We start from the raw sequence: 144179 nt of genomic DNA on the forward strand, positions 1-144179 counted from the left end.
GTGAGAAGGGGTGCTCACAGAGTGGATGGTACAGCATTAAAGATACATTGCATAAGTGCAGTGACTCATTACATAGCTGGCAGGGATTCACGCAACACCTGCACAAGAGTCAAGGGGACAGGTGCCCACCCTGGATGTCCCTGTGTCACTGGAAATTTGTGCCCTGGCTAAAGATGGCTGCTCAAAGAGTGTAAAAGACCCAGGGAAACTGACAAAAAATGGCAGACACAAACCCATTACAGGAACAGCCAAACATGAGATTACAGAGGAAGTTGTAGACCGAGCACTTAAATTAGAGCAGGTTGAAGGTCAGAAGGACAGAGAGCCATGAGGTCTGCAGTGAGAGGGATCTTGTGGGAGGTCTGAAAGTCAGTGAGTCTGCCATGAGGTCAGGGAGTCTGCCTAGAGAAGACAGTGGCAGAGCTGGTGGTGCTGCGGGGCACCTGCCTAGCCACCTAGATTTGTGAGAGATGTTTGGAGTTGAACTGTGACCAGAAATGCTGAGCTGCAGACCTCTGCTTTTCAGAAAGATGATACCTCTAAGTGGTATATTCTGAAACTGGCCTGGTTTGGCAAAGGGAGGCAGTACTATGTGTTTTAGGGTAGTTTTAAAGGGAGTGGAACCTAACAGCAGAAATCTACCATTATTCTAAATCTCTATAACCTTTAAAAAAACAACCTCTTTCCTTTTTCACCATACTCTTGCATTAGGAGTCATGTTTCTTTGGTGGCAGGCAATCAAACCCCACAGCTGTTCCAGAACACCATTGGCAGGGTTTTGTAACAGCTTGGTGATGATGAACTTCTTTAGCTTTACCTTTCTGTGAGAAGCATTTTATCTGCCCTTACATTCTAAATGATAGTTTTGTTGGGTAGAGTAATCTAAGTTGTAGGTCCTGGCTTTTCATCACTTTGAATACTTCTTGCCAGTCCCTTCTAGCCTGAAAAATTTCTTTTGAGAAATCAGCTGACAATCATATGGGAATTCCTTTGTAGGTAATGCTTTGCTTTTCTCTGCTCCTTTTAAGATTCTCTCTTTAGATTTACCCTTTGGCATTTTAATTATGATGTGTCTTGGTGTGGGATCATCCACAAGATGGTCCTCTTTGTGTCCATCTTGTTTGAGACTCTGTGCTTCCTGGACTTGTATGTCTATTTCCTTCACCAAATTAGGGAAGTTTCTTTTCATTATATTTTCAAATAAGTTTTCAATTTCTAGTTCTTTCTCTTCTTCTTCTAGTACTTCTATGATTAGAATTTTGGTATCTTTGAAGTTGTCTCAGAGGCTCCTTACCCTATCTGGGTTTTCTTTTTTTTTAATTCTTTTTTCTTCTTGTTCTAATTGAATATTTTTGTTCCTTATGTTCCAAATTATTGATATGATTATTAGCTTTATCTACTCCACTGTCAATTCCTTATAAATTTTTTCTTTATTTCACTTAGCGTAACCTTTATTTCTGTTTGGGTCTTTTTTATGCTGTTGAAGTACCAAATGAGTTCCTTGAGCATCCTAATAACTAGTAGTTTGAACTCTGCATCTTATAGATTGCTCTTCTCCATTTTGTTTAGTTCTTTTTCTGGAGTTTTGATCTATCCTTTCTTTGGGGCCATGTTTCTTTGTCTCCTTATTTTGGCAGCCTCCCTGTGTTTGTTTCTATGTATTAGATAGAGCTGTTTTGACTCCCTGTCTTAGTAGTGTGGCCTATTTTAGAAAATCACACTTGTAAGTTGGATGAGTGGAGCCTTAGATAAGTACCAGGGCAAGGCAACCTGGGTGAACCACGTCGATGGAGTCTCAGATGTGGTGTCACTGCTCTGTGGTTCTGTGTGGGGAAGGGCTCAAAAAGAGACAATGGCTGCTGCCTGGATTCTGGAATTTTGTCTGGAAGGAGGCTGTCCCCTGGCACTTGCCATGGTGCTATATACTTTAGTTTCTCCCTGTATGTCACTGGTACACTTCCAGCTGCTGCTCTGGTACTGGAGCCCAGATGGTGTGATTCCTCATTAAGTCTTAGGTCCATTGTGGGACCATTAAGAGGAGACACCTGAGAATCTCACAGTTTCTTCTCCTGTCCTAACCCCCACTGATTTTTACAACCAGAAGTTATGGGGACTTATTTTTCTGGCACTGGATGCCTGGGCTGAGTGGTCCGGCCTAGGACTGGGATGCGTTGTTCCTAATGTCCCTCCTGATTTTTATCCACTATTCATGGGTGTGGGACTGCTTGTTCCACGTCTCCATGTCTGCACATCTCCACATCTCTGCGTCTTTGTGTCTCTGCCCCTCCTACCTGTGTGGATGGGTGTGATTTCTTTATTCTTTGGCTGTCGGATTTCCATACAGCTCAATTTTCTGACAATTCTGGGTGATAGTTCCTTTGTAGTTTCATTGTAATTTTTGCTGCCATTGTGCGAGGAGGTGAGCTAGGAGGCAAGCTATGTTTACCTACACCTCTATCTTGTGATTTTCTGAGTCAGATGCCCGGGAGCGCACAGCATCTGGCCTTGGAGGCTTTTCCCTTTTCTCCATCTGAGAGTGGAGCTGACATTGGTGTCCTGCACCCATGTGGGTCACTGAGAGGCTATAGGGTTGCATGTGGCTGGAGCAGGAGTCAGCACATGCAACTGAGTGGAGGCCTGACTGGTGTGAGCTAGTTGGTTGAGGGGTATTACAATATTATTGATTATGTTGCCTATACTTTATGTTCCTGTGACTATTTTGTAACTACCAATTTGTACTTCTGAATTCCTTCACCTTTTTACCCCAGCCCCCCCCCACCCCCTTTCGTACCTGGTAACCATCAGTTGTTTTCTGTATCTATGAGGCTATTTATAGTTTCTAAGTCTAAGAAACCAAGTGACATATTTCTTAAGCCCAAGTACCAAATAGTCCAAAAAAGAGGTAATTCTAAATTCTAGAAAAATAGTGTCTCTGGATACATAATGTCCCAGGTTTGCAGGTATCACTTTTCTATCTCTAATCAAATAAAAGGATTACCAAGAAAATGATTAGTATGATGTTAAGTTCTAGAAATTGTGCAAGAATTTTAAAAATGCTCTTGTCCACAAGATATTTGTTTAATTTGGCATTATCATACTCTAATTAATAATCATTAATTAGAAATAATTAAAACAAGTGGCACTTGCAAATCAAACTAATATAAGGGTTCTGGCCTCAACAAATTTGCAAAGGTTCCATGTAATAAACTGAATGCAAAAATGGCCCCAATATTCCAAACCACCCTGTGTTCAGAGCATTTGCAATGCTCTGGAGAAAAGGCTGGGTCTATTTCAATATCTGTTGAACCTGGACTGGCCTTGTGATTCATTTTAACAAATAGATTACAATGGAAGTGAGAATATGCCAGTTCTGAACCTTGTCATCCTCAAAGAACTGAACCCTCTCCTGTCCCTCTCAACCCAGAACACCGAGCTCAAAGACAGGAAGAGCCACAACCTTCCTGTAGATTCTGCATTTATTCTGCCAAAAACTGTGGAAGCACACACCTACACAGCATAGCTACCTGCTTAAATGTAAGAAGGACAAAATATAGGAAGAAAAATAACAAAATTACTATATCAAATTCCCTGCATGGCTTACATTTTCAAAGAAACTTTGGGTATTCTTCAAAGTGTGCATTAGATCGAGATCTTGTTCACATCTCCCCAACTTCCTTCCTCCCATAATCCTGCTCAGAAAGAAGCAGATGAGTTCCCATTAGTGTTGGCAGCTCCAAAAGGGAAGGTCACAGACGGTAATAATATAGGCAAGCTCATAACAAGATGTTTGAAATATGTCCCAGAGCTATTAGATGAAGTAGTGGATACTAAAATGCACTCCTAAACCTAGCTCTTTTTGTAACTTCAAGTACAAGCCAGCTGTTCATCAGCCTTAGGAAACAAATACAGAAATAACTAATTAATGAAAGATGTTGCCAGGCTGAACAAGAGAGGAATGGTGTTTTGATGCATGAATTAGTTGGCCTCTATTGTAAAATCTTTCTTCTTCTTTCTTTTCTCGTGTGCCATAGCCATTTTTGGCAACTTCAATCGAAATGGAATTTCTGTAGCCACTCAAGAAGTCGTAAGATGTTGTCTGATTTAGGGTCTGGGAGTCCTCTAGGCTGACCTGGCTGGGGACATATGTTGCAAGGAGAGCTCACACCTGATGGCACTGTGACTCTTATTCTTTCAGAAACATTTCTACGAAGTGTCTACCATGTGCCATGGACTAACAACTGGGCAAACACTATTAAACTAAAGACATCTGCCTATTGAACTCAAGAGCTTAAAGCCTAGGAAGGACACAAGTGGTTGAACCTTTTGTCTGAACATTTCTTTTGCATATATAGTTTAAAAATTCATTATCCTGAATATACATGAAAATAAGCCTCTTCTTTTTAGAATCTCAGATGTTGAGAAAGCTCCACCTATTTTCTTTTCTAGGATACTGTGTCTCCCTATCTAGATCCACACAATCTAACATTTTCTCCCATTGCTAACTGCTTTTATCCTTATCATAATTCGATCAAATTACTACATTGTTAGAATAAAGAAACAAAGAAGTCATTGCCTCACTTTCATCTTATGGTACCAGATTGTAGTGGCCACTGGATGTATCCATCATAATGATGTCATTCCCTTTGCTGTGCTCAATACTGGAGGAAAAAGAGCTGGGTGACAAGAATATGATACTAGATTAAAAGAGATGTCATTAGAATCAATGCCTACAGAGGCCAAAAAGGAAATGAACTAAGTGATGTAAGTAGTTGAGCTATAATAGGGTATGATGAGGATTAGGGTGCAATGGAGGGCAAATGCCCCATGTAAAGAAATCAGATGTTATGTTCCAATTGTTGCCATAAGGGATTGTGGTTTTATTACTGTCAGAGTTTTTCAAGAGCATGCAGAAACCCAGATTTGATGGGAATACTCTCAACTTTGCAATCAATGTTTTTTTTCTTTTAAATAATGTGTGGGCTATGCACAACATGGCATTGAGTAGAATGTGGCTTCAGGGAAGCCAGTTGCATCTCTAGAACAGGGAATATAAAATTATATTGAGAGAATGCCTCTGTATCTTCCTCTTCAAATCAATTACTTCAAATGTGACAATAAGGTCCCTCTTTCAAAGTTCAAAATCCAAAGAAGACTCCCTGTAATTTTACGAGCAGTTTACACGAATCTATGGAGGAACAAGCAAACCATCCCTGAGGCACAGATATTAATATGCCAAAAATCTTCTCTTGCCCCTGCCCTGCATGTTATGACTTTTATTGAGGCCTTTGGGTTTGATGAGAAAATGCATGCACCTTGCTTGCTCTTCCTGGCCAGACTACCTGTGTTCCCTGGGTTGAGCCCTCTCAACGTGCCTCTGGAAATGGAAGGTTCCTGGGTTTGCCTTTAGTGAGGGAAGACAATACCCCAAGGAGCCAGACATTGGGCTAGTTTCTAATTCAGTTTCCCAAAGCAATAGATTTATTCAGAGACCCCTTCTGGTTCAGTTTAATGAAACCACAGAAAATTTGCAAACTAAACTCACCAAGACAAGACAATAATAGAAAACAGATTTTTCTTCTTTGGATGCTGTAACTGATGAGAGCACCTTCAGGGAGGCAGTGGAGTAAACACATTCTCTGTGTCCTCAAGGTCTGGGGGAATATGGAGCTGGCAGGGCTCTGCTTTGTGGGGCACACACCACACATGCTTCAGGGCTTTTGTATTTTATATATAAAATGCTCTTTTACTCTCATAATTATAAAAACTAACTCCTTTAGGTTTTTCAGATCTCCACATAACTTCCTCATAAAGAGCTCTCTTTACCAGCTTGTCTGCAATACCAACCACCATTTCTCTTCTTTCTGTCACTGACTCTGGTTTACTTTGTAAAATCTCTTACTATACATTTGTTTATTACTTCTCCACTACAATATAAACTCAGTGATGGCAGGAATTTGTCCACAAATTTGCTACTGTTGTCTAATGCTCAGAACAGTATGTGGAACTATGTGCATACTCAAAGTATATTCTCATTGAGTGAATAAATGATTTGTGATTTACACACCAAGACTAGAAGTACTTTGAGCTAAACAGACCCTGACTGGGTATCTCCAGGAATCATTTTTTCTGGTATTACATTTGATGTCAGCAATGAACATATGCACTCTCCCAGATCTGTATTCTACTGGAAAAATTTTAAATACACCTTTTGAAAATCTCAAATACTGTCATTTTGATTCAGCTGCTTCTGGTAAAAAAATGATGTTGCCCATATATAGAAAGACAAAACATTTTTCTCTAAATTACTTGAAATATACTTGGACCACCAAAAGATTTTCCTTAAATTAGATTGTTTAAGTGTACATGGATTAAATAATATTTCTTTTCATAGATAAGTATATCTACAAGAAAAGATAAATTTGCAGGCTTTGGTTATTAGTTGGAAAATAATAGCTTTGATATTGGATCAGCTTCCTATCTGTATGACCCATCAATTTCTTATACTGACATTTCAAATTTTTGTATTATTTATTTTACTCACTCACTGGACTGCTTTCAACACAAATTCAAGTTATTTCTCTTTCTCTTTGATAACAGAGATATTTTTGAAAGCACATTAACAAACCAAGGAGAACTATGTGTCTCTATTTAGGCACTTGCTAAAGCTGGCATTCCAAGCTTTAATGTTACTTTAAGACAGTTTGGCTATATAAAAAGAAAACCAAGTATATTATTCCCTTCACTTTATTTCCCATACAAAAATAAATTTTTAAAAGTGAATATTGCATCCTAACACAGTGCAGAGAGGTGGTGGTAGGATGAGTGGAATCAGAGGGCAATTGCAGATAGTCAAATTATATTGATCTTTGGTTCCAATATCCATTTACTGAAGAATGCAACTAGATACTTTTGCTTTAAGTGACTTCCCCAGTGTTTATGTGAGAAGTGCAACTGGAAAATATACAAAAAATATTGTCAATTCTTTCCAGTATGTGATTGGCCCAAATATTCTACTGAACTCTTATTAGTGTGACCAGACTTCATCACCAAATCCAAAGAATATTCCCAAATTGTTCTCTCTCTTAGCAATATTTGACACTAGTGGCCCTCTCTTCTTTCTGACACACTATCCCCCTATGGCTTCCATGACACAATATTCTAGTTTTCCTCCTGCCTTCATGGAACCCTTTCTGTACCTTCAATATGGGAAGTTTTTGTTCTTCCCATCACTAAAAGTTAGTTGTTCCAAGAAACAGTCCTATCTCTCTTCACTTCCATATTTTTAGAGGATCTCAGCTACATGCCTCCCTTCAATTACCCACTGTATGAGCTGGAGTCTAACCTCCAGTCCATATCCTTAAACTTTTAGACAACCATCCACTTGCTAACTTCTATTAAATGTCTCAAAGACATCCTAAATCTAACAGGTCCAGAATTAAGCTCCTGATCTCATTATCTGATTTTCTATTGGGTTTTACTTCCCAGATTAAGATAGCAATATTCATCCTATTATGCAAATCACCCTTGAACTTTCTCTCTTTGATCCCCTCGTCAAACCGACCCCAATTTTATTTGCTAATATATCTCAAATTGGTTCATTAAAAAAAAAACTATAGCTATTTCTCTAAATTATTATTTTATTTTTTTCTGAAAACCCCTCCAAATTGTTCTTCCCACAACCATTTTAACCTTACCACTCAACCTATCCTCTCAGGGTTGTACAGAATAGATCCATCACCACTAAGTTGGAACTCGTACATGGCTTTCCATTTGTTTATGGGCAAACAGCACATATTAACAGGACACAGAGCACTTCTCTGTCTAATCTCAACCCACCCCTCAGGCTTCATAGGACACTGTGAATTATGTTTCCCTCCACATGGACTGGCCATACCAATGGATCTCTTTGCCTGTTCCCTAGTGCAAAGTCTTATCACAAAGTCCTATCACAAAGTCTTCCATATGATATTCCACTCTTTCTCCTCTTTACCTATTGAGATTCTTATACCTCCCTCAAATTTCAGTTTAGTGGCTGTATCCTCAATGAAATTTTTCCTTATATTCCTGACAGATCAAATCTCTTAATCCCCTTCCTTTCAGCACTTAACTTGAAAGCAATTTTATAATTATTTATGTTAGTATTTATTAATTTTTACTTATTGTTTCTCATTTATTAATTATTTACTAATGTCTGCTGTTCATGTAGGCTGCAAGCTTCATAAACAGAAACCATATTTAGTTTGTCCACCATTATATGTTTACTGTCCAGTACTGTGCCTATCATGTAAAAAGCACATCATTAATATTCGTTGAATGAAGAAATAAAAGGAATTGAGAAGTGGTGCTTATCTTTGAATTTGTCAACAGTCAGATTTGGGATGTGTGCATACCTTTGGGTTCTTAAAAGGAAATAAAAATCCAGGCAATGCCTGCAGCCTGGAGTTAGTGGCTCTAATCTCTTAACATCAAGATACTCTGCAGTTCCAATCAGGAGACTCTGGATGAAAAGGAGTGAAGGATCAGAAGGCAAGGGAATTTAAGAGGAATGTTGCCCAACTCTTTCCACCCTACTTTATCAGGAATCAATACTATTAATCTGCCTGTTTGGATAAAGAGCATTCTCTAATAAAAGTTTCTGTTCTTCTGAGGGCAATGGTTATAGTTTTAAAGCAGGAAGTGTATAGTTTGGTGGTATGATGGAGAATGAGAAAATAGGTAAAGAAGAAGGAAACTGAATGTTATAAGAAAAATCAGCCCCTATATCTGAAAACTGGAGGAGAAAAAGCACTTCATAAAAGGAAATGGGAAAAATAATTTTTACAAAATGTTAGTACCTAATGTATAAATTCCCTGTAAGCACATAATACATACGGCCACCATGATCCTGGATTTTAAATAACCTCTGCCATTCATATAAAACCATCGCAGAATCACCAAATTGTTGACATTCAGTGAGCTCTCCCACACTATTTCTCATATTCAGAAGTGATGTAAGAAGTCTCTTGTCGACCATGTGCTCTGATTTTTGGCTCAAAATATAAAGTCATTGTATACACTGTATTTTCAAGCTTTAGATAAAAAACAGCCTTGGTATTCTTAATCATAACAAATTGAAAGCAGTCCAATGTGTTAAATAGGAGCATGTCAATACACAGAAAGCATTTTTAACACGTAGAAAGGTAGTGAAGCCGTATGCTTGAGCTAAACTCAGACTACAATCTTTCTCTGCTTTAGGACCACACATCTTGAAAGCTTTCTGCCTGGTATTGCACGGATTCTGACAGGACACAAGACTTATTCAAGCTCTAATGCTAGTCTCTGTGATTACCCCTTCACTTAGTGTTTTCACTTCTGACCTGCTAGGGCTGCTGTGCTGAGAGGTTATGGTTGAAATAAAAACTGCATAGAACAGCTGGAACCATGTAACCTAGATATCATAAACCAGTAGCTGGTAGCTCAAATTTATTTCAAGATCATTTTTAATTAATCTTGGTAATATTTATAAAGCATTTTTTTTCATTGCCAGTACTTAAAAACTAGACAATTTTTTAAAAAATCCAGATTCTCAGCCTCTTTTTAAAAATTGTCCTGATGGCAAGAATTATTTAGGCTTGGGTTATGCATTTTACTAGGTATGTGCCCCCAGGATGCTGCAATTCCCGCTATGCCACATTCCCTCAGTGGATTCACTTGTACTAATGAAAGTAACCTCTGTACACATATGAGTTACCAATACTTACCTAAACCCTCACCAGTAATTTCCACCCAGACTCAAATGCTTAAAATGATCCCATTTTCAGCAAAGTTCCCCCCAAATGCCCTAGGTCCATAACTTGGTGTCTTCAGTACATTTTCTTTTCCAATCCTGGCTTTTGCTACTATTTTAGTAAGAATGTTATCTTTTCTTGTTATTATACCTCAATTTATATACAAAAAATGAGTGGCCTAGATCTATTCAGCACTGTGAACTTTGCTTCTTTTGGACTGTGGACATTTCTTTGTATTTTGACTGCTCTTTTACTAGGGTCTTGCCTTGAAATCCAGCCCTTACAAGTGAATCTCCATTACTGGAATTATTCTGAAAACAATTTGCTCCACCTACGACAATAGTTCAACCTTGGCTGCCAATTAGAATCACTTGAGGAACTTCAGGAAAAAAAATTGATGTTCAAGTTACAATGCAAACCAATTAAATCAGAATCTTTGAGGGAAGGCCCCTATATATAGCATTTTTAGAAATTCTTCACAGATTTCCAATGTATAGCCAAGGTTGAAATCTACTCTGGGAAATTAATGTGGATTATCTTCTTTCTTCCATGAATTTGTTAGTTACAGTTTCTGTCTTTACTTCCAGGACCATCCCACTGCCTTTGACATCTTGTAAATAATCACTTTGTATGTTTTAGTGACTCTTAACTCTGGCTGTGCATTAGAATCACTTGAGGACTTTTCAAAATATGGAGGTTTGGGGCACAATTAGATCAATTAAATTAATTAAGACAGAATCCCTGTTAAGCTAAGTTTAAGAACTACAGCAGTAAATTGTTCAGTCTAATAATAAGAATATTTCTAAGAACATATATCAGTTACGTATTACTGAAGTAATCTGTATAACAGATAACTACAAAATCTTGGGGACTCCCCCTAAAAATAAATTTATTAGTCATGTGTCTGAAGGTTGGGTAAGCTCAGCAGGGTAGCTCTACAGATATTGGTTTGGCTTCTTCACATGTTTGGGGTTGGCTGAGAGTTGGCTGATCTAGCCTGGACATAGCTGGTGCAACTCAGCTTTGTTTCTGCGTCTCCTCTCTTCTAGGGACTAGAAAGCAAGTCTGGGTATGCATTGCTCATGATTTTGAGACACAAATAAACAAGAGGGAACCTGTGTGTACATTTCAAGTCTTTGCTGTGTCCTGTCTTTTAACATTCTATTGGTCAAAGTAAATCACATAGCAAAACCAACATCAGTGGAGCAATGAACTATATTATAAATGCCCTTTGACTTATGATAGGATTAGGGTTATGTCCCAAAACTCAGTGAATTGAAAATATCATAAGCTGAAATTGTATTTAACATTATAGTACAGAGTATTGGTTATCTTCACAATTGTGTGCTTGACTGGACGCTGTATCTGACTGCTGCTGCCCAACATACTATCAAGAGAAAGTATCTAACCACGTATCGCTAGCCTGGGAAAAAATAAAAAATCAAAATTTGAAGTATGTTTCTATCAAATATGTATCACGTTTATATCATTGTAAAGTCAAAAAACTTAAGTCAAACTACTGTAAATCAGAGACTGCCTGTATACCCATGGAAGTAGAAAAAGAAAGTGAGTATTCCTGGACAATAATCTAATTTATCACAGATGCTATGGAGATATTTATGAGTTTTTTTCCTTGAATCACAAATAGTTCAAAAGTTTAAAATGTAGGGAGTGTGTTTGAGAATTCTTAGTTGACTTTCCAATAGTTCTTGTGGTCTTTTCAGCCTGTAGCCCCTGCTGAAGCTCTTCACTGAGCTATTGATGCATGATGTCTCTGCTATAACTCTAGATCTCTGGATTTTTGCTGTAAGCTTGTATTAGCAGCAAACAGTTCTCTTGTTTTATCCATGAATGATTTTAGGAAAAAAACCTACAAATGATAGCCAAGATAATAACCACCTGTTGAAAAGTGGAAATCATGGGCTTGTTCAATGGCAGGGAACATTCTTCTTTATTGCCAGTTTTGAAAATCTCTTACTTTTATATACAATAAAGAGTATAGCTACAATAGAGAACATAATGACATGTATCTCAGACTGCAATTTCAAAAATTTATCTAGCAATAGAGATCAATGCAGTCTTTAATTACCTTTGTCTTTTTTGGGCTAACTTCTTCCATTCCTTGATAGATTATGCAGGGTGATTGGGTACATGTTGCACAAAAGACACTCAAAGACATTTAGACTCCTCTAAGTGAAAGAAGCATGTGATTATGAAAATGTGGTAAATGGGCCTGAGATCATGAACATACATTTTTTTTTAGTTGCAGCCAAAATCAGGTTTGTGGGTTTATGATGAGCTCTTTTTGGTGGTTGTTGTTACAGAAAAATGGATCTTTCTGCTACATGTTTAAAAAAACAGACATTATCACCACTTGATTATGCATTTGCTAGCACAGCTTGCTTCATTTATTAAAGGAAAGACAAGGATGAAATTGGATCTATGCAATGCATGTCAGTGGCTTCATGTATTTGTGAATAATAAATAGCCTTTGGTGCTCAGTGCTAACTTTCAAGGCTACAACTTGACATCATTTTGATTTCTCTTTTGATGAGCCACTGTCATTATGAAGATTTTAGCTTTAAATAGGAAAACACTTAAAGGAAGAGAGGGGCAAATGTTGCCTTTGGAAACAGTAGGGGAGGGGGAGGAAGGAGAGGCTTTTGTTCAGTCACGGAAAATGGACGTGTGTCTCACGGTGGCCACAGTTTAAGTAAACACAAACTCTGAACCAGATATCATACCCATCATTTCCTCAGTGCTAGCAACACCAAACCAAAATATAGTTTTATTTGGCTAACCCCAAAGTAGGATGTGGGTGCCAGCCTTGAAAACCACATGCTCATGTTTCAAGTAGACACCACTAGCACTGTGCTTTTGTTTTAAGCAGGAAAGTCATAAAGGCATTACTCCTCATAGCACAGTCATTATGTTTAGCAAACAGAGGCAGCCATAACAACAGTTAACTTCAGAGAGGCCTGTAGGTTCCTTTTCCCATTAAGCAAAGACTATGTAATCTTAACATATTACAACTCTGCAGAGAGAAGGAGAATTTTTGAAGGAATGGAAGAGAGAGTGGAAGCCCAGGGTACAGGCTGGTGGGAAAAGAAATGGTGAGATTTTACTCTCATCCTCCTCTAAGTTCTAGAGTCAATCAATCTGGAATCCATGTCAGGAAGTATCACCTGGAATTCCCTGGAAATTCATTTTTTCCAAATGATGATCCAACAATGAACAACACAGCAGCCTGTGGTTTCCACAAGTCACCATTTTGTCTTTCTTTTGTAAGGAAGACTTTACAAGGCCTGGGGTCATTCTGATCACATCAAGCACTGTGAGCCTCAAGTCTGGGTTTGCTGCTTCAGAGATTTTCACGGTGTGGAGTTTTATTTATTTATTTACCATAGAGGTGTTGTGTTTTCCCCCTCCCTGGAGCCAGGGAGGAATGGGCAGATGATAGAGTTGGGTGCCCCGAGTTAATGACTAGCCCTATATTCACAAGGGCGTTTACTTTTGTCCTCACCAGACACCTCAATGCTGCCAATGAGTGGGAATTAATTTTATTGAGGACTGCTCAGTTTCTTAAAAGAAAAACTGCTCACTTGGCTGGAAATGCTTTGACAGAAGGCAGAGCAGCCGGTCATACTCAAACACTGTGTCTTCTGGATTTGGGTACAAAAGGGGAGTGGTGGATTCTAAGGGAGGAGGGGACCAAACAGTCATTTCACATGAGTGATTATGGGGTGTCCTGAATCACAGCAGAGTCTATCAACAGGCTTAGGTGCTAAAGATACCCCCTGCTGCCCCCTTCTCTGCTACTCCCCACAAAATCCGTGTGTGACCCTCCAGCACCCTTCCTAACAATCAACTCCCCATAAGAAGGTAATCATTTAATGGTGAATTGGAGAAGAAGAAAAGGCACTCTAGGAAAATGTTATGATAATAGAAAACTCTTCAGTGTTGTAACCATCTGGTGTGCTGCTGTAACAAAGACAGCGATAATTGAGTGCCCAGTAACTTCTTTTGGTCTCAGATAATGGGCACTCACCCTGATTTGTATTCTTCACAAGAGTAATTCACCATCATTTCACACCACATCTGTACCACATTTCCTCCATCAATACAGCCTTACACATAAGTTACCACACTTAATTAAGTCCACATCATTCTGCTCAAAGAACAGAAAGGTTTGTGTGGAGGCCCGAGTGGCAGAGAAGCATAAATGAGATTTTAGTGACTCTTGTCTTGTGGGAGGGATTGAGACGGATGGGCTGCTCATGCCACCAAGGTCTGGCTCTAGGGAAGGGTGGGGTGGGGATGCACCGTGACAGCTTTAGGCTGGGCAACAGCTGTGGATAAGCTTAGGCAGGCGGCCTTGTGGCCAGGCGTGTTCAGAGAGGGGATGGCGACCCCATTGTTGCATAATCTTGCTTTTGAAAATGTGCTACAATTGATTTGATCTGATTTCTAAGGTGCTGTCACCAGTGCATCATTAAAAGTCCTTTAAGAAACTGGAGAATAGACTAGATCACCAAAGGCAGCTTTGTCTGCTCCTCTCTGCCTTGCTTTGACACGCTTTCCCTTCCAACTGACAGAAGGGCACAGGCTGTAAGCTATGAACAGTTAGCATGGCTCATTTTATTTTTCTTTAATCAACAAGACAAAGTTCCTGGGAGAATCAAGGCAATGCTCTTTGGAAGACAGGAGTTTTACCTCTGCTTCACCATCTTCTTGCCATGAGAATGATTCCACATTCCTATGGTTGACTATAAGCTTCACTACTAAAAGGTTTGCTTGCTAGTGTGTGCGTGCTTTCTCTCTTAAACTACTCCTAGAGATTAAAAAATTCCTTCCTCCTAGAGGCTGCTGGAGCATCAGACGGAAAGGAAAGCTGAGCCTAATGAGAAGGACATTAATCAACAACTTAAGTACCAATGGATGAAAGCAGAGATTCCCCCAGCCTCCTAACTATCTTAGTCAGTAAGTAAATTAGCAACTCTTTTTCCTCCCTTTAAATGATAAGGAGGGAGCTAGTGTAAGGGCTTTAAAGATATTTCTCACAACAAGTGTCAAAATACTCAGAATGCTCCCAGGGGTCTACCTCCCACACACAGTATGCCCTTCATTTGTTTATCTAAATGCTGACAAATTGCGGTATTTTAACAGCCTATCTGTGGGCTTGGCCTCATTTGCATGGCGTTCCCTCTATCTTTGAGCAGATAATGAGGCTCAACATAAAGCCCTCATTGAGGGCTCAGCAGAGCCTGACAGTGATGAATACAGAGCAAGAGAATTAGGTGGTTTAGAGAAGAATATGCTATTGTGCACAGCCGCTATCCTTTTATCCTCCCTGCTGCTCATTTTCAGGTCTTTCAAGGAAACTGCCTCACTACTCTTTCTAGCCAGTGTCTTTTACCTCCTTTTCACTTTGAATGGGCACCATCTTCCAAATCGTCAGGTCAGCCTTGTGCTATTTTAGTCACCATAATTATCTTCCCTTCTTATCCTATGAAATGCTAGAGGTTTTCTTTTACTGTGCAATTCACTGAGAAAAGCGGTAGAGCATTGTCCCTGGAGCAGTTGGCCCCTCCACCCACGGGATTCTCAAATATTCTCTTTTGCATTGTAGAGCCCAGCCACCTTCTGTCGGAAACATTCAGCCACTGTCACCAGGCAGAGTTGTTACTGAGTACACCATCAAGGTGTGAATGCCATTTAGGGAAGTTACAAAAATACAGTACAGTCACATGTTGCTTAACAGTAGGATATGTTTTGAGAAATGCATCATTAGGGGAGTTCATCATTGTGCAAACATCATGTGTGGTATATAGCTTACTGGTCCTAAGATACAAACCTGTGCAGCATGTTACTGTACTGAATACCCCAGGCAATTGTAACACAATGGTAAGTATTTGTGTATCTAAACATATCTAAACATAGAAACGGTACAGTAAAAATATGGTATAGGGAGTCTGCAGGACTTGAAGTTGTTCTTGATGAGTCAGTGAGTGAGTGGTGAGTGAATGTGAAAGCCTAGAACATGACTGTACACCACTGTAGACTTTATAAACACTGTAACTTAGGCTACATTAAATTTATAAAACAACACGAGTAAATCAAGTACAAGAAAAAAAGATGCAATCAAGTGATGCTGTAAACACAAGATGTATGAGGCTGCTGCTGGCATAAAATGACAGTGTTTTACAGCAAACTTTTTTAATAAGTAGAAAAAATACACTGTAAAATAATGATAAAAAGTATAGTACAATAAATATATCAACCAATAACAGTCATTTATTTTCATTATCAAATATTACGTACCATACATAATTGTATGTGCTATACTTTTATATGATTGGCAGTGCAGTAGGTTTGTCTACACCAGCATCACCACAAACATGTGAGTAATGCATTCCACTACAACTTTACAACAGCTATATCTTCACTAGGTGATAGAATTTTTCAGTTCCATTATACATTGTACATGTGGTCCATTTGTTTATGTGGTATATGACTGTACTTCAGTATCCTTCAAAAGCTGAGTATTCTGAAGTTGTGTGCTCAAACATCTATATTTTCAGCTGAGGTGTTTATCTTATTAAAAATTTATTGTTTACAGTTGTCCTGCCTTTTCCCCCAGGAAACCAAGTGCTGGAAAATGTCTAAATGCCCATCAGTAAATGAGTGAATCAAAAAACTCTGGTACATTAACAGAATGGAATACTACACAGCAGAAAGAAAGAAGGAACTCCTACCCTTCGCGACAGCATGTATAGAACTGGAGAACATTATGCTAAGTGAAATAAGCCAGACGGTGAAAGACAAATACCATATGATCTCACCTATAAGTGGAATTAATCAACAAAATAAGTGAGAAAAATAGAACCAAAGACTTGGAAATAAAGAACATACTGACAGCAACTAGAGGAGAGGGAGGAGGGAGGTAATGGGAGAAGAAGGGGAAGGGGTAAGCAAAGGAACATGCATGAGGTGTTTACATTTTAAAATTGAATGAAGAGATGATTTAGCTTGGTCAGAATAAGTAGTGTTACATAGATGTTTTCTCCAGGGAAAAGTAAATGCTTTCTCATCACAGAAGCCATTCCTCAATGTGATATAAGGAAAATAAGCTTTCAGGGAAGAAACAGTGGGCTTGTAGCATAATATGTTTGGAAAGGATCTGGCTGATAATTTTCAAAACAAGGGAAGGGCCCAGAAGGTGAAGTTATTTGTCCAAAGTCACAAAGGCTATGAATTAACCCATCTTACATAAAGGTCTAGGAAAGAACACCAACTAGCTGAGTGAGCTTATAGAAAGATACACATACTGGTGCATTTTACTATATCTCAGTTTCCCAAGCTGATGAAAAGTATAGTACAATAAATACATAAATCAATCCATTTCATTTTGACATGTCCTAGCTAATAAAATAATCACTTCCTTCATAAGGCTTTCTTACTCCTGGACCCCTCATTACCTCCACTCTGATTCTTGAATCCAGGATTCATTCTCCCTAATTCTCTGCTTATGAAGCTGGTAATTCTCATTTTGTCTGCTTTCTGCCTTGTTTCCTGGTTAGGTGGTGATTCAGGTACACCTTGAAATCCTAGCTTTACAGGCTTCCCTGTTCTCCTCTACGCACTATGGACTATGATGGGCAAGTCCTCAAATCTTCTGTAAGTCAACAAAATGATTAGAAAAACTATCAAATTGATGGGCAAAGAGCCTGCTAGATAATGGCTGAAATTCCATCCAACTTCCTTATTTAGTGATACCATGAAATTCTTTAAGTTTTTGTAAGTTTTGTAAGTTTTTAGATGATCACAATTATTTTCTAGGTCCTTATATATTTAAATGATGCATTTATTTTCTCCAATTGTTAACTTAATATACACTCATCATAGAACGGATGGAAATTCCTCACCATTTTTAATTATTTGATCAATATTAATGTGTTGTTATGTATGTCTTTTGCTTTTTTAAATACACTAACATTATATTCTTAACTATATGTTTCAGGGCCAAATACTTCTTTCCATTTTTTTGGTAGTTTTTTAAAAACAAATACTATATGGTACATATAATGGCTCTAAGAAGTACTGTTTACATAACTGGTAATAAGTAGCTAGCAAGTCCCATGAAAGAAGGTGAATAATAATAATTTCACATGTAATGACAGGTTTGAGTGCAAAAGAAATTGAGAACAGTTATTATAGAGAAGTGCTCAGTTATATAATCAGTTAAGTTAGAAAGTCAAATGCTTCCCTCTTTTGTGTTTTCTGGATGCAAGAATCCATAGGATATATGTAAGATAGACTTGAACTAAATGAAAAGCACAAGCTTTCAAATCTTGACCCCATTCTTGACAATATCTGAAAGTTTAGGAAATTTGCTCTCCACATCATCTTTGTGTGTGTGTGTGTGTGTGTGTGTGTGTATGTGTAAAAGATAGGTAACAATGCTTCTTTTTTAAGATTGAAATTTGACTCTCTTAGTTGTTGTAATGACTTAGGGTAATGTATTTTAGCCATGTACAATGACTGACAAAAGAGGAAGAGTTTCTCCAAGAGTAGGAGCCTAGTGAAGATACTTGTGAAATCTTATGGAATTCACCTCTGGTATGGAGTCTCATGCCTCTGGTGGTGTGTTAGTATAGTCTAAATCTCACTGGTAGTTTGGGAGGGGACCAGCTGATCAGTTTCCATTGTGAAGATACATTTGCCCCCCTCTGTATACAACCCAGGGACCCGCCCGACACACTGCTTCAAGGGCCTTTGGGAGAATGGTAATAAAAGCCATCTGTCCTGCTGGGGTAGAAAAGTGGTTGATAAAATTTTATGCACATGTTCCTTACAAATCAATGACTGGAGTCTGCCTGAGTCTGGATATGCTATCTCTATAGGCATTTCAGAGGACATATGTAGTGGCATTTAAGTGCTAATTTTTGTTTTAGAAAGAAAGATTTGCATTGGAGCATTATTAAAAACACAGATTGAGGCTGTAACATATGGAGAATAGATAATAATCTTCAGTATTCAGTGTAATGCCAGTCTCATTGTGGAACTGAGAGAGTATATACATTTACTGAACCCACATAAAAATAAATAAAAGAAGATTCAAATCACTTGAGAGTGACACAGCAGAATGAATTCAACTGGTTAAAAAGCAAGGGTGTTAATTCAGTTTATTTCTTTATCAATTATGCAACAAGGACTAATCTACTTTGAAATTTGACTCTCTTACTTGTTCATTTAAATACCATATTTTCCAATGTATCTTTCCATGGAGTGAGGCAAATACCAACAAAATGTTTATAACAACTGGAGTGGCAAAGTTTACCAAAGAGAAGCCTGAGATATAGCTCTGTTCTACTTTAATCACATTTCTCTGAGACATAGCCCCGTCCTCAAATGGCAAATCACACAATTAGGCTTGAAGAAAAAGAGATGCTTTTCCTGCTGAATCAAAACTTGGCCAGTTTTTCCTTACAATCTGTTTCCACCTTCTTTTATCTTCTTCCTCAGTAATAGAATCTCTAATGTAGCTAGATAAATGACTTCCTGAACAAAGACTATACTTCCCACCGTCCCTTGTGGCTAGGTGGCTAAGTGACCAAGTTATGCCCATAACATGAAGTTTGTGCCAGTTTCTGGAGCTTCTGTTGACTTGCTTTCTTGCATGCTAGCTGGAATGTGATAGAAAAAAAGGGGGCTCCCATAGTTCCCATAGCCATTTTTGACCTTGAGAATGGCATCCACATACAACAGAACAACAAAACAGAAAAATCTTGAGCCCTGACACCATGGAACATTATAATTTTACAACTTATTTATATTCAAAATATTGAAATGTCAAAAAAATATACACTTCTTTTTTATAAACTACTGTTATTAAGCTTGTCTGTTCTTTTACAGGTTACATCTTAATTTATATATCCACATTCAGCATTCTTTCAAAATTCAAATGATTGCTAAAACCTTCCTGCAGCATGTCAAGCAGTGATTTTATGGGGGTATATCTGCTGCCCCTCTGTGCAATATCCAGGGCCCTCCCCAACATTATTTTTAGGAAGATAATAGGAAGTACAAGGAGGTATGAATCCATTACCCTATGCTTTCCAGCTATAAAATTCCACTGTGACCAGGAGTTCTTTTGCTTAGTGTTCAGATATTTAATATTGGTGCTACCACACAGAAATGGCAGAAGTCCCAATTAGTCCTTACTAACTGCTTAATTAACAAGCCCTGTTTGGGACCCCTGGTTTCTGGTGAGCATTGTGTTAAGCAGGCTTGAGAATACATAGAAGACATGGCTTCTGTACTGAAAGAGTTTTATTAGGAAAGCCAGATGACAAGCTGGGCACTGAAAGTAATTGAAACTTGATGTAACTTGCTGCAATAGTTTCTAAGGTGGGAAACTCGGGGTGGGTTACAATTGCTAGGAGTGTTTTCACAAAGAGAGGGAGACATGATGATGTGATACAGAAGGTTCATAACATATATGGGGAAAAATATAGCTAAAGTGTAGAGGCAGTATCTTTCCATTTATTTAATAGCCTCATGAGTGCAAGGCTATGCTAGGTGTTTCGGATGACAAACTTAACCTTGCACAAATAAATTTAGTTCACGGTACTTTAGTTTCCTTCTCTTAAAAATGGAGATAATAATAGAGTTCTATTTAGGACTAAATTTGTTACTGCATTCAAAGCACTTAGAACGCTGCCTGGTACATAGTTATACTCAGTAGATATGTTATCATTATTGTTGATATTATTTTAGAAGAGCTCAAAGTCTAGTGAGGATGACAATATGTTAATATTCTTAGTGACAGCACATGTAATGATTTATATAATAGAGATATAGATGCAACACTCAGAGAACATGGGAAAGGAAAACTAAGATTTAGGAAGAGGCATTTGTGAATAGCCTTCCCAAAAGAAGCCAATTGAACAACAATAAAGAAAAACTAACCAACAGTACAAAGATGCAAGGAAAATATGACCAGCAACACAGAAAGGAAAAGAAATCAACAGAGACAAGAGGGAAGGAGGGAGGGGCGGGCAGGGAAAGGGAAGGGAAGGGGAAAGTCAAGGAACATATAGCAAGGACTCATGGACAAAACCAAAGGGAAAGAGCTGAGGGAGGGAATGAGGGAGGGGGCAAGGGAAAGTGGTGGGGGGGAGGCAGAGACAAATGTATTTAAAAATAAATAAAGAAAGAAAGAAATGCTTGGGGGGAAAATGCTGCATCCAATCAATGGAATATTATTCAGTGATGAAAAGTAATGAGCTAAAAATAAATGAGTTATCAACACACACACACACACACATACACACACAAAAAAGAAAAAAAGAAAAACTGAAATAAAAAGAAATTATATTAGAATTTAGACTTAAAAAGAAACCAGAGGTGTTTCTTCAGGTAAACAATAGAATTCTATGCAGGGGCACAGCTTGTACAAAGGCAAGGTGGGTGGACTAAATCTTGGCATGCTGGGAAATGTCAGTCATGCTTGAAGGGATAGCCAGGATGATATCTACTGGCAAACACTATAAACATAGCAATTGTTTACAATTAGCATTCATTCTGATAGGACCCCATCTTGATCTGTTCTGATTGGTTGATATCTATGCTGAACTGGCTATCTTTTTTAATATTATCTGCAACCCCCCCCCCCAAATGGTGTGGGAGATGATGTAGGAAATGTCAACATAGGCTCTGTAAACTTAGTTAAAGAATCAGGAATAAACCCTGTTAGTTCACCACTCCCTGAAAATCAGACACCTACTTCACAGAGACAACTGCCAAAGTTCTCTGTTTCTCCTTATTATCGGTGATGTTCTTGTGTAAAGTTTTCAATAACATCAAATTGATATTAGATAAACAATTGTCATAAAAAACATATATGTATTGCTGATATGCTACAGAAAGTTCTAAACTAAGTCACATGTAATTTGAAGGATGTCAATGTGTCTTATACAAGTGTGATAAAAGTAGATGTGCTCATGGAATTTCCATATACTCCCCCACTTTTCCAGCCCATATAGGATTTGTTCTCACAGATGATATGTGAATGAAAGTGGTTTAAGTATCACTTCTGCTCAAGTATTAAGAGCTGAAATGTGTTCTCTGTGTATTTTCTTCCTCTTCTCTGCCACCATGGAATCATGTGGGATCAACACTTTGTTGAACATGTAATATGAACGATAAATAAAGCTTTATCATGTGAATAGACTGTGTCTGCAGTTTATTAATTCTGACCTAGGCCAGCATTACCTTGACTGATGGCAGAACTGTTACCGGAAGTGGAGTTTAAATGCTGAAATGGACGAAACGTTTGTATCTCCCACTTCCAATTCATATGTTAAAATTCTACCTTCCAGAATGATAGTTTTAGGAGGTGGGACATTTGGGAAATAATTAAAATTACCCGAGATCATGAGAGTTGAACCCTCATCAATGTGATTAATGCCCTTCAAAGAGTGATGAGAGTGTTTACTTCCTTTGTCTACACTCTGTCCCCATGTTAGAATACAATGAGAAGTCCAAAGTCTGTGGCCTGGAAGAGGGCACTCACAAGAACGTGACCATGCTGACACCTTTATCTTAGACTTCCACCCTATAGAACAGTGAGAAATACATTTCTGTTGTTTATACGCCAGTCAATCTATGGTATTTTATTACGGCAGCCCAAACTGACTAAGATACATACCAAAAACCTAAAATACGTAGCTTTGGTTTAGTGACTGGTACCAGTGATGCAGTGATGAAATATATTGGAGTCTAAAAGCATGGTAATCCATGTTTTTGCAGAAAAAAAATGTTTTGTGAAGCTATCATCTGAAGGAATTTATTTGGTATCAGACAATGTAGGTTCTAAGCCAGAAACTCTCAGAAACACATTGAAAAACAGAACCTTAGTTTTGCTATTGCTTTTTCATAGCTAGAATTGACAAGGGGTCAAAGATTTGAAAGGGGTGATTTCAGTGAGAATTGGCTGGTACATATGCAGAACTAAAAGAAAATAGAAATGGTGCAGAAGTGTGGGGCCGGCACTGTGGGAAAAGCTGGCTTTAAGACCCCAAACCACTGGGGTTAGGATTTAAAAGAGTTTTTATTGCCAATTTTACCAATAAGATCTTTCAAAGCAAAGTTGTTGTTGTTTTTTTTTTAGTATGAACTTTTCACTAGAGCCAATAGCCTTATAAATTAAAAGCTAGAGGTATATGGTGAGAAGGTGAGGAAATAAACATTTAGATTATATTTAAAAGAACTATAGTGTGATTACAGACTTATAGAACTTACTGGAAGCAAGTAAATTAGAGGCCTATTGAGCTTTTGAGAAAAATTTATTGCCAAAGAAGCTATAAATCCTGTCTAAAAACATCTGTGATTACTGAGGTCTAAACCAAGTCTTAGTCCCCCAATCATTCATGAGCAGGAAGCAGGCTGAGAAGTGGTACGGTCTCAAAGGACATCATATTCCCCAGTGCCCATTAAATGTGGCCAAGGAGTATAATGGACAAATAAGAATATCCTGGAAAGGGATCTAAGGACCTTGGAGAACAATGGGTAAGAAATCTGGACAACAGGACCAGTGTATAATCAAGTAACACTCTGCATGCCCAGGTCCTTAAATGTCTGCCCAGAGAGAGTGAACATATAGCTGCTGTATGTCTTCCATTATTTCCAATTATTCTGCTTAATCTCACTTCTCTTCCATCATTGTATAATGGGAAGTGAGCATAAAATGTGTTTAGTTAATACATTTCTGGAAACAATTGAACAATTAGTGAGTATCATAGATAGTTAGGATTTTTGAGCAGGATATCATGATAGTATAAAATCTTAGGTCATTTCTCTTGGGGAGCCCCTGAGAGTTTTCTATATATGAGAGTGTATCGGGTGGGATTCCTTTAGGATACAGAAGGCACTTTTAAGTTAGAATACATTGAGGAAAGTTTGTTGATAAAAGAGTTAGTTATAAAGGTGCGGGTAGAGTGTTGAGGAAATAATAATAGTGCCAAAACATGGGCATGGTTATCCCCACGCCCAGCAGAAGGAGAAGAGTGAATTGTTTCCAGGACCTGGAAGGAGAGTGAGGCTGAAACATTTAGGTCAGTTCAAAAGGCTCTGAAAGCCAAGGTGACTTCACAGGGAGAGAATCAAGGGCATCAGTACCCTGATCTCATCCTCCCCTTCCTCTTAGGTCTCCTGGGCCTTTTTCTTTAGTAATTCCAACTGGAAGCCAGTGGGGATGGAAGCCTTTTGATGTCCATATACATAAGCTTCTGTGGGTGGGGAGCTGGGTAGTCGAGGAGGAGAGCAGATGTGGAAGGGCAAACAAATGATATGTGGAATGGAAAAGAAAGAAAAAGGGGTTACTGACTGACCATCATAGACAATGCAGGCATGTAATCCTACACACAAACCCTTTCACGTATTCACAATTTAGAGTTTTCAGCAAAAAATAAATACATGCTGTGATGGACAAAGATCTCATTATGTATGTTGCAGGTGAGGTAGATCAGAGCTTCAGAAGAGAACCAGTTACATATAGGTTCAGTTAGTAAGGGGTTGATCTAGGCCAGAACTCAAAGTTCATGACTCCCTCCTACGTATTATGTTGCTGGCCCAGGATGAGTCATGGCCTGGTTAAAAGTAAGTAGCAGGGAATAGAGTTCTTAAAGTATGACCATGAATGAGTAACAGAAGGAATCACTCCACATTCTCCACTGACCACCCTGCTCACTTCCTGATTGGTTCATTGTATTAGTGGTGCCATTTTTTTACCAATCTCTATGCTCATGCCTTTTACCATGTGATTTTGCAGTTTCTTTCACTGAACAGATGAAGTCTGTTTTTACTGCCCCATGAATATAGGTTGTGCTTGTGATATACCTTAGCCAGTAGAAAGAGTTGCAAGTGATACTATACCAGTTTCAAGCCAAGAGGTCTTCCATGTCTATGCTCTTGTGCCTCTGCTATCACCATGAGAACATATCTTAACCTGCTGGAAGATAAGAAAAATATCCAAAGCAGAGCCTAGCCACATGAGCCAAAGTCAACACAGGTTAGGCAAAAGCCAGCTGAACCCCACACATGGGAGCAATCCCAGGCAAGATGACTAGAGGTTCATCTGCCTGCAATTGATTTAAGATGTGTGAACCTTATTATTACATGCTATTGAAGTTTTCTGGTTGTTTATTACTGCATTGCTACAGCAATAGATAACCGATACACTCTCTCATTCCTCTCCAACCACAATAAATTACAGCTTCATAAGGCTATTATTCTACTTTAACAACAGCTTTGACTGCATAAGAGCTTGAGATCCAACTTTCATGAACAGTGATATTCACAATACTTTTTTCTTCAGTTTTTATAAGAATTGTTTCTTATTCATACTCAAGCTCTTTAATTATGCTTTAGCATTAATTAAATCCAGGCTCTAGAATCACCCAGTTCTGGGTTTAAGTTCTAGCTTTGCTTTTTTAACAGTGACAACCTTGGGAGATTAATTAAAGTTGCTAAACCTCAAACTCCTCTTTGTAAAATGAGAACAAACTGTTGAGAGAACTAAATGAGGTAATATGTGAAAATTTTAGCACAGTGCCCATGCTTTCACTCACATATAAGAATTAGTCACAAGGGAAAAGACCAAATTATTTCTTGTTATTATTACCCTTGAGGATGAGGTGTGGCATGTAAATAACAAAACTAGATGAAGGGGATGAGATAGACTGTATTTATAATTATAATGTTTATTTCTGCCTACTTTTTATTGCATCTCTTTAAGGGAATAACAGTTTTAATGAATACCAGTAACTTTATAAATAAAAGCAAAGTGACCACTAGCCACTTTTTTCACTTTTTTAATGCTTAGCATTTACTTATTCCCATGAGGGCAGCATTTTAGGTTATTAATTAAACCAACAAAGTTTGGAGCAGGTAATTCTAATGATATGCTGAAGCCAGACTGTACTTACTGATAAAATTCAATTGTTAAATTTTCAGGATTTTTTAAAGTCAGCTGTTATATACAGTTACTATTTTCACTTCTGAATTATTTTATCAAATTTTACTATTATCTATACTCTTAAAATTACTTATGTTGATTGTGCTTGGGTAGTGGAAATATTTCATGATGTTATGCTGCTGCACATCTTTTCCCAACTCCAAGTTCAGTGATACCGCACTAATCCATTGGATTTGGCCATAGTGGGAGTGTAGACACCATAGAAATCAGCAAATTCTACAGATTAGAGCCTTTCATTTTGGCAAACCAATTGTTCAATGTGTAGCAGCACAGATTTGGGTGATGCCATCAATTGCACTCAGAAGACACTGTTGTTTTTGCATTTGTTTAAAATAACATTATCCCCTGCCTACTTTGCCAGGTTATGATGTTAGGAAGTAGCCTATAGCTGTCAATATGCCTGCAAAGATAATATTTTTCAACAATGTACTGAAGAGTCAAACAAACTTTAAAATAGCCATCAGAATTAACTACTGAATGTGGTCATTGTCATTCTTAGCTACCTCATGGTCTGGCAAAAGATAGAATGAGAGAAGTATAGCAAGAATGAGGCAACCTTGGAAACCCAGAAAATATTTTCTGAGACTTCTTCCATTTATCTGACTTCTTGGCAGACTATATTGTGTGGAATGAATATTGACTTTGGAGGCAAGAGAGGAGAGTTCCAAGCCCTGATCATTGCCTACTGTATGTGTAGCTTTGTTCCATCCACTTTCACTCTCTTGGGCCTCAATTTTACATATCCAGAAAAATAAGATGATTGCATTAGATCATCTAGAAGACTGTATTTAGTTCTCAGGCTTTATGACATTCCATTTAAAAAGAAGTTAAAAAAGGAAGATGGGAACATTTCTGAAAGAGTGTCTGTTTCATTTACTCCATTTTTTAAAAATAAATCTTTGGTGACAAAGACAATTTCAGGGATTTGTCCAGCCTAAGTAGAGCTCTTCCAAAAAAAATAAATAATAATAATTTAATGAATAAGAAAGGAAGATTTTTTTCCTAGGGAGATTGTGGCCCATACGTCACAGCTTCTGATTTTGTTACAGGGCACATGAAGAGAAAACTTGTGCCCTTCCTGTCCCTGTAAAATTTTCAAAAAGTGCACAAGCTGTGCTGTAGCAGATGACCAGAAAAAGGCTGAGATTTTTGGTCCCTGGAAATACACCCCAGCAGGGTATGAGTGGCAGAAATGACAGACAGGGGCTTTGAGTCTTTGGGTAAACAGCTTCTTTGGAACTGATCAGCACCAGAGGTCCCCAGGGCATCCTGGCCTCTTCCACTGTTCCACCTTCTTGCTCTGAGGCCAGCTGCCACCTCTGCCTCTACCTCCGCTTGGCTGAGCTGGGCCTGGGCTCCCACTGCCGCTGAGCAGGGAAGGGACACTCATCATCCTGAGTCAGACAAGCTGGAGGGTATGACCTATTAGACCACAGAACTCTCACCACACGCACACTGGAGTCTGACTCAAGGCCACAAAAGCAGGACAGTCAGACTTTTGTGGCCAAGAGCCCCTCACCTCCTTAGTTCCCAAATCCCCTGGGTGTCAGTCCACCCATCCTATGAGTACTCCTGGTGGTGGGAAACCTCAGGACCCTGGGAGGATTTTGAGAGAAAGAAGCAGTTTGGGACAGAATAAACTACGCTTTAAGAACAAGCTCAGATTAAGTTGTTGTTAACAATTCCTGACATCTGCAGGCTTTGACCTCTTAAATTAAATTTTGTTTCCCAACTAGATTGTAAGTCTTCAAAGCCTCCTTGGTTCATGCTTCTGTCAGTGCCTGTCACAAAGGAGCACCTGGTGGGAATTTAGGATTTGGTAAATGTTTCCCTGTGGAGCTCTGTTGTTACAACTCGTGACTGAGCCAGAGATGGCCATCACCTGACTAGCAACTGGCAGCACAGGTCAGGGCTGCCAGCTCAGCTCCCCGCCACTAATGAGAGCTACTCTTCTATAAACTTATTTGACAAAACAAAATTCTTTACTGGCCAAGATAAACCCTTTACTCTATGGTGAAACATATTCACATATGTATTTTTATACATATATACACACACACACACATATGTACATGTATATATGATTTTTCAACATTTTTGCACAATTTTGCAGAAAACTTAGTTCTGAAAGGCAAAATTAGTTAATCAATGGTTTTGATATATAAATCAATTTTGAGGGTTTCTCTTATTCTTAGATTTTTTCCCTAAATTATAATTAATTTGTTTTAATAGTTCTTTATCAATTGATTCATCGATACAGATTTAAAAGTAAATTGTTTTCAGTTAATGGAGGCTATATTAGTAGTCTCTTACCATGGATTTTAAGAGTCAATATATTCTATTCCTAGGTATATACCAAAGAGAAATGTAAACATACATCTACACGAAATCTTCCACATAATTGTTCATAAGAGCATAGTCATAATGGCCAAAAAGCAGAAAACAACCCAAATGTCTATCAACTGATGAAGAGATAAACAAAATAAGATATATCTGCACAATGGAATATTATTCAGCCACAAAAATAGTGAAGTATTGACACATGCTACAGCATGGATGAATCTTGAAAACAGTATATGGGCAAAGAAGCCAAACTCAAGGCCACATATTCCATTTATATGAAATGTCCAGAATATACAAATCCATAGAGCTAGAAAGTAGATTAGTGGTTGCCCAGGGACTAGGAGGAGGGGTTGAGGAGAAATGAGGACTAACTTCGTGGGTACAGTTTCTTTTTGGGGTTGTGGAAAGGTTCTGAAATTGATCATGATAATGGTTGTACAACTGTATGCATATGCTAAAAACCATTGGATTGTGCACTTTAATTGGATGAATTAAATGGTATGTGTACTATATCTCTATAAAACTATTATAATAAAAAGTTAAAGAGCCAACCTATTAAATCTCTAATTTTTTATTTCATAAATTATCTTTTTCTTTTCATATTTATTATTTATAAAAATATTAACATTAATATAGTAATATAAAATAGTAATGTTAAAATAATTATTATATTAATAATCACTATGCAATTAAGGAAAAGTATAACTAGACATTAAGAAACAATATAATAAAATAATACTCATCGATAGTGATAACGTGCTCTTTTTTCATGGAATAGCTTTTCATATGGAGGAATCTGGAAGTACTGTTTAGTCGAATGGGTTGGCAACAGCTACAATCTATTGTTTTTTAAAAAATTATTGACATATGTGAAAATCAAAGTCCATTTAATGCCTGCACAGACTTACCTGACCTGCTTTCTGCTTCTTCTGTGCATGATCTCCTACCCCCTATTCTTGCTCAGTCCCCTGTGGCTCCTGTCTCTGTACAGTCTTGGAACACTGCTCCCACCTCAGCCCCTACCTAGAATGCTCCTCCCACATACATAAGCGTGGCTCCATCCTCACTTAAATTTTTCCCAGGAGTCAAATTCTCAATGAGGCCTTCTCTGGCCACCTACAGTATCCCTCAAACATACTAAATATTTTCTTGTTTATTATGTTTACATTTTCTTGCATGTCTTTCCTTTCAGAATATAAATCCTATGAGATTAGGGATTTTTGGCTATTGTATTTCCTGATACATCTTTGGCATGTACCATAGTTCCAGGCATATAGTAAATCTTCAATTAATATCTGTTAACCAGAAGAATGGGCATAGAAGCTAGAAGCCCAGTTTGAGGAACACATTTTATTTTCTGTTAGTTAATTCATCAATCTCTCCAGTTATGGACATTCTCCTAACTTGGAAATGAATATAAAAAGAAAAAGCAAATTGGAAAACTTGGCAAATGTGTACTTGGAGAATAAAGACTCAGTCCTTTAAAAAGAAATGAATCTGCCCTGACTGATGTGACTCAGTTGGTTGGGCAGCATCCTGCAGAGCAGAAGGCTACTGACTGGTTCAATTGCTGGTTAGGGCACATGGCTGGGTTGTGGGTTCAGCTCCTGGTCGGGGCATGTCAGAAAGGCAACTGATCAATGTTTCTGTTTCACATTGATGTTTCTCTCCCTCTTTTTCTCCATCACTTCCCCTTTCTGTAAAAATAAAACAAATACTTTTTTAAAAAATGAAATCTATAGAGAGAAATATACAATATAAAAATATAGACTATGTGTGTAAACCATTACTCTAGTAAAAGTATTTGATAGACCACTTTAAACTGTCTTTAGAGTTAATGACATATAATAATTCAGTCAGCCAAACAAACATTAGTTGAGCACCTTCTGCGTGGCAGGCACACAGTGGCAGTGATATAAGGATTGTAGTGGGAAGACCAACAGAAAACAGCCAAACAAGTACATATGATGCCAACTGGTGTTGAGAGTTGTAAAGAAAAAACAGTAGGGTAAGGGATAAAAAACTAAAGGGGTACTGGGATGGTGAGCAAAGGCCTATCTGAGGTGGTGACATTTGCACAAAGACTTAAGTAAAGTGAGGGAGTGACTCACACACACCAGCACGAAGAGCATGCTAAACAAAGGGAACCGCTAATGCAAAATCCTGCAACAGGAACATGTGGGCATGCTCAAAGAAAAGCAAAACATGAAGAGTCTGGCAGAAAATGGTGTGGTCTCCAGGAGTCAAGTCATCATTGAGCTTTGCAGACCACAGTCAAGGCTTAACAGCTATATTCTTAGAGGCAAGGGAGCCTCTGCCAGCTGGAACTGACATGATCACTTCTCCATTGAGTGACATGATCTGATCTACATTTCCAAAAGGCTGTTTTAACTCTGGTGGTGAGAATGTAAGATAGGAGGCATACTATGTGAAAACGAGAGGGAAATATGGTGCTAAACTCTATCTGGAAAGCAGCAATAAGCCTCAAGGAAAAAAGAGCAGAGGTGAGTCTCCTCTATGTTGGAAAAATCAGACTTCACACGCTTTGGCATGTGTCTAGAGGAGCAAACAGTACAGTGATGAGGATGAACCCCATGGGATGAGGAACAGCTAATTGTGTTGGGATGAGTTCCATCTCCTCAAAGGCAGGATCCAAAAATATCATGGGATAAACTGCTGTCCAGAAAGGGACATTATGCTGTTCTGTCCATTTCTCAAAACCACATAAAACATGGGGTCTCAAGTGAGTTTTCCCCCTCTCTTAGACACAACTCCCCCAAAACAGTCCCTGAGATCATATCTCAAAGGCAAATGACTTTTGGGGGAAATAAAATAAATATAGATGTGGGAGAGTGAAAGTAAGACAGGAAAATGAAAGCAGCTCATATAGGGTGTTTCACTGAACCAACTTCTGCTGTGAGCAACTGGAATTTAGTCCTGCTTAGGACTGCTGGAAAATGGTATGAAGTATAGCTAAGATTTATTCCCCACCAAGTGGCAAGAGAACTGGGGTATGTATACACCAAGTCCTATCTGTCATCCATTGAGGGCTGCTCCCAGTGGGTGTTAACCCTCCTTCAGTTCTTTCCCCCACTTGAGTGGATATGGTTGGGGCATTAAGAGCCAGAGAAAGGCATTTCTCAGAGGGGGTAGAGCTGCTGTGCCCTGAAGGCATAGGGAAAGAAAAGAAGCATGGGTAAGGTTCCTACAGCATCTACTGCAATCACCCCTCAGGGCTACATATGAGTGGTGCTCCCTGGGGTTTGGCAGCCAGCCTCTTGATCATTCTGACTTCCCTAAGCCTAGTGTCTCAGCACAGGAGGAGTACATGCTCCTGTGTCATAGCTTGCACACCATCCTCTGGAGAAATCATAGTCTCTTCAGGGCAGATGGTATCAACAGCAGGGAGAGCTATGCTGAGCTCTTCACAGATCAGAGATAACACCATAAGAAGTTTTTTGGGGAACTTAAGCAAAATAAGCAAGGGTTTTATAGCCCAAAGCCAAGTTATTATCTATTTATATTTATATCTGCAGGGAGAAGCTTGTGAAGCCAAGGCATCTTTTCTAGATACCAGCAGCCAATATTTTTCCCTTTTTCCCATCAATATGTCCAGGGTACTGTGCTAAAGGCACTCTCTCTTCGACAGGCAATGCAAACATAATATATTATGTTTAAAGCATTTTCCTTGTGTGCTGAAATTTTGGTTTGATCCCAACTTTAATGTGGGAAAAAATAATACATGATTGAATTTTAATTAGACTCTGAAATGCAGTGCATACACCACACACTTGCATGGAAATGGTGACCCGGTTTTAACTCTAGTGATACTAGCAAGGCTGTTGTAGGCAGGAATGACTTCATCAGGAACTCAGGAAATCCTCACTCCAACTTCCAAATATACAAATAGATTCCTTTTATTCTGTTGCAAATCAAAATGATGGCACGTCCTGCCACGAAGGATGTTGTCGAGCACATTGAATGTGAGCCAACCATGCCTTGCCTGTGTTTCTATGACAGTCATGTCAAAGTTCAGCATCTTAAGGTTGGTAGTCACCTTATTTGGCAAACTCTCAGGAGTTCTGTTTCCAGATTTATTTTGGGGTGACAATTTTCATCTAATCTTTACCTCTGGGGAGGAGACATGTTAATTGCTGGAAGCCAGATGCACAAATATTTGTGTGCTTGAGACAGGTGACTGTGCAGCCAAAATTAAAATACAGAGCAATAGCTGGAAAAAAATCTCTACCATAGCGATTTAAGCTTAAACTGTCATTGAGCCAAAGGGTATTTTAAAAAGCTGTCAAATGCAAATACATGTGTGAGTAGGTCAATAGATAACATTGGCTTATTTTTTTTTTCTTGCAGTAAATTACATGCAACCATTAGACTCTCTAAATATTAACTCTCAAACTGACCAGGTAATTGATTCCTGGGGATAGCAGGATGAAATGGTCTGTTGAACAGGCACATGGGGACAAAGGAGAACTGTAGCACATTCAGGGCAGTGACACAATCACTTCTGAAATCAGCAGCTCAACTCTCTGAGACACAAAGGTATACATCCCCTAAACCCAGCTGCACAAGGTCTATGTGGAATCTTCTCTTCTGGATTTCAGAAGGGGGCACACTGCCCAAATTTCACAGCTGCAGGAAAGAAGAAATCACCCTAAATGCTGACATAATGCCTGAACTTGCAATGTCTTCTGTCCCACCTTCCAGTCCACCCCCATCAAATTCTATCTTTGTCTTAGGCCATGACTCATCACCCACCCCCACCCCTCAGTCAGCTGTGACTCATAGCAGAAGTCAGATAAACCGAACCCTGCAGGCAGCAGTGGGAGAACTACAATGTTTTTTCCTTTTTTTTTTTTTTTTGCCTAGTGAGAAAAGTTAGGTCAAATGGTCAGGTGGTAGGAAGCTTCTTTGACTGTTATTATTTTTTTTTAATCTTTTTGTGTTTAAATTGGGGGAATTCCTACATTGGATAAGAGATTCAGCTGCATGTTCCCTTTTAAGGTAACTCAATGGTACTGTGGTTCAAACTTCCACTGTAAGAAATAACCTATGATTGACTGTGAAAATGGCCCCACTTTTTTACTAATCCCTGCATCCATGCCATTTGCAATGTAAATTTACAGCTACTTCTATGAAAGGGTGAAGTCTTTTATTCCCACCTTTCAAATCTGGGTTTGAACATGTGACTTGCTTTAGTGGATAGAATGTTGGAGAAATGATATTGCTCCAATGTCAAATCTGGACCTCTAGATACCATACATTCTCTGGCTTTCTCTTTTACTCGCCTGTTTTCCTGTGATAACAAACCCAGACTAGCCTGCTGGAGGATGACCATGTGCAGGGGAACTCAGTCATTCATCCAAGCTGAGCCCAGCCTACCTGCCACATGGCTACAGCCAAATGAGTAAATTCAGCTAACCTTGGTCCAAGTTAACAGAATCTCTCAGCTGATCTATAGTCTCATGAGAAAAACAAACAAACAAACAAAATTTGCTGTATTAAGCCACTAAGATTTATGGCAGTTTATTTTGGCAGTAGATAACTGACATACTACCCTGGTTCATTTTAACTCAACAATATGGACTGACATTTTTGGATTAAGAACTCAAGCCACGTGGGTTTTAGTAGACTATGAGTGCTTTCAGTTTTTGAAATATTGTTGTTCAAAGACCCTCTTAAGTTGAAAAACTTAAGCTCTTAAAGTATGTCACATTAATTCATTAAGTGGAAATTTTACCTTTATTCTGGCTGTACATTGGTGATCAAACCTAGGTGAAATCAGTGCTAGACCCATTGTATTCATTTGCTAGAGCTGTAAAGTACAAAATATCTCAGACTTAAACAGCATAAATCCTTTCCTCATAATTCTGGAGGCTAGAAATCCAAGAACAAGGTCTCAGCAGAGTTAGTTTCTTCTCTGGACTCTCTCTCTGTGGCTTGCAGATAGCTGTCTTCTCCTTGTGTCTTTACATGGTCTTCCCTCTGTACATGTCTGTGCTATATCCTAATCTCCTCTTCTTATAAAGACACCAGTTTTATTTTATTAGGCCCACCCTAATGACCTCATTTTAATTTAATTACTTTTTTTAAAGACCCTATCTCTAATACAGTCACATTCTGAGATATTGGGAATTAGCACTTCAACATGTGAGCTTGGAGGGACACAGTTCCGCCCGTTAAGGTCTATTTATGTGCTGCTTGTTGTTATATTCCTAAAACACAGCTCTGATTATGTTACCACCTTGCTCAAATTTTTTCTAAGGTTCTGAATTATACAGGGATGGGCAAATCAGGTTTATAGTTGTGAGTATGCAAAACAGATTTTATTCTTGTATTACTATTTATCAATTATTGTATTATTTATTTGTATTGGAACTATAATCCTACTTTTTTCTACCCTTGTATAAAGAATAGAATAAAGATCCATTGTTTTCTATACTGACCTCTCCATTTCCACCATTATCTTGGCCCAAAATTCAAAGCTACTCCAAACTTGATTCTTTTCTATCTTTCTTTCTTATTAATACCATCATAACTACACATTGCCACTCTAGTCTACTTTCGGATTCCTAAACACACATACCCATTCTCCCATTTCTGTGTCTCTCATCCAGCTCTTCTCTAAGTCTGGAATGGCTTTTCCCATTGCTTGTCAAAATCCTTTCTGATTCTATAATCTCCAAAAAATCCTTTCAGTTTAGTACTCTAATCAGATTACTGAATCTCTTCCAGGTATTCTGGCATCACATGACACCTTTATTACTGCACTTTTTAAATAGTCTTTCTGTATTATGACTATATTGGTTGCCCATGTGAGCTGGAGTTATAGTTTAATTCAGTTTTGCATTTCTTACAGAGGCCACTGCAGTGCTTTTCATATTGTAGGTACTGTTGTAGAAACTACTATGGTCACCATTTTCCCCATTATCGTCTTCTTGGGCACACAGCCTTGTTGTGGCTGAATGGGGACATGTGAATGAGTTTTGGCCAGTAGGATATGTGCAGAAGTAATGTATGACAAATCTCCTGTGTGTGCATATGCCAGTCAATTTCCTGTTTACTCTTAGCTATATCTAGTGTCCTTTTCTTCTGCTATGTATTACTCATTTTCCCAAGTTTCCTTCCTTTAAGCTCAGCCAATAGAAGAAACTGGCTGAAAATTGGAGATGAAAGGAATGGGAAGGCAAGATGCATATTCTCTCTCTCTCTATTTCCTTTAGTATTGCCATTAGCAGCCTGGTTCCAAGTCCATGGACAAGGTCCTACTATGAATCTTGCTCCTGTTGGATATTCAAAATTCTTGGACTTTGGTAACAATACTATGCATCCTATTGTCCCACTAGCCCTTGGGTGAAAGCAGCTTCCAGATTTTTCTCTTTTTGGTGGCATCTCTGTCTCTTGTTTGGCATCGATAGACTAAAAACAATAATGTCAGCTTCCCAGGGCTATTATAAAAAGCAAATACGCTAATATATGCAGAAATCATAACTGCAGCCTTTGCACATGATGGAATCTAGATCCTGAATTTCTTCAATATTACATAGGCAATGGAGTCCTCTTCTTCAGTCTCTGAAATTCTCCCTGGTCTTCATTTCCTTCCCTTGCTGCTGACCATTTGTAACCTGTCTGCTTTGCTGCCTCTGTGTCCTCCCTTCAGCCCTTACTCATACAGGCCTCACATGATTTACTTCACTACACCCCTTTTAGGCACTCCATTTTGAAAGAGCTTCCTCATCTTCATGGCTTCAACATTAATCTTTCTTAAAGGAGGGCACTCCCATGTGCATCTTTATCTGTCATTTCCCTCTCAAGTTTCCATTTCATTTCTCCAGTTGCCTCCTGGGCCCTTCTTATTTGCCACCCAGGTACTGTTCATGGAAAGAGTGTCAGGTGGGAAAATGAGAGGTTAAACCTCCAACCACACTGGTGCATTTAATGTTTTAGGCTTTTGGGGACTTAGATGCTTCTTTAAGAGAGGACTTTGGGACAGATGGTTTCTAACTAATACTTCCAATTCTGTTGCTTTGGTTTTACATCAAAATTTAATTTATCACCTCCACTTCCCACTCTTTAGTGATTTTTACTCCTAACTTCTCTATATATGTCGATATTATGCCTTTAAGGGTCAAAACTCTAGAAGTCAGATATGAATCAATTACTCTTGCTCCTTTATCTTCTCTGCTGTGGCAGTTGAGAGTTAAGAACTTGGCTTCAGCACTTACTTATTGTAACGTGGACATACCTCTTTTTCTAGAACTCAGTTTTTCACCTGCATAAAAGAGATCAAAGTAGGAAAATACTCCATGCAATGCTTGGGATATAGGAAGCACTCAATAAATGTTTACCATTATCCATTCGTCCATCCATCCATCTATCTAGCATTTATTTGGTAGTGCAGTTACTTTCTTTTTGAAATTTATTTTTACTTATTTTATCTCCTAAGAGTTCATATTTTTTTTTCTTTTGAGGGAGGCTTAATTTCTCTTAAGTCAAAAAACAGTTTCCATGTTAAAAAGCTACACAAAATATATGGGGAATTTACACTCCTAGGAAAAAGTGTAGAGGTAGGGTGATCATGCATCAAATTTTCCAAAGACAGTCACAGTTCATACTTATCATTGCAGCTTAATTATAAACAGCATCCAATTTCTCTGTCAAATGTGGCCTGAGTTTGAATAATAAATTATATGTGATGTGTAGGTGCAGGTAATCTCTATATAGGTGATTTGTTTGGGTCTGTTTCTGTCATCATAAAGAACTCTTAGAATAAACCCCCCATATTAAACAACATTAGATTAAGAATACTTAAAAATAAATGATTCCTACTCACTATGATTTTGCAAACTCAGTGGCATTTATTAAATATGATTTACTTTGATAATAAACCTTAACTACATTTTTATCCTATACATGTAAATAATAAAGTAGAATTTATCTGATTGGTGGTTTAAAAATAATTTTCTATTGAAATGTATACATATGCATTAAAATAAATATGTATTTATTTTTCACTTAGATGTTATACACAATTAAGCTGTTTCTCACAAAATATGCCATCCTTAATTTTTTAATAAAGGTTAATTATATCTCACAAGGAAGGAAGAAATGCTTGATATCAGAAGAGAGGCTCTTTTTATTACTGAGGTGACACTGATTCATAAAATTATATAAACTTCAGGTATATAATTCTATAATAGTAATACATCACTTGTATATTGTATAGTGTGTTCACCACCCCAAGTCAAGTCTCCTTCCATCACCATTTATTCCCTCCTTTATCTAATTCTACCTCTCTCTCCTCCCCTTTCATTCTGGAAGTTGCCATACTGTTGTGTGCATCTATGAGCTTTGTTGTTTTTTTTAATCCTTTCACCTTTTTCATCCAGCCCCATAAATCCCCTCTCCTCTGACAGCTGTCAGTCTGTTCAGAAAAGAAGTTCTTTATAGTTTTTGTCCTCAAAGAACCATTGAAGATAAATAGTCATCCTCAGTGGAGACTGAAATGTTTACTTTGTTATTTTTTGTTTATATTTCAGACCTGAATATCCTATCCAATTACATATCTTGAAAAATTCATTTAAGGTCTGATGTGGAATTCATTTTTTCACAGCTGAGGCAGCCCTTGAAATTGCCATGGGGAATTCTAGAGACTCTGGTGCCATGTTGAAAATTGACATCAGTCCACTCCTTAGGATTCACATGCTTACACTATTCAATTAAATAACATACTAGGAGTTTAACTGAAATGTCCAAAACTCTATGTGACTTGAGGGACTCAAATAGGAGACTTCTTCAAAAAGATATTATTTACTGATCTTTTTAAAGATTTAGGAAGAGAGGGAGAAAGAAAGGGAGAGAAACATCTATATGAGAGAGAGACATTGATCAGTTGTGTCTCATGCGTGCCCCAACCGGGGACTGAACCCACAACCCAGGCATGTGCCCTGACTGAGAATTGAACTGACAACCATTTGCTTCACAGGATGACACCCAACCAACTCTAAGCCACATCAGTCAGGGCTAGGAACATATTTTTAATTCAAAACAACAAACATATTTCCCCAAGAAATATGCAATATGCTATTGAGATCATGAATATGATTGAAATGTGATCTTTGTGTCTGTGCACATGAAAGAACAACTTCCTTTACCTCTCTCCCATCCCAAAATAAATAAACCATGATTTCCTCCAAAAGGAAGAAGGATGATGGGGATTATAGTGGTTTGCCAAATACACTTTCCCTTAATAGCCACATACATCAGTTAACAAAACTAAATGATCAAATAGATTGGAAAACTTGGTGTCAACCTCCAATCATTGAGCCTTATGGCTCTGTTAAAATGGAAATCTATGAAACACACACACATACACACACCGCCCCCCTAACTTGCATATGCTTAATTAAATTATAGAATTGGGTGCTTTTTCTCACAGAAAGTCTGCTTTAGGGGATTTGGGGTGGTTTCCAGAAACTCACTTATCATTCAAACACACCAGGGGATTCTGGCAGGGATTCAAATCTCCATCAAGATAAAATCCATCCTGCCTCTCAAAAGATGAAGAGCACTGAGCTGGTAGGTTAGAACTCAGAGCATTCAAAACACAAGAAGGAAAGAAACACCTTCTGCATTGGAAGGAGAAATTATGGGAAGGGCTGATTGCAGTAATGGCCTTTTGTATTGTGCTTCCTTATATCAGGGCCCTTTACAACACCCGTGTGTACTGACACTTTCATTCTTGCATGCACGTGCATGTGCAAACACACACACATCATGAGGAAAGTGTTAAGGTTGTTCTAGACAAGGAGTTCTGTGGATGAATATTAATTAGTATTTTGATAACTGTTGACTTCCTTTATTTTCTACTATTAGGCTAACCCATCCAATCATCAACCTATCCATCAAATATTTACCAAGCATCAACTATATGCCAATCTCTATTATTGGCCCTAGTGGTAACCATGCTCCAATAGCTGATTTGATTGAAGCCCTCTATCCTTTACCTAAACATTTTCACTCAATACATATGCTGAGACTTTTAGTGGACTGAAAATGCTGATACATACTGTACTATAATAAATAAGGTTTTATGGCACTTCATAGTGGATACTTGGTTCTACTTTTTACATCAGATCAGGACTCTTGTACAAATGGTAGGATTTAGTGCCTGCATACTTTATCCTTACCCAAGGATGCATTTGTTGATTATTTTAGAGAGAGGGGAAGGTAGAAAGAGAGAGAGAGAAAGAGAGAGGGAATGAAAGAGAGACAAAGAGAGAGAGAGAGAGAGAGAGAGAGAGAGAAATATTGATGTGAGAGAAACATCGATCGGTTGCCTGCCGTACATGCTCTGATTGGGGACTGAACCCACAACCTAGGTTTGTCTGATCAGGGATCAAACCCACAAACTTTTGGTATTCAGGATGATATTCCAACCAACTGAGCCACCCAGCCACTATATACTTTAATTTAGGGGATATTTGGTTGGTTGTCTTTCTGTATCTGCTAATACTATCCTCCCAGCCTTCCTCTTTTAATTGATTGTTGATGAAATGAAATGCATATATGTTCATTTAAGTTTTAAGGCTTTGTTCTTTATTAGGCATACCATCTAGTTTTCACCTTTTCTCTCACCCCCATCTACTGCTCAGCCCCCTTGAATTATTCTCATTTATTTCTTACACAAGACATATATAGGAGGGGTGGCCTCCCAAAACTGGAATGTATTTATTAAAAAATGTGTATTTATTCTTACATGTTTAAACTTTAGTCACCTTCAAAGTACTCTCCATTTGATGCAATACACTTATCGAGACATTTTTTTCCACTGCTCAAAACAGCTTTTGAACTCTTCTATTGTGATGGCTGTTAGTGCCCTTGCCATTTTTTGTTTCAGCTCTTTCACATTGGCAAAACACTTCCCTTTGAAGACTTTTTTCATCCAGGGAAACAAACAAACAAAGTTGCTCAGGGCAATAGCCAGTCAATAGGGAGGGTGGGGCATGAGGTTCATGCCTTTTTTGGTCAAAAACTGCTGAACACTCCATGCAGTGTGGTCAGGTGAGCTTGTAAATCACATATCATGAATTGGGCAAATGTGTTTAAAGAGTCTTCAGAAAAATTTACTGAAGTTGAAAGCAGCCTCTCACAACAATGCCAGCTGGTACACTATCAATACAGATAAATTCATAGAACACTCACTTAACAGGGGAAGCCTGTACTACAAAGGCCCTGCCCTAGAAGGTAATTCTGGATTTTTCTGTGCCCCCCTTCATGTGTGTGTGTGTGTGTGTTTGTGTGTGTATACACATATATGTATGTATATGTATATATGTTCTGAGCTAAAACCCAGCCAACACCACTATGAAGTCAAACATTAAGGATAGCGGGGGAACCCAGGAGGTATGGTAACTGATTGAGTGGCATAGTGGAAGAGTAGAATGAGAAAACAATTGTACAAGTGCTGCCGTCATTGTCAAGCTAAGTGCTAGCTAAGGTGCTGTGAAGGAGACAAGGTCCTGTGCTAAGTGCTTATGTGAGCGGCTTCCATTTTCCTCCCCAAATCCACTCTCTACTTTTCTGCATCTTGCTCTGTGTCCTGTAGTTTATGAGGCTGACCCAATAACTATGCCAGTGGGGTTTTGTCTTAACTTGGCGTTTCCCCAAAAGACTCTGTGACAGAGAATATAATGTCATTGATTGATTTGGGTGGTGATCCCTAGATGCAGAAAAGTGAGACAAGGAAAGGAATAAATCCAATAATGGGTATGTTATCATGCAACTGTTCATTGTAGGCAACTGGTGCTGGAGCCTGGGAGAATTCTAAGGAGACAGTGAAGAGTGAGGAAGCTAAATCACCTTAACTCCTGTCAGTGATTGATTTAGTGCTGCTTTGGGGTACATAGGCTTTCCAGCATGTTTGCTGTGTGCATGGGACACTCATGCTCGTCTGCTAGGAAAAAAACATCAGGCTAAATGTCTCAAGAGTAAGAAGCTTGCCACACATATGTGAGTGCCAAGGGGTTGTGGTTCGGGCTGCTACTTAGTTTGGGAAATAGGTGGATATTCAGAGAATGGGAGGAGAACGAAGTCCAAAGATTGTTGGCTGAGTACCTATCCCCCTCCACTCCTTGTTATGCTTTGGTGGCACCAACCCCTCTGACAAAATCAACAGCTGTGTCAGACTCTTTCTCTCTCTACAATTCCCTCTCTGGTTTCCAGGAACTTCACTCTGACTTTGCCCCTGCAGCCCTAACATAGTAACAGCTCTGACATGTCACAAACCCTATGGAACTGCCTAGATCCTTTCTTTCTTTTTCTTAAATTGTGCTTGCAACTTCACAAAACGTTCCTTTTTAAACACTCCTTTACCGGCCTATTAAAATGTATGCTTTGTTACCTGATATAAAGTATACCTTTAGCCTGGGTTGTTGTGGCTCAGTTGGTTGAAGACTAGTCCTGTAAACCAAAAGAACATGGGTTTGATTCCTAGTCAGGGCACATGCGTAGGTTTTGGGTTAGTCCCTGTTGGGATGCTTACTACAGGTAACCAACTGATATTTCTCTCTCACATCGATGCTTCTCTCCCTTTCTCTCTCCCTCCCCCTCTCTAAAAGCAATAAGCATGCCCTTAAATGAGGATTTTAAAAAAGGAAAAAAATACACCTTTATTTTTTTATTGTTGTTCAAGTACAGTTGTCCCCGTTTTTCCCTCATTGCTCTTCCCTGCAGAACCCACCCTCTGCCTTTCAGATTCCATTCTCCCCTCTTCCCCCATTGTCTCTGTCCATGGATCCTTTATAAAAGTTCATTGACTTGACCCTTCCCCTTCTTTCCCTCCTCACCTCTCATCTTGTTGGGTAGCCTTATTGATAATCACAAGAATCCAATTGTTATTATTTTGCTTCTTTTGCAGATTTAAAACCTCATAGGTAGTTGCCCAAGGCTATGCAGGCTAGGATATAAACAAATCAAAATTGAAACTTAATTTTGCTGTCTACAAACACACATTCTGAAACTATAGAATCTTGCCTTACTGTTAATAAAACATGCTTTTATTAGTACTGGGTTTCTGGCTCAGTGCTAAGCACCATGGCCAATTGTCCAGCACTCAGCCAGGTCCTTGGTAGGCACTGGGGCCATTCTATGCAGGGGAATGTGGAGCAGCGTGTGTCAGACAGGCCCCACTGGCCAGGTGACACCCTGCCAGATGGTCAACTGCCCCTGAGGCCACTATTGAAAACCTGAAAGAGACTAAACGCCTGTGGAATCTTCCAAGAGGGACCAGATGCTGCTTAGGGAAAACCTGTTCACACTGTAGCATCAGGCAACAGTGAACAAAGCAAGGAACCAGAAGCTGTGCTGCCTCACTTTAAAGTAACCCTCAACTGCCCTGTTTTTCCCCACTTGGGGTTATCCCTAAGTTAAAAAGATTCATATCAAAAGATTAATATTGCCAACAGATTCTGAGACATGAACTCCCATATTTACCTTAAGGATTTCCATAGAGAAGTATTCTAAAGAGGAAAAACAAAAAAGAGGAGGCTTCCTGCTTGTTGCAGGGCCTGGGTGTGTTTTTTTCCACCGCTAGTATTTCTATTGGCAGAGTTTACATTATTGGAGCGTGTCCCCCAGACCTTAAGTAGAGGCAACCCGGTTGTGCAGGACAGAGACTTATCAAATGGGGCTGGAAGGAGGTTTTGTCAGACGTGACCCCAGGGCGTCCGCTGGGATCTGTGAACAGACACGGGTCTGAGGGAGTGCCCTTTACCTCCCTTTGTTCTGCCCAACTCCAGCCTGCAGCAGCTGATCTGGTTATTTATGCTCCTGAAAAGAATTTCTAGGTGGCCACAGTGACCATAAGGAGCCGAGAAACCACGAGGGCTGAAAGCCACGAAGAACAACACACATTGGCTGTAGAGCACTAATCCCGCCCATAAATTAGAGGATCCCTTTCAGGCCTGCGGTGCCGTAGAAATCTGAACTAAGGCAGAGAGGAGCCGTCCCAGGTCCGTAGCCCACCATTTACCAAATATGCTGTCATCAGCATAATTCGCTCATTTCATGGGACTCAACTTTTTAAAAAGAGAGTCAGAAGAGTAAGTCTGAAGACTAGATTTGTGACAAAAACTAACTGCATTTAAGATTAATCAAACTCACCCTAGTTTTCTCACTTTTTTTGTCCCTAAACCATTCTTAAAATCTTGTGCACTTTAACGGAAATTTGATCTGCATGAGTCAGATCTGTTTACCTTAGATTCATCAAAATGTTGTTTTGAAAGAACCATTTCGTATCCGACAAGATTTATGTAATTTTATTTGGGGCTATATTTCTAAGAAATAAGAGCTAAAATTTGGGCCCTAAACTAACAGGTCTGCCCCTTTTAAGGCTTGATATGGCTTTAGCTATGTGATTGTTCTCTGTCTTCTCTTTTTACACTCCCTGACCCCATCCAGGCATCTCAAGGTCTGCACTGAAATAAAGGTGATTTGTACCCTGCTGTGTGAATTTAACCCACGCGTGCCCAGAAACATGCCACCATGTTCCGTGATGTCACCTATTTGAATTTGTCCTACACCGACTGTGGCTGAGAGCAAGCAAATGAATATCTAGGCATAAAGGTGCTATTCATGTTTGGTTATCGGCTAAAATCTTACATAAATTTTTAAAAAGAGATGAAAACCATAGATAACTTTTGAAAGTTTTATGACTGCATCTCTTTAATCTTATTTAAAAATACACTTGTGGAATTAGATTATTATGGAGATGAAGATAATGTCTTGAATCTATACAACACTTTTGATTTTTTTTCAAATATATTATCTAGCTTGATTCTCCTAAAACCATTGTGAGATAAAGATAGATTTTCTTAGTTTCCTTTTATAGATGAGGAAACTGAGGCCCAGATTTTCCATAGTCATACAAAAGATTTAAGATCATAACCTGTGTCTTTCATATCTTATCTGTACTTATTTTATTAGACCAGATCACTGGCAGTGTTATAGGACCTAAACTTAGGAACCTGTCTGTCCAAATTCCGGTAAGATAACTATTCACATCTGGCTCAGCAGCTAAAGAGATGACAGGAAGTCTAAATGATAGTTGCCTTTAGTAAAATTCCTGCTGGCAATAGGATCTTGGCGAATAAAAATATGAAGGTGTAATTCCACTAATGATCCAGCAGGATCTTCCTGATAGGATTGTCACAAATCCCTTTGGGGGTTGGGAATAAGAAGGGGAAATATATAAATTACTGTCTCCCTAGAAGGCTATAATGTCAACTTGAATTAATCTCTGAAGCACATATTACAAATACAGCAAACCTCGCAAGAAGAAATCTTGGACAAGGTTCTAACCAAGCACACTTCTTCCCCCAAAGGATGCAGATATGACCTTGGAATTTGGGAGAACATTGGATAGAGGGATTGTAAATTTTAAATAAAGTCTCTTAGTAGCAAATGCATGCTACTATATTTAGCAAACAGGCTAGGTTTGGAGCCAATTTTAAGTACCTATTCAATGTTTCATTCTGATTGAGAAAAAATTGGTGATTTAATGATATAACCCTGAATTAGAAGTAGCATATGAGTGGTGACTTTTCATTCTGTTCATAATTCCAAGTCAAAAAGAAACTTTGAATAAGATACATTTACTACATATGACACTCCAAAATGTTGTTGAATGGCAAAAGATTTGCGCACATTGAAATTGGATTTCACACAATCTGTAAAATGACAGAGTATTAAGGAGGATTAGCCTAATTAAACAAGATTGTGAGGCTGCCTCAGAGAGATCCAAAGTGCAGATATCTTCCAAGTATGGTCACAGGGAAGGCTTCCAGATTCTATTTTGTCTCTTTCTCAGCAGCCCATTACCCTCAGTCACAGTAGCACACTTGTGTATGCAGTGACATCTAGTGACAAAGACAATAAAATCAACTCCAGAGATACTTTCTTCACTTGAGTGGCTCCCCAGAAATTACTACCTTCTCATCGCTATAAATGTATGCACAGTGGTTTCTACTACTAAACAGACATGCCAGTTTCTACACCAAATATATTCATAGAGGATAATAAAAAGAAGTATCAATGAGGTTTGGCAAGCTGCCCTGGCATCAGAATCCAAACAGGCATTTATAGTTTCTTTCCATCTGCCCACACAGTGAAAACCTGTGTTCATACTGCTGACACACAGTGTGGAATGTGATGAAGGTCTATTGGCACATTCCAAGAAAAGAATACATTCTGGTTAATAGAACATTCTGTCAGATATTCATATTTATAATTTTAGAAAAATATATAAATCACTGAAACTCAAATTGGTCTTAATCTTTCTGAAATACATTCTAGATTATTTGGGATAGGCCATAATAAAAGATTTCTCCTTTTATTTTGTCTGATTGTAGGATTTTAAACAAAATTAATAGACTATATCTTTTATATTTATATATGATACCTACATAGACATATATAAGGTATATATCATAAATATGTATATATCTCATATGTATGATCACAACTTTCTACATATAACAAGGATTTGGGGTCTTGTATTGGTAGAGCTATAGGAAAATGAAATCTCAGAATGTCCACTGTCTTACTTCATCCACACAGTGGCTGGTTAGTTCTATCCCACCCAGGCCTCAGTGCCTAAGCTCTGGGTATCTTACATTTAAGGTAGCAATGATGATGTATTCCACTGTCCCACTTGCTTGGGGGTCTTGTTCCTCTACAGAGTTTCTGGGACCGGCAGTGGGGCCCCCAAGTCTGAATTTTCATCAAACACCCTGGTGACTCTTATGTAATTATGTGCCAGTCCACTCCTGTCATATATGCCCCAGTGAAAAAGGGGGACTGCCACTGGAGACATGGAGGCTGGGTCTATAAAAGTGTAGCATTATGAACCAGACTGTTAACTTTTTGTTACAACATTTTAAAAAAAATTAATTGTGTAACTGCCAAAATAGTCTCGAGTTGCAAGATGGCCAAAACACATAACTGGGTTTTCTTCTTTCCTTTTTCTTTTTGTTGTAATTACCACTTCTATTTTGGGGGCTCTCTTTCCTTGTTTGCCTGATGGGAAAATAAAGTCTATAAGCAAATAAACCTTTGAAGCAAATTACATTTTTTAAAAAACTATATGGAATGGCTGGGGACTGATAAAGGCATGCTCCGTTCTTCTGATTGTTGATTATGAATTACACGCTTGTAAACTGAATAGTCATTGACACAGCAAGGGAGTCTGCTGCTTAATGGAACTCTAGAGTAAATCTTGCAGTCAACTAAGTATATAGCGATAAAGTGGGATACACATACACACCATTATGTTTATTTAAAGTTGGCACCATGTGGACATTTATGATAAAAGCAAATATACTGTATTTTTTGTTTGTTTTAGGCATTCAGTTATATTCAAAGTATATTTTAAAGTGCTTACTGCTAATGTTCATAGTTAGGGCTTTTTTTTTGTTTGTTTGTTTTTTAAGATTTTCTTTCTCAGTTGAATTGGTTTTCAACTGTCTTTCCTTCCAAGTTCTGATTATGAACAAACTTTGCCTGGTGATTTTGTCACATGTAATCCCACTATCTGAAGGATCTGGGAAAAACCCTTTGAAGTTGATTTTCTCTGGGATATCAGTTTGATCTTCGGCCTGCAGAGCCTCAAGGATCTGGGATCTGCTCCTGGGCCTGCAGGGGTTGGGGGTGGGGATGGGGGTGGGGTGGGGCGAGGTGGAGATTACCAGAGTTCCCGTCAGCAGAGCTGTGGGATTTATTCCTGACATTTTATGGGGATAAAAAGCTTCTTTCATTTCATGCAAGGTTGAAAAATATTAATTCAGAGATTTCCTTGGAAAATGTTTTCCTCCTCCTTTCTCTACTACTTCTTCCTTTACTAACTTCCTTTTGTCCCATAACCATTTAATTGTTAAGACTTCATAGATCTATGCAATATGAAAATCCAGACACTGTGTGTGGAAACCGGAACAACTGAACCCAGTACTATTTTGTATTCAACTGAACTGACTGCTTGTCCACATTCTGTGGGCTTCCATGTACTGCCTGTACCCTTTTTTTTCCTTTCATTTTAAAGGCAAGTGTCTAGACGCTAGCAGGCCATTCATTCCACTCCCTGCATTTATCCCTGCAACAAGGAAGTGCTTTTTAGAGATTAGCTAGATCATGCAATTTCCCTTTTCAAAATCTCTTATTGGCTCCTCCCCAAGCAGAAATGAGAGGCTTTGTCAGATTACCTTAGGTAGCACCGCAATTTGCCCCACCCACAACACAGCCCTCCTGATACTTCTTATTCTGCCCTTGCTTGTTTTCAAATCACTTTATTACTCCCCAATATATTTGCATATATGTATTTATTTATTTATCCATCCATCTATCTATTTATCATTGCAGGGCCCTGAGTTGGGGTGGCTAAGCAACTGCAGATGCTGGGATGGCTCCCTCAGGAACATGTCTTGAGCCTTGGTTGTGACTGTTAACCAGGTTCCTTCTTTTTTCTCCACAGTGTCTTCTGGGGCAAGAATGTCCAAGAAGTCTGCATTGCTCATCTCTGACACCTCAGTTGGCATGGCTGAACTACCAGGGACTTGCTGGGTACCTCTCTCTTCACACTACTTCTCCATGTGGCTATTTGTGTCTCTTAATGGCGTGGTAGTGTCTGGGTGGTCCGCCTTTCCTGGTTTCCACCTTTTGGCAAAAGTAGATTGGTGAGTGTCAGGGGCTGAAGAGAAGAGAGAATAGGAGTAACTGCTCAATGCATACAGAGTTTCCTTTTGGAAGATGAAACTATTTTTTAAATGGTTAATTTCATGTTATATAAATTTCAACACAATGAAAAGAAAAAAAATAATAAAGTCAGTTGTAAATTGTTGTATATTAGAGGACTACAGAAGGTATGAATACTGGGAGGTAGTGTTCTTTTGGAGGTCATCTTTGGAGACCAGCTGCCACACCTGCTCTTAGATGTAAATCCCTCAGAGCAGGGAACTCTGCCTGTCTGTGGAATGGGTGAATTCTCTGTCTCTATTTGAATTTCTCCTGTTAAGGTCACTGTCCCCATCAGCTTCTCTCACAACATTGCAAAGCATGGGAACACAAGGTACGTTATTATTGTCTACAAAATTAATATATTCAGTATGTTCTTTGTAAATGCTAGGGTTTCTACATAATTGAGTCATTTTTAATCGATGTCTATGGACAGACCTGTTTCAAAAGATCTTTTTAATTGGTTGTTTTAAATTCAGAATATGCTTTCCTCTGGGAGCACTTTTAGAAGTAGTGGTTAAGATTCAGTTGTAGACAATCATATACTTTACAAAGTGTGTTCCCCTGATATTTCCACTGCCCATCTACAACTATACATAGTTATTACAACATTATTGATTATTATTGTCTAACCACTATGCTGTACACATGAAACTAATACAAAATAATATTAAATTTAAATGATAATTGAAAAAAATATTTACTTCATAAAAAAGGATTCAGTTGTAGTTCAGCCACTATATACAAAGAGCACTGGCTTCGTAGTCACGGAAGCCCTATCCACAACACTGTAGTAATTCTTATGTGCCAGTGACTGCTTTAAGTTTTTCTTATATTAATTTTCAGAGCAATACCATGAGGGCAACATTGTTACTATACTAATTTTATAGATGAGGAAACTAAGGCACAGAGAAGTTAAGTAACTTGCTTGTGGTCACATAACTAGTAGTAGCAGTGTTAGGATTCAAATGCACACTGGGTGATTCTATAGTCCACACCCTTAACAATTTTGCCATCATCAAGTACTAAATCCCCTAACCCTTAGTTTCTTCATCAGCAAAATGGGATAATAATTCCATGGGATGTTTAAAGGTTTAAAGGAGAATGCATAATTGGAAAATGCTTTGCAAACTTAATATATAACCCTAGGTTTAACGCATCATTCTGTTTCTCCCATTTGTTCATTCAAGTATATTAATTGAACACTTTCAATGTAGTAGGTGGAATAAGATTGATTTCTTGCTCTCAAAAAGCATGTTGTTTGCATAAGAGACAGATAAACAACTAATTATATTACAGAGTGATAACTTTTTATAGTAAGAAGATGGGAGATAGTTTCAGGATCTTGGGTCCACCCATTGAATCTGGATGTGAGAATTTCAGAGCATGTCCTGCAGCTTGGTTATATGTAGTTAAAATTGATGCAACTACTGAATTCCACTGGTTGAGAAGCTCAAAAGGGCTCTCTCGAATCCACACAGGTGGGGGTAAGAAGCCTCTACTAAAACTGTCCACAGTTATGATAGATCCTGAACTTGGTAGAGAGCCACGCTAGTCCAATATAAGAGATAAATTCTTGGGCAGACAGGTGTTTCATATTGAATTAGCATCTTTGGCATTCTGGCTGATTACTTTTCAAAATGTTAATATTTCTCTTTAATATCTTTTGCATTTGGGATATGACAACTACAGCTGTTTCATAGAAAAACATTTCATGATAGCATAACATTTAAGTATTTTAGATTCAGTGAAAATGATAAACTTCAAATTACTTGTGGATTTTTTTTTTATTCCTCATTTGGATTTTTAATACTCTTCCAAGTTTTTATAGGAGGAGGAAAGGTAAGCAGCTGCTACCCAAATTGTGTCTCTCTTAACACTTCAAAAGTTCCCACTCCTAAAATGACAAATGTATGCATCTACTCTTTTAGAATAAGATATACTCTTCAGAATGGGGTATAGGATCTCACTTAAACCATAGATAGATGTACAATCTGTCAGGAGAGAAGTTGAAGCCTTTATTCAAATATTTGAAAATATCCTTCTCTGTTCAGAGGTCAGGGCAAGGTAAGATTATAATCAGTTAGGCTTTTGTTGTGCAACAAGCATATACTTCTTTGGAATGCATGCCTCCACTGGCATTAAAGTTTATATAGTCCAAGCAATACATTTTGGGATATTCCACTTAAAAACAAAAACAAAAACAAATATCATATGGTTTCACCTATAATGAATAACCTAATGAATAAAATAAACTAATGAGCAAAATAGAACCAGAGGCGTAGAAACATGGAACAGGCTGACAATGGGGAGAGGGGAGGGAGACAATGGTGGAAAGAAGGGGAAGGGACTAGCCAAAGAACATGTCTGAATGACCCATGGGCATGGACAATGGTGTGGGGATTGACTGTGGGAGTGGGGGTTGGACTAGGCGGATGGGGGCAAAGGGGGGAAAAATTGGGACAACTGTAATATAATTAACAATAAAAATTTTTTAAAAAGCAGTTATAAACAGCTCCACTAAAAATGCCAAAAAAATTTTAAAAAAAAGAACAAAGTAACTTGATATTTCATTTTCTGTTGATTATCTTCTAGTGACTTTTAAGAACAGCCAAGAGGAGGCTTTAGGTTGAAACTGTCTAAATCATGGAGATCAATTGTACTGGATAGAATCAAAAAAGAAAATGCAGTGAAACAAAAAAGAATGAGATGCATATGTTTTCCAACATATGAAATGCATAAATATATTAGGTAATATTTGCAAAGCTAGATTTCTGTTACAGGAACCTAAGGACAACAGAGAGATGTCATTTACTCCTCACCATAGTCCTTTTACCCTTGGGATTGTATTTATGAGAAAAGGAGCCTACAATTCTGAGAACCTCTTACAAAGAGGTAAAACTAAATCTAGATTATGGTATAATTTCTAGTTCATTGGGATTTGGGGCAACTAAAAGTTATTTGAATCTAATATTTATGTATTAGAAATATATACATGAAACCATATTAGAAAACATATTAGAAACCAAAGAGAAATCATTAATAAACCAATTATCATGTAGACAAGTAATTTTAAATATATTTTAATTATAAAAATATATTTCTGAAAATTTTGTTGACAGAAACATCCACATTTTTATTCCTACTTTAACTGTTTTGGAGCATTTTAGAAATATAAAAACAAATAATTTATTTGGAAAAAGTCTAAAGTGTTTTTATAATTAAAATAAAATATACTTAAAATCATTTAGCTATATGATAAATTGTTTATTAGTGATTTCTCTTTGATTTCTTATCATCTGATATAATCATTTTTTGGATGGCAGAGAAATGTGTGGATTAACTTTGAATTAGAAAATTGCTAAAATACCATAACACACAAGTCAGTCAGTCACAGAGCAAATGATCATTTCAAATTTCAAACTATTCTGGGGGTTTAGAGTCGTTACTTTTAATATGAGTATGTGACATATGATATATATTGGGGTTATACCGATCTACTTTACCTTTTTAAAAAAATACATTCTGGCTGAGGTGACACGACTCACTGGTACATTTCCCGGGCACTGCTCACGTAACTATTACACCTTTCTAAGCCAATCTGTTGAAGGGGAAGCATTCTGGAATTCTGAAACAAATTGTTCGATAGAATGGCTAGAATATTTGCTTCCACTGAACACTGTTATCCCTTAATCCCTTAGAAGAAAAAAAAATTTCACTTCCTACAGAAAATCAAATGCAATTGTAATTTTATTTCACTGACTGTGTTTAGCTGGAATAAAATTGGTGTGGTGCTCTGTGAAATGAGGGGAATACAACTATTCTTCTCATAATAGAGAAAAATCAACTGTAAAGAGAAAAGTAAGTTTTTGGCAGTAGGTATTTCCTAGAAGCCACAATCACATTGCTAGGGATACTTTGTCAGCTCCCTTTAAACATTTTAAAGCTCAATGTGAAATGACTGGTATAAAAAATCCTGTATACTGTTCTATTCCCAAGGCTTTATGCTTGTTTCATAGTTGAATATTGGGGTGACATTGGTTAATAAAATTATATAGGTTTCAAGTGTACTATTCTATAATAGATAATCTGTATGTTGTATTTTGTGTTCACCACCCAAAGTCAAGTCTCTTTCATAGATGAAGGCAGAATATGAATAACATTGATCCTTGCCCCTTGTTCCATTATTCAAGTAGAAGCAGGTAAAAATGAATAGTAAAAGTAGTCTTGAAGGGTAGGGGAAGGTGATGTGTAGATAGGAGTGTGTGGAATGGGCAGTGATAATAGAGCAGGAAGTGCTCTTCTAAGCAGAGATCGGGGTAGTCCTCAGATTAGTTCAGAGGTGGTACCTCTTCATAGCCCCTCAGTGAGGTTTCTCTGATTTTTCATTGTGATTTTAATCATGTTCTTGGAAAAAATCTTGAAGACTATCTGTGTTTAGCAGAATGTATACACACACACACACACATACACACACACACACACATACATAGAGAAGCATTCATGCTGCTCTGTTCCTTATCTCCACACCTGTAGGGTTGTTTATATTTGTAGATCCCACTGATGGAGAATTAACTGGATCAAGAGAAAGCCATAAAGTGAAGACTTTTCGCTACTTTAATGTTGCCATATATGAAGACAGAGCTGAAGAATTACACAGGTGGGATCAGAGATATGACAGTTGTATCTATATTTCTGGTATACGATAAGGGAATGAGTAAAAAACATGGAGAGATTGCATAGGAATTTTTATTAAGTATGAGCCTTCATCAACTAATATTTTATTCAAATTATTTCTAAAAACTTTTAAATAATTTCTATCAATTTCCTTAAAATTTCAACATTTACTTCCTTGAATAGCTTTTCTGTATTAATTCAAAGTTACTTTTATTTGCATCTCTAATGTTTGATTTAATGTAATCATAATTATACAGCAACAAGATTAATTACACAACAGATATGTGAAGATTTTCTTCTTCATATTTGGTACATTAAGAGGTTTGTCCAATGGTCTTGCCAAGAACGGAAACATTCTTCAAAGACTTTAAGGAATTCTAATAGTATATTTAACTCATGTATTTAAATATCTGTAATAGTGGAAACCAAGATTTGATATTTTACCAATAGTAAAAAATCTGTTCAGAGACGAATCTAATGAATAAAATGAAAGAACATAATGTAAAACATAACTGAATTTATAATTAAAAGTGACTTGGTTCCTAGGACACAATGGTGGATGTAATATAGCCTTCTAATTTTGTTTTCTTCAAAAACTCTATCCTGACTCCACAACAAGAAGACAAACAATCCAATTAAAAAATAGGCAAAGGACCTGGACAGACACTTCTCCAAGGAAGAGATACAGAGGGCCCAGAGACATATGAAAGGATGCTCAGCATCACTAGCCATCAGAGAAATGCAAATTAAAACCACAGTGAGATACCACCTCACACCAGTCAGAATGGCCATCATGAACAGATCAACAAATAACAGGTGCTGGGGAGGCTGTGGAGAAAAGGGAACCCTAGTACATTGTTGGTGAGAATGCAGACTGGTGCAGCCACTGTGGAAAATAGTTTGGAATTTCCTCAAAAAGCAAAAAATGGAACTGCCTTTTGACCCAGCAATTCCACTGCTGGGATTATACCCTAAGAATCCCAAAATGCCAATTCAAAAGAACATATGTACCCCAATGTTCATAGCAGCACAATTTACAATAGCCAAGTGCTGGAAACAACCTAAGTGCCCATCAGTAAATGATTGGGTCAAAAAACCATGGTATATTTACACAATGGAATACTACGCAGGAGAAAGAAGGGGCTACTATCCTTTGCAACAGCATGGAAGGAACTGGAGAGCATTATGCTAAGTGAAATAAGCCAGGGGGTGAAAGACAAATACCATATCATCTCACCTATAAGTGGAACCTAACCAACAAAACAAACAAGCAAGGAAAGTATAACCAGCAACATTGAAAGAAAAAAGAAACCAACAGAATCAAGAGGGAAGTGGTGGGGTGGGGAAGGGGAAGGGAAGGATCAAGTCAAGCAATGTGTATAAAGGACCCATGGACAAAGCCAAAGTGGGAAAGGATTGAAGGAAGAAGGTAGGGGAGGGGAGCAAGGGAAAGTGGTGGTGGGAAGGTGGAGACAAATGTATTTGAACAATAAAAAATAAACAAACAAAAAAACAAACAAATAATAAAGCACACCAAACCAAAGCAAAGAAAACCTCTAGAAAAAGAGCAGACATGGATTTAACACAAAAGACCCCACCCCCCAAGAATGGCGAGAACAACAGAAGAGACAAGAGCTCTATAATTTTAAGAGATAACAGACTTCAGAATTTTTTGTCATAGGGTAAAACAGAGAACCAATCTCACAGGGTTCCTAGAATCATAAAAATATTTAGGAACATGATACATTAAATGCTGTTGAGCCGGGGTGAAGGGGGTATTGGCAAAATAAAAGGATGGCATGAAAACTTTTTAAAGCATTTTCTTAGATCCTGCCCCAATTCTTCCACTCCAGCAAAAGTTTAGTAGGAATAAAAGAGAGGCCCCGGAACTGGGGTATGTCAGGCATAGCTGACAAAAGGAGTAGCATGCTGGAGTTGCAGAGAAATGATCTGACTTTATTCAATGATCCCTGTGGAAATCATCAGCTCAATTAAATAAACCCGTAAGATTCAACTAAAGCTATAGCTTCCCACCAGCTATTTATAGTTTATTTATAGTCTGACATTCTAAATGCAATTTACCAATCAAGAGTCATTTTTACCATAAACAAGGTTGCTTGGTGTCAGCACTGACATTATACCTTTATCTGATTTCCAAGAGAACAGAGGTAAAAAGTTATCCCAAGGTCAAATTTGTTCAAAAAGTATAAGTAAATTTATTCTGTAGTATCTATCTATCATCTACCTATCTCTCTCTCTCTCTCTCTCTCTCTCTCTCTATCATCTATCTAATCTATCATTTATCATCATCTATTATCTATATATCTATATACCTCTCTATCCACTACAGGAAATATTCAACTTAGGAAAACTTACTTTGGAAAAAGAATAAGGTAGTTGGAGAAAGTTCTTGACTTTTTAGTTAGGTGTAAAATTTTACCTGAAAAAGAAGATAAAATTACAAATAAACATGCTAAACAATTTAAAATTCATATTTTTAGAGTTTAGTTACTGGTTTTAGAATAAGTGCCCAGACTGTTTTGTCTGAGTAAGATACTTGAAACTGAATTGAATAGGTTAAACTTATGAATAGTGCATACCAATCAACACTTATAACTTTGGGGAACAAATTTGTTGAATAAATAATATTGTGTAGATTGTATGTCAATATATAGAGAAATAATTGGTCATTAATTAAAAAGTTGGATATTGCATATATGAACATAATGATATTGATGACAGTGATGATACTATAAAGTAGATTTAAAATGATGTCCCATTCCCAGAAGTGGAAGGGACTAGTCAAAGAACAGGTATAAATGACCCACAGACATAGACAATGGTGTGGGGATTGACTGTAGGAGTGGGGGGTGGCCTGGGTAGAGGAGAGCAAAGGGAGTTAAAACTGGGACAACTGTCATAGAATAACAATAAAAAAAGAAAATGATGTCCCAGATTTTAGTATACTAATGGTTTCAAAAATTATAAAGATAACTGTGGCATATTCATATAATGTAATGTTATACATAACAATTAAAATGAATAAATTAGGTCTCTCAAGAAGTTGTAAAAGTACAGTATTATAGCATTTATATAAAATGTAAGAAACAAAATAATACTATATAGTGATTCAAAAGTATTGAACAATGGAATAAAATGAACCAACTACTCATATATGCTACATCATGGATGAATCTAAAAGATATGATGAGTGAAAGAAGTCACGCATAAGAACATACGACAAATTATTCCATTTATATGAAGTTCTAGATAGACAAGTGGTTATTTGCCTGTGATCTATAGTGCTAGAAAACAGATCAATGGTTACCGGGGGAAGATGTGACTGGGAGAGGGCATGAGGAGACCTTCTGGAGTAATGAAAATGTTTCACATTTTTATTGAGGTGTTTACATTTGTCATCAATCTTAAAATCTATACATTTTATTGTAAGTAGATTATTTTCAATAAACCTATTTCAGACATACAAGAATGAAGATAGAAATAATATTCTTATCAAGAATATTATTATCAAATTTCCTTTGTAGCAGGTAGAAGACTCATGAATTCCAAACATTTCTTAAGCAGCAGTCACTTTTAGTAATGGGATCAGAGGTTCCAAGGAGACCTTTTTGAAGGACAGCCTGCATGTGCCTAGATCAACTCTATAATGATCGATTATAAAAGTAAGTCATGCCACCTTAATAGTCACATCTCATGGGCTCTTTCCACATGTTGAAATATTGATTGTATTTACCAACATGTCAATTTTCAACTTGTACAACTTCTCTTTTCTATTTTTGGGCCAGGGGCTGCTCTTGGGGTACTTTTTGTATCTCCTCATCCTGTTCCAAAATAGCATATGCTTTGTTACACGTGAAGACACTGGTGCTATTCTGAGGACACATTTCTATTAGGTTGTAATGAATTGCTTTCCACTTGTGGCTTTGACATCACACAATGGCAACTCTCAGTTTTGCTTTGTCTATTGATTATCCTTATTGTACCTCTCATTTAGTAGATCTGGATATGCAATGAAAAGCTCATACTGTGCTTTCTTTCTTGGAATCCCCTCAACTCACCAACCTTTACTCAGATAAACACTTCTTTAATGTGACAGAATGTCACCATCCTTGAACTGTTACATACTTTGTACTTAACAAGGGTTTGCTCAGTACTCCAACACAAATAGTCAAACAAGGGGGCTCTGCAGAGGCAAAACATCATACACTCTCCCACAGTGTGGGAACAGTGAGGAGATGAACAGTTGCCTGGGAACAGTTTTCACACAAATATTAATGGAAGGTAATGTTACAAGCTATTCTGAAGGTTTGTCCCATTGGCCATTAGCACAGCCTTTAATTTTATCAATGATCTTAATGTCCTTTTAAGTTTTTAAAAATATACTTCTTTAAAAATATTTTAAACATACATAACTATAGAAAAAATAGTACATTAATCCAGATTCAAAAATTATTAAGAATTTAATATATGATTTATAATGAAAAATATTTTAAATCAACTTCCATTCATTTTGCATTCCTGTTACATATTTGATTATGTTTCCCAAAAAATGATGGACTTTTTCTTTAAATACCATACTGTGAAATCACCAAACCTAACAAAATTAACTAATTTCTTGCTATTATCTAATACTGAGGCTAGAATAATTTTCTCTCAGTTAAAAATGTAATTTTGCAGTCTGCCTGATTAAATCAGGGTCCCAGCAAGGTTCATGTACTCATGGACCTTAATCAAGTAGCAGATTCTCTCTTAATCAAGTAGCAGCTTCTATTCTTCTATTTTGTCTTGAATACTTCTATACTTTTGTCTTACAGACATTGGATCATTGCACTATAGATTTTATTGCATTTTGGAAATGTCTGCTTACTGTTTCCTTATGGGTTATCTGACTTGTGTCTGTATTTCACAGGTTTTAGCACTAGAGATTTGATTAGGTTTAGTTTTTTTAATAAAATATTCCTCTTTTTGATTTTGTGTGCTTCATAAACATTAAGCATGTCAGAAGGCATACTCATCAGCTCTACATTCAGTGATGCTAAGTGGGATTATTGGTATTAGGTTCAGGTGATTAATGATCTCGTACTTCCATTGCTAACATTTCCATCAACATTTCATCCAACAATAATGATCATTCTTGATCAATTATTTCAATAGGGATTGAAAAGATTTGTTTTTCTAATCCTATCTTTCTTTCCATATTTCAATAGATAGAATTGTAAAATAAACAATATTTCCTATTGACTGGGAATATTTGCTTACCATGAAATGTAGCTTAAACAGGAAAATCAAGATAATTTTTTTCTAATTGCTCTTTTTTGGGTAAAGAAATAGTGGCCTGATGACCTATAGTATAAAAATTTGTTTATATTGGGGGGCAGGAGGAGAGGAAGTATGTGGGTGTGAAGACAACAATGTTCTCTTTCTATTTTTTTAGTATTTAAATAATAAATACATATATTTTTCAGTGTTTTAATACACTACAATCAATATTTGTTTTGTTCTAAATTGTCCCATTTTTGGTCATCTTATTGGAATCTCTATCTTTTTGATATGCCACAGGTATAACCTGCTTTCTGACACGACATGACCCATAATTATGTTGTGCCTTTCCTGACATTTCTCAAAGAAGTCCCAGTTTCCTTCAGCTGTGAATAATATTTAGAAACTCTCCTCTATGCTCTAGATGTGCATATTGTTTTTGTCTTCTCTTCTGGGCCTTTTCAATAGACAGTGATTTTACAGGTTGAAGGTGTAAAAGATCTCTGTCATGATATAAACTGCATTTTTTTCCAATGTATCATTTTCATTTTACTTTTCATCAGATATTTTTTCTTATAATATAATCAATATTTTAAATAAGTTAAATTTATATTCTCTCTGAATTTTTAACTCTGAATTTTGTCAGAGTTAAAAAGATTTTTTCCCACTGGCAGGTTAAAGAAGATTTCAATTTTTTTAGGTTTAGATCTCTGAATTGTGTGCAATTTACTTTGGCTTATAGTACTGGCACGAGTTGAATTTCATCTTTTTGTAGTGGCTAGCCAGTTTTCTCAATGTCATTTTTAAGAAGTTAATATTTTCCCTACTGGTTTGAATCTCAATTTTTATCAGGTTTTCAATTTTATACATATCTAGCTCTGCTTCTGAATGTTCTATTCAGTCCCTTTAGTTTTCCTAGCCCTGTCTATCACACTGTTAGTTATACAGGATATATAATGTGCTTTACTATTCATATGTAAGACCCCTACATATTTGCGCATTTGCTTTAGTATTTATCTGGCCATTTTTGTTTATTTTTCAGTATAAATTTTACCTTCATTTTGTTTACTCCTCCAAAGTATCATTTGTTGCCATTTTTATCATATTAATTTTCCATATGACCTCTATATTACATTGAATATAACCATCAAATAATAAGATATGCCTTTTCACTTTACTCATATAAATTTTCCACATTTTTGTTCATTTATGCCTAAATATTTTAACTTTTTGCTACTATTGTAAATGACATCTTTTGTATCATTATGTTCTAGTTCTGACTTGTGTATACACAAGCTATTGATTTTAGTTTGTTAATTTGTTTCTCAATATTTGTCTACTGATTTTTGGGGCGAGGTTTCATTAGTGCTTTCATGAAAAATAGAGTCACGTGTCTCTATTGTATCCAAGGTACTATGTAAAAGGCAAAGATGCATCAGCATCTTCAGTGCTTGGCATTCATAAAGTACTTGGTAATTGTTTAGCTATTATTATTTTCATTATTGTTATTTACTTGATTTTGTTTATTATATTATGATAAGGCAGGACTTGGAAAGCACTATGGAGGCTGTGAGGAGGGAAAGACTATTTGCTGCTGAGGGGACTGGGGTTGACTAACTATAGCCAGAAGCATTGCAGGTGGACCCTACCTGGTTGGAGGCCATGAGAGGGTGTTATGCGGAGCATGGAATCATGGGGAAAGGACAGTTTGTCAATGCTAAGTGTAAAGAAGACTTTTCTCAAAGCTAAATGTAAAAACCAAATTAAGATAGCAGTTATTGTGAAATGTTTGTATTTACACTAGTGCCACAGCAGTTTGATTCTCTTCTAGGACAGTGTATCTCTTTCACATAGAACCATTTGCTATTCAAGAGAATGAGGTAATATAGTCTTGATAGTAGGCTCAATGAACCTGGCAAAAAAAAAGTGGCCATCTTCTCTTACAGGTGCTAGCTATCCTATTACATACACCATGTTTTACAGAAGATAGCTGACAATCAGTTACACTGTTAAAGTTAGCCCAATATTATGAGTGAGTGCAAATAACGTTCTGGGATACCTGTTAAAATTGTGATGGCAGCTGCTCTCATTGAGTAATTCTGCTCAGCATCATTGGAATTTTGCTAAATAGTAAGACTGCACTGAATTTTCTGAGTCATAAGTTTCAATCTCTTTTCACTTGAATGAAAAAAAAATGCAATTCTTATATTCATCAGAAAAGACATTGCTATAGGGTTAGGATTAGGATGAAATAGGTTGAATCAATGTTTACCATCAATGAAACAGTGACAGCTAAGGGGCAGGGGGAGGCAGAGGTTAGGGGATGGGGGAATTGAGCAAAAAAGGAAAAGGGCTCATGGACATGGTCAACAATGTGGTGACTGTAGGCAGGAGGGAGTATAAGGGGATGAAATGGGAAAAGAAAAATACAATAACAATTTTTAAAAATAAAAACAAATAAAAAAGAAATAGTCACACTCATTTTTTTTTGTAGCATGTAAGGGCAAAATTTTTTATTGACAGTGTTGTTTTTCTTTCAGAGCTGAGAAACCAAGATTTTTAGATGCTCAAATGGACATGATAATTCTAATGAATATCAAGGTCTGGGCAGAAATTTCCAGTTTCCAAGTGTGATAAACACTTTCACTAGGGATAAATCAGTGTGCCAAGTTGCAATGGCTGAAAATAAAGCTGCACTGATAAATGACCCTTTTTCCCTTTCATGTTAATTTATTGGTTTGTTTGATCACCAATAAATACTCCAAAAATTATAGCTCCTTGAATCACCAGCATTAGCATCCTCAGAGCTTGTTAAAAATGCAGAGTCATGGACCCACACTTGATGTGTTAAGTCAGAATCTCTGGGGTTGGATCATTAGAGTCTTTTTTTTTAACAGCTTTCCACATGATTCTGATACGCACTAAAGTTTGAGAAGCCCAGCTTTGGAAAACAGACACACACACACACACACACACACACAACCAGGGATCTGCATTCCGAAGGTAACTAGTGGTGACTTAGGAAAAGCAAACAAGGTGATTCCTGGCAAATTAGATGAATTCTGGTGAACTGGCGATCACAGCAATTGATCTGAAAGCTCTTGCTTCATGGATTGCAGTTTGAAGAGTTCCACTGGTTGAGTTTGTTTTGCTCTGAACCATTCAAATTTTAGCAGTAAAAATCTTGCCCCTAAAATTCCCTCAGTTCCAGACAAACCAGGACAGTTTGTCATTCTAGCCACCATCTGGCTAGCAACCCAATGGATGAATTAATGGGACAAGGGCTCCTGGAGTCCCTCTCTCTCATCTCTCTTCCCCCACCATCTTAGTAACAACATTAAATACAACATAGAACAGTTCTTGAACTAAAATCTCTCATAATTGCTCATAAACATCATACACTCCACTCATAATGTGAAATATATCTTTCTGAAAAAATTGCACAAGATTTTTGGTGTGATTTACTTGCAAGTAACATTTAACAGAACCCGTGCCCTTTTCTCACAATTATGTAAAATGAGGGATTAAAAGATTAGTAAATATATGTTGAACTTCAGGAAGTTTCAGGCCTATATAGATTTTTGACTGAGAGACTCCTAGAACACTAACAGTTATAAAAATATTTAACAATAATGGCAAGAGTGGGCACATTCTGCTGTTGTTCCTCATTTTAACTATTACATGTTGAGCTGGCTCTATAATTTAGAATTATAGTTTTAATCAAGCTGAAGAAAAATTCTAGTTTGTAGTATAGCATTTTTTATAAAAACAGATATTAAAACTTATTAAATCTTTTTTTAGCGGTTATTGAGAAGACATCTTCTCTCCAATCATTAATTCATGTTATACCAAATGATACCTAATATTAAAAATTATACGCATTCCCATTTGTTCCTGTAAATTAATATTACATCCTTCTCAATTAAATTTAAATATGTATTTTTAAGATTTTTGTATTTTGTTCCTACATTCTTTTATAAATTCCCAATGTAAGAGATGGAACATTTTTATATTTTACTTCCTCCCAATTTATCTCTCTCCTCTTGGCCTCATTGTTTTGGTTTGTTAACTTATTTTTTGTTCTGCAGTGTTTACCTGAGTAATTATATGAATATATGAAAAGTCCTTCAGAGAAACAGAGTTATAAGAGCCAGGCTGCAAAGAGAGAAAGACATTCTCTGTGGCATGCAACTTAAGAGAACTTCCAAAATATCCTTTTACTTTGTATTCTACATGTGTGCTTTGAAGACACTAGATATTTCTTAAAGCTCTATTTGCATTATTTTCAAATTTATCAGGTCATTTTAAGCAAGTTCTCATTGTTTACTCATGTTTTAAATGTTTTTTTTTCATTTATTTAAATACAAATATTTTGTATTCTGTACCTAATGTTTGTTAAATCAAATATCTGTCTATTAGTGGTTCTGATTCTACAGTTTTTTATATCTCTTTCTGGCAGATCTTGTTTCTGTGGGATGCTTTGTGATGGGGTGTGTATGTGCGTGTGTGTGTGTGTGTTTGAGTGAGAGAGAGAGAGAGAAAGAGAGAGAGAGAATGGGAAATTTCTCTGAAAATCCTTTGAGAAAATATTTGTATTTACTGACCTAACACCTGGGAGACATTGAGTTGTTATAAACACTTTAGATTACAACTCTGTCTATCACCTATCTCTGCCACCTGTAGTGCCTTAATTAGGTAAGTGCAGAAAAATGAAATTAGACAACCTTATTACACCACACATAAGAAGAAATTCAAAGTGGATTAAAGATTCAAATGTTAGACCCAAAACCATAAAATTCCTGGAAGAAATCATAGGCAGTAAAATCTCAGACATTGCTAAGAGTAATATTTTTTTTTTAGCTCTATCCTCAGGCAAGGGAAATAAAAGAGAAAATAAATGAATGGGACTACAACAAACTTAAAAGTTTTGCACAGCAAAGGAAACCACCAACAAAATAAAAAGACAGCCCACTGAATGGGAAAACATATTTGTCAATACATCTATAAGGGGTTAATATCAAAAATTTACAAAGAACTTATAAAATGCAACACCAAACTAAACCAAAGAATACAATTAAAAATGGTCAAAGGACCTGAGTAGACACTTCTCCAAAGAGGACATACAGATGGCCAATATGCATATGAAATAAGGCTCAATATCACTAATCATCAGAGAAATGCAAATTAAAAGCACAATGAGATATCACCTTATACCTGTCAGAATGGCTATCATCAATAAATCAACAAACAAAAAGTACTGGCAAGGATATGGAGAAAGGGAAATCGTTTTGCTCTTGGTGGGAATGCAGATTGGTGCAGCCACTGTGGAGAACAATATGGAGATACTTCAAAAATTTAAAAATGAAACTGCCTTATGATCCAGTGATTCCACTTCTAGGAATTTACCCAAAGAAACCCGAAATACTAATTCAAAAGAACGTAACTACCCCTATGTTCATTACAGCATTATTTACAATCACCAAGATTTGGAAGCAGCCAAAATACCAATTAGCAGATGAGTGGGTAAAACAACTGTGCAACATTTACACAATGGAATACTACTTGGCCATAAAAAAAAGAAAATTTTACCCTTTGAGACAGCATGGATGCACCTGGAGAACATTATACTAAGTGAAATAAGCCAATCAGAGATAGACAAATACCATATAATTTCACTTTTATGTGAAATCTAATGAATAAACTGAACTAACAAGAAAAATAGAGACAGCCTCATAGATAGAGAATAGTGGCAGACAGCTCTGGGTAGAGGGTTAAGCGGAAGACGGATCAAGGGAAAAGGAAAAAGAGCTCATAGACATGGATAAAAGTGTGGAGACTGCCAGGGGGATGGGATATAAGGGGGATAAATCATAAGAGAAAAAATACTATAAAAAGTACCATTTGATAACAAACAAACATAAAAAGGAATAATTTTTACAGTATCATTCCCCAGAGCTTTTAGTCACCTACTTTTTCTCCGCCACTTTGTCATACAATTCCCTCTTTATTACTATAGGTGCTCGTTGATTGTTTTGTATATATATGGTATATTCATACATACGTATCTTCTCTGCCACTTGATGCTAACAGATGTGACACAATTGTACCCAAATCTTGCTGCCTCTTATGGTATAGGGATCTCTGGTTTGGACTTCCTGTTTGTATGTACTCTTTTGGGTAATCGTATTTGAAAAGCTATTTATGAACTCTTGGCTTTCTCCCTCAACCAGCTTTTCTTTTCTTGACATTTTTCAACCCTTTGATATAGATTGTGGTCTGGAATTTTGGTGCCTTCTACTTTCTTTGTAGACATATTTTTCTATTATTATTGTTGTTCTTATATTATTATTATTATTATTATATTGATGCTAATTTCATAAAGAAGAGAGGAGTGGAGATGCCTCAATCAAGGCATTTTTAGCTGAAATCTACCTAGTTAACACTCATGAGATGATGCTGGAAGTCTCTGGGCTCAGCATTTGGGATTAGGTTCTGTAATGTTAGAAGTTACATAGAATAATACCTAATTTAACTTTTAAATGATTTATTCCATAATTTCATCTCAACTATACCAGTCCATGGCCTGTTAGGAAATGGGCCACACAGAAAGAGATGAGAAGTGGGTGAGCAAGTGAAGCTTATTCTGTATTTATAGGTGCTCCCCATCACTCTCATTACTGCCTGAGCTCCACCTCCTTTCAGATCAGCAGTAGCATTAGATTCTCATAGGAGTGCAAACCCTACTGTGAACTGCATATGTGAGGGATTTAGATTAGGTGCTACTTATGAGAATCTAATGCCTACTGACCTGAGGTGAAGCTGAGATGGTGATGTTAGCACTGGGGAGCAGCTGCAAATTCAGGTTATCATTAGCAGAGAGGTTTGGCTGCACAGAGACCATAATGAATCAATTACTTGCAGGCTTATATCAAAACCCTATTGGTGAGTGGCAAGTGACAAACTGCAATTGGTTGCAGGTTTTATAGTGGTAAGTAAGTTGATGTACTTCAATTATACAGCTGCATCTGGTGGCAGGCTTTAAGTTAGAATCTGACATTTATTTTGGTCCATGTGTGGCCAGACCATTATTTTATTTACTACTTCCATCCATGCATCTTTCTCTCACTGTGCACTTGTCCCAGTCAGTTTTTGTAAGCCCACATGCTAACCCTAGCCAAAATGAGTAAAAACCAAATGTCGCTGGAGAGCTTCTTTGAAAAGGGGAGACTCAATAATGAGACAGCAGAAGACTCTAAGACTTCCAACAAAAAGAAAGCTGCATTTAAAAGGAAATACCATGAGTCTTACTTAAATTATGGGTTCATTGCAACAGGTGATCCACATTCTCCATGCTCTTTTCATATAATATGTGGTGACCAGCTATCTGACAAAGCTATGAAACCTTCAAAACTGCTTCGCCACATGGAGACCAAGCACCCTGCATTAAAAGATAAGCCTGTGGAATTTTTCAAAAGAAAAAAAAAGCATGAACATGAAGATCAGAAGCAATTATTGAAGACCATCATTTCATCAAATGTGTCTGCACTGAAAGCATCATTCTTAACTGGCTAACTGCATTGCTAAAACTAAGAAGCCCTTTACTATTGGTGAAGAGTTGATCCTTCCTGTCTTAGCAAAGGGCCCTTGAACTTTTAGGAGAGACTGTAATTTAAAAGGTTCATGTGTTCCTCTTTCAGCTAGCACCATAACTAGATGAATTGATAAAATAGCAGAGGATATTGAGGCACAATTGTTAGAGAGGATTATTGAGTCACAGTGGTACACAATCCAGGTTGACAAGTCTACCAATGTTGACAACAAGGCAACAATGCTTGCTTTTGTGCAATACATTTTTCAGGAGGATATGCATCAGGACATGTTATGTGCACTTTTGTTGCCAACCAACACCACAGCTGCAGAAGTACTCAAGTCTTTGAATGACTACACATCAGGAAACCTGAACTGGTCATTTTGTGTTGGTATATGCATGGATGGAGTGGCTGCCATGACTGGACAGCTTTCTGGTTTCACTACTCAGGCAGGTCAGAGAGTTTGTTTCTGAATGTGAGTCCATTTTTCATCCATAGAGAAATTCTGGCTAGCTGAAAAATGTCACCTGAACTTAACAACATTTTGTAGGATGTGATTAAAATTATCAACCACATTAAAGTACATGCCCTTAATTCATGTCTGTTTGCACAGCTCTGTGAGGAGATAGATGCAGAGCACACATGTCTTCTCTTATACACAGAAGTGAGATGGCTTTCTAAAGGTAGATCACTGGCCAGACTTTTTGAGTTACTAGAGTGCTCCATAAATTTCTTTTAGAAAAACAGTCACTAGTAACAGCACATTTTAGTGACACAATAGGTCGCAAAACTTGTTTACTTATGACATATTCAACCTGCTCAATGAACTCAATCTGTCACATCAGGGGAGAAGGACAACTGTGTTCAAGTCAGCGGATAAAGTGGCTGCATTCAAAGCCAAACTAGATTATGGGGGTGACGAATGAACATTAGGATTTTTGACATGTTCCAAACATTAGCAGATATTTTGAAAGAGGCTGAGCCAGTGTGTCCTTTCTCTCAGCTGGTGCATGATCACCTAACTCAGCTTTCAAAAGAGTTTGAGCATTACTTCCCAACTATAAAAGACCCCCAAACTGGGAAGAAATGGATCCATGACCCATTTGTGAAAAAGCAAGGTGAATTGACTTTGTCTGTGGTAGAAGAGAATCAACTGTTGAGATCACAAATGACAGTGGCCTTAAAAGTATGTATGAGTCTCCTTCAAATCTCCATATGTTCTGGGTTAAAGTCAAGGCAGAATACCTTGAGATCACCATAAAAGTACTGAAAAGCCTTCTTCCATTTTCAACATCCTATCTTTGAGAAGCAGCGTTTTCTGTAGAGACAGCAACCAAAACAAGATTATGGAGTAGACTGGACATAAGCAACACACTTTGGGTGTCACTGTCTCCTATTACCCCCACATAGGACCATCTAGTTGCAGGAAAACAAGCTCAGGTCTTCCACTGATATTGCATTATGGTGAGTTATATAATTATTTAATTATATATTACAATTTGATAACAATAAAAATAAAGTATACAATAAATGTAATGCATGTGAATTATCCCAATACCACACCCATACCTCTGGTCCATGGAAAAATTCCATGGAAAGTCTTCCATGAAAGCAGTCCCTGGTGCCAAAAAGGTTGGGGATCACTGCCCGAAAGTTTCAATACCACCTAAATGACATCTTTCAATCTCACTGCATTTCTGCAATTTTATGATTACCTATAGTAGTTATTTTAACTAATGTTTTAATTATAATGGCTAAACTGCCAAAAATAATCTTAGAAGTAAATTTAATTAAGCTTTAAATGTTCCTGGTCACTTTAAGTAAAAAGGCAGTGTTAACATTTTTTTAATATTTGGATTTAATAAGCAATTATAACTTGGATAATGTAGCTGCTAAAGTCCTAGTTTGAAGAGAAGAACACTCTCTTCTAGTCTTCTCAGATTCCTGAGAATTCTAAACTTTAAGATATTTTGTTGTTTAGATAGAAAGATTAGGAATCTATTATGTCAACATGAAATATAAAATTGTGAATTATTTTAAATAATTTGGGAATCATTTTTTGAAACTATTGAACTATTTTTAAATGTGCCCATATTGAGTTCTGTAAACCCACCACTTCCCATAATAAAATTAAGTACCTAAATTTCTATAATCACCGATATTCAGGCAGATAGTTGAACTTAGAGCATTCAAGGCAGTTTTCAGCATGAAATTGCACCTGTCATTCATCAGGGTTCACCAGCACAAGCTAGTTCAACATGAAGCCTCCTTGGATTATTGTCCATCCTGCATCTTGTTTTATCTCTACTTATTGTGGAAAAGATGTCTTTTTGTCCTGACAAGCAATTAGAAGACAGAAAATCTAGAGAACGAGGTAAACTAAACCAGGGTCATTGTAGGAGTAATGAAATCCTATTTCTTAGGCCTCATCGTAAATTCTGGTCTTGTCCCACAGAACTGACTCTGGTTTTTATTAAGTGGGGTTCTGAAGTAATCAATTGGAGGACCCTTTCCCATATTTTTTCCATCAGAATGCCTATCTCATTGTTGTATACTCTTAAACTAATGGATTTTCCTGTGTGATGATGAATTTATGAGTGGGAAGGCCAAAAGGAAAAATAAATTGGTCTAGATGAAGCAATACTATGGGTGGTCAGACAAGAAGGAAATTCTACATTTCTAGATTTTATGTATAATTAATCCCTTCACTGTGAGATACTGGGTTAGTCACTTGATTGCACCATACCTCAGCGTCCCTGAAGTCTGTATAGTCTTTACTGTGTTCTGAGGTAGAGCTTTTTGAACTTTAATGTGCACATGTATCACCTGAGGGTTTTGCTAAAATGCAGATTTGAGTATGCAGGTAGGCCTGAGATTCTGAATTCACGAACAAGCTTCTAGGACATTCTAACACTGTGATACTCAGGTCACATTTTTAAATATTTTGAATATACTGAGTTAATGATATGTTGTTAAAATTTATTTTAAATTTATATATACATATATGTCTCATATTTCTGTTCAATAATACAAGTCTAGGCAGTGGCCCTGAAGCGCTTAATTTCACCATAACTGGATTACTCATTGAATCAAGTCTCTAAAAACTGCAGAAAAAGTCCTTAATAAGTGTGTCCTATTTCTTGTTCCTTTAATCTTTTTTTTCCTCTTCATGCTTTTTTCTTTCTTTTTGTTCATCTTCCCCTCTATTCTCTTTTCTTTCTCTGTCGATATATTTATTATTTTATTTCTCAATAATTGTGTATCATCCTACACTCCTTTTTTTTTTTTTTTTTTTTTTTTTTACTAATACTTTCACCCAATCAGTGCTCAAGTCTTAGAGATTTCACCTTCTACTCCCTACTCACTTATAGACCTGCATTCAAGTCCTCCCCTCTCTTATCTGGATTTCTTCATTTGTTTCCTCATTGGAGCACTTTCTCACTCTTGATGCCTTTACCATTTTTCTCCTTACCAGCCTAGTCTCCTTATATGCATTTGAGTAAATAAAATTAAAAACCTTATTATTTTATCACTCCCTTTAACATCCTTCAATGGATCTACATTCACTTCCTGTTTGAAATTCAAATTCTAGTTCAAAATAAAAGGACTTAAGTGTCCTGACTTTGCCACCCTTCCAGGTTTTATCTCCTATACCTCCCCCTACTACCATATACCATTTATGCAGCCACACTGAATGACCTTCTACTTGGAGAGAAGTAACCTTCATGCAAAACATGCTGTCCTGTCTTGATGCCTTCACACATATCTCTGCTTGGAATGTCACTACCCCCTTATTCTCTTTATGAATCCTACTCACCCTTCAATACTCAGCCTGTGTTACTTCCTCCTCCATTTCTGGTTCTCACGCTGATATAAATAATACTTTTTTGCACAGTTCTCCCATGGTAACCAGTACATAACTCCAGTTCTTCCAACCATTGTTTTAATGGTACCATCTTGAAAATACCACTAAAATAATTTAACTCTGATTTGCTAATGTGACTAAACTTCAGATGTTTGTAGATAGTTTTCTGACTGCCCTTGATCATTTATTCTCCAGTATCTGAGCTATCTAAAAACTCACAGAATTAGCAAGCCTTCTCCTCCTTGGCCACGATCATACTTTGATTCTTTCTCATGTCAGTAGAATGAAATTTATAGGACTTAAAAGGCAGAGCCATCCACAGGAAATGTGATACTGGACAATGGTCAGGCACTAGTGAGGCAGAATAGAAAGAAGATAGGGAAAAATCCCAACAAGTGCAATGAGGAAGTAGGAGTACCACAGGACTAAGAAAAAGCTCTAGGTCCTCTCACTAGAACCCCTACCTCCACACATAATCAAAGGAAAAAGTTTAGGGCAGGAAACCCCTGCACTGGTGGTAGAGGTGAACAACAGGAACTAGCTAAAGCCAGATCATTCTATGATGGAGGAGAAAGTGACCAGAGAGTGACCCAAAGCTCATTATACCTTCATAATAATGAAAACTGACACCATAAGTAAAGGACCCCCTCTCCCCAACCAAGGGCAATGAATACCATACTTCCAAACAGAACATATTAGGGACAAGGCTCATCCCAACCAGAAGGCAGAGACTGAACTTGGTTTCACAAAGTTCAAAAAGCTGGAAGGAATAAAATCCCAGGAGTGGACTGACTGTATCCTCTTGGATGTGTGCTTTTGCTTCCTTCACAGTAGTAATCTGTGAGACTTGCAAGGGGGCAGCAGGCAGCAGCAGCCAGAGCCAGGCTAAAACCTGATCCTGTCTCTAGGAGTCCATGTCCTGACCTCTTTCTTTTTCTCTACTTGAATGAAACTTGCTTTGTTCTCACTCCAAGTCCTCATTGAAAATTTTCCCAGGTGAGTCAGGAAACTAGAGGTCACCCACATGCAAGAGGTCCCCAGACAAAGCTGGGGCAGAGCCAGCCCCTAGTGTGAAAGAGGTCTGGTAACATCTACCCTCACTGAACCTACCTTCTGCCTGAAGGAATTTTACAAGTACCTGAGCATATCTGGATTCAAGTTGGTGAGACTCACACAGCCATGCAGCTCTCCAACAAAGTCATTATCCAGGAGAGGCCTGGTCCACTGTGAGCTCCTTGAGCACTAAATGAAGGTGGATGAGATTTTCTGATCCTCTTCATTACTTTCCTCAGCAAATACATTATAGGCTTATGGTGACATCTGATTAAAACTCTGTTACTCTGTGGCCTCATGGAGATATCCAGTCAAAACTTTATTACTTCATTTGAGGAACAGATTTCTCTTTCTTCTACTATGGGAAATTAAAAAGTCAATAGGAGAAAAATTTCTAAGCAAAGAGGAAATTGTAGCAGCTAATTAGTAGATATTTTATATATGTGAATTATTAATGTGAAGGGGACTAAAGACTTTAGTATAGTTTTGTAACAAACAATGATCACAGCTCCACCTACTTTCCTTGAGGAGGAGGTAACAGGTTGTCTTAGGTTGGGTTGTCTAGAAGCAGCACCTGAGAGAGACTCTGGTACAGATGATTTATTGAGGGAAGTCTTTTAGGAGAGAGAGTGAAGAATGTAGGATGGGCTAGAGCAGGGAGCTGAGACAGAAATGTGTTCTCAGCTACAGTCTAGCTTCAGTCCTATCCATGAGGAGATCTGCAGCATGAATAGTAGCCAGAATTACCTCACCTTGAGGCAAAGCAGCTGGCAGTCATTTGTTGTGGTCTGTCTTCAGGGGCACTGATCAACTTTCTGGGAGAATTGGCTGGCTCCTTTCAGCAGATGGCAATTCCCTGGATAGGGAGCTATGGCCAACCATTAACAACCAACACACAGCAGTAGGGAGATAAATGTTTGGGTATGGTAATGAGATCGGTGTGGGGAACCCAGTGTATCTATTATATAAATCCCTTGAAAGGGATGATGCTCTGCGGGGGTAGGGGCTAAAAATATCAGTAATTTTCCTTCTACCATTTTAGTTCTTCTAGCCTGGGCTAGTAATCAAAATAACAGAGACAGATTAACAGGAGAAAATTAAGTTTAATATATGTGCATGGCAAATTCATATGGACATAACAATTCCTTGAAAATTCCAAAGACAATGAGGTGACATTGGGTATATGACATTTTGGACAAAGGTCAGAGAAGGGAATGGGGTATTTGATTTCAGAAGTGGGAACGGGTGATCTACAGGTTGTTAAGGAAGAGCAAAACACATACGGCAGGAAAATCCTTGCTAAGCCACTCAGAAACAATGGAACACAGGGGGATTCTTGCTAATAGGACCCTGCCTGAAATCCTCTGATTTATCATACTTAATTCAAATTAGGATAAAGTGACATCCTTTCAGAAACAGGTTTCTCTGTCTGAATTTCTTGAGCAGGAAATGGGTGGGTGGAGAATGGTCAAATGTTTTTTCTGGGTATTTTGTTTCTTAATAAACAACTTAAAATCTTAAAAAACAACTTATCCCAAAAAGCAGCTTCAGGGTAGTAGAATTTTGTTTCCTTCAATGCTTTCCCATAAAAGCTACTTCTCAGACTGCATAGCTTCTAGTTCTAGGACAACCTGATTTACCTTTACTTTACTGAATGTCTCTTGTAAAACATAGCGCTCAGAACTAAATCCGATCATCTAGATCTAGTTTGAATATAAAAGATTATAGTGAAACTTGATCTCACTTATTGAGGTAATATAGTGAGGAGAGAAATAGCCCCAAGATAAGATGGGGCATTGCTGGAGAATAGTGGTACAGAAATGGAAGTTTAAACAATTATCCTAGATATGTAGAATGAAAGTAGTGAAAAAAGGATAATGAAGATTACTTTTGATAAACAACAAAATCACAGACAGTATACTATATATATGTGATATACATGTTGTTTATATAAATACATTATATATTATGTATACATTATATATTATTTACATATAAATTATAGTATATATTATACATTAATAAAACATGTAAGTATAATATATAAATATGTTATATATTTAATTATAAATATATAATATTACATAGTATAAATTATATATAATACATAACATATATAGGAGTATATATTATATATATATAATATAATATATATATAATTTATATATAATTTATAAATTTTTATATGTATATATTATATAAAATGAGTTGGGTTAGGGCAACAGAAATCCCAGACAATGGGAATAATTTGAAATCTAGAAGTGGTGATTGAAAGAATGATATATACTGAATATCTAGCCAGTCACTTAGGCAAGAAAAAGGAATAAAAGACCTCAGGTTGGAAAGGAAATAAAATTATTTCTATTTTCATACTATATAATCATGTCTATAGAAATTCTAAGGAATCCATCAAATATTAATGTAACTAATAGATGAGTTCAGCAAGTTTTTTTGATGTGTAATTAGTATAAAAATTACTTTATATAATACTAATTACCAATTCAAAATTAAATTGTAAAACCAAAGCAATCCCACTTAAAATAGCATAACAATAGTGATTAATTTAACAAAAGAAGTACTAGACTTGTACACTAAGATTTACAAAACATTATAAAAATTAAAAAATATCTAAGTAAATGGAAAGATATTCCATGTTCAATGAGAGGAAGGCTTAATATTGGTTAAGATGAGAGAGACGGGCAAGATAGCAGAGGAGTGAATGGAAGTCACACTGACCTCCTCTCAGGACGAATTACAACTAAATAGTGGAGAAATCACCTGGAACAAACAACTGAACAATAGTGAGAGAGAAGCCTTATAACCTCGGACAAACAGAAGAACCAGTTTTAGCACAACCTGAATGGTAAGGAGTGCAGTGGAGACTTGAAAAGGCTGGCAGGGTGCCCATGGGCAGCAGTGCCAGAGGGATACTTAAGCAGCCACTTAGATCCCCCTAATAAGAGTGGGGTCTAAAACATAAATGGGGATCCCCAACCTATAGCACCAGAGCCCAAAAAGCACACAGATAACAGCTAGCTGAGAAAAGGGGGACGGTTGCTCTCTGCTAGAGATGGGTGGCTGGAGATGCAAAGAGCTGTTTAAAGGGCCAACATATAAATTTTTATTTTCAGCCACTTACCCTGGTAAAAGACCTTTACTGGGAAAATTATAAGACACTGAAGAAAGAAACCAAGATACAAATAAGTGGATGCATATACCATGTTCATGAATTGTGAGAATTAACAACTTTAAACTTTCCACATTACCCAAAGCAATCTATAGATTCTACAGAATTCCTATCAAGAGGACAATGACATATCTCACAGAACTAGAACAAATATTTCAAAAATTTGTATGGAACCACAAAAGACCCTGAATAGTAACAGCAATCTGAGAAAGAAGAACAAAATGGGGGAATCATGTTATCTGATATCAAACTATATTACAAGGTCATAGTAATCAAAACAGCATGGTACTGACATATAAACAGGCATATAAATAAATGGAACAGAATAGAGAGCCCAGATATAAACTCACACCTTTATGGTCAATTAATATTGGACAAGGGAGTCAAGAACATACCATGGGATAAAGATAGTCTATTCAATAAATGGTGTTGGGAAAATTGAACAGATATATGCAAAACAAAACAAAACAAAACAGGCTAAATTCTTATATCATACACAAGAATAAACTCAAAATAGATTAAAGACTTAAATATGACACTTGAAAGCCTACAAATTCTACCAGAGAATATAGGCAGAAAAATCTCATGCTTTTTGTAAAAAAAAAAAAAAAAAAAAAAAAAAAATTCATATAACACCTTAGGCAACGGAAACAAAAGGACAAAAAATAAATAAATGGGTCTACAGCAAACTAAAAAGTTTTTGCACAGTAAAGGAAATCATCAACAGATGAAAAGACAGTCCTGTCTGGTATGGCTCAGTGGGTTGAACACAAGCCTGGGAACTGAAGGGTCACCGGTTTTATTCCCTGTCAGGACACAAACCTGGGTTGCCAGCCAGGTCACTGGTTGGGGGTATGAGAGAGGCAACTGATTGATGTTTCTCCCACACATTGATGTTTTAAAAAAGAAAAAAGAAAAAACAACCCGCTGAATGAGAGAATGTATTTGTCAAGGATACATAAGGCATTAATTGTATACATTATATATTATATACGTTATAATATATAAATTATAAAGAATATATACAACTCAACACCAAAAATCCCAAATAAATCCTATTAAAAATGGTCAAAGGACCTGAAAAGACGCTTATCCAAAGAAGACATATAGCTGGCCAATAGACATATGAAAAGGTGTTCAATATCACTAACCATCAGAGAAATGCAAATTAAAGCCAAAACCATATATCACATCATGCCTGTCGAAATGACTATCATCAATAAATCAATAAACAGCAAGTGCTGGTGAGGATGTGGAGAATAGAGAACCTTTTTGCACTGTTGGTGGGAATGCAGATTGGTGTGACCATTGTGGAAAGCAATATGGAGTTACCTCAGAAAATTGAAAATGGAACTGCTTTACAACTCAGCAATTTCAATTCTGAGAATATAGCCAATAAAGCCCAAAACACTAATCAGAAAGAATATATACACCCTTATGTTAATTGCAGCTTTATTTATAATAGTTAAGATTTGGAATCAGCTCAAGTGTTCATCAGTAGATGAACGGATAAAAAAAGCTGTGGTACATTTATACAATGGAGTACTACTTGGCTGTAAGAAGAATGAGGAGGAGGAAGAGAATAAGAAAAAGAAGAAGGAGGAGGAGGAGGAGGAGGAGTAGAAGGAGAAGGGGGAAGGGAGAGGAGGAGGAGGAGGGGGAGGAAGGAGAAAGAAGAAAGAAGAAGAAAATCTTAGCTTTCAAGACACCATGGATGGACATGGTGAATATTATATTAAGTGAAATAAGCCAGTCAGAGAAATACAAATATGATATAATTTCACTTATATGTGATATTTAATGGACAAAATAAGCTAACAAACAAGATAGAAACAGATTCATAGATACACAAAACAGACTGACAGCTGTCAGAGGGGAAGTGTTTGGGTGCTCTGTGAAAAAGGTGAAGGGATTAACCAAAAAACCTCAAAACAACAACAACAACAACATCATCAACAAATTCATAGAAAACAGTATTGTGATTACCAGAAGAGGAGATTGGGGGACACTGGAGAGAGTAAACAAAGGGAGATAAATGGTGATGGAAGGAGACATGGCCTGTGGTGGTGAACACACAATACAATATACAGATGATATGTTATAGAATTGTACACCTTAAGCCTATATTTATTTGTTTAAATTTTTTATTTTTTATGGTTGTTCAATTACAGTTTTCCCCATTTTACTCCCACCACTTTCCCCTGCCCCACCAACACCCCACCTCCCACACTCAATCCTCCCCCACCCATGTCTTTGTCCATGGGTCCTTTATATATGTTCCTTGACAACCCTTCCTTTTCTTTCCCCATTTCTTCCTTCCCCCATTCCCCTTCTCCCTCTGGTGACTGTCAGTTTGTTCTTTATTTCAATGTCCCTGGTTATATTTTGCTGAATTACTTGTTTTGTTGATTAGGTTCCATTAATAGGTGAGATCATATGGTGTTTGTCTCTCACATCCTGGCTTATTTCACTTAACATAATGCTCTCCAGTTCCATCCATGCTGTCTCAAAGGGTAGGAGTTCCTTCTTTCTTTCTGCTGCATAGTATTCCATTGTGTAAATGTACCATAGTTTTTTGATTCACTCATTTATTGATGGGCACTTAGGTTGTTCCCAATACTTGGCTATTGTAAATTGTGCTGCTATGAACATTGGGACACACAGGTTCTTTTGAATTGGTGTCTTGGGATTCTTAGGGTATAGTTCCAGCAGTGGGATCGCTGGGTCAAAAGGCAGTTCCATTTTTAGCTTTTTGAGGAAATTCCAAACTGTTTTCCATTGTGGCTGCACCAGTCTGCATTCCCGCAAACAGTGTACTAGGGGTGTTCCCTTTTTTCCCCACAGCCTTGCCAACACTTGTTTTTTGTTGATTTGTTTATGATGGCCATTCTGACCAGTGTGAAGTGGTATCTCACTGTGGATTTAATCTGCATTTTTCCGATGCCTGGTGTTGCTGAGTATCCTTTCATATATCTCTGGACCCTAGGTATGTCTTCCTTGGAGGAGTGTCCAGGTTCTTTGCCCATTTTTTAATTGGACTGTTTGTTTTCCTGAAGTGGAGTAGTGTGAGTTCTTTATATATTTTGGAGATCAAACCCTTGTCCGAGGTATTATTAGCAAATATATTTTCCAATATGGTTGGTTCCCTTTTCATTTTGCTGATGTTTTCTTTAGCCATGCAGAAGCTTTTTAATTTGATGTAGTCCCATTTTGTTATTCTTTCCTTTATGTCCTTTGCTAGGGGACATATTGGTGAAATTATTGCTGTGTGGGATATCTGAGAGTTTCCTGTCTACATTCTCCTCTTTTTATGGTGTTACAACTTATATTTAAGTCTTTTATCAATCTCGAGTTTATTTTTGTGTATGGTGTAAGTTGGTGGTTGAATTTCATTTCTTTTGCATGTAGCTGTCCAGAACTTCCAATACCACTTTTTGAAGAGGATATTTTTACTCCATTTTAATGCCCCGCCCCCTTTGTTGAATATTAATTAATCATAGAGACATGGGTTTATTTCTGGTCTCTCTGTTCTGTTCTATTATCTGTGTGTCTGTTCTTATGCAAGTACCAGACAGTTTTGATTGCAGTGGCCTGTAATATAGTTTGATGTCAGGTATTGTGATTCCTCATACTTTGTTCTTATTCAAAATTGCTGCAGCCATTCAGGGTCACTTATTTTCCATATAAATTTTTGAAATGTCTGTTCAATATCTGTGAAATATATCATTGATATTTTAATAGGGATTGTTTTAAATCTATAATTTGCTTTCGGTAGTATGGACATTTTGATGATGTTAATTATTCTGATCTATGAACATTTATTTATTTCTGTCTTCCTTAATTTCTTTCCTCAGTCTTGTGAAGTTTTCTGAGTACAGGTCTTTTATCTCCTTGGTTAGGTTTATTCCTAGGTACTTTTTTTTTTCTTGTTATAACAAATGTAATTTTTTCCTGATTTATCTTTCTGATATATCATTGTCAGTGTAAAAAATGCCCTCCATTTCTGAATATTGACTTTGTATCCTGCTGTTTTACCAAATTCACTTATTGAGTAGTTTTTTGTTGGAGTCTATAGGGTTTTCTATGTACACTATCATGTCATCTGAAAACAATGATAGTTTTACTTCCTTCTTTCCAGTTTATTTCTTTTTCTTGTCTAATTGCTGTGGCTAAAACTTCCAATACTACATTGAACAGAAGTGTTGAAAGTGGACAACCTTATCTCATTCTTGATCTTATTGGGAAAGATTTTAGTTTTTTGCTCCTTGAGTATGATGTTGACTGTAGGTTTCTTGTATAAGGCGTTTATTACGTTGAGTTATGCTCCATCTACTCCCACTTTGTTGAATGTTTTTATTAGAAATGGGTGATGTACCTTATCAAATGCTCTTTCTGCATCTATTGATATGATCATATGATTTGCCTTTCCTTGTTTATGCAATTTATTACATTTATTGATTTGCAAATATTGCACTATCCTTGCATCCGTGGGATGAATCACACTTGATTATGGTGGATGATCCTTTCACTGTGTTGCTCGATGTGGTTTGCCAATATTTTGCTGAGAATTTTAGCGTCTATGTTCATCAGTGATATTGGCCTGTAATTTCTTTCCTTGTCATACCTTTATCTGATTTTGGGATTAGGATGATGTTGGACTCATAAAAAGAGTTTGGGAGTCTCCCCATGTGTTGAATTTTTTTTGTAATAGTCTGAGGACAGGGCTTAACTCTTCCTTAAATGTTTTATAAAATTCTCCTGTGAAACCATCCAGTCCAAGACTTTTGTGGGCTGGGAGTACTTTAATTATATTTTATTGATCATGTTATTACAGTTGTCCCATTTTTCTCTCTCCTTTATTCCCCTCCACCCTATCCCACCACACCCTCCAGCACTTCCTCCCTGCTTTAGTTCATGTCCATGGGTTGTACATATAAGTTCTTTGGCTTCTCCATTTCCTATACTACTCTTAACCTCCCCCTGACTATTTTGTACTTACTATTTATGCTGCTTATTCCCTGTACCTTTTCCCCTACTGTTCCCCCTCCTTCTACCCTCTGTCTTACTGTTCATAGTTTTTGATCTTTTTCTTAGAAAAGTCCCTTTAACATTTCATATAATAAAGTCTTGGTGATGATGAACTCCTTTAACTTGACCTTATCTGGAAGCACTTTTTCTGCCTTTCCATTCTAAATAATAACTTTGTTGGATAGAGTAATCTTGGTTGTAGGTCCTTGCTTTTCATGACTTTTAAAATTTCTTGCCAGCCCCTTCTTGCCTGCAAAGTTTCTTTTGAGAAATCAGCTCATAGTCTTATTGGAACTCCTTTGTAGGTAACTGTTTCTTTTTCTTTTACTGCTTTTAAGATTATCTCCTTATCTTTAATCTTGGGGTATGTAATTATGATGTGCTTTGGTGTTTGCTTCCTTGGGTCCAACTCCTTTTGGACTCTCTGAGCTTCCTGGATTTCTTGGAAGTCTATTTCCTTCACCAGATTGGGGAAGTTCTCCTTCATTATTTTTTCAAATAAGTTTTCAATTTCTTACTCTTCCTCTTCCCTCTCTGGCACCCACTAGGATTCAGATGTTGGAACACTTAAAGTTGCCCTGGAGGTTCCTAAGCCTCTCCTCATTATTTTTAATTCTTGTTTCTTCATTCTGTTCCGGTTGAAGGTTTATCTTTTTATTCTGCTCCAAATCATTGATGTGAGTTCCCTTTGCTTTCGGTTCTTTGTAAATTTTTCTTAATTTCACTTTGCCTAGCCTTCACTTTTTCCTCCATTTTGCTATCATAGTCAACCAGCTCTGTGAGCATCCTGACTACCAGTGTTTTGAAGTGTACACCTGATAGGTTGGCTATCTCTTCATTGCTTAGTTCTGTTTTTGGAGTTTTGATCTGTCCTTTCGTTTGGGCCATATTTCTTTGTCTCAGCATGCCTGTTACATTGGAAGGGGTGGAGCCTGAGGTATCCACCAGGGCGGGGCAACCCAGGTTGCTGTGTCATGAAACTCTACGTGAGGGAGGCGTCTGAAAGGGAACGATGCCACTTGCTCAGCTCCCAGCCAGCTTTCAGTCACTTCCCCTGATACCCACAAGCAAATTGGGCCCTTCTGGTGCTGATTCCCAGGTGGGTGGGTTTGTTTACATTCTAGGATCCTGTGGGTCTCTCCAACGAACTCTCCTATAAGGCTGGGAGTTTCTCCTGCTGTCACGACCCCCACAGATTTTTACAGCCAGAGGTTCTGAAGCTTTCTTTTCCTGTATCGGAACCCTGGAAACCTGGAACCCTGCGTGGTCTGTTTCACATTCCAGCTATTCCTCACCATGTATCTGCATGCAAATGTGGGACTGCCTGGTCCACCAGCTTCCACCTGCTGCAAGGCCTCTCCATCCATCCTGTTGGTTTGGATGTTTCTTCTTTAGCTCCTTGGTTGTTGGACTTCCATACAGTTTGATTTTCTGGCAGTCTGGTTATTTTTTGTTTTTAAATGTTGTTCTTTTGGTCATGTGAGGAGGCAGAGTATATCTACCTATGCCTCCATCTTAGCTGGAAGTCTCTCTTTTGTTTGCTGGGAGTTTTTTGATTGCTGATTTAATTTAACTAGCTATTATCATTCTGTTCAGGCTTTTTGCTTCTTCAAATTTTTATTTATTAATTTGAGAGAGAGACACACACATCAATTAGACATCAATTTATTGTTCCACTTAATTATGCATTTATTGGTTGATTCTCATATGTGCTTTTACTGGAGATCAAACTTGTAACCTTGATGAATTTGGATGATGCTCTAACCAACTGAACTTCCTGGCCAGGGTGGAAACCTATATAATATTATTAACCAATGTTATCCCAATAATTCAGTTATAATAAAATAATATTATAAAAATTTGAAATAATAAAATAAATAAATAAATAATAAACATACAAACAAAACAGAAATAAACTCAGATATAGAGAACATTTGTATGCTTGTCTAATGGGAGGGTGTTGGGGGGAATGAGTGAAAAAGAAAAAGGGATTAAGTTATTCAAACTACCAGTTATAAAAACAGTCACAGAAATGAAAAGTACAACATAGGTAATATAGTTAATAATATTACAATAACTGTGTATGGTGTGAGATGATTATTAAACTCATTAGGCTGATCACTTCATAAGTTTCATGAATGTTTGATCACTGTTGTATACCTGAAACTAATATTGTATGCCATTTGTAATTGAAAAAAAAAATTTAAAAGATATAAATACCTTGATTTGTAATTGTAAAAAAAGATATGGTTTTGACAAGATGAAACTAAAATTCATATGGGAATGCAAAGTATTTGTTATAGCAAAAACAATCATGAAATAAAAAGAACAAAGTTTAAAGGCTCACACTTCTTGATCTGAAATCTTACTATACAGATACAGTAATAAAGACCAAACAGTACTAACATAAGTATACACAAGTAAATAAATAGAAGTAAAAGTACAACTGTGACATCTAAAACTTATGGTTAATTGGTTTTTGAAAAAAGTATCAAGAAAATTCAATAAGGAAAAGATAATTTTTCAAACAAATCCAGCTGGGACAACATGCAAAAAATTTACTTGGGCCCCTACCCCATGCCATACTTAAAAAAGATAAATTGGACTTTATAGAATTGAAAAGCTTTGTGCTTCAAAGGACACCATTAAAAAAGTGAAAAAACAATCAACAGTTTTGGAGAAAATATTTACAAATGATATATTTGTTAAGAGCCTCATATACAAAATATATAAAGAATTCTTAACCACTCAGTAATGAAAAGACAAGTAGTACAATTTAAAAATAGATGAAGAATTTGATTTTTGGATATTTTTAAAACTATTTTTTAGTGTTCTTTGAGTATAGTTGTCTCCATTTTCCCACCATCATATCCCCTCTCCACATCCATCCCCACCTCCCACCCTCAATCTTACCCTCTTTTGGCTTTTGTCCACGGGTCCTTTGTACATGTTCCTTAGAGGAAGAATTTGAATAGACATTACATCAAAGAAGATATACAAATGGACAATAAGAACATGAAAGGATGCTGAAGTCATTACCTTTTAGTGAAAAACAAATCAACACTGCTACAAAATACTAATGTACTAATTGTAGCCACTCAATAGAATGGCTACAATTAAAAAGATAGATAGCACCAAGTATTAGTGTAAATACAGAGGAATTGGAACAGAGGAATTCAAATGTTGCTAGTATATATATAAAAAAGTGCAGCAGTCTTGAAAAACAATTTGCCAGTTCCTTAAAACATTAAATGTAGAGTTACTATGTGACCCAGAAATTCCATTCCTAGGAATAAATTTAAAACATGTGTACACACAAAAGTTATATATGAATATTTTTAGTAGCATTATACATATTAGCCAAAAAATAGAAACCAATGCAAAGGTTGATGAATGAATGGAGAAATAAATGTGGTTTATTCATACAGTGAAATATTATTCAGCTATTAAATGAAATTAAGTATTGATAAATGCTACAACATGGATGGACCTTAAAAACATTATCTTAAAAGAAGTCATTCACACACACACACACAAAAAACACAAAACACATTTTGATTGAAATGTATCATTCTATTTATATAAGGAGACCAAAGGAGGCAAGTTTATACAGACAGTAACAATGTAGAGTTGCCCAGTGCTGTGCAAGGTGAGGAAGATGGGTAGTGACTGCTAAGGAATCAAAGGTTTATCTTCGGGTTATGATGATGATCTAACTTAGATTGTGGTGATCATTGCATTACTCTGTGACTACGCTAAATATTATTGAGGTGCATCCTTTAAATGGATACTTTTTTATGTGGATTATATCTCAATCAAGCAGGTTTTTAAAATGACCTTATGATTTATTTATATTCATTTGAAAGTAAGGTTTGGTTCATCCCTTGGCTAGTGTGTGAAGGTGGGGATTTGGGAGTGGTGGGTTGATAATTTGGGTTTAAAATGGTGTCTTCCAATAGCACATACCACTCTTCTGATAATTTACCAAAGCTATTTACCAAAGAAACTGAACTAACACTACTCTTATATTCACAAAGCTAAATCACTATTTTTTTTTAATATGAAGTTTCACTTTGGACATAATTTAGGCAGTTCAGATAAAGGAGATTTATTCTGGAAGCTCCAAGCAATTCTTTTCTATTTAAAAAAAAAGAAAAACAAACAAACAAACAAAAAAAACCTTTGCTGTTTATCTCAGGAAGGCTTGCCTCCAGGCTTAGGTGATGGAACACTGTGAAACTGTTCCTAATACTGCTCCCTAAATGTGGTTATTCCACACCCACAGCGGCAGGCTTAAAACAAGGTCATATTTCCTCTCCTGGTTTCTCTTTGGCACCAACTGTGGAAAGGAAGAATCAGAGAGGAGTGTCACACAAAAGATTGGCCTCTGGCCTCTAGCAGAATGCTGAAGGCTGTCTGCACAGTTTTCCCGAGTGGCCAGCCCACCTGTGGGGCTGGCTGGGCTCTGTGTGAAGGCACCAGACAGGAGCTGATCAGATTTCCCTGCTTTGAAGTGAAGAATGAGCCAGAGTGAAGAAGCTCCCGATCAAAGGCTGCTGGGCGATAAGAAAGGCGACAGCAACTCTCCAGGGAGAGCTCAGGCACCTGTAGCCAGGTGGAGAGAGGGCGCCCAGTACTCTGAATGGGCACTTTTGTCTACTTCTTTTGACAACAGGAAACATTTGAAGCAATTGGAACTAGCAATTTATAGGCCAGATTGGCCTAAACGCAATGGTTCTCAAAATTGATATGCATCAGAACTACTTGGGAAGTTTCTGGAAATACGGACACTTGAGCTACTCCCCCACAGATTGTAATTCCTTCAGTGTGAGGTGCGCATTTCAGCTCTGTATTTTTACCAAGTTCTCCCAGCTGGTTTAGATGCCCATAGACTTTAAGAACCTCTGTCTCAGTTTTAGGATTTACCACCAATTCAGAGGGAGGGGGAAGCCATGCTGGGGGAAAATATATTTTGTTTATATTATAGTTATCCTTTAATTTCTAATGTTCATCAAAAACCCTCAAAGAATTGAGGTTATTTTCAGTAAATCTAACCTACAGATTCTCAGAATACAGGACATAAAATTCAGAGGACTTTCTCTGGGGACCCAAATGCCTTTGTTAGTGCTTTAGGCACTGGGCTAGGTGCTAGGGGTGAAGATGAATAACCCAGACTTGTTCCCAAGGCTCAGCACAGTTTTGGGGAGACAGACCCATAAACAAAACAAATGAAGTGTTATAAGAAGAATGTATGAGGCCTCATTCCAGCTCAGGAAGAGAATGATTAACTCTGCCTGGAGGGTGGGAGGATAGGTGGCAGAGGTTTTCCCAAAAATGCAAGTTGGAAGCCAAACTTTGGTGTTGAGGAGGAGCTTGCCTCCCTGGTATGGAGAGGTGCAGGTGGCCTGGCAAGAAAGTAGGAAGATCCAAGGCTTAGGAGAAGCTCTGTGTAGCAACACTGGCCTGTAACACTGGGAGGATCAATATGGCATAGAATACAGAGGGGGTTGGTGATAGGGTGGCTGGGGATGACGTAGGAAATTAGTCTCAATAAGAAAGAACCTGTAAGGAGACCTCCGGACATTGCCTATAAGAGATGAGAACTTAATGCAGGAATTTTTCATCTGTCTGTGGACCCAAAAGAACCCAGAATCCTGGATACAAATTGTTGTTCAAGTCCAATACCATTGAATTGGGAAAATACAAAAGATGTATTTCTAGGATTATAACATTTAAGTGTTTATTTCTCATTTGATTTTTCAAGCTTCAAATGAATACTGATAACAGTTATTCAAAGCTATTATCACATATTCTAATCATGGTCGCATAGTAACCACACTAGGTAGATGTGTTATTGCCTTAACTTTGTAGAGGAAGAAATTTCTTCAAAAAGCCAAATAACTTATACAGTTTATTAAGTACTAGACCTAAGATTCAAGTACATATTTTCTGATTTTGAATCTTAACGGTTGTCTACAATAAGATGTGAACTTACTTATAAAGTATAACTATAAATAAACACACAATTAAAGATCAGAAAATATAATATACTATGAAGCAACATAAAAGAGCAGTTTAAAAGAGGAATGTTATGATTTCTTTATATGCCAAAGTAAGCTTGGCTAGGTTGGGGTTTCAAAGAAACAACCACAATAATTTAAAAAACAATATCTCAGAAATTATAGTAAGAGGTTACTTTTCGCTTACTTCAGTCTAGGACAGTTTGGGTGGCATTTGTGTGTGTCTGTCTTTCCCCAGTAATTCAAGGCCCAAGGTGTTTCCATCTTGGGTCCATACCTTCTTATGGCTGTGAGGTTACCATGCCATCCCCCAAACAGCAGTTAGAACTTTGTATATACCTATCACTTTGACTCTTGACTCAACTAGGTGACTTGCAATAAGATGTTATCAAATGTGGCACAAACAGAGGCTTAAGAAAGCATTGCACACTTGGCCTTGTTCATCCTTGCACCTCTGCCCCCTGATAACAACGTCCTGACTTTCCAATACTTGAACACTGTGTGCTATGAGAAGAATAAATGTCCATTATTACTTCAGTTCTCTTTCTTGTGTGTGCTAATGTGTATATAAACAAAGTGCTTTGTGATCTACGCAGCTTTGTACAAATGTCAATTGTTTATTTAATTATAATTATTTATTCTGACAATTATCATGTCTGGGCCCTCTACACTACTGAATTACTATTCAGAAACTCAGGAATGGCTGATGCAATCTGATAAAGACTGATAAACTATAAAAATGGTGTGAATTTCTTGAAATCCATGTATTATTAACCAAACTAAGTTATTCCCTACTTCAGGTTCTTCTGGGTAGATCATGGCAGCTACTAAAAAGAATTTGAGTTACTCTCCCAAAACTTCACTGCTAAGTTATAATGACATCAACTCAAATCAAATTCCACAACACATTTAGACATTAATTTAGCATAAAAATTCATATAATTTGTCTATAAATTTGATAACATTACAGCTCTCTCTCTTTGTAGGTGCCTGATGACTCCTTTCATGATAGACAGTTTACTTAAGGTGTACACAAAATGCTAGATAGTTTGTTTCTTTTGGAGCTGGACTCAGGCAACCAACTATTCTCTAAAATCACTTGCTAGACATAGCATCACTTAGGAATTGGTTAAAAGGCATTTGCACCAGTTGGGTTTAATGCCCTATTTATGTATGATTGGGAATGTCTCTAAGACATTTCTAGCCTTTAACTTTCAGCATTCATCATGCTTGTCATCAAGGCACTCATTTTCATCACATTTCTTACATTCAGGACACTAATTGGAAAGGCCATAATCAAGACTGCAATAAGAGAAGAGCTTGTGACAGCTGTCTTGCAATATGGCACTCTCTAATTGATGCCAACTTATCACCCATGGATTGTGCATTTTTGATGAAGGTAATTGACTACCAGTAAAGCTGAAATTAACAGACAAGCACATGATGCCACACTGACTGTGGTGATGCACTCTGATGCATCTCATAGAGATGGTAATTCTATGTCAGTTGGAAATCAGACCTTCCCTTAGCCCAACTCCAAACATTGTTTATGTCTTTCCTCTGAGCTCTTTGTCATATCACTATCTCTATGGTGACATGTTTGATAACACAGTGTAAGAAAAAAAGAAAACAACAACTTCTATGCTTGAGAGAGCCTCAAAAGTCACACAAAATGACAAGTTTTAGGTATAAATCTATTGTAGGGTATGGATATGAGGCTATATTCTTAGGTATGTAAAGACAAGTTACATAGAACTTAGGGTACATTAATTTTTGGAAACCTTCTCAATCTGGCAGGCATTCTAGTTGCAGCATTAACTCCATCCTTGGCAGGAAAGTAGGTATTTTATGAGACTGATTGAATTGGATTTTGTTATCACTCACTGTCTGGGAAAAACAGTAAGCTTTGTTTAGTTTTCAAGTATACACCCTTAGACAGTCAAACTCCTTTCCCTGACCCACGGAGATGTAGTAACTTGCAGCAGAGCTAAACCAGGATTATGACTCCCACGCTGACATTAGCAATTGATTGAAATGCGGTTTCAGGCTAGGGCAGGAGGAAATAGCACAGAACAATACAGCCAAGTTCATCGAGCTAACTCTGAGCTATATCTCCCTGAGAACCAGGTGTGAATTGAATAGAGAGAATATTATTGGCTCAAGGTTCTGCTGGATTGTATAGAAAGGAGGGTATACCTGTCAACCTCATCTGACTCATAACTATTATTTTCTCCATTTTTCTTAAATTCAGTCCTTTTTCCTTTCTCTCCTTTATTTCCTTCCTAATAATTGGAAGGTGCTAAGATTTCATTAGAAAAACCTTAAAAAAAAAAAGTATTCTAGATCCAGACAACTGCAGCTCTCACTTCAAAGAATGGAAAAGTAAAAAATGACACTGAAGCAATGATAAAGTATGGAAGCAAGGAGCAACAGGAAGGAATAAAAAAATTTGTGGTCTTGTTTTGTGCCAGCCCATATATAAGTGCTTTATGTTTATTAGTATATTTGTCTTTATGAAATACATGGTTGTTAAGAATTATTTTTATGATTCAGATGCAAAAACATCTGAATTGTGGAAACAGATGAAAAAACTGAAGATCAAGGTTTTTATGTAACTTGCCTATAGTTACCCACATAATAAGTGATGGAAATGGAATTCAAGGCCAAGTTCATTCATTCAACCAAGCTATACTACTGTCCTCTTTCTTTTCATCACCTGCTCTCTCCTGACATCAACTGTGCCTGATTTACTTTATTCATTTGGTTACATTTTCTGGGCAAAACTTATATGCCAGATACTATGTACTAGGCACTAAAGAGTCACTGATGCTTTTTTATCCAGCATTTATTTCCTTTTTCCTTTATTTTCTTTCTTTGGGGAACACTCTTTCCTAAACTGTTGCTCATACGATTTGAGTAAGCATGATCCCATCTTGTGACAATGAAAGTAATCAAGCATCCATGGACACAGTAATTTGTTCAGGAGTGGGTGCATTCCAATCTGTATCACTGGAAATCAGACTGAGACTTTTCTCTGGAACTATTAGGAAAGAGAAACATTTCCTTTTGGGGAAGCTAAGGTGGTAAAATGTAAGCCTGGACCATAGTTGGCTAAAGATTTTCTGAAAATGAAGTTTGTGTAGAAGAAAGTTAAGCCAAGAGATGAGGAGAAAACAATATTTGTGTATTGGAATCCTGATTTACCTGAAACTGGGAATTGAACTTTTCAGTTACTTTAGTACTCAATTTCTTTTCTTTCTTTTATTTCTTTACCTTTAAATATATATGTGTGTGTATATGTGTGTGTGTGTGTGTGTGTATATATATATATATATATGTGTGTGTGTGTGTGTGTGTGTGTGTATATATATATATATATATATATATATATATATATATATAATGTTTCATGTCTATTTACAAGAGAAAGGTGCCTGGCCATTACACAAGATTAACCAACGTAGACCAACATAGCCTTTGATTTAACAAAAATATTTGCTTAACAGAGAGACAGGTAATAATTGAAAAAACTATTGTAAAGATTGATAGATGCTCTACAAAAAGAGACATTTTTCTATAAAAACATAGATTCAAAATTTACCTGGCTGAAGAATCAGAGAATCCTTTTCTATAGAAATTACCAAATATCTAAGAGATACATAGGATTTAAGTAGATGGAAATTTGGATATGATTTAGGGTGAAGGAACAGAAGGTGCAAAAGGGATAACTGAATATCCATTAAGATAAACAAAAGTTAAAGTAGTTGGTAGAAGGAGAGAGTGACATTAGAGAGGAAGAAAGGTAAGCAAGAGGCAAACCATCATGGCCCTGTACTGTAGGAAGAATTGTTCCAAGAAATACAAGATACAAGAGAAGCAAGAACCCATTACAGGATTTTAAGTATGCTGACATGATCAGACTTGATTTTTGAAACCTGCCTATAATGAAGAGAATAGAGCAAAGGTAGCCACAGTAGGCATAAGTAAACCAATCTGAAGACTAGTACAGTAGTCTCAGAAGACATAATGGTAGCTTATTTTGGGAAGTGGTGTTAGCAGCTAGGGACTGACTGGACTAGTTTTGGGTGCGCAATATATTTCCAAGGTAAATTTGATAGAAGAAAAAGCAGAGAGGAGGAGAGGTGAACTGATTCCTAGGCTTTGTGTAACCTAATGGGAGATGTTTTTCTTTAATGACAGACAGACCAATAATGGAATAGAGCCTAGGTGAGGGAGTTGAAAAAAAATGAATTTAAGCTCAATCCTGTTGAGTTAGACATGCTCTTGAGATATATAAGTGGACTGTAGAGTAGGCAGGTAGAATTAAGAGTCCATGTCTGCAGCTTAGACATGAGGTTTTAGATACAGGGAAAAAAAATCTGGGATGCACTAATGTATATAGACTGAGACTAATTGAAGCTGTAAGTTGGCTGCCATTGCTTAAGAAAAACAGTGTAGAGTAAGGAATGCTGGGAAGTTAGGTCTGAGATGAGATGCTCCAAAATGTAATACTTGTTAAAAATAATTTTTAAGGAGATATAGTATCTTAACTTTCATAAACTTTTTAAATTAGCATATGTTAAATGTTTTACTAAACTCATTTTTAATGTAAACAGGCAGATCTTACAACTTGGTTCAATCTTTATATTGATCTACAAATTCAACAGAGTCCCTGCAAAAATTTCTTCTGGCATTTTGTTAAATCAACAAGCAGATCTGAAAATGTATATAGAAATTCAAAAGACCCAAGATATTTTTTAAAATCTTGAAAAATAAAAGAAAGTGGGAAGACACACATTATCCAATTTTAAATCTTACTGCAAAGCTAGAGTAATAAAGACATTGTGGCCCAAGTATAAGAGTAGGCATATGGATCAATGAAACAGAACTGAGAGTCCAGAAATAAATTTCAACATTTACAGTCAACTAATTTTTAAAAAATAGACAAATTGTTCAATAAGGAAAGAATAGTATTCTCAGCAAATGGTACTGGAACAACTGGATTTATCCATACTAAAGGAAGAAATTTGGACCCCTATTCCACATCATACATAAAAATATGTCAAGCAGATCATACACTTAAACATAAGATCTAAAACTATAAAACTGTTAGAATAACACATCTTTGTGAGGTTACGTTAGGTCATTGTTTCTTACATATGACACTAAAAACATAATTGACAAGAGAAATAAATTGGATTTCATTAAAATTAAAAACTTTTGTGTTTCAAGTTATACAATCAAGGGATTAAAAACACAATAAGTAGTCTGTGAGAAAATCATTGCAAATCATGTATCTCATTTACGACTTGTATCCAGGATATATAAATAGCTTTTAAAATTTAATAAAAAAGACAAATAATCCAATTATAAAATGGGCAAAGGATTTTAATAAATCTCATAAGAGGATATATAAATGATTAATAAGCACTTGAAAGAATGCTTAACATCATTAATCATTAGTAAATTACAAATCAAAACCATAAGATGCTACTTTATACCCATCAGATTGGCTACAATGAAAAAGGTAATCAATAGCAAGTGTTGACCATAGATGTGGAAAGTTGAAATCCCCCAAAATTGCTGTAGGAATGTCATATGGTACAGGTACATGAGAAAAATGGCAAGTCCTAGAAATGTCAAAAATGAATTTACCATTGCACCTAGCAATTTCACTTCGAAGTATATACCCAAGAGAAATGAGAATGTATGTCAACACAGAATTTTGTACACTCAAGTTCATAGCAACATTATTCATTATAGCCAAAAAGTAAATGGGTAAACAAAGTGTGGTACTATCTATACAATGATATAATATTTAGCCATAAAAAGTAATGAAATATTGATACGTGCTGCAGCATGAATGGAATCTGAATATTATTATGCCAAATGAAGGATGCCAGCCAAAAATGAAAATATAGTGTATGATTCTTTGTATGTGAATTGTCTATAATACACACATTTGTAAAGAAAGAAAGTAGATTAATGTTGGCTAAGACCTGGGAGGGTGGCAAGGTAGTTGACAAATGCTTGCAAATGGGTACAAGTCTTTTCAAGATGATGCAAATGTTTCAAAAGTAGGCTTTCTTTATAATTTCACAACTCTATAAACATATAAAATATTGAGTTGTGTACTTAAAAATGGGTGAACTTTGTGCTATGTAAATTATATCTCAATAAAGCTGTGAAAAAAAGAGACAGTGTGCAAATCAAACAACATGCACATTTATAGATGAAGAATATTAAAATAAAGTTGCAGTGAGCTCAAAATTGGTTTTTCCACAGGGATGAGGGTTTACAATTTATATAATTTTTTTATATTCACAGAGAAAAATCATTTGCATTTCTATCAGTTCTGTATAGCATGCAAAGTTATAAAATAGCTCAAAGCAATGAAAAGTTCAGAAGCCCTGTACATAAGACGATCCAGACTTTTTTCCTACATTTGATTACTTTTATCAATTCCTTTTGTTGTGTAACACACCACTCTAAAATCTAATGGTTTAAAAATCATAAATACTCTTTTTAACCTCATGATGTATCAGATCGGTGATTTGGTCTCAATTGGGCAGTTCTTACAGTGCTGGCCCATTTATGTATTTGTAATCATCTGCTCAGGGGTCTGGGTTGGAATGGCTACAGCTGAGACATCTCACCTCTGCTCCACAAGGTCTCTCATTCACATAAAACAAATCATCCCAGCTCACATGGTCACTTATTTTCTGGCACAATAGGTCACATGATGATAGCAGATATTTGCAGGAGTGAGGTCTAGACTTGAAACAGATATACTGTCACCTCCACATGTTATTGGCTAAAGGAAGTCACCAGGCAAGCTCAGATTCAAAGTGTTGAAAAAACAAACCATTTTGGGAGGAGCTCTAAAGTCATGCTGTAAATTGTATGGTAATAATGAATGGAATTATTAGGGCCATTTTAACAGCAAATCACCACAGTACTTTTTTACATCATTCTATTCTTCAGCTTCTTCATAGGATTTACTTAGATGCGCAATTACACATTGATTAATGTATTTATTTGTAAATGTCTAACTCCTAGAAGATGAAAGGTACATAGGGGCAAAGATTATGTTGGTTTTTAAGTTGAATGTTTAGTCCTAGCATATTTTTTGGCTTATAATAAGCACTTAGTGAATGAATAATTAGTCCGCCCCCTCACCCTGGCTAATCCACCAGGTTGATGCAAGCACTGGGAATAAATTGTTGGCAAGATGACCCACATATGTCTAGCAAATGACTATGTGATGTACAACGAGACAAGTTATGAATTGATGACAGCTCAAATATCTCTGCCACCCATTGCTGGAAATGTCAGGAGAGCCAAAAATAATGCATAGACATATTAGACAATTCAGGGTATCTTTAAGATGCTTTAGGAAAGAGGCTGAGGGTACAGTAGTCCCCCCCTGTTCTGAGACTATCAATCAGCAGTTGAAAAGACTGTAAAATAGTATACATGCATGGGCTGCCCACACTAAGATTTTAAGTTGGAGTGTGGCCTGGGCATGCAAAATTGGGACAGCCAGTTGGTTTCAGTTTTTGTTTTCCTTGCACTTGCAGGAGCACTAACTGCATAGCCCCTTCCAGTTTCCAACATCAGCCAGTCACAGTTCTGATAGCTCCGCAGTCACTCACTTGTGTTTCTGAGGTGTCCACTTCAGTTAGGAAGCACCCCAGTCTCAGGGGTCCGGGTTGCAGCTTTGCAGGACCTTTGCTGCAATCTTTCTACATTTTAATAATGCTAATTTCTTCTCTCTCTTCCCACAACCCTAGGGATGAAAGTTCTTCCTGCAATTACTCTCTTACATTAGTTTTCCTGTTTTGCCTTTTCCCACTCACTCAATTTCCCATGTTAAACACTTTAGGTTAACATAGCTGGTGAGGCTTTGGTTTACCTGACCAGATCTTGATGAATGTACACATTAAGCTCCACTTTCCTCCATGCTGCTCTCCTAAGGAGGAAATTGCTATAGAGAGCAAATCCTTGCCAGCATCACTCTCTCACCCACACTGATTGTTTGAAAAGCCCCACCCAGGATAATGTCTCTACACACCCTGCAGCCCAGAATCTCCCCACAAACTTGTGGAACATGCTGCACACGTATGACAAATCCAACAGCAAACATCTGTTTTGAGATATTAGAGGCTAATCTATTTGGCCTGCACATATGGATTCAGATGCATGGAGGGGAGAAAAAGCTATTTCATTTCACTTGTTAGCAGGGGCTTTGCTGGAGACTGAAAGGTGATCACGGTCCCACCCTGCTGGTTACTGGAATAGAAGTAATTACATTGGGCAAAGTTGGGAAAATCTCACTCTCTGCTCATAGCATGTTTGACTTTACAGTGAGAAATGGCAAAACCTGATTCCTAGCATGTGTTTTATTTTATTATCTTTTAAGATACTAGAATACTCTAAGAAGCAAACATAGTATCTCATTACTCTTTGTACCAGTAAATACATCTTTCAGATCAGTGCTCAGTGAAGAAGTTTGGTCAGAAAATATAGCAGAAGAGGACAACTGCAACTTGTTTTCCAGTTTTTACATATTTTAAAAACATAACCATGAACAATTTTTTTAGCTTCCTGATGTCTCAGTTCACCCATTTGCAAAACATCTATTATAAATATTACTGTATAGAACTCTTTAAGATCTAACCCATGCCTAATATGAAACATAATTACTTACAAAAAAGAGTCTATTAAGAGTCTGCACATGCCTCAAATCCATCAAACCCATGTATATTATAGGGTTCAGGTCAAATATTTCTTCCAGAAAGATTTGTCAGATACTTCCAACTAGAAGTTATACGTCCTCCCCCTCAAACCCCATAATACTTAATCTGTTCTGTCCACATTATTTATTTTTTCCTTATGATAGATTTAATGTTAATGCCTTATATCCCCTACCAGACTATAAGCTCTTTGAGATCATGATAAATAGCAAGCATAAAAGATAATATTACCAAATATGATTCATAAATCTTGCTATGACTTTATTCACTTTATATTGTTCTACCTCAAAGAGCTGTGATGAGAAACAAGCATACTTATTCAAGTATGAGAAATTCAAGGCTTGAGAAAGTAAATTTTTTAAAATTCATAGTTTGTGAGAAGAACAAGGAGTCAAAGTCCAGGTGTATTGTCTCTGTGTTTGTCCACCCTACAATATTGTCTAAGTTATTGTACAGCCTTCAGGATACCTAGCATGATACTTCACACAATGGAGGTACTCCATAAATATTAGCTATGGGAACACTGAGTTAATTAAGGTTTATTTTTGTCTTTTACCATTGCATGACTGTTACTACATAATTTTGCAAGAATATGGTTAAGGACAGAAGATGAGAGACTAGGGTTCCAACTCTGACCCAGACACTAATTTTCTGTGCAAAACTGAATAAAGACCCTTAACTTTGCCCTGCTTAATTGCCCATTCTGAAGAGATGAGAAATTTACTATTTGCTGCATCTACCTTATGAGCTGGATAGTATTAATGAAAGTAGTTATCATTTATTGGAAACTTTCTACGAGACAGGTACGCTACCTGATACATTACACTTGTGACTATCCTATGACATAATGGTAGTTAATATTCACTTTACATATGAAGTAACTGAAGCTCAGAATTGGTAAGTAATAAGTATGGTTTACAACCAGAGTTATGCAAGGAGAATGGGTTGTGTGGCTTCAGGAAGAGGGCTAGAGATACAGCAGCCAATGTCCCTGTTGCTGAGTCCCTTTCCCATTCTGCCCACAAATGCCACCTTTTGTGGGATGAACACTCCCCTCTTTAAGGCATCAGCCTGCAGAAATACACAAGCCCCACTCTCCCAACTCCCTGTGACCCTGCCTCACAAGCTCATGCCCTGTGCTCTATAGAGAAATCAGCTAGCTATGGCCAGGCTGGACACACAGTGCAGTCTTTCTTGGAAGGCTGTTGAGGAGATCCAGAAAAACTCAAGGATTGTCAGAGATGCACAGAGAGAGACTGAATTATACAGCTCCAAGGAAAGGGCCATATTTCCATGTGTACCCTGACCAGTACCACCATTCCTATGCAGAACCCTCCTTCCACACAACTAAATATCAATCTGTTTTACCCTGATGAACTCTCCTGGCCTTACCCTGATGACTTCCTGGATCTTGCCCCATCATAAAGGTTAACAGCCTCAGGCAGGTGGCAGCTGTACTTGGTGTACTCTGAGACTTTTGTTGAGTAGACTTGAACCCAGCACTGGAAACAAGTTTGAATCTGTATCAACCTGGTGAACACCACTCACCCCTACCCAGTGACTCAAGAAAACCTACTCCATACAACATGCATAGCATCAGAGGCTCTTTTAGTGACAGACTAATAGTCAGTTGGTCAGCAAAGGCAGACCTTGAGATGTCTTTAGTCTTTTGATGACCTACCCACTTCTCACTACCATACTGGTAGAAGCCAGCCTTGATATATAGCTTGGGCCCTCCAGTGCATACCCAGGCCCAGCAGCAGCAGCCACAAACTGTGGATCACTTTGTAGCTCCTAACAGGTTGCCTAGGGCCAGTCACAGGCAGCATCTGACACTGCTCTGCACTGGAGTCCCTCCAAAGGGAGCTCATAACAAGCATACCCAAAAGCAAGTTTCACACCACAATAGAGCATGACCCAGTTAGCTCCACAAGCTGCACACCCAAGGAAAGATCTCATCAGGCACTTGACCTTGTCAGAAAAAAATCTATTTTGAAGGGTCAGCTTAGCACAGAATCTCGGAAACTGTGTTCAGGATCAAACTTCACAGTAAACTAGCCTGTGGGTTAACCCCACTCACAGATGGGACAAGAGCAACCAGTACTCAACAACAGGAGGGCTCACAAACCATGCAAGAGACATTTCTGGAGCATCTAGATCAAGTGATCAGGGAAACTGCACCACTGGGACCCATCGAGAATCTAATATATAATGTTACCATACCCAGACTGGGAGACAGAGCAGATCCACCTAATAAACAGAAACAAATACAGAGAGGCAGACAAAATGGGGAAACAAAGAAACATGCCTCAAGTGAGAGAATGGATGAAATCCAGAGAAAAATAACTAAATGAAATGGAGGCAAGCAATCCACCAGACACAGAGTTCACAACAATGGTTATAAGGATGCTCAAGGAACTTAGGGAAAGAATGGATGAACTCAGTGAAAAAACTTCATCAAAGAGATTGTAAGCATAAAAAAGGACACAGAAACCTTAAAACAACCCAGTCAGAAATAATACAATATTTAAAATGAAAAATACACCGCAAGGAATCAATAGCATATTAAATAAAGCAGAAGATTGAATCACCGATTTTTAGGAGGAAAGACAGCAGCAACACCCAATGAGAGCAGCAAAAAGAAAAAAAATGAGGATAATTTAAGGGACACCTGGGATAACAACTGTAACATAAGGGCACTGGAAGGAAAGTAAAGACATCAAGAAATTAAGAAGTTATTTTAAAAAATAACTACTGAAAAATTCCCTAACCTGATTAAAAAAAAGTCACACAAGTCTAGAAAGTGCAGGTAGTACCAAACAAGATAAACCGAAGGAGGTCCTCATGAAGACACATCCTAATTAACATGGAGAAGGTTAAAGACAAAGAGAGAATCTTAAAAGCAGCAAGAGAAAACAATACATTACCTACAAGGGAGTTCTCATAAGACAGATGATTTTTCAACAGAAAATTTGCAGGCCAGAAGGGAATAGCAAGAAATATTCAAAGTGATGAAAAGCAAAGAACTATAACCAAGATTATTTACCCAGAAAAGGTATCATTTAGAATGGAAGGACAGATAAAGTGCTTCCCAGACAAGAAAGAGCAAAAGGAGTTCATCACCACTAATCCAGTATTACAAGAAATATTAAAAGGTATTTTTTTAAGATGAAAAAAAGATTAAAAAATGAATAACAAAATGGCAGTAAATACATATCTATTAACAATTACAAGAAATGTAAATGGATTATATGCTCTAATCAAAAGACATACATTGGCTCCATGGATAACAAGAAAAAGACCTTATATATGGTATCTACAAGAGATTTCAGATAGAAAGACACATGGAGACTGTAAGTAAAAGGATGGAAAAAGGTATTTCATGAAAATGAAAACAAACAAAAAAACTCTACCATGTATGTAGTTTTTACTTATACCAGACAAAATAGACTTTTAAACAAAGACTATAAAAAGAGACAATGAAGAACCCAACAATTTCCTTTCTGGATATGTATCTCAATAAACCAAAAATACTACATTGAAAAGAAATACACATGCATATGTTTATTATTTTCAATAGCCAAGATATGGAAGCAACCTGTGTCCATCAGTAGGTGAATGGATAAAAAAGAAGTGGTGTATATATACAATGAAATATGACCCAGCCATAAAAAAGAATGAAATTTTGCCATCTGCAAAAACAAGAATGGGCCTAGAGGATATTGTACTGAATGAAATAAGTCAGACAGAAAAAGACAAATGCCATATGATTTCACTTATATGTGGAAACTAAGGAACACAATAATTGAACAAGCAGAACACACAAACTTGTAGAGACGGAGAACATTGTGACAGTTGCTAGATGGGAGGGGGTTAGGAGCATTGGGTGAAAAAGGTGAAGAGATTAGGAAGTACAAATTGGTAGCTACAGAATACTCAAGAGGATGTAAAGTACAGCATAGGAATAGAGTCAATAATATTGTAATACCTATGAGTGGTATCAGATGAGTACTAGATTTATTGGGATGATCATTTTGTAAGCTACGTAAATGTCTAATGACTGGGTTGTATACCTAAAAGTAATATAACATTGTGTGTCAAGTACAATTGAAAAATTACAACAAATTATTTAAAAAATAAAAATAAAAATTATCAATAAATACAAAAAAGTCCTAGTTGGGATGGCTTCCCACATGAATTTTACCAAACATTCACAGAATTAACACCTATCCTTCTCAAACTATTTCAAAAAATTCAAGAGGAGGAAAGACTCCCAAGCTCATTTTACGAGGCCAGCATTATCCTAATTCCAAAACCAGATAAAGTCACTACAGAGAGAGAAAATTATAAGCCAATATTTTTGATGAACATAGATGTAAAAATCCTCAATGAAACATTAGCAAACCCAATTCAGCAATACAGTAAAATGATCACACACCATGATCAAGTGAGATTTATTGCTGTGATACAAAGTTGGCACAGTATATGCAAATCAATTAATGAGATACACCATGTAAACAAAACGAAGGATAAAAAACATATGATCATATCATTAAATGGAAAAAAACACTTGACAAAATACAGCACCCACTGATGAGAAAACCTCTCATCAAATTGGGAATAGTGAGAACACCCTACAACATAATAAAGGCCATATAAAATAAACCCACAGCTAGTCTCAAACCCATTGAGAAAAAACTAAAAGCATTTTCTTTATGATCAGGAACAAGATAAGGAAGTCCACTTTCACTGTTCTTAATCAACATGGTAATAGAAGTACTAGCCAGAGCAATCAAACAGAAGAAAAAATAAGAAGCATATAAACTGGAAAGGAAGGAAGAAGTAAAACTGTTACTATACACCAATGACATGACACTGTATCTAAAGAAACCTAAAGGTCCCACACACAAAACAAAAACTACTAAAAATGATAAATGAATTCAGTAATGTAACATAATACAAAATAAATATTCAGAAATTGGTTGCATTTAAACTCCAAATAACCTATCAGAAAAAAAACTAAGAAAATAATCCCATTTACAATTGCATTAAGAAACCCACTATGAATAAATTAAACTAAGGAGGCAAAAAAAACTCTATTTAGAAAATTAAGACACTGAAAAAAAAGAAGTTGAAGAAGATGCAAATAAATAAAAGCATATATTGTGCTCACGAATAGAAATAATTAGCATCATTAAAATAGTCATACTATCCAAAGCAATATATAGTTTCAACATAATTTCTATCAAAATACCAATGGCATTTTCCAAAGACCTAGAACAAATAATCCAGAAACTTATATGGAACCACATAGCACCCTAAATAGCCACAACAGATTGAGAATGAAGAACAAAGTTGAAGATATCATACAACCTGATTTCAAACTATGCTACAGGGCTGTAGTAATAAAAACAGCTTGAAACTGGCATAAAAACAGAGAAGTATATCCATGGAATGGAATAAAAAGCCCAGAAATAAGCCCATGCCTATATGATCAATTAATATATGACAAAACAGGAAAGAGTATACAATGGGATAAAGAGAGTCTATTCAACAAAGGATATTGGGAAAACTAGATATAGGCAAAAAGTAAAATTTAAACAACCTTTTTATACCATTTACAAGAATAAATTCAAAGTGTATAAAAACTTCAATGGAAGAATCAAAACCATAAAATTATTAGAGGAAAATATAGGCATTGAAATTTCTGACATTCCCCTTAATAATACTTTTTTTCCCCCTGATATGCTGTATTTCTTTGGCATGGAAAGCAAAAGAACTAAAAATTTTTGTGCAGCAAAAGAAACCATCAACAAAACGAAACAACAACTTATTGAATGGGATAATGTATTTGCCAATGATATGTCTCATAAGGGGTTAATATCCCAAATGTACACAAAAGGCATGCAACTCAACACCAAAAAACAAAAACAAAAAAATACAAAAACAATTTAATTAGAAAATGGGCAGAGGACCTGAGAAGACATTTCTCTGAAGAGGACATAGAGGTGTCCAATAGACTTATAAAAAGACGATAAATGTCTCTTATCAACAGAGAAATACAAATTAAAAACACAATGAGATATCACCTCACACTTGTCAGAATGGCTATGATCAATAAAGCAAGAAACAACACCTGTTGGGGATTGTTTGGAGATAAGGGAACCATCATGCATTTATTAGTGGGAAGAGCAGATTCATGCAACCACTATGAAAAACATTATGGAGTTTCCTCAGAAAAATTAAAAAGGGAACTGCCTTATGACTCAGATATTCCACTTCTTGGTATGTATCTGAAGAAACCCAGAACACTAATTTGAAAGAATATATGTACTTGCACGTTCATTGCAGTGTTATTTACAATAGCCAAAATATGGAAGCAACCCAAGTGCTCATCAATAGACAAATGGATGAAAAAGTTGTGGTACATATATGCAATGGAATATTACTCGGCCGAAGAAAAGAATGAAATTTTACCATTTGCAACAACATGGATGGAGCTAGTGGCCGTTGTGATATGTGAAATAAGTTAGTCAGAAAACAAATAATACCATATGATTGCACTTATATGTGGAATCTAAAGAACAAAATAAATGAACAAACAAAATAAACTCATAGATACAGAGAATAGGCTATTGGATTCCACAGGGGAGAGGGTTTAGGGGACTTGGTTAAAAAGCTGAAGGGATTAAGAAGTACAAATTACTAGTTACAAAATAGTCATGGGGATGTCAAGTACAGCAGAGGGAATATAGTCAATAATGTTGTAATAACTATCTATGTATGATTCCGGGTGGGTACTAGATATATCGGGGGACCACTTTATAAAGTGCATGATTGTCTAACCACTATACTGTAAACTTGAAACTAAAACAAAATAATATTGAATGCAAACTGTAATTGAAAATAAAATTTAAATTAAAACAACTAACTTTTAAAAATGAATGATAGATTTGAACACACATCTCAATAAACAGATATCCCTTAAGCCACAAAATGGTCTCAGCATCATTAGCCTTAAGGAAATGGAAATTAAACCATAAAAAAGATACTACTTCACACCTGTTAGAATAGCTACATAGTTGTTACTATCACTGTTGTTGCCATCATCCTTTATCATGAAACTGACAATGTCAGATGCTGGCAAGAATCCAGAACAATTGGGATTCTCACACATTGATGGTAAAACTGCAAATTGAAAAGATTGGTGGGTTTTTTTTTTTACAAAGTTAAACATATATTTATCATATGACTAAAAATCTGACCCCAAGGTATTTACCCAAGAAAAATAAAAATTTATGTTCACACAAGTGCTTATATATTAATTACTGTAGTACCTTAATTCATAATCTGTAAAATCTGGAACAATTTACCATATTTTGCTGTGTAATGTTCTGTGTATAATGTGCATCTGTGTTTTTGGCCCAAACTTTCAGGAAAAAAATCTTCCATTTTAATTTTTAGTTCCATTTTTTTTACTTATTTATATTTAGATACTTGACTTTGTATTATAAAAGAATTTTAGCATTTATTTTTGAACATATGGATATAGTTATTACTTTCTAGAGTTACACTTTTAACACATAATCATAAATAAAAGAATTAAAATCATTTATATAGATATGGAATTAATACTACCCATGTATAATGTATAATGTGCATCCTTATTTTTCCATCAAAAATTTGGACAAGCAAGGGCACATTATACACGGCAAAATACAGTAAATGTTTTTCAACTGGTGAAAGTTTAAATACACTTTGTATTACATTCCTATAATGGAATACTACATAGCCATAAGCAGAAATTATTATTACAAACAGGAAGCATCATAGTTGCTGCATACGAAGTTACTAAGGAAAAAATCCAGACCCAGAGAGGTGTGTGATTCCATCTGTATTACATTTTGTAAAAGGAAAAGTATAGAAACAGAAAACATCAGCAGTCTCCCCAGGAGCTGGATGTGTGTATATGTGTGTGTGTAGTATTTGACTACAGAGGGTCTCAAGAGAATATTTGGGGGTGATGAACAACTCAGTGTGTTAATTGTGGTGGTGGTTACTCAAATGTAAGCATTTGTCAAAACTAATAGTAAATGAGTTCCCTAACAGAGTAAATTTTACTGTATATAAATTATATTCAGCTCTGGCTGGTGTGACTTAGTGGATTGAATGCCGGCCTGTGAACCAAAGGGTTGCAAGTTCTATTCCCAGTCAGGACCTATGCCTGGGTTGTGGGCCAGGTCCCCAGTAAGGGGTGCATGAGAGGCAACCACACATTGATATTTCTCTCCCTCTCTGGCTCCTTTTCTATCTAAAAATAAAATCTTTAAAATAATAAATTATACTCAAACCTCACTTTAAAAATATTGAGTAAAATATTTGCTCTTAAATTAAATACAGGATAATTTGTTCATTTGAAAACCATTTACTAAGCCCCTGTGGTGTGCCAGATTTGTTGTGAATGCTTAAAAACATAGTGAAAAAAATAAATAGGAAACCCTGATTTTTTTTTTTTTTTTTTGAGCTTACTTTCTATTAGGACAGGCAGTGAACAATAAGTATGATAAATAAGTTAGGAACATAAAACAATGCTTCTCAGATTTTACCATACATAAGTATCTAGAAAGCTTATGGCAGCATAGATCCTTGTGCCCCGCCCTGGTGATTCTTATTCAGCAGGTTTTGGGTGGACCCTGAGAATTGGTATTACTAACAAGTTCCCAGGTGATGCTGATGTTTCTGGTCAGAGGGCCACACACTGACTAGTTCAGATATAGATATAAAAGCATGGTGCTCTGGATTAAAAAAAGAAAAAAAAAAAAAGCAGTCAGTAAGGAATTTTGGGAGGCAGATCTGGAAAGATACAGACTAATTTTAAATAGTAGGCTTCATTGAGCAGTAAGTTTTGGACAGATGCACCAAGGGAGGAGGAAGTTAGCCTTGCAGAAAAAGCATTTCTATCTGAATGAAAAACCTGTGTTAAGGCCCAAAGACAAGAGACATGTCTCTTTTTTTCCAAGAATGGGAATCAATGTGACAGGAATAGAAAAAGTGAGAGGGAGAGTAGTAAGAGATGTGTTTAGAGGAATAATTATAGGAGAGGAGTGGGTAGAGCAACTTAATACTTTTCACTTTGCTTTAAGTAAAATACAGATCCATTGGATGATTTTGAACCGAGATTGACATCATTTGACTAATGTTTTAAAAGGCATATTCTGGCTACTCTGTTGAGAGTAGAAGAGGATGAAAGCAAGTCAACTATCTTAGAGATTGTCTTAGTAGCCAAGATGAGAAATCATCTACTTTAGATCAGAGTGGTAGAAATGGCAGTGGTCAAAAGTGACTACATTTTGAATCTTTTTGTGAGATAAAGTCATTGGGGTTTTTTAATGGATTATCTGTCAAGAATGAGAATGAGAGGGTTCAAGAGTGACTCGAAGGCCTGTCATTTGCCAGTCCAGAAAAAAAGAAAAAGAATAAATAGAGTGAAGAAAGCATATGTGGGTTATGGGTACATGAAGAGGATAAGTCTATGTATTATTGGATTCCCAGAAGAAGATGAAAGAGAGAAAAAGACAATCATATTTAAGGAAAAGAAAAATGCCTGAGAACTTCCTGAATCTGGGGAGATATTTGAAAAATCAAAGTTCATAAAGGTCATAAGTCCCCCAAATGATTCATCTAAAAAATATCTTCTCTAGTATATATTACAGTAAAACTGTCAAAAACCAAAGACAAAAAGAGAATCTTAAAAGCAGCAAAAGAAAAAAATTCCTCTCATAAAAGGGAACTTCCATAAGGCTGTCAGTTGTTTTTCAACAAAAATCTTGCAGTTCAGGAGAGAGTGAGATTATACATTGAAGATGCTCAAAGAATAAAAACTGCCAACAAAGAATACTTAACATTTATGAAGGAGAGAGAAAGACTTTCCCAAACAAGAGCTGAAGGAGTTCATCACTGTTAGTCCTACCTTACAAGCAATGTTAAAAGGAGTTCTTCAGGTGAAATGAAAGAATGTTAATTAGTAACACGAGACCATATGAAAATATAAATCACACTGGTAAATGTAATTATACAGTCAAATCCAGAATATTCTAGTATTGTAATATGGTGGTATGTTAGTCATTTAATTCTAATATAAAGGTTAAAGGACAACAATATTAAGAATAATTACAGTTAAATTTTGTTAATGGATAGACAATATAAAAAAAATGGATATTGTGGCATCAAAAGCAAAAAAATGTATGTGGAAGTAGTAAAATGATAGCGTTTATGTATGTAATTGAAGCTAAGTTATTATCAGCTCAAAATAGACTGTTACAAGTACATTTTATTGTAAGCCTTATGGTAATCACAAAGTAAACATCTACAATATACGCACAGAAGATATAGAAAAAGATATAGAAAGCATACCAGAACAGAAAACTATCAGTTCATACAGAAAGACAGTAGGAGAAGGAAGGAACAAAAGAACTACAAAACAGTCAGAAAATAAGATGTCATTAGCAAGTCCTTATCTACCAATAATTACTTTAAATATGAACAGATTAATTTTTCTAATCAAGAAGCATAGAATGGCTAATTATAATTATAATTATAGAGGTCCCAATCCATCAAGAATATATAAAAATTGTACCCAACATCAGAGTACTTAAATATATTACATAAATATTAATGTATCTGAAGGAGAAACAGAGAACATTACAATAATACGAGGGGGCTTCAATATCCCACTTTCATCAATGGATATGTCATCTATATAGACAATTAGTAAGGAAACATTGGATTTATATTATGATTTAGGTCAAATAAACCTAATAGATTTATAAAGAATTTTTCATTTAACACTAGCAGAATACACATTTTTCTTAAACACACATGGGACATTTTTCAGGATATATGTTAGGTCACAAAACAAGTCTTAAAACTTAAGAATATGAAACATATGTACCAAACATCAGAGTACCAAAATACATCAAACATTGATAGAACTGAAGGGAGAAATCAACAGCTCTCTAATAATAATAAAGAGACTTCAATATCTTACTGTTAAAAAACAGATATACTAACAGATAGAAGATACATAAATAGAGGACTTTGACAACACTATGGACCAATGAATCAAACAAATTTATAGAACATTCTACCCAACAATACAAGAATACACATTTTTCTCAAGTGCACATGGAAATTCACCAAGTTAGACCATATTTGAAGCCACTTAACTAGTTTTGGTAAATTTTAAAAAGGTCAAAATTATACAAATATCGTTTCTAATCACAATAAAATAAAACTAGAAATTTATTGAAGAAAACTGGATATTCACAAATATCTGAAAAATAAACAACACACTCAAACAACCAATAAGCTTAAAAAAGAAATCACAAAATATTAAAAAATATCTTGAGACAAATGAAAATGAAAGTACACTATTACAGGAAACAAGAAAAGCATATTAAAAAGTAAATTTATGGTTGTAAATACATTAAAACAAAGACATATTTTAAATTTTCAACCTAACTTTATGCATTAAAAAAATAGAAAAAAAAACAGATTAAACCTAGGAGGAATAAAATATTAAAACATGGATAAACACAACAGGACATAGAAAAGCAATGGAAAAAGTCAACACAGCAAAGTGTTGGTTATTCAGAAAAGATCAACAAAGTTAACAAAACTTTAGCTACATTGAATACGAAAGATAGCTTACATGGCTAACGTCAGAAATGAGGGAGACATTACTATCATTTTACAGAAAAAAACATTGTAAAACAGCACAACAGACAATTTTATAACTCCAAAATCTATAACTTAGATGAAGTTGACAAATTCCTAGATGCACATAACCTACCAAGATGAAATTCTAAAGAAACAGAAAATTTGAACAGATATAACTAATAAGGAGATTGATTCAATAATGAAAAACAACCTAAAATAAAAGCTAAGGAACAGATGATTCACTGGTAGATTCTAATAATCCTTAAAAAAATTAAATTTATCTTTATCAGACTTTTCCAAAAAATTAACAAGGAAAGAACATTTCATAACTCATTCTATGAGGCCAGCATTAACACGATACCAAAGCCAGACAATGGCCCTATGTAAAGACAATTACAGACCAATACTCCTGAAGATTATTAATGCAAAAATCTTTAACAAAATACTAGCAAACAGACTTGTACAACACATTAAAATATTTAGACATTAATATCAAGTGAGATTTATTCTTGGAATTCAAGAACAGTTCAATATGAAAATCAATCAATATAATATACCACATTAACAAAATAAAGAAGGGGAAAACTACACAATCAACTCAATTGAGGCAGAAAAAGCTTTTGAAAAATTTAACACTCTTCCATGATAAAAGCACTCGATGAACTAGGAATCGAAGGAAACTATCTGAACATAATAAAGCACATATATAAAAAGCCCACACTAACATTATACTCAATAGTGAAAGTCTGAAAACTTTTCCTTTAAGATCAGGAACAAGACAAGGGTGCCTACTTCTCTCTCTCATTCCTCATAGCACTGAACATCCTAGACAGAGTAATTGTGCAAAAAAAAATAAAGAAATGCATCCAAATGGAAAGGAAATAAGTAAAATTGTCTTTGCTCACAATGACATGGTCTTGCATGTAGAAAATCCTACAAATTCTACAAAACAGAACTGTTAGAATAAGTGACTCGAGCAAACTTGCAAGATAAACAATCAACATACAAAAATCAGCTGTGTTTCTACTCACTTAATAATGAATGATCTGGAAAGGAAATTAAGAAAACAATTCCATTTACAATTGCATCAAAAAACTAAAGTTTCTAACACCAAACTTAACCAAGGAGATGAAAGACATGCGCTAAAAACTACAAAATATTAACTTAAAGTGTTACTGAACGAATGGACCCGTGGTGGGGGGTGCCCAGATGCTATTACCGAAACGGCACCCCCCTTCCCAGGGGTCCCTCGGTTGTAGGTCCTTTTGCCCACTACCCTTGAAATTATGGCTCTGAATGGCAGAGTTTGGTGAAAAGGAAAGGAACTATTTATTCAAAAGTTATACAGGTTTGATTAATGGCTAAATGTCGCCCTTAAACCACAAAATCCCTTTAAAGCAATCACCTGCACACAGACAGTCCTGCCTTCCCCCTCTTTGCCCAGTTAGGTCAGTCAGGCCTGTCAGGGGTGCAGTCCTTCAGAGAAAAAGAGCAGAAGTCCAGGGTTCAGCTAGGCAGGCCTCTGATGCTTCTCAGCACCATCCGCTGTGTAGCCAAGATCTCTAGCTCCTAATCCATAACCATGTGGCACCTTCTCTTGGCCCACTAGCAAGAGACCTTTCTCCTCTTTCTTCCTTCATGATCTTCACTGTTCCCCAGAGTCTGTGTCCCATTGTCTCTCCTGCAGGCCCCAGTCTCTCCTCTTCCCTCTCTAGTTACATTCTGTATTAAATCATTTAAACCTTCCTGATTAGCTTTGGTGGTATGCAAAATAACCTTCTTTGCATATGAGGAATGAAGCTATCCTGTTATTGACATGCAAAATAACTCTCAATGGCCCTGCTCCAGGCTCCCATCTCCCATGGTGGCCTGCCCTGGGGTGGGGAGAGCATATTTTACAAAAGGAATTAAAGAAAATGCCAATAAAAGGAAAGACATCATATGTTCACGGCCTCAAAAACTTATTATTGTTAAGATGACAATACTACACAAAGTAATCTAGAGATTTAATACAATCCCTATCAAAATCCCCATGACTTTTTTTAAAAAATAGAAAAACATGCCCTAAAAGTTATGTGGAATCTCAGAATGTCCTAAATAGCAAAAATTGTGTTGAAAATGAATAATAAAGTAGTAGAGATCACAATTTTATTTCAATATTTAATAAAAAGCTATAGTATTCAAAAGAGTGTGGTACTGTCATAAATACATAGACTAAGGATGTAGAATGGAGAGTCCAGAAATAAACCTCCAAATATGTAGTCAAATGATTTTTAACAAGAATGACAAGACTACTAAATGAGGAAATCTTTTCAACAAAATTGAATATCCACATTCAAAATAATGAAGTTGGGCCCTTATGTCATACCAAATGCAAATATTAAAACAAAGGATCAAAGAATTAAATGTAAGAATTAAAACTATAAAATTCTTAGAAAAAAACATAAGGGGAAAGTATCATGACATTGGATTTGACAATGATTTCTTGGATATAACCCTAAAAACACAGGGAATAAAAGTAAAAATAGATAATTTTTAAAAAAATTAAAATGTTTTGTGAATAAAAAGATACTATCAACAAGATATAAAAGCAACCCACAGAATGGAAGAAACTGTTTTAAAATGGTATAACTGATAAGGGAATAATAATATTTTGAGTATATGAAAAACTCTGACAAGTCAACAACAAAAATTCAAACAAAAACTCAATTAAAAAAAGGACTTGAATAGATATTTCTCCAAAGAAGGTAAATAAATGATCAAAAGCCATATGAAAAGATGCTCAACATAACTAATCATTAGGAAAACGCAAATAAAAATCACAATGAGATATTACTTCATCCCCATTAGGATTACAACTATAAACAAACAAACAAACAAACCCCAAAAAGAAATTAACAACTGTTGGCAAGGATGTGGAGAAATTAGAATCCTAGAGTGCTGCCAGTGGGAATGTAAAATGATGTAGATGTTATTGAAAACTGTACAGCAATTCCACTATTATGTATATTCTCAAAACAATTAAGTAGGTATTAGTAGAATCATGTTCATTGCAGCATTATTCACAGTAGCCAAAAAGTAGAAACGACGCAAGTGTCCATCAACAAATGAATGCATAAAATAAATGTACTACAATGCAGTATTATTTAGCTTTAAGAAAGGAATAAAATTTTGACACATGCTACAGCATGGAGGAAGCTTGAAGACATTATGCTAAGTGAAATGAGCTAGTCACAAAAGGACCGATACTGAGTGATCCTGCTTGTGTGAGGTAACTACAGGGGACAAATTCAGAGTCAGAAATTAGAAGGGTGGTTGCCAGGGACTGAAGGACAGGGTAAAAGGGAGCTATTGTTTAATAAGTACAACATTTCAATATTGCAAGATGAAAAAAAAAGGTCTGGAGATAAGTAGTGGTGAAAGTTGCAAAACAATGTAAAGATACTTAATGCCAATAAATGCATCATTTTAAATGGTTAAAATAATGAAAAATACTGATGGCCAATTGTCTAATATGGTGAGTTTAGGTAGGAAAATAGAACACATCCATTGGGCTTGGCAATTTGGATGACAGATAATGTTTGCAAGTTAAATGGAGCAATGGAAACATTCAAATGCAGAATAAAATGAAAAAGCAGTGACAGAGAGAACAGGCATCTCTGTTGAGAAATTTGGCAAAGATGTTAAAGAGAGAGTTTCTACAATGGTAAAATTTTCCCAGAATCCCAGGTGTATCTGCTCTTCAATGCACTTTCTTTCCCTAGATACCGTATTAGTCAACTAAGTAACAGGTTTCAAAGCATAGCCTAGGCAATTTAAGACTATTTGATATGTTACTATTTTAAAAAAAGAAAGGTTTTGCTACACTAACAGCATTATATTTTATTAATAACATTTTATTAAGTTCTACTATTAAAAATATTATTTTTCATTCTCAGAATGACCTTGTCATGAAAGCATTATTATCTCCTTTGACAGGTATGATTAGGTTGAAGAACTCCGTGGTCACAAAGCAAGTGTCTGAATGAAGCCTATGTAATTTGAAATTAGTGTTCCTGAACTCCAGCGCATAACTACAGTGATGATCCTTAGATCTACTTACTCCCTCAGATGCAGGAAGATAAGGCAATGCCATTTATCCTGGTAAGGTCCACTGGGGCTTTGTTTAAAGTAATCTTGCACAGATAGGTTGTAGGTTCATAAACACCACAGAAACAAGAGCAGTACCCTAGGAGTAAGGCAATTTGGGAAATAGAAAGAATGAAAGATAGATGGCCAAGGCCATGGAAACCCATTGAATCAGGCATATGCATTCCTTCATGGTTTAAAAAAAATAAAAGGAGCTATAAAGGTAGAAAGAAGCATAGCTGTAGAATTGCTTTGGATTTCTTCAGTTTCCATGAGAAAATCCCAGCTGGCAGGACCCCTTGATGAACATGAAATGAATCTGTGCAAGATTTAAAGCATTTCTAATTTGAAAGTTAACTTAATTGCACATACTACGTATACACACCATGTGGAAATAATAAATGTATTTATAATGGAAATGTTTGTTTCATTTACTATACTAGGAGTTTTTTCAAGAAATGGAAACAATAGTTAGAAGTGACACTAAATATTTGAGGTTTTGTTTCTTCTTTTTCTTAACATTTTCATTAACACCTATTTTAAAATGTTACTATCACACAATAAGACATATGGTTCCTGAGTTGCAGGAGTATTTCATGAATTTAAAAGGGAGAAATTAGTCTCAAGAAAACATGCAATATCTGACTATGACACAGGTGAAAGCTGAGATTTGGAACCCACCTTAAATATTTTTGAGATCTGTGGAAAATAGCCTTCAACTCCTCTACCATTGGGTAGGATTGTTTTAAGTTAGGACTTTGAAAAGATGTAGGCGGTATAGTAACAATGACCTCACTTATTGTGTCATTGTTTTCTGAAGTGGGTGGTCAAATGGCCTCCAATTCTCAGGATAAAATCAGCAAAAGTCTAAACTTTGATGCACACCATTAAATAGGAAGGATTTAAACTATGAAGACATTTTTGAGGAGTTCACCCACTCATGAAATTTTTGAATCCTATTTTTAAATACCATAAAATCCTGTGAAGATATGAATGTTATACCAGTTACCTAGCCATGCCTCACAAAGCACCTCAAAATTTTGTGGCTAAAAACAATAAGCATTTATCATTGCTCACAAATGGATTGATCATCAGTTTGGGCTAAACTCACCTGAGTTTTGTTATGTGGGTGCAGTCAGCTCTGGCCCAGAAAGATAATTCTGCTGATACTGGTTGGGCTCTCTAACTGTTTGATAGTTGGCTTGAGGCTGGGTGGTCACAGAGAGCCTTAACTTTGCTACACAATAATGTCTCATCTTTCATTTGGCTAGCCCATGCTTGTTTATGTGGTGGATGATGGTTCCAAGAGAGTGAGCAACTCTTCCTTCCTCTCCTACACTGCCCTCACTCAACCACACATACACAAGCACACATGTATGCACATGCACCCACACATTCACATGCTGACTGAAAATTAGGGAGGTTTGAGTAAACAAATTTTTTACTAACATAGGGCAAATGGATACTCTAGAATAAAACTTACCTTTGGGCAATTTTAACACATCTTTCTTAAAAAAATCAGGCAAACATTAATAAAATTAAGAGTATTTGAACAATTTTTTTAAACAAACTCGATCATTTAATAGCCATGTTTGGAACACAGCATCCAACAATTGTAAGATACACACTCCTCTCAAAATACATGAGGAATTTACAAAGGTTGACCATATACAGTAACACAATGAAATTTTCAATAATTTCAGAAAGCTAGGGTTAAGTTTATGGTAAGATTTAGGGTTAAGGTGTTAAGTTTAGTCTGGAATTTAGAAGTAGGGTCTATACTTATCTTTAATTTGAAGGTTAACTTTAGATGTAAGGTTAATATTTAGTTAGGGTTAATTTGGATTAGTGTTAGATTTAAGATTAGGGTTATTATTTTGCATCTTTATGGTTAGTATTAGTTTTAGTGTTAGAGTTAGAACTAGAACTAATTAGGTTAAAGGTGAATATTACTGTTGAGATTAGGGTTAGATTTAGGGTTTGGCTTACAGTAGGGTTTACAGTAGAGTTAAAGGTAGTATTTCTATTAGGATAAATAAACCAATGTTATAAAACTGAAAATACACTTGATTTTCAAAAGATAATGTAATTGAACAAAAATGGAGGTTTGGCTGCCTGCTGCCACAAAAGCCAAACTCATGAGACAGGTGCTGGTGCAAAAGGAAATAGGTTTATTCAGGTGCTGCATAACCTGGGAAAATGGTGGATTTCCACCTCAAAGACCATTCCCTGTCCTGCTTAAACCTGCGGTTCTTAGAGAGATAGGGAGAGGAGGACTTTTCTCCCCTATTCATTCATCTTTCTAGCTTTCTACATGTGCTTGGACCTTATCCATTCATATTTCCTTTCTTTATCTTTTTTAATTTTTTTATTTTTTTTCCCACATTTGTCTCCATTTTCCCATCACCACTTTCCCCTACCCCACCCTCGCCCACTTCCCACCCTCAATACTTCCCCACTTTGTCCATGGGTCCTTTATAGATGCTCCTTGACTTAACCTTTCCTTATCTTTTCCCTGTTACCAATCTCCCTCCTTCCCTCCGGTTACGGTCAGTTTGTTTTTTCTTTCGAAGTTGCTAGTTAGATTTTTCTTGCCTGTTTGTTTTGTTGATTAGGTTCCACTTATAGATGAGATCGTATGGTATTTGTCTTTCACCATCTAGCTTATTTCACTTAGCATAATATTCTCCAGTTCCAACCATGTTATTGAAAAAGGTAGGAGTTTCTTCTGTCTTTTTATTTTTGAAATGCAGATTGACTTTATTTATTTTTTGAACATTTTTTTAAAATCACGTTTCTTCTATTACAGTTGTCAATTTTCCCCTTTGCCCTTCTCCACCCATCCCACCCTGCCCCCCTCTCCCACAGTCAATTCCCACTCTGTTGTCCATGTCCATGGGTCATTTATATATGTTCTTTGTTTAGTCCCTTCTCCTTCTTTTCACCATTGTCCTCCTTTCCCATCCCCACTGGTCACTTTCAGTCTGCTCCATGTTCCCATGCCTGTGGTTTGTTTTGTTCTTTAGTTTATTTTGTTGAATAGATTCTACCTATAGGTGAGATCAAATGGTATTTCTCTTTCACTGACTGGCTTATTTCACTTAGCATAATATTCTCCAGTTCCATCCATGTTGTTTCAAAAGGTAGGAGTTCTTTCTTTTTCTTTTTAAATGCAGATTAATGCTATTTATTTATTTTTTAATTGTCAAAATCCATTATAAAATATTAAAAAATTCATATCTGTTATAAAGTCTCAGCAACTAAAACAACATGACACCAGCACAGAAATCATCAAGTAGATCAATGAAATAAAATGAGCATTCTAGAAACAAATGTATATATATGTCTAACAAGGTAATATATGATTAACTTGGTATTTCAAATCAGTGGGGGAAAATAAAGCTTATTCAACAAATAAGGTGCATGGATCACTATTACTTGAACTAAAACAAATATAGAGACCTATTTCACACATTATACAAAAATTATTCAGGTGAGTTAAAAATAAATATGTAAAATCTAAGGAGTTTTAAGAGGAAATACAAAATAATGTATTTCTTACCCTGAAGTAACATATTCAAACCCAGAAGCTATAAAGTAAAATGTTGACAATATGACTATATTAAACATTTAAGACTATAGAGTAATATACATATAAAAAAGTTAATGGACAAGTAATAGAATAGGAAAGTATTTACAATACATCTAAAGAAGGGTTAATAGGTTTTTTTAGGGCAAAAATTTTACAAACATTTAGTCAAAAAATAGATAAAAAATACCAAAAAGTCATTTACAGCTTTTTAAAAATAATAGAAATAGGCAAGAAATATACAAAAACAGGTTTAGTTTCAACAAATTATAAAGTAACAATTAAAATAACACATCAATGTCACAATCAGCTTAATAAGTATTAAAAATATTGGTAATATCAAGTATTGATGACTGTGAAAGGAAGTGGGTATTCATACTCTTTTTCTTCATCTTCCTAAAGCAGTCCCTTTAGCATATCATGCAATGCTGGTTTGGTGGAGGTGTATTCTTTTAGCCTTCTTTTCTCTGGGAAACTCCTTACTTCACCTTCCATTTTAATTGGGAGCCTTCCTGGGTAGAGCAGTCTTGGTTGCAGGCCTTTGCTTTTCATGACTTGGAATATTTCTTGCCATTCCCTTCTGGCTTGCAGTATTTCTGTTGAGAAGTCAGCTGCTAGACATACTGGGACTCCCTATATGTTACTACATGTTTCTCCCTTGCTTCCTTTAAGATTCTCTGTTTGTTTTTGATATTTGCCATCTTAATGATGATGTGTCTTGGAGTGGGTCTCATTGGATTCCTCTTGAATGGGACCCTCTGTGCTTCCCTGACTTCTGTGACCTCTTCTCTCCTCAAATTAGGGAAGTTTTCCATCACTGCTTTTTCAAACAGGTTCTTTATTCCTTGCTTCTCTTCTTCTCCTTCTGGTATCTCTATTATATGGATATTATTACATTTCAGGTTGTCCTGCATTTCCCTAAATACCTCTCCATTCTTTTTGAATCTTTTTTCATTTTCTTGCTCTTTCTGGGAGCTTTTTTCTACCTTATTTGCCAGCTCGCTCATTCGTTCCTCTACTTCATCTAGCCTGCTTTTGATTTCTTCTACTGTGTTCTTCAATTCAGAAATTGTATTCTTCATTTCATTTTGTCTCTTATTGACAGTTTCCATGTCCTTTTTTATGCTGATATAGTTTGCAGTAAGTTCCTCATAGTTTCCCTGTAGTTTTTGGTAATTCTCTCTGACTTCACTGAGCTCATTGAGCTTCCTTAGAACTGTTGTTTCGAACTCAGTATCTGATAGTTTACTTACCTCTATTTCATTGAGTTCTCTTTGTGGGGATTCCTCCTTTCCCTCCTGGGGGTTGTTTCTTTGTCTTCCCATTATTTGTGAGGCTCTTCTTTTTTGCTTCTGCTTCTTAAATTGATGCCTTGACTACCTGACTCTGTGATGTGAACTTCTATGGTAGAAGACCTGTGAGATTCAATGGTTCAGTCTCCTTGATCTCCTGAAATTGCTGCTCTTTGCAAGCCTTTTAAGCCATAATGTTGACTAACACTGTTTTTTCTTTCTGGATTTGCCTCTGATGATGTCAGATGGTGACCCTGTCTGATCTTAGGCAGTCTGTATGAGACTTCCAGGAATCTACTGTCTGTGTCTGTCTCCTTTGGTTGTTAATCTAGTCTCTCTGCACTCAACAATCAGGCTGAGACACCACAGGGTAGGGTCCCTCCTGGGGGCATGGCTATTGTGTCCTCTCACATTGCTGCCACTCAGGAGAATGGTCTGCCTGAGCAAGATGGCTCCTGCTGTATGGGGAATGAGTCAGCATAAGGATCCTGCCAGCTACTCTCTCAGTTCTCTCCCCAAAGCCCCCATCCTCGGTATCTCCTCAGGCATCTCCAGTCCATTCTGCCCCCACCTTTGCTGGAGACCAGGGTAAGTGGCTACAAATAAAAATTTATGCATTGGCCCTTTAAATTACTCTTTGCATCTCCTGCTGCCAGTGTCTGGCAGAGAGCAATACTACAGCTTTTTGCAGCTGGCTGTTATCTGGGTATTCTTTGGCTCTGGTACTCTAGGTTGGATATCCCTGCTTATGGTTTAGACCTCACTCAGGGGGATCCAACTGGCCATTTAAATATCCTTCTGGCACAGCTGCCGGTGGGCACCCAGCCAGCCTTCTCGAGTCTCTACCACATTTCTGCCAGTCAGTTTGTGCTAAAGCTGATTCCTCTGTCTGTCCGAGGTTATAAGGCTTCTCTCTTGCTATTATTCAGTTGTGTGTTCCACGTGATTTCTCCACAATTTATTGTGATTCCAGATTAGCCTTGGGATGAAGTCAGGACAACTTCCATTCACTCCTCCAACATCTTGTCCCTCTATCCATTCACATTTCTAACTTTTGGCATACTTGGCCTTATCCATTCATATCCACTGATTCCCAGGGAAGCTCAGTGTATGAACCTCCCCCTGTCAGCACCTTGGTCAAAGGGGAAGGCTCCCCAGCCCTCTGGCTATGACACAGTGACTCTATAGAGTAGTTAGAAAATAGGTATTTTTTTCAATAGAGTTTATGGGGTGAGTGAGTATCTACACAGGGCAAAATTATTATTTAAGATCTCTACCTCATGTTACTCTCAAAAATCAATTTAAAGTGGAGAATAGTCATCAATGAAAAAAAATGCACAGACCAGAGATTTTAAAAATCAGTATAAAAAACTTTCCCTTAAAATGAGAAAAAGAAAGAGTTTTTAACTTTAAAGTATATTGATAAATTGTATTGTTAACTTGAAGGACTTGTGATTAGTCAAAAGTCATCATTAAGGCAGTGGAAAGGTAAATCACACTGGGGAGAAGACGTTTAAAGACACAGAGCCACAGTGACTTGCCTTGAGAATATATAATGGACATATAAGCTAAAAAGGAAAAGAAAGACAATCCAATAAACTGAAAATTGAAATAGATCCATAATAACATTTTGCATATTTTTTGAGAAAATGGAGCAATAGAAACTTTTAAACACCTTGGGTAAGAGAACAAATTGTTGCAGTGACTTTAGAAATTAAAAAGTCAGTATTAGCCTAGTTGAAGATATACAGAGCCTGTGACCAAGTAATGTTATAGATATAGATAACAATGCAGATACAAAATTGTGAACTGAATGTCAGTTCACGAATATTCATAGTAACACTGTTTGATATTTAATATTGTTTAGATTGCAGGATGAAGATTCAAAATGATGGGGTGAATCTTCACCCCATCTTTGGATAAAGATTCAAATTCTGGTTTCACCACTTACACATTTTATGGCTTTGGGCTAATCTCTTTGAGGGTCAGTTTCTACACATGTAATATAGCAAAGGGTATTGTGATAATTAAACAAGTTTATTTATGTAAAAAAAAACATGCTACTCAGAACATTTTAAGTCTTCTGTAAATTAAGTGTGTGGTGCTGGAGTGTTGGAGCATTGGAGGGTAGAGGAAACATGGGATGGAGGGAAGGATAAAGGAGGAAAAGGAAGAAAAAGGAGTGATGGATGAAAGGAGGGTTGATGGAGGGAGGAAAGGATCTTTGGGAGGGAGGAAAGGGAGGAGACACGGAGGTGGGAAAGTAGGGACTAAGGAAGGTTTAGAAGGTTATGTGGATTGAATGATGAAGAGTATGGTAGAATTTACTGGGGATATGGTTCTCCATTCCTTTTTGACAACCTCTGATCCCTTTGAGAATTCAGTTTTGAAAGTTAAAAACAGGGTGGAGATAGGCTATAATGTTATGAAGGACAAGTAAGCCAGGATTTGGAGTCAGTCCTGGTTCTATCAGTCTTTAGCTCTATACTCTGGGACAAAATCCTCTCTGAACCATTTATTTAAAATAGATCTGGTGACATCTAATGTTCAGTGCCTGTACAGCAATTAAATAGGATAGTGTATATAAAGCATATATCTCTTGTCCTGACTCATAGTATTTCTCAGGAAATGATAAATGATGCCTTTCTTATTGTTGCTGCAAGACAATAGCTAAGAGATTATTAGAAATGGCTTAACATGTTGTTGGTCTTAAAATTAGTCAGTGTAAACATGAGCATGTGATAAAAAAAAATCATCAGGATTGGAAAGATGGCAGAGGAGTGAAAGGGAGTCACGCTGACCTCCTCCCAAAACCAAACTGGAATTGCAACTAAATAATGGAGTAATCACCTGGAAAGCAGTGTAGCGATAGTGGGAGAGGAGCCTTGGTTCCGCGGACAGTGGATTCTACTCTCACACATCCCAACGGGTGAGAATTGCGGTGGAGGCTCGAGAGGGTGGGCTGGGTGCACACGGGCACTGGCACCAGAGGGACATTGAAACGGCCAGTTAGCGTCCCCCCGAGAAGAACGGGGTCTGAATCATAAACAGGAACCCCTAAACTACAGCCGCTAAAGCCGAGAAAATACAGACAAAACGCAACCCCAAAAAGCTTAGGGGCTCTCTCTGCCAGAGACAGGTGGCTGGGGATGCAAAAAGACATTTAAAGGGCAAACGCAAAAGTTGCAGCGGCAGCCACCCTCCTTGATCGCTGGGTAGAGGAGGCAGCAGGGTGGGCTGGTGCCTGGGAAAAGACTGGTGAGGAAAACTTTGTGAAGAGAACTGACACGGCAGCCAGTGGAGCCCGGGTGATAACACACTTCCCACTCTGCAGCTACCATCTCGCTCAGGCATAAGGGAATCAATTAACCTGCCTTTTGTGCGCTCCGCACACAGGTTGTACGCGTGTGAGCTACGGGGCTGAGTGCAGACTGTCTGGGAGAGCCTTGAGGAGAGACTGGAGATGGAGGCGTTGGGGAAAGAACGGGAGGAGGAACCAGGGAGTCCCGACTCCCTCCCCGTTCGGTAGTCTCCATTGTGGGTTTGAAAGGCGCGACACCAAAGAGGCAGAAACGGGGTGCGCATGAACCAGACTGCCTGCAATTGAAACGCAGTCTGCACAGGGGTTGGATCCTTGGCCAAAGAGGTCACAGAACTGCCCAGAGGCCCCTGAGGGGAGACTAGAAACGGAGGCATTGGGGAAAGAACGGGAGGTAGAACCGGGGAGTCCCGACTCCTTCTCCTTGCCGTAGTCTCCATTGCGCGGGAAGAGGCCACACCCCCAAAGAGCCAAAAGCAGAAAAGCAAACATAGACACCCCCAAAACACCCAGAGAAGGTGCGTACACTTGCGCCGAGTGACCGGTGAGGGTTGGCGAGCGTGTGTGTGACCCACGCGGGCTGGCGAACGCTTGCACCTGCCGGCAAGGCCTCACATAGACTGGCACCCATACAGCCTGCGAGGGAGTACACAGAGGGGCAAGGGCAGGCGTAAATTGGCCTACCCCGCGATTGCGGAGCGGCCCACAAAATAAGTAGAGCTGCCCAGAGTCACTGGAGGAGAGACCAGAAACAGGATTAACTGGAGAGTCCTAGAGCTGATTTCCTCCCATTTCCGTAGTCCCCATTTGGCGAGGGCAAGCAACGCACCCAAAGAGCCAAAAGCGGGGAAAACACACAATAGAGGACCCTAAACTGACCAGTGCCGCGAAGCTCGCGTGCCAGGGAGGCCAGATGAGTACGGGAGGTCGCGAATAAGCCCCCTGGTCTGGGGCAAGCACATGCGAGCCCAGGCAGGTGGGGGACCCTGAAGCGCTGGGAATGCGCTCAAGGAGCCCGCGTGAGAGCGCAGAGAGATCCCCAAAAATAGCCCAGCCCTGACCTAACGGGTCACAGGGCTCCTCCAAGCAGGAGTCAGACACAGGCATTATTCCTGAAAGGCTCAAACAAACAACCCAAGGCCCTATAGGGTCAACAACTGACATCATCAGAGGCAAGCCCAGAAAGAAAAGTAAAGGACAAAAATACTTAACAGACTCTCAAAAAAATGGGAAGAAAAAGAAGTTCCCCTCAAATGAGTGAAAAAGGGGACTCCCCGCAGAGAGAGCTAAATGAAATAGAGGCAAGGGAACTATCAGATATGGAATTCCAAACAATGGTTCTAAGGAAGCTCAATGAGCTCAGCCAGCTCAAAGAGAACTATGAGAAACTGCAGAGAAACTATCAGGATCTGACAGCAAACTATATCATCCTGGAAAAGGACATAGAAACTATCAAGAAGACACAAGAGGATATGAAGAATACCATTTCTGAATTGAAGAACACAGTAGAAGGAATCCAAAGCAGGCTGGATGAAGCCGAGGATCGAATCAGTGAGATGGAGGACAAGGTAGAAAAAAGCTCCCAGAAAGAACAAGAAATGGAAAAACGGCTCAAAAAGAATGAAGAGGCATTTAGGGAAATGCAGGACAACGTGAAACGCAATAATATCCGTATAATAGGGATACCAGAAGGAGAAGAAGAGGAGCAAGGAATAGAGAACCTCCTCGAAAAAGTAATGATGGAAAATTTCCCTAATTTGAGGAGAGAAAGGCTCTCATGGATCCAGGAGTCACAGAGGACCCCACTCAAGAGGGACCCAAGGAGGTCCACTCCAAGACACATCATCATTAAAATGGCAAATGTCAAAGACAAAGAGAGAATCCTGAAGGCAGCAAGGGAGAAGGAGAAAGTAACATACAAGGGGGCCCCGATACGCCTAGGAGCTGACTTCTCAACAGAAACACTACAAGCCAGAAGGGAATGGCAACAAATATTCCAAGCCATGAAAAGCAAGGGCCTACAGCCAAGGTTGCTCTACCCAGCTAGGCTCTCCATTAAAATAGAAGGAGAAATACGCAGTTTCCCAGAAAAAAGAAAGCTAAAAGAATACATCTCTACCAAACCAGCACTCCAAGATATGCTTAAGGGGACTGGTTTAAGCAGATGAAGGAAAAGAATGAGACAGAGAGAAACACAAGTACAAAGAGAAAAGATGAGTAAGTTTCTATCAGTAATATCTCTCAATGTGAATGGACTAAATGCCCCAATCAAAAGACACAGGGTAGCTGAATGGATAAGAGAACATGACCCACACATATGCTGCCTACAAGAGACCCACCTCAGAGCAAAAGACCTACACAGATTGAAAGCAAAGGGATGGAAAATAATAATCCAAGCAAATGGACATGAGAAAAAGTCTGGCGTTGCCATACTTGTATCAGATAAAGTAGATTTCAAAGCAAAGGCCATAAAGAGAGACTCAGAGGGGCACTTTATCATACTGAAAGGAAGAATCTATCACGAAGACATCAACATTGTAAACTTATATGCTCCCAATATAGGAGCCCCCAAGTTTATAAGGAAATTGTTGGATGACTTCAAAAAAGATATAGACAGCAACACACTGATACTAGGGGATTTCAACACCCCACTGTCAAAAATGGACAGATCTTCCAAACAAAACATTAATAAACATATCGTGGCACTGAATGACACACTGAATCAAAGAGACTTAACTGACATATATAGAACCTTACATCCCAAAGAAGAAAAATACACATTCTTTTCAAATGCTCATGGCAGTTTTTCAAAGATAGACCACATGATAGGACACAAAGCAAGCCTCAGCACATTCAGGAAAATTGAAATAATACCAAACTTTTTCTCAGACCATAAGGCCTTGAAACTCGAAATCAACCTCAAAGAGAAACTTCAAAAACTTGCAAACTCATGGAGACTGAACAGTACACTATTAAACAATGAATGGGTCAATAATGAGATAAGAGAAGAAATCAAAAAATTTCTGGAAACAAATGAAAATGAAGAGACAACTGTCCAAAACCTATGGGACACAGCAAAGGCGGTCCTGAGAGGGAAGTTCATAGCAATACAGGCTTACCTTAAAAAGATAGAAACATTTCAAATAAAAGACCTAACACTACAACTTCAAGAACTGGAGAAACAACAACAAATAAATCCCAGAGCAAGTAGAAGGAAGGAAATAGTCAAGATTAGAGCAGAACTGAATGACATAGAGACAAAAAGAACAATTCAGAGGATCAACCAATCCAGAAGCTGGTTCTTTGAAAAGATAAATAAAATTGACAAGCCTTTAAGCAGACTCATCAAGAAAAAAAGGGAGAGGACCCAAATTAATAATATCAGAAATGAAAGAGGAGAAATAACAACTGATACCACAGAAATACAAATGATCATCAGAAACTATTATGAACAATTATATGCCAAGGAATTTGAAAATCTTGATGAAATGGACAAATTTTTAGAAAAGTATAATCTTCCAACACTGAAGGAGGAAGAAACAGAAAGCTTGAACAGACTGGTAACAGCTGGGGAAATTGAAGCAGTAATCAAGAAACTCCCGGCACACAAAAGCCCTGGGCCAGACAGTTTCCCAGGAGAATTTTACAAAACATTTAAGGAAGAGCTAACCCCTGTCCTTCTCAGACTATTCCAAAAAATCCAAGAGGAAGACTGCCAGACTCCTTCTATGAGGCCAGCATCACCCTGATCCCAAAACCAGATAAAGACCCTACAAAGAAAGAAAACTACAGGCCAATTTCGCTGATGAACATAGATGCTAAAATCCTCAACAAAATATTGGCAAACCGCATCCAGCAATACATTCAAAAGATTATCCACCACGATCGAGTGGGATTCATCCCAGGGATGCAGGGATGGTTCAATATACGCAAATCAGTAAACGTGATACATCACATAAATAAAAGAAAAGAGAAAAACTACATGATCATCTCGATAGATGCAGAAAAAGCATTTGACAAGGTACAGCACCCATATATGATCAAAACACTCAGCAAAATGGGAATAAATGGGGCATTCCTCAACGTAATAAGGGCCATATATGAAAAACCTACGGCTAATATCATACTCAACGGGAAAAAACTGAAAGCTTTCCCACTAAGATCGGGAACACGACAAGGATGTCCGCTCTTACCGCTTCTTTTCAACATTGTATTGGAAGTCCTAGCCACAGCGGTCAGACAAGAGAAAGAGATAAAAGGCATCCAAATAGGAAAGGAGGAAGTAAAACTATCATTGTTTGCAGATGACATGATAGTGTACATAGAGAACCCTGTAGACTCTACCAAAAAACTCCTCAACCTAATAAGTGAATTTGGCAAAACAGCAGGATACAAAGTCAACATTCAGAAATCAAAGGCGTTTTTGTACACCAGCAATGCAATAGAAGAAGAAGAAATCAGAAAAAATATACCATTCGATATAGCATTAAAAAAGATAAAGTACCTAGGGATAAATTTAACCAAAGACACAAAAGACCTGTATGCAGAAAACTATACAACATTGAAAAAAGAAATTAAGGAAGACACAAATAAATGGAAGCATATACCGTGCTCATGGATTGGAAGAATTAATATCCTCAAAATGTCCATACTACCCAAAGCAATTTATAGATTCACCGCAATCCCTATTAAGATACCAATGACGTATTTCACAGAAATAGAACAGACATTTCAAAAATCTATATGGAACCATAAACGACCCCGAATAGCCGCAGCAATTTTGAGAAAGAAACACAAAGTAGGAGGGATCACAATACCGCACATCAAACTCTACTACAAAGCTACCATACTCAAAACAATCTGGTACTGGCACAAGAACAGACCCATAGACCAGTGGAACAGAATAGAAAGCCCAGAAATAAGCCCAGGTCTCTATGGACATCTAATATTCGACAAAGGGGGCAGAAGCATAAAATGGAGCAATAACAGCCTCTCAACAAATGGTGTTGGGAGAGCTGGACGGCTATATGCAAAACATTGAAATTGGATCATCAGCTGACACCATACACAAAAATAAACTCAAGATGGATAAAAGATTTAAATATAAGTCACAACACCATCAAAGTCCTAGAGGAGAACATTGGCAGGAAACTCTCAGATATCCCACGCAGCAATTTTTTCACTGATATGTCTCCTAAAGCAAGGGACATAAAGGAAAGAATAAACAAGTGGGACCTCATCAAAATAAGAAGCTTCTGCACGGCGAAAGAAAACATCAGCAAAATGAAAAGGGAGCCAACCGTATGGGAAAATATATTTGCTAATGATACATCAGATAGAGGTTTGATCTCCAAGATATATAAAGAACTAACTCGACTCTACTCCAAGAAGACAAACGATCCAATCAAGAAATGGGCGAAGGACCTGGGCAGATGCTTTTCTAAGGAGGAGATACAGAGGGCCCAGAGGCATTTGAAAGGATGCTCAGCATCACTAGCCATCAGAGAAATGCAGATCAAAACCACCATGAGGTACCACCTCACACCGGTCAGAATGGCCATCATAAACAGATCCACAAACAACAGGTGCTGGCGAGGCTGTGGAGAAAAGGGAACCCTAGTCCACTGTTGGTGGGAATGCAGACTGGTGCAGCCACTGTGGAAAGCAGTGTGGAATTTCCTCAGAAAGCTGAAAATGGAACTGCCTTTTGATCCAGCGTTTCCCCTGCTGGGACTATACCCTGAGAACACCAAAACGCCAATACAAAAGAACCTATGCACCCCAATGTTCATAGCAGCACAATTTACAATAGCCAAGTGTTGGAAGCAACCTAAATGCCCATCAGTAGGTGACTGGATCAAAAAGTCATGGTACATATATACAATGGAATACTACGCAGCAGAAAGAAAAAAAGAAGTACTAAACTTTGCGACAGCATGGATGGAACTGGAGAGCATCATGCTAAGCGAAATAAGCCAGGAGGCGAAAGACAAATACCATATGATCTCACCTATAAGCGGAACCTAACCAACAATGCAAAGATGCAAGGAAAATATGACCAGCAACACTGAAAGGAAAAGAAATCAACAGATACAAGAGGGAAGGGGGGACAGGGAAAGGGAAGGGAAGGGGAAAGTCAAGGAACATATAGCAAGGACTCATGGACAAAACCAAAGGGGAAGAGCTGAGGGAGGGAAGGTGGGAGGGGGCAAGGGAAAGAGGTGGGGGGGAGGCAGAGACAAATGTATTTAAAAAGTAAATAAATTAAAAAAAATAAATAAAAAAAATAAAATTCCCAAAGGAAAAAAAAATCATCACCTATTAAAGGATGATGGAACATGTGCCTGTAAGTATTTGCATGTGAGTGTTTTTGTCTATTTACAGTAGAACATGGAATAAAAAATAAACTGTCATGAATACAGAAGAAGAATGAAGATGGATTCAATCTGGGTATTAATAAAGTCATGGAAACACCCAGCGTTGTTTGGCAGTTGAGAAGAATAAGGAGGACACAGTGGCATAGCCCATGACTGAGGAGAGTCGTCTCTGACCATCATCACCACACCCAAGAAAGAACTGTGATTACTAGAGCTAAGAAAGGCAAGTTAACCATGTTGGATCAAGGAAGCCTGGAACATGAGTTCTTTCCCCCAAAATACCACATCCAGCAACATAGGCCACAGGTTACCAAGGCAACACAGGCCCTATCTACATGAGGTTACAGGTAACCTCATGTAGATATCTGAAATACGGCCACCTGGTTCTGCAACTTCAATTCCAATGCCAAATTCCTTTAAAGATGAAAGTCTTTTAAAAATGATAGCATGTTCAAAATTTGGTTCGTTTCTTTTTCCTTTCATATCATCAGGATTAATCACAAATCAGACATAAGTTATACCTCGATATCTTTTCAATGGTATTTTAAATGTGTTCAGGGATAGCCAACTTTTATAAAAGCAAGCAGGATACCAAAAATATAAAGGCAGAGATCAACAGGTGAATATAAACAGAGACTTTACTTTAGGTGTCAATGATGTTAGAGAAACTACTAGATGAATTAGTCTAGCTTGTCAGCCTATCTGCCATTCCCCACAGGGTCAATTAAGATGACTTCAAAGCTCATTGAGCCTAATAGAAAAGATTCTGGAAATCAAGTTATATATAAGAAAAAGTTCCATTCTCCAGGGAGCTTTAACACAGTTTATTTATGAGCAATTGCAACATTATATTATGTATTAAATATAGCAAAAGGTTGTCAAGTAGGACAGTGAGACTGATAGAGGAACAGTTTTCCCATTATTACAAAGCCCTTCAAAACAAGTGATGGCTCTACATCTGCAGAAAATCCTTTCACTTTTTGGCCTCAGAGAATATCAGACTCAAATACTCAAATGTTTTTCCTCCTGAGACAAATACCTCCCTGCAGTTATGGAATGACCTCTGATTCCCCTAAGTCTAGAAAGCTGGTTATTAAGTCAGCCTCCTTTGAACACATTTATACAAAAGAAACTCATGAAATACTTAGATTCAGTTGAACAGGTAATGATAGCTTTTGATGTCAAAACACAAAAACAAGAAAAATAAAACCAATGGGAATTCATTATCCTATAAATTTTGTCTGTGGTGTTCTATTGTGTTTTTTTGTCCTAGCTTTCAATGATGACACTTCTTTGAAATGTTAAGGGCTTTTATCTAATGATCTCTAATTGCTAAATTTTTTGGGGGGGAGAGGTAGTACATGGGTTTGAAGGTATATGTCTAAATTTTACTCTGTATAAATATTCTGACTTAAATCACAGTTGAAGGAATTTCTTAGATTTTCTCTGATGATATTTATCCATGAGTTCTTCAGATATCTAAACTCTAACTTAAATAGGAATCCAAGCATAAAATAGCATTTGGCTTAGAAGAGAAATGTGTGAGTGCCCTTTGTTCACAGATTTATTTTGGTAAACAGATGCTAAAATCAATTTTGAGACAAAAAGACATATATGATGATAACAAGATAATGGAAAATTCTGTCGTTATCTGAACTCTGACCAAGTGCAAATCAAATTGAAACACACATATACACACATGCAACAAAAACACAAGTTTAAGTCTAGAAAGTTGAATTATCTGAATGGGGACAGGTCATATTCTCTGACCCCTGAATTCTACCCTAAATGTCCTTTAAGTAGTGAGAGGGTTTATATTCTGGCCTTCTCATGAATAGAATTGTGTTTTAAATTTTATTGCTATTTTTTTAATTAAAGAAGTGGAAAATAGAAAAAATCAGTGCTAATTGACTGGTCCTATCTCGCTGGGGAAAGATGAATGACACTGAAGTGAAACCAAATTTAATTTTTCCCTTTGGTTGTCATGTTCCTTGCTCTCTCTGCAACATTTAACATATGTGATCATTCTTATTTCTGGTTCAAAGTAAAACTAGCTTTATCACTTATTTACTTTTATTATTTTCTTATTTGTAATAATTTAAGAAAATTCATACAATACAGAAAAAATAAAAAAGTAAAAAGTATACAAATTCCTCTAATCATCACTCTATGAAACTTGTTACCCATTTTCAATATTTTAAAGATTATCTTCCCAGATATCATTCAGTGCTTAAACAAGCCTGACATTATGGTATTTTACCAAATGATATTACACAAAGTAGAGGATTTATTACTTGTTCTTTCACTCATCGGTATGCCAAATGCAGCTATCTAGATCAAAATTACAGACATATCTGATATTTTTATTAGTACTACATAGTACTCCTTTGAATGTTTTAATCATGTTTTATTTTACTACCCTAACTGATAAACACAGTTTGTGTCCAGTTTCTTACTATGGTAAACAGCACTACTATAAAAGTCCCAGAATGCCTTGATTGTCTTCTGCATCACTAATATTGCCCAAGTTCTTGGTCCTTCTTGACCACTTTAACCTGTGCCATTTTAAAATTCTCTCACCCACTTTCTGAGAGAATACATGCTCTGGAGCCAGACTGCTGAGTTTGAATCCAGGACTTCAATTTAATGTCTCTGTGATTTTGTAGCACTTCTCTGTGCTACAGTTTCTGAGCTATAAAATGAAGATAATAATATGCACATCCTAAACTGTCAGGTGATCAAATAAACCATTTATAATGCATGGCATACATATGTTCAATTTGTTGCAAATACTGTAATTATCGTTGCTGATCCTTCTCCTCTACATATTCCTTTCACATTTTTTCAGTGCCTTTCAGACCCATCTCTTTGTTCTTCCCTCTATTCCAGCCTCAGTTAGTCCCTACTGGGCTTAGCTCTTCCCTCTCGTATTCCCCAGATGTTCCCTGAGTAAGTGAGCCCCGATCACTCCTAAAGAGAGAGGAATTACCTTCCTAGCTTCCACTTGCCTTTCCTCCAGGCTTTTCTGTACACAGAAGATACAATCAACCTAAAAATGCCACCATGGTAATATGTCAACCCTGACCCAAACCACGCACATACATTTCCTTTCAAATTTCCTCACCAACATTCAACTGCCTCCCACAAATTCCAAATTTAGCTCCAAGAAATCTTTCTGACTTTGTTAATCAGTGTTGACCAACATAGCCAAATGGGAATCCATGCCACCATTTTATTCTTATACATCTAAGGTAGGGATTCAGGCCCTTCACCCATGTGCTCTGACACCCAGTCCCGCCTTCAAGGACTTGTTTAAATTCTGTCTCCTACATGTTGGTTCCACAATCATTATGCAACTCTCTCTTATATTTTAGATCCCTTTTCTTTGACCTAGAATATACTCTAGATTACCCCAGAGATATTTTCGTATGGAAATGTACCATACTTTCTAAAACTTAAATTAATACTTCTATACCTTATAAGGCCCAGAATTGGAGCCTCATACATATTCTGAATTTAATCACAGTAGCAGATATTCCTGGAACTAATGTGTTCCCATAAGGCAATTTTTAAGATACTCTGCAGATTTGCAGGGCATGAGTATCACTCCTGGGCAGTTTAATGTCCATTTGTGACCAACAATATCTTTTTGGGGATAACTGTATTCTGTCCCTTGTCACATGCAACTCTAACTGTGGTTACATGACTGTGAAGATAAAATTTGGTATTATTGTATTAGAAAAAGTAATGTATTTTTTTATTTTTAAGATTTTATTTATTTACTTTTAGAGAGAGGGGAAGGGAAGGAGAAAGAGAGAGAGAGAGAAACATCAATGTGTGAGAGATACTTGCATGCCACCAACTGGGGACCTGGCCCACAATCCAGGCATGCGTCCTAACTGGGAATCAAACCAGTGGCCTTTCATTTGCAGTCTGGTGCTCAATCCACTGAGCCACATCAGCCATGGTGGAAAAAGTAATGTATTTATATATAGTCAAAATTCAAGTAGTTTGTAGAAGTTATAGAGTAAAACAACTGTCCTTCTTATTCCAAAGCTCTTACATGTTAGTTATGCTTAAAGGCCACCGCTCTTACAAACTTCTTAGTTAATTTCTTACAATGATAATTTGACTCTGAATGTAAAGCTTTCATTCTGTTCTAAACTTCTGTTTTATTTCTCTATTTTTCCAAATCATCTAGGCAGACCTTATACCCTCCTTCCCATTCACAAGAATTACTGGCATCCCATAAAAATACTCCCCTCCCAGGCATCCTCTCAGGCTTCCCTCCAGTTTTAGACATTTGAAAATGGGCCCTGCTAGCTCTTTAGTTAGACTCGATTCCCTTCTACTGCTCAGGTCAGTCCCATCACTCCTCAAACACCCAGAAGAGACCTTTTGGCACTAGAATGTTGAAGTGGAATTTGGACAACTGACAAGAGAAAACCCCTTTAAAATGAGCTCATCCATGAAAAACAGAATAGTTTTTTATACTGTATTTACAAACAAAGAAATATGAATAGATTAACATGACCTGCTTATAAATAATTTAGAAGGTCTAAGTAAAACATAAAAAGACAGGAACAAGGGGAGCAAGGAAAAATCTAAGTCTAGATTAGGATTACCTTAAAACAATCAGTGATGGGAAATTCTGAGTCAGGATCTCTGGACCAGGTCTAGGAAAAACACAATAAAACACCCTGTAGCTTGTATGAATACAGATGCCTCTTCCCACACACACTAATCAGATTCCATGCCCAAATTCTGAAAGAACTGCCATCGCAGGCCACATACACTCTCTGCTTGGTATATAAATAATAAGACTAGATTTATAAACATCTGTTTTCTGAAACTATATAGGAAGACGGGATCTAATCACAAATCAGTCCAAATTTTTCTGCTCTGGTTTTGAAAGAATTCAGTTGGCCAGAAATACATAAGTTGAACAATCATCAACTGTATTCCTGACAACTTTATTGACCAAAAAATTATTTCTCCAATAAATTTGAGCAAGTCATACTTGAAGAGGTTGAATGAGACAATCCCCAAGGTCCTTTCAAGCTCTAAAACATGGCCATTAACATTACATCAAGTAACCGGAAAACATCCATATCCCTTAATGAGTATTCATGCTACTGAATCTATAATCAACTATAATTCAAATTATGGAACTTTAAGAAGGATTCAGTTCAGGTGTGGAGGCCAGCCATTAGATTACTGAAAGTGAATTTGCTAAAACAACAGTTTAGCTCAGTGTTTTTCAAAGTGTGGTCCACAGATGAGCAGCATCAAAACACTGGGTAGCAAATATTCATTCCAGACCCACTAAATCAAAAACTTGGGTGTTGGTCTTCAGGATTATGTATTATAACAAGTTTTCCAAGTGATTTTTATGCACACTAAAATTTGCAAAACGGTGTTATGAGATGTAGTGAAAATATCAACTTTGAACTCCAACCTAGATTTGAACAGCAGCTCTGCCTCTTACTAGCCAGGATCCATGATAAGTTCCTTAACCCCTCTTAATTTCTGTTTCTTTACCTTCTAAGTAATATAATAATAACTTACCTTACAGAGTTGTGTGGGGATAAAATAACATGTGTTAAACAACTGACTTACAATCAAGAAAGTTTAGCTCCCTTCTGCCATTGAGGGATACTTAAAAATGTAAATTGGTGAAACCAACATGAAGAACGGTATAAGGTTCTTAAAAAAAATTAAAAGTAGAACTATCACATGATCCAATAATCTCACTTCTGCATATACATTCAAAGAAAAATGAAATAAATATCTCGAAGAAATACTCATGTTAATTGCAGCCTTATTTATGCTAGCCAAGACGTGGGCACAACCTATGTGTCCAACAAATAAATGGATAAAGAAAACATCACACACACACAATGTCATATTATTCAACCATAAAAAGAATGAAATCTTGCCATTTGTGACAACATGGCTAGGTCTTGAGGGCATTATGCTAAGTGAAATAAATCAAAGAGAAATTACCTTATGATATCACCCATATGCGGAAACTAAAAAATAAACAAGCAAAAAAAAAAAGAGCTTATAGATACAGAGAACAAATTGGTGGTTGTCAGAGATAAAGGGTCGGGTTGCATGAAATGGATGAAGGGGATCAAAAGCTAGAAATTTCCAGTTATAAAATAAGCCATGGGGATATAATGTACAGCATGGAAATTATAGTTAATAATACTATATTGCATATTTGAAAGCTGCTTAGAGACTAGATCTTTAAAGTTCTCATCACAAGAAAACAAGCTACAACCCTGTATGATGGTGGATGTTAATTAGATTTATTGTGGTGATCATTTTGCAATATAAACTAATATCTAATCATTATGTTGTATACCTGTAACTAATATAATCTGTTGATTGTACCTCAATTAAAAAATGAAACAATTTCATTGAGTAGTAATTTTAAGAAGGAATTCATAAGTATTCTTTCTGGAATATGGATTTTATAAACTTTAGGGATACAAAAGTCAAGAGGTTTTGGAGGATAAAAAGTACCCACCCAAGGAGAACACATATCCGAGGCATCTTCACCTCTCACAGGGCCTTGTGGGCATGTCCTCCAAAGGCATCTCTGTAACACTTGTCTCCTGTGGAGTGGTTTAGGGGCCATGTTCTAGAGTGGGATATATATTAACACAGTGTATTTGACAGGAAATCTGAAACGGACAACAGGAAGCATATGTAAATACCTGTATTTGCCTATTATGCTGGCTGCCAGGTTTCTGTCAAGCAGAAGGTAGGTGTGAGGGAGTCCTTTCAGCAACTGAAGAGTCAACAAAATACACAAGAAAATGGCCCAGGAAGAAAGGAAGAGAGTTTTTAAAAAAATTTTTACAGATGACTTCCTCATTTCAGAAAAACATAAGTGAGCATGTGCTAAAGGTTGTGGGCTATTTGTAAGCATTTTAATTTAGTGGATCACTTGGGAACAACAATCATTATAGGTGAATATTTGCTAACAAAGAACATAAAACTTCATCCCAAAGATGAAAGGGGAGAATGAGAGAATTTTCATGATTCATCTTAAGACTTCAGTCTTTCCAAAACACAGATATAGAAATGATCACATTAACCATCAATATGCTAAGGCATGAATAATATCTTAGAATTGATAGAGCAAGAATACTTCAGCCTAAGAGACCTTCCTGGAAGAAGAGGAGAAACTATGGACTGTATCCAAGTCCTCTGTTTAAGTATATTTAAGACCTCCTACTAAATTTATGTTTGTTCCCTAACTCTGATAGAACAGAAAGATGGTACATACTTGATGAGACTCAATTGAATAGGAAGGAATAATCTGTAGTAGTTCAATTTATTGAACATATCTACTAAGCTGCAGGCAATTTAAGTATATTGTTCAATCTCTCACAAATCTGCAATGTGAGAGTTATAATGCTGATTTTACAGAAGGGGACAATTATATCTCACTTGATGCCAGTCTAAGGTAGATTAAAGAAGAGCTTTGGCTATGAGACTGCTTGGTCAGCCGTTACCCATGGTCCTTACATTGTTCAGTAAGCAGCTTGCACAAGCCACCTTCTGAGAAAAGGTGTTTTTTTTCTCCAGGTGAACCCTGGAGACTGGAAGGATATTAGATCCTGGTAGTGTTCTGAGCATGGAAAATTAAACAACAAAAAGAGCTGGGCCATCTGATTTGTATTTCAAATTGATTTCTGCTCGCTGAGGCTTGAAAGGAAACTTGCTAATTTTTTCACTGTCACAGAATGCAGCTATTTGTTAAGATGTGTTTATTAGGCTTACATAAGAGCTCTTGCCCAAAGAACTCAAACTCAAGTGAGGGGGAAACAACCTTCATGACCTCTGGCTCTACCCACTTAACATCATGTCTAATTTTTAATTTCCACAGATGAGGAGGCAGAAAAATTAAAATGGGCTCTAAAATCAGACAATATTTTCCCCCAATTACACTTCTATCTTAAAGTATAATTTTGACAAACTTAAGAACACTGATCTGATATCTACTGAGCATGAATCAAAATTTATTTATTTCACTAATGAGGAAACCAACAAGGTGGTAAAACTGGTTCAAAAAAATTTAGAGTATATACATACACAGAATGAATGCTGAAATAATTGTTGAGTTAGATGCTAGCTAGTGTCTCACATGTAAAAATGATTGAAAACTTTGTGATATTTATTATTTAAAATTATTTTTTATTTTTGTATTGTTCAAATACATTTGTCTCCATTATTTATTTTATTTTTTAAAAGATTTTATTTATTTATTTTCAGAGAGAGGGCAAGAGAGAGAGAAAGAGAGGGAGAGAAACATTAATGTGTGGTTGCCTTTCATGCGCCATCCACTGCAACCCAGGCATGTACCCTGACTGGGAATTGAAATGGCAGCCCTTTGGTTTGCAGGGAGCACTCAATCCACTGAGCAACACCAGCCAGGGTATTTATTATTTATTTTAATGACACAAACAATTTACATCTTTCTCAGACAAAGTTGTGGGTCAACAACTAACTTACAGTCTTGTTCCTAATTTGTAGTAAACAGTAATTCAAACAGAGGTCAACAAGCTTTTTCTGTAGAGTACCAAATACTAAATATGTGAGGCTCTGTGGGCCAAATGGTGCTTATTGCATTTACTCAACTTTATTATTATGGTACAAGAGCAGTCACAAACAATACATAAACAAAAAACAAGGCTGTGTTCCAATAAAACTTTATTTACAAAAACATGTTATAAACCAGGTTTGGCTGACAGGCCAGAGTTTGCCAACCCCTGACTTAGAGAACAATCCTGGGTGGACCCATTTGGCAATGCTCCAGGAGGAATTTGAAAGGATAAGCAGTGATCCTTTGTATTATTTCCAAAGATACTGTGACCTTACTCAAGTTACTAATTTTTTAAGCTTTCATTTCTTCATTTATTGAATGGGAATAATTTTTAGGAATTTGGTGGGGGGGAATTTGCAGGAATAATTATAAGCACTCAGTTGGCTAGTATTCAAAAGATATTTATTCTAACCTACATCATATTTTTATTCTCAGTCAAAAAAGCCAGAGATAATTTTACATTGTCTCTCACAAAAGCTATTTGAGAAAACAAGGCAGCTTGCTTAATTTGGAGGCAGAGACTAACTGACTTAAACAGCAAGAGACTAAGGGAATTAAAAAACAACTTGTCTACAACTATTTTTCTTTCTTACCCGATATAAACTCCTCCCTGCCATGTTCAATTTGGTGGGGGGCTTTTTTGATCTAGCCTCCCTCTTCAAAATATAACTAGAAGTCTAAGAACAGCTCAGGAGCATCATTGGGGGTCATTTTAATTGCTGCCTATCATGTGGAGGATTAAAAACATTTTTGAAGGGAAATAGAACTTTCCCAAAACACAATCAATTAGATAAACCTATAGAAATTTAAAGAATAAAATCACAGTAGAACACACTGTACTTGTACTAAAATGACATTCATCTCGTAGACATTCAGACTTAAAAAAATAAAACACAACTACTACTGGTCTGCATGAGGTTAGTATAGCAATTGAAAGCCAGCTTTAAGAAATTTAATGTTGCTTGACATCCAAGTGTGTGATCACTGGACTTACCTCATTAATGAGGTATAGAACAAAAATACTGAAATAAATATATTTTGAATAAAAATAATTAGATCAAAATAAACATGAGGGATTTTGGGAGATAAGCTGTTCCTTCACTACAGAATTTGAGGAGCCTTCTGTAGAGAATGATGATGTAACACCCTTGCCAAATGAGCCACTACTGGGGAAAAGGAATATGTGAGGTTGTGGGGAGGATGAGAGAGCAAGTCAGGGACTTTGGTCTTTGTTTCACCTCTGATATTTCCCAAGAGAAACTAGAGATCACTTAACCTCCCTAGATTTATTTCCTAATATGCAAAAAAGAGCAACTGGGAGGTTCCTTTGAAGTCTAAAGGACATTAATCTATAGAGCAGTCCATTCTATTTTTAGGCAAACAAAATAATTAGTAATTTTCCCCATGATTTCTACACTTTCATGAAGAATCTACCATCTGCAGTTGCATAGTGTCCATCTAAGTTCACTTACATAAAAAGAGTACATCCACTTGGACTACTTGAGAAAATGCTCAGATCCTTCAGGTTGGGCACACATTCCAAGGTTGAGATCTTATAGACATTTTCTACCTTATCAAGGCTTCTTTGGTGGCTCCAGAGACAATTTGGTAAGGTCTGTACTGACCAACAGAGAAAACAGAGTGATGGCCATCTTCATAATAACAATACCAACAATGCTTTTTTTCTGAAAGATATATAGTTTTAATAAAATGACAACAACTTTTCAAAATACTTAGTTCAAAAATATTTCTATTTCTTCAAAAAGCTGAAAACGGAATTGCCTTTTGATCCAGTGATTCCCCTGCTGGGACTATACCCTGAGAACACCAAAACGCCAATACAAAAGAACCTGTGCACCCCAATGTTCATAGCAGCACAATTTACAATAGCCAAGTGTTGGAAGCAACCTAAATGCCCATCAGTAGATGATTGGATCAAAAAGTCATGGTACATATACACAATGGAATACTACGCAGCAGAAAGAAAAAAAGAAGTACTAAACTTTGCGACAGCATGGATGGAACTGGAGAGCATTATGCTAAGCGAAACAAGCCAGGGGATGAAAGACAAATACCATATGATCTCACCTACAAGCAGAACCTAACCAACAAAACAAAAATGCAGGGAAAATAAGACCAGCAACACTGAAAAAAAAAAAAAGAAAGAAACCAACACAGACAAGAGGGGAGGGGGGAGGGGTGGGTGGGCAAAAGGAAGGGAAGGGGAAAGTCAAAGAACATATAGCAAGGACTCATGGACAAAACCAAAGGGGAAGAGCTAAGGGAGGGAAGGAGGGAGGGGGCAAGGGGAAGTGGTGGGGGATAGGCAGAGACAAATGTATTTGAAAAAATAAATTAAAATAAAATTTAAAAAAAAGGAAAAACAAACACTTAAATTTCAGAGATACATATTTGTATGTAATGCAGACCATACTTCTTGCTTAAAAAGGGTGAAGTTGGTTATGTTTCTTCAGCTCACAGCACTTCCTCTCTTGGTCAAAAAAGCAAGATAGACAAATTCAAAGGTGGAGACAGTCTAATGGATTTACCAGGTTGGTTTTAAAGCGAAAAACTATGTAATATTAAGGTACAATGTCACAAAACCTGCTATAACAAAAATAGTTCATCTCTAACTAAAAAGCAACTATTCTCTTGATTATGTTTCAGACCTTAGGTCCTAAATATGATTCAATAAATATATGAACAATAAGGGTTAAAATAAAATATCTGTAACCAATAAAAAAATATTTCTATACTTTATATTGCTTCACAAACTTAGTGTTCCAGTTTTTCATTTACTTTGGTGACCAAACTTCAGGTATAAATGTTTTATTTGGTGGAGTTAGCTAGATATCTTTTCCCTTCTTGTTCCTATTCTCCCCTCACACAGTAAATAAAGCTTGCTTTGAGAAGCATAATAAACATAAAACTGTATATTATGAAAGTCAAGTTAAATTCTGTCATTTACATTTGGTTCAAGTGGCTTATGTAGAATAATCCATTGTTTTCTATGGTATTGGCTTTAAAGATTACAAAATAGCATACATGGCTTAAAAGTCTGCCAGCATAGACTCCTGAATGGTTGGTAGAGACACCATTCTGTAGGTAAGTATCCTTAGATATAGATTTTTTTTAAGATAGCACAGACTCCTCTGTGGTCAGTTCAGTCAATGCAGAATAACCTAGGAATGTATAATAGCAATAATTGTAATAATAATAGCAGTTACCACCCATTAATAACTTAGTTTGTACCCAGTGTTATGCTAAGTAACTTTCTGGGTATTATCTCATTTACTCCTTATGAAAAGTATTTACTACCACTGATAGCTACTGGAATCCCCATTTCACAGATAAGAGAGTTGAGACTTTGAAAGATAAATCAGCTTTGTCAAAGTGAGGCAATTAAATGCTGGAGCTAGGATTTAAACCTGCTGTGGCTGACTCCAGCAGAGAATCCTAGTTTGAACCTTCACAAAGCCTATTCTAGAAATCAGGCCTACTAGCCAGGTCTGAGGGAACATCCTTGATGGATTGATATGCATGAAAAAGTCTAAAGGAAGAGATGGTCACATGAAGCTTTAGAGAAGTAAAAGAGGCCAGTGTCTGTGGTTTTAGACAACCACCTGCCACTCATGAACTCTAATTCATTGTCTTCAAACCTGAGTAACTATTTTGCACAGGAGGTTATAATCCCTAAATCACGGAGAGAAAAAGGTAACCTTGTTCTAGGTCTGTGTAGCCAAGCATATGGAGTGCTTTCTTCAGGTGAGATACAATTGAAGCCAAGCTCTAGAGCTATGCTGGAGCTGAACTCTAGAGAGCTGCATCACAAGAAGAGAAGGAACAGGAGAGGGCTCAGCACATTATCATTCTGCCACTGGTGGGATATAGTATGGACTCCCCAGGAACATGGAAAAGTGAACAACTCACTACTGTGAATGTCTGTGAGGAACTCTCTGAGGATCCCCAGTCTATTTGTGTGAAACTTGGAGGAGTTGGAAAGAGCTAAAGAAATGCTTGTTTAAGCATTTCCTAGAACATGGTTCTCAAAAGAGTGGGTTCATATTTATTAATGCCTTCTAAGATTATATTAGTTTTTCTTTTTGAACACTATATTTTGGTTCTTATTGAATAATATTGACTCTGTTAACCATGTAAAATCTTTATATATATGATTAGACATTTATATATATGATTAGACAGTCAGTCATGGCTGCTGTACACCAATATAAATGATTATTTGATCCCCAGACCTTTACATTGGTCTCTCTTAAAGATATCTAGCTGGTTTAAGTCATTTATTCTAATCTATTAAGGGAATTCTGATGTCTTATAATAAATATTCTTACTAAATGTTTATATTAATTTTGATATAAACAGTAAGAGGCTTTAGCTTAGAGCCAAACTTAGTCTAACTCAACCAAAACTAGCCAAATCCCAAACAAATAAATGATTTTTTTCTCAGAAAATGTTAATAGACAAAGATTGATATTAGAGACATGAAGCATCCTTAGGAATTTTTAGGTTGGCACTGAGCATTTACCAGTATATACTGTTCAACTTACTATGTTAATGCAAAAAAAAAAAAAAATCACTTGCCCCAGGTTTCACTGAATCTCCGATAAGTACGTCATGTACAACTTTGTCAAATGCCTTTAAAGAAATCAAGATACTTTGTTTTAAAAAGAAGCTCCCCCCACCAAGAAATAATAAATTTGTTTAAAATGGCTTTTTTTCCCAACTGGGTTTCAATGTCCACATGGGTAGAGTTTATATTTCATCAAATATCTTTTTTTGTGCCAATGTTCAGCAGGTGTTATGGAACACACATATTGGAAGTAGTGTGGATAATGCCTTTAAAACTTGCAGTCTTACAGAGAAATTGGTATGGGTAAAACTGTATAAAACATTAGATAAAAAAGTGAAGGTCCTATACTTTGAGGTTCAAAATGGTGAATAGAATTACTTCTGCATGAGTCATCAGAGAAAGTTTCCTCTCAGAGGTTATAATTACATTGAGAGTATGAATAAGTGTGTGTGTGTGTTCATTTGTCTTGTCACAGAAATAGCCCCCAATATGTATGTGGGGTCAATTGCAAGTAGCTTATTTGGGAGGTAAAAAAAGAACCAAAAGGAAAACAGAGAAGTGAGACAGAAAAGAGGGCAATCAAGAGAGTTTAGATAATTTGAATGTCAGCACAATGGGCAACATTCCCCAGTGGGAAGCTGTGAGAAGTAGTGTTGAACAAGCATGTTAGACAAGTTCTCTCCAAAAGATAAGGAAGCTGCAGTTTCCTTATGCTATTCCTGACAGCCATAGGTTACGATTGCTCTGAAAGAAGGAGGTATTAATTCTTTGGCACATTCTGACTGTCTCTGCAACGTCAGAACTGGCTTCATGACCGGAGAAAGCCCTTAGACAAATAGAGGCAAGTGCTAACAATTGGCAGATGAGCCCCTAAGCATAAAATGGCAAGGGTTATGAGGTGAATCTCCAGAGTGTGTGTGAGTATGTATACATGCACACACAAGTAATGATATACAGGTGAAAAAGAACTTCCAAGCTGAGAGAAGAACAGTATAGCCAGAGCAAAGTATACATGAAAGGATATAAGAGAAATTAAGTAATAAGGATGCATTAAAAGAACATTTTCAACTAGTGAAATTTGTCTAACAGTTCCTTATTTCCCCAGTGAGATTAAGAATAACATCTCTTCATGGCAGTGCTGGCAAAATGTTGGTATTCCTCCTTAAAATGAAAGAATGGAGCTAGAATTGGTGAGACAGATTTCCCATCCACACCCCTCTCCCTTTCTGCAGAGAATTCTGTCTGGCAAAGTGACAACAGAAAAAGACAAATTCATTGTATGTCTGACATTTTGCTTCTCTCTTGAACTCATCTGAAATGATAAGAGTACTGTGGGTAATGAAGGCAATCTGGTTATGTCCACTTAAATATGGATTCCTATTGTCCTATGCTACACATGCTTTTTATCACTTAAGCCTCAGTATGCCCTAAAATCTAGAGAGTAGACTAGGGTCTAGATCCAATAAGCTATTTGTCATTTGATAGCAATTAGAAAGTGTTCTAAGGCATGAGATCAGTATTAATCACTTTCCTACTTGTGGAATATTTATTTAAATTTATTCAAACAAATTCTGCAATTAAAACTCTGTATATTTACTTCTTCCTTTCCAATTTGGATGCCTTTTATTTCTTCTTCTTGTCTGATCACAGTGGCTAGAAACCCCAATACTATTGTTGAATAAGAGTGGTGAAAGAAGACACACTTGTCTTGTTCCCAATTTTAAGGGAAATGCTTTTAGTTTTTGCCCACTGAGTATGATATTGACAATAGGTATTTCATATACAGCTTGTATTATGTTCAGGTATGCTCCCTGTATTCCCACTTGATAATCTACATAGAAAATCCTATAGCTCCACCAAAAAATTTTTCAGGCTAATAAATGAATTTGGCAAAGTAGTGGGATGGATACAAAGTAAATATTCAGAAGTCAATTTTTGTACACCAACAATGAACTATAAGAAAGAGAAACTACAAAAGAACCTATGCACCCCAATGTTCATAGCAGCACAATTTACAATAGCCAAGTGTTGGAAGCAACCTAAATGCCCCTCAGTAGATGACTGGATCAAAAAATTATGGTACATATACACAATGGAATACTACGCAGCAGAAAGAAAAAAGAAGTACTAAACTTTGCGACAGCATGGATGGAACTGGAGAGCATCATGCTAAGCGAAATAAGCCAGGGGGTGAAAGACAAATACCATATGATCTCACCTATAAGCGGAACCTAACCAACAATGCAAAGAAGCAAGGAAAATATGACCAGCAACACTGAAAGGAAAAGAAATCAACAGAGACAAGAGGGAAGGGGGGGGGGGCAGGGAAAGGGAAGGGAAGGGGAAAGTCAAGGAACATATAGCAAGGACTCATGGACAAAACCAAAGGGGAAGAGCTGAGGGAGGGAAGATGGGAGGGGGCAAGGGAAAGAGGTGGGGGGAAGGCAGAGACAAATGTATTTAAAAAGTAAATAAATTAATTAAAAAAAAATAAAAATATGAAAATAAAGAGAAAAAAAAAGAGAAAGAGAAACTAAGAAAAAATTCCCATTTACTATAGCAGCAAAAAATAAAGAAAAAAAAGTACCTAGGAATAAATTTAACCAAGGAGGTAAAAGACCTGCACTCAGAAAACTATAAAACACAGAAGAAAGAAATTAAGGAAGATACAGAAAAATGGAAGCTTATACCCTGTTCTTGGACTGGAGGAATTAACATCATTAAAATATCCATACTAGACAAAACAATCTACAGGTTCAATGCAATTCCTATTCAAATACTAAGGGCATATTTTGCAGATCTAGAACAAATACTTCAAAAATTTATATGGAACAAATAAAAGGCTCTGAATATCACAGCACTCTTGAGAAAGGAGAACAAAGTTGGAAAGATGACAATCCCTGATATAAAACTTTACTACAAGACCACTGTAATCAAAATAGTCTGGTACTGGCATAAGAACAGACACATAGATCAATAGAACATAATACAGAACCTGGAAATAAACCCATGTCTCTATGGTCAATTAATATTTGACAAAGGGGGTAGGAGCATAGAATGGAGTAAAAATAGCCTCTTCAATAAATGGTGTTAGAAAATTGGACTGGTACATGCAGAAAAATGAAATTAGACCACCAACTTACAACACACACCAGAATAAACTAAAAATAGACAAAAAACTTAAATATGTCATGATTCCATAAAAGTCCTAATGAAAAACATAAGCAGTAAAATTTCAGATATCCCACCTAGTGATATTTTTGCTGATATATCTCCTAGGGCTAGGGAAATAAAGGAAAAAATAAATAAATTGGACTGTATCAAGTTAAAAAGCTTCTGCATAGCTAAAGAAAACATCAGCAAAATGAAAAGGGAACTGGCTATATGGGAAAACATATTCACCAATGATATATCTGACAAGGATTTAATCTCCAAAACATAGAAAGAACTCACATGACTCAAGGCCAGGAAGACAAACAACCCAATTAAAAAATGGGCAAATGACCTAAATAGATACTTCTCCAAGGAGGACATACAGAGGGCCCATAGACATATGAAAAAATGCTCAATATCAATAGTCATCAGAGAAATGCAAATTAAGATCCCAATGAGCTATTACCTCACACCTGTCAGAATGGCTATCATTAATAAATCAACAAACCAGTGCTAATGAGGATGTGGAGAAAAGGGAACCCTAATTCACTGTAGGTGGGAATTCACAACCCTTATTCACAGTTGGGGGGAATGGTGCAGCCACTGTGGAAAATTTCCTCAAAAAATTAAAAATGGAACTGCCTTTTGAACCAGAGATTCCACTGCTGGAAATATACCCTAAGAATCCTGAAACACCAATTCAAAATAATATATGCACTCCAATGTTCATAGCAACACTATATACAATAGCCAAGTGTTGGAAACTGCCTGAGTGCCTATCAGTAGGTGAATGGATTAAAAACATTATGGTTCATTTACACAATGGAACACTATGCAAGAGAAAAAAAGAAAGAAGAAATTCCTACACTTTGCAACAGCATGGATGGAACTGGAGACTATTATGCTAAGAGAAATAAGCCAGTCAGTGAAAGACAAATACCATATTATTTCACTTATAAGAAGAATCTAATGAACAAAATAAACTAATGAGCAAAATAGAACCAGACATGGAAACAGGAAACAGACTGACAGCTGCCAGAGGAAAGGGGAGAGGGGGAGAATGGTAGAAAGAAGGTGAAGGGATTAGTCAAAGAACAGATATGTATGAATAACCCATGGACATGGACAACAGTGTGGGGATGGACTGAGGGAGCAGGGGTGGGGAGGAGTGGGCTGCATGAAGGAGGGCAAAGGGGGAAAAATGGGGACAACTGTAATAGAATAAGAATAAAACATAAAATTAAAAATTAAAAACATCTATGTATATTTATGTGTATGCTTTCAAAAGATTTTTCAAAACTAGATTGTCTATATATGACAGAATTTATAATCACTAATGAAACATAGACTCTGAGTATATTTCTCTTACAGTGCCTCCATAGTAATCTTTTGGTTTAGAATGATCCATAACACAATATATTGAGTTGGTCAAAAAGTCAATTTAGGTTCCTTCCATAAAATAAAAGACACATATTTCATTTTCACTAATAACTTTATTAATTTGGATATTTTGAGTATGTCTACTATCTCCCAGGTGATAAAACATTAATTGTTCTCAATTAATGTCTCTATTTGATCACTATCAACTTCAACTGGTCTATCGCACTGTGGGGCATCGTCCAGTGAGAAATCTCCAGCATGAAACTTTGCAAACCACTTTTGACATGTCTATTAGTCACAGCATCTTCTCCATACACTGCACAAATTTCTTTTTGTGTTTCATTTGTATTTTTGCTTTCCTTGAAATAATAAAATATAATATGCTGAAAATGTATATTTTCTTCCATCTTCAATATTAAAATGGTTACACAAAAATTTACCAATTTTGATGTCTTTTTAAATGTTTGTTGATATGACAGCTGTCACAATACAATCTAACAAAATTGTTTTGAATGAAGTTAAAGACAACTAAAAGCTACTAGAGCCATCTCATTGAAAAAATTGAATGAACTGTTTAGTCAACCCAATGTATAGCAGGAGGATTGTTTGAGAGGATTGGAGTTCAGGATGACAGAGGGCCCTAACAATGCAATGAATTGAGAAGGTGTCCTGTGGGAACATGTGGTAAAGGGAGCACATCACCTAGTAATTAAAAAAAAAAAAAAAAAAAACCAGCATCTTCTAGAAATAATCCTTTAAAAAATCATCCTCAAGATGCTAGCACAGATACACTTACAGCTGATCTTTCCTGGCAGTAAACCACATTTTTTCTTTCTACATGCAACATTCATTTTATCCATAGTTCTTCTGAGATATTTCGTCTTTGGCACAGTTATTTCTCACTGACATCTGCCGCTCACCTTCAATGGGCGGCAGATTGGTCTTCTGAAAAATATAAATCTAATTATGGTACAGCCATGTCCCTCCTCATGGCCTTCAGTGGCCCTCTTGTAGCAGTCATTTATTCTATTTTAATGAAAAAAATAGTGGTCTTAAATTAGTTTTTTTTAAGTCAAAATAGAATAAGTAATAAATAAAATACAAGTACTTCTTTATTAGACTACACTTGTTGAATTTTAAAGATTATACATTATTCTGGGATCATTTTTTTCTGCTTTTAAAATTTGCAAGTATATTCACTTTTTGAAATGATTGTGTATTAGTCAGGATATGCTTGTTCAAGTACAGTAACAGACCATTGTATCTCAGAGGCTTAATCCGAAAGTTGATCTCTGACTCATACAAAGTTTACTGCTGATCTTGTAGCATTCCCAGGAATCACTTTTGCAAACAGTGATGCAGGATTTCAGAATACTTGCTTACTTATTTCAGCAATACCACCTGAAACATGTAGCCCTCAAGAGTTACGATGGTGAGATCTGAAAGACACACTGGAGGTGTTCCCTGTCTTAACCTTAAAGTCACCCATATACCAGGCTACTGGCTAGAACAAGTCACATGGCCTAATCTACATTAGTTTAGGGAAGTATAGTTTTAGATGTGTCCAGGAAGGCAAGAGCAACATAGAAAATATTTTTCAGTGGGAATTTCTATTACAAATTATGGTGATAGATGGTAAATTAATTTTTTAATGCCATGCAATGGCAAAAGAAAAATATGACACCCTATGTGAAGAAATCACTTAATCTGGGAAAATCAATCAGTGCATAAATGCCAAAGTAAATGAAATGCATTCTATGAAACCCAAACATCATAGCTTGGAATATATTATTCTTCAAGCTCTGACCTTGTAAATATCTCCAGGCTTATCTACAGACATTCCCTGATATTAATCATACTTCTTAGTATGTATCATTGCAATTCATGATAACATTCCATGTGCCAGTTATTTTCTATGCCTTGTGCTATCTCTCCTTTAAGCTTCCTATCAAACATTACCATTTAATGGTACTCCCAGGCACAGTGAGTGCACTTATACCCCTCCATTAACATATATCCCACTTTAGGCTATTATTTGTAGACATCCTTAATTCCTCACTAGTTCTTGAATTTTTTGAAGAAAGTAGCTAAGGTTTTTGTTTTTGTTTTCCCACCCCTATAATCCCAGAATCAACTAGATTGAAGGATTTAGTTCTTAGTAAGTACTAAAGGAAATCTTGGTTCTGTTGATCAAGACCATCCTTGTTTATATTTGAATTGACTTTTTTGAAAGGTTTAACTCTACTATGTATACTGTCCTTTGGCTTAAACACAGTTGAAAAGTCAGCAATCTGTCAGCCCTTATCTTCATTCCTCCCTAATGCCATCCTGGTCCTTGTGACACCCACCTAGCAGATACTCCTGCCCAACTGGCTCCGCATCATGCTGTTTGTGCTGATTCCGTGATGTTACAGTGAAAAGGCTAATAGGGTCCTTATTTTTCCCCAAAATTGCACATAGTTATAGTGAAGTTGCTTTGATTATGGCCTGATGGCATAATCCAGCAGCATTTTTTTAACTTACTTACTGTACAGTGAGAATGGCAGCAATATGGGGACAGGGACAGCTTTTGTTTTCTTCCATAAGTGTTTACCAAGAGTCTCTGCAGATATGT

This window comes from Pteronotus mesoamericanus, unplaced genomic scaffold, assembly GCF_021234165.1.
Source record: "Pteronotus mesoamericanus isolate MK-2021 breed Mesoamerican mustached bat unplaced genomic scaffold, CSHL_Meso_final contig_25, whole genome shotgun sequence".
Classification (NCBI taxonomy): domain Eukaryota; kingdom Metazoa; phylum Chordata; class Mammalia; order Chiroptera; family Mormoopidae; genus Pteronotus; species Pteronotus mesoamericanus.